Source organism: Stenella coeruleoalba (genome assembly GCF_951394435.1).
Source record: "Stenella coeruleoalba genome assembly, chromosome: X".
In the NCBI taxonomy this organism is placed as follows: domain Eukaryota; kingdom Metazoa; phylum Chordata; class Mammalia; order Artiodactyla; family Delphinidae; genus Stenella; species Stenella coeruleoalba.
Window position 1 is genome coordinate 43,449,859 of NC_137152.1, and position 105,996 is coordinate 43,555,854.

The window sequence follows — 105,996 nt, forward strand, 5'->3', positions numbered from 1 at the left end:
GCTATGGTGGGAATGTAAATTGGTGTAGCTGCCATGGAAAATGGTATAGAAATTCCTCAAAAATTAAAAATAGAACTACCATATGATCCAGCAATGCCACTCCTGGGTATTTATCTGAAGAAAGAAAAACACTAATTAGAAAATATATGTGCACCCCAATGTTCATTACAGCATTATTTAAAATAACCAAAATATAGAAGCAACCTAAGTGCTCATCAATAGCTGAATGGATAAAGAAAATTATATGTGTGTGTGTGTGTGTGTGTGTGTGTGTATAATGGAATATTACTCAGCCATAAAAATAAATAAAATATTGCCACTTGTAACAACATGAATGGGCCTAAAGTGTATTTACGCTAAGTGAAATAAGTCAAGCAGAGAAAGACAGATGCTGTATAATTTCACTTATATTTGGAATCTAAAAATAACAAAACGAACAAACATAACAAAACCATAAACAAGAGTCATAGATACAGAAAAGAAACAGGTGCTTGCCAGAGGGAATGGGGGTAGGGGGAGGAAGGAATAGGTAAGAGATATTAAGAACTACAAACTTCCAGTTGGAAATAAATGAATCACGGGTATGAAATGTACAGTGTGGGAAGATAGTCAATAACTATGTAATATCTTTGCATAGTGACATATCATAACTAGACTTATGATGATCAATTTGAAATGTATAGAAATATCAAATCATTATTTCGTGTAACAGGAACTAACATAGTGCTGTAGGTCAATTATATTTCACAAGAAAACTCATATAAAAAGAGAACAGAATTGTGGTTATCAGAGGTGAGAGAGTGAAGGGGGAATTGGATGAAGTCAGTCAAAATGTACAAACTTCCATTTATAAGATAAATAAGTACTAATGACATAATGTACAACACGATAAATATAATTAACACTGTAGGTTATATGTGAAAACTGTTAAGGGAGTAAATCCTAAGAGTTCTCATCACAAGAAAAAAATTCTTTTCTATTTCTTTAAATTTGTACCTATATGAGATGATAGATGTTCACTAAACTTATTGTGATAATCATTTCATGATGTATGTAAGTCAAATCATTATGCTGTAAACCTTAAACTTATACAGTGCTTTATGTCAATTATATCTCAATAAAACTGTAAGTAAAAAAAGTAACCCCTCCCCCGCAAAAAAATTTCATAGTGGTTGAAGACCCCATTTCTTCTTTAAGTCTGTGTTCTTTGGCCAGTTTTACAACACTTTCAGTCTGCTTACCACCCTCAAACCTCTAGTTTAGTCAAACACACAGCATTATTAAGACTCAATTGGCAAAATTTGTAGAGGTCCTCCAAATACTTTAGCCAAAAGCATTGCCATTGGTCCTTCTAAATCTTAGATCCATGCATTTTGGAACTCATAAACTCTCACCCTTTGAGAGAGTCACATGATGCCCAATGCACTAGTCTCCTTCTTGTTTTGACCCACAACTGATAAAAGGAAAGCTACTCCAGTATTGCAAGGGTCTAATTGCTTCTATTACAATTAACCATGTTTTGGTAGAGCAATCTTTTCACAGCATGCCGTTGGGAGATGAAGACCTTAAGCATCACATTTTGCAACTTGGAGATTTATCTACTGAAAAAGACACCTCCAGAACTTTCTTCTACCTCACTGGAGAGGCCCCTATCAGGTATTGCTAATCAACCCTTGTGCTGCCAATTCCAAGGAATGGACTCTTGGATTCACGTAACACATCGAAAGAACGTACCAAACCCTGAATGGACATGCACATCATCTGATGACCTGAAAGTAAAGATTTCCTGGAATTGAAGCAGAGGACATCTGATGAGACAGCTTTCCTAAGATATCTGGACCAGGCCTGTTGGAAGCTAGTCTGTCAAATCTTTGGTGATGACATATCACTACAGGTGATCTCCAAAGTCTATGATCTTGCAAACATATGGACTTTAGATTAAAAGCACCTGAAATTTCTCCCTCTTACCCCTCCTTGTTATTCAAATGTGACCTCTATAGATTTTCAATCTGTACTCATTCCTTCTGATGTGTGACACTGCACCCAGGAAAGATCCTTTGCAGCACTGAGGGACAAAAAGCCACTGAAATTAGAAAACCTGACTCTTGATCAGCAATGCTTTGAGAGAAAAATCTTGATCAAAAGGGAAAAATGTAATAAACAGAAACCTCAATTGAACAGAGTCAGGAGACCAGAAGGGGGAGCTCTCTTGCCCTGCACAATAGCAGAAGGCACAACAGAAAGAAGGAAAAACTCTTCTTTCCTGGCAAGGACTAAGCCAATGAAAAGCCAAGGACTTTTTGTTTACTAAAGTCCTCCCAACTTCCTTTCCCCCTCTATAAAAGCGTTCTCCTTCCCTTTCCATGGGGGGACATGGCTCCTTATGTTGCACACCCTGAATTGCAATTCTCAGCTGATCCCAAATAAACCTATCTTTGTTGGAGAAATATCTGGCAGTCAACACTGCCAGTCTATTTCTTTTGACTGGGGAGTTTAATGCACTTATAGGTAAAGTAATTACTGATAGGAAAGGACTTACTATTGCCATTTTGTTGTTTCTTGAATTTCTTATAGCCTTTGTGTCCTTCATTTACTCCCTTACTGCCTTCCTTCACATTTAGTTGATTTTTGTAGTGACACATTTTGATGTTCTTTTAATTTCCTTTTCTGTATATTCTATAGATATTTTCTTTGTGGTTACCATGGAGATTATCAGAAATATCTTAAAATTACAATAATCCATTTTTAAGTGATAAGAAGTTAATTTAAATCACATGAAAAATTCTACTTTTTATAGCTCTGCCCCCAACTTTATTTCATTGATGTATCAAGTTACATATTTATTTATTATATATCCTTTAACATAGATTTACAATTTTTTATGGTTTTGTCTTTTAATCCTATGAAAAATTAAAGGTGAAGTTACAAACCAAAATAATAATAATACAAGTTTCTATATTTTACATATATTTACCTTTACCAGAGAACTTTATAGGTTCACATGGTTTCAGTTTACTTTCTAGTGTTCTTTTCTCTTACCTTGAAGGACTCTAGTTGTAGTGATCTCCCTCAACTTTGGTTTACCTAAGAATATTTTCATTTCTCCCTCACTTTTTTCCTCTATTAAATAGATTTTTAGAACAGTTTTAAGTTCACAGCAAAATTGAGCAGAAGGTATAGAGAGTTCCTATATATTCCCTCTCCCTACACATGTACAGCAACCCCCACTATCAACACCTCTCACCAGTGTGGTACATTTGTTAAAATTGATGAGACAACATTGACACATCATTACCACCCAAAGTCCACAGTTTACATTAGGGTTCACTCTTGGTGTTGTGCATTCTATGAGTTTGGAAAATATGTTTAATGACATGTTTCCATCACTATAGTATTGCACAGAATAGTTTCACTGCCCTAAAAATCTTTTGTGCTCTGCCTATTCCTCTCTCTGGCCCCACAACTCCAGGCAACCACTGATTTTTTTACTGTTTTCATAGTTTTTACTTTTTCAGAGTGTCATAGCTAGAATCATAAAATATGTAGCCTTTTAATAGACTTTTGTCATTTAGTGATATGTATTTAAGATTCCTGTATGTTTTTTCATGGCTTGATAGCTCATTTCTTTTCAGTATGGAATAACATTCCATTATTTGGATGCACCACAGTTTATCTACTCACTACTGAAGGACATCTTGGTTGCTTCTAAGTTTTGTCAGTCATGAAAAAGCTGCTATAAAAGTCTTTCTGCAGGTTTTTTGTGGGCATAAGTTTTCAGCTCCACTGAGTGAATATCAACAAGTGCAATTGCTGGATCATATGGTAAGAGTATATTTAGTGTTGTAAGAAACCACCAAATTCTCTTCCAGTGTGGCTGTACCATTCTGCATTCCCACCAGCAATGAATGAGAGTTCCTGTCATTCCAAATCTTTGTCAGCATTTACTGCTGTACGTGACCTGGATATTGGTCTTTCTAATAGGTATGTAATGGTATCTCATTGTTTTAATTTGCATTTCTTTGATGACATATGGTGTGGAGAATCTTTTCACATGCTTATTTGCCATCTTCGTCTCTTTTCTGGTGAAGTGTTTCTTTTTTTTTTTTTTCCTGCGGTACGCGGGCCTCTCACTGCCGTGGCCTCTCCCGTTGCGGAGCACAGGCTCCAGACGCGCAGGCTCAGCGGCCATGGCTCACGGGCCCAGCCGCTCCATGGCATGCGGGATCCTCCTGGACCAGGGCACGAACCCGTGTCCCCTGCATCGGCAGGCGGACTCTCAACCACTGCGCCACCAGGGAAGCCCTGGTGAAGTGTTTCTTAAGGTCTTTGTTCCATTTTTTAATGAGGTTGTTTGTTATTGTTAAGTTTTAAGAGTTCTTTGTATATTTTGGATAACAGTCCTTTATCAGATGTGTCTTTTGCAAATATTTGCTCCCAATCTGTGGCTTGTCTTCTAATTGCATTGACAATATCATTTGCAGAAGGGAAGTTTTAAAATTTTAATGAAGTCCAGTTATACATTATTTCTTTCATGGATCATGTCATGTCATTGATACATGTCTAAATACATATCACCATACCTCAGGTCATCTAGGTTTTCTCTTATATTTTCTTCTAAGAGCTTTATAGTTTTCCATTTTATATTAGGTTTATGATCAAACCATTCTGAGTTAATGTTTGTGAAGGGTTTAAGTTTTGTGTCTACATTTATATTTCTGCTTGTGGATGTCCAGTTTTCCAGCACCTTTTGTTGAAAAGACTGTCTTTGCCCCATGGTACATCCTTTGCTCTTTTGTCAAAGGTCAATTAAATATATATATATATATATATATATATATATATATATATATATATATATGTCTTTTTCTGAGCCGTCTATTCTGTCCCATTGTTCTATTTGTCTCTTCTTTTTCTAATACCACACTCTCTTGATTACTGTGACTTTATAATCAGTCTTGAAGTTGGGTAGTGTCAGTGTTTCAACTTTGTTCTTCTCCAATATTGTGCTTGCTATTCTGGGTCTTTTATCTCTCCATGTTAACTTTAGAATCAGTTTGTTAATATCTGCAAAATAATTTGTTGGGATTTTGATTTGGATTGTATGGAATCTACAGATCATGTTGGGAAGAACTGACATCTTGACAATATTGAGTCTTCTTATCTATGAACACGAAATATCTATACATGAATTTGGTTCTTTATCAGAATCTGAGGTTTTCCTCACATAGATATAGTACATTTTTAAAGATTTATACCTAAGTGTACAAAGTTTTTGGTGGTAATGTAAATATTATTGTGTTTTTAATTTTTTAAAAAAGCATTTGTTCGTTGCTGGTATATTGGTAATCTATGGACTTTCTATATTACCCTTGTATCCTGCAACTTTGCTATAATTGCATTTTAGTTCCAGTTGTTTTTCATTGATTCTTTCATATTTTCTACATAGTTGATCAAGTCAACTGCAAACAAAGATAGTTTTATTTATTCCTTCCAAATCTGTATGCATTGTATTTCCTTTTCTGGTCTTACTGTATTAGCTAAGACTTCCGTTATGATGGTAAAAAAGAGTAGTGAGAGGCGACATCCTTGCTTTGTTCCTGTTCTTAGTAGGAAAGCTTTAAGTCTATCATCATGAAACTATTCTTAGTTTGCTTAGTTTTTATCATGAATCGGTGTTGAATTTTGTCAAATATTTTTGTGCATTTATTGATGCTATCATGTGACTTTTCTTGTTTAGTCTCTTGATGCAATGGATTACCTTAATTAATTTCCAAATGTTGAACCAGACTTGCATACTGGGGTATATCACACTTGGTCATGCTGTATAATTCTTTTTATACATTATTGGATTTGATTTGGTAAATATTTGGGGGGAGATTTTTGCTCTATGTTCATAAAAGTTATTGAAATAACAAAGAATAAGGTGGTATGGTATGATGGCTAAGAGCTCATCACTGGTGTTAGGCCACCTGAGACAGAAACCTAACTTCTTCACCCACAAAAGAGGGGGGTAATCTATCTCATACTACAGATACCTAGATACAGCTTGTGTTAGTACTGCTTAAACATGTCACATGTTTAAGAGGGCATTTAACAATGACATCAAAGTCAGAGGTCTTTATTCAATCAAGTGCCAATTCTGAAGTAATTTCTATCTAATTTATCTATTACAAAAAATAGTTACTCTAGTGTATTCTCTATGCAGATTATACTAGATGCCATGATTACTGCCATTTGTCTCACAAAAAATTAAGCAGATGGTACTTACCCACCAGAGCCCCACAGGTCCAATACCAATGCATTGGTCTATAGTTTTCTTTTCTTGTAATTTTTTATATGGTTTTGGTATTAAGGCAATCCTGGCCTCATAGAATAACCTAGGAAGTAGTCTCTCTTCTTCTATCTTCTGAGATTGTAGATAATCGATACAATTTCTTTCTTAAATAATTGGTAGAATTCACCAGTGAATCTAACTGGGTCAGGTGCTTTCTTTTCTAGAAGTTAATTAAAATTCAATGTGTTTTATAGATATAGGCTATTTCAGGTTGTCTATTTCTTCTTGTGTGAGTTTTGGCAGATTTTGTCTTTCAAGGAATGGTCCCTTTCATCTAGGTTATCAAATATATGGACATAGAGTTGTTCATAGTATTCCTGTATAATCTTTTTATTTCCATGTAATCTGTAGTGATGTGCCTTCATTCATTTCTGATATTAGTAAATTGTTGTCATCTCTTTTTTATTAGTTAGCCTGGCTAGAAACTTATAATTTTATTGATCTTACAATTATAAGATCAATAATTTTATTGACCAAATTTATTGGTTTTTTAAGAACCAGCTTTTGGTTTCATTGATTTTCTCTATTAATTTCTCATTTTAGATTTTATTGATTTCTGCTCTAATTTTTATTATTTCTTTTTTTGGCCTACTTAGGATTTAATTTACCATTCTTTTTTTAGTTTCCTAAGATGGGAGCTTATTAATTTTAGATCTTTCTTCTTTTGCAATATACGCATTTAATGTTACTATTTCCCTATAAGCAATGTTTTCACTGCCTTCATAAATTTTTAGTAAATTATATTTTCATTTAATTAAAAATATTTTAAAATTTCTCTTAAAATTTATTTGACCCATATGTTATTTAGAAGTACATTGTTTAACCTCCAAGTATTTGGAGATTTTTCAACTATCTTTCTGCTATTGATTTCTATTTTGATTCCATTGTGGTCTCAGAGCATTCACTGTACATTTTCAATTCCTTTAAATTTGTTAATGTGTGCTTTATGGACCCCAAAGTGCTCTATCTTAGCTTATGATCTATGTGAACTTGAGAAGAATGTGTACTCTGCTGTTGTTGGATGTAGTCTATAGGTGTTATGTCCAGTTGATTGACACTGCTGTTGAGTTCAGCTATGTTCTCACTAATTTTCTGCCTGCTAGACCAATCCACTTCTGAGAGAGCAGAGTTGAAGTTTCCAACTATAATAGTGGAATAGTGTTTCTATTTGCAGTTCTATCATTTTTTTTTTTTTTGCCTCACAGATTTTGATGCTCTGTAGTTAGGTGCATACATATTTAGAACTGTTATGTATTCTTGGTGTATTGACGCTTTCATCATTATGTAATGCCTCTCTTTATCTCTGATAATTGTCCTTCCTCTGGAATCTGTCCTGTCTAAAATTAACATAGGCACTTTAGCTTTCTTTTTATTAATATTAGTATCTTATAACTGTCTCCATTCCTTTATGATTAATCTATATGTGTCTTTATATTTAAAGTGGGTGTCTTGTAAACAAGGTTCAGGACATGCTACCCCAAAATGAGGAACCTTGGAATATTCAATATTTCGACCTAAAGAAATCTGAGAAAACAAGAGAAGCAGGAATGTTACTCTATTATCAGAAAGACAACAAACAATAGGTGTTGGCAGAGATGTGGAAAACAGGGAAACCTCCTGCATTGCTGGTGGGAATGCAAATTGATTAGCCACTATGAAAACAGTATGTCTGTTCCTCAGATTAAAAATACAACTACCATATGATTCACCAATGCTGCTTCTGGGTATTTCCCCAATGAAAACAGAAACACTAATTCAAAAAGATATGTACAGCCATATGTTCATTGCAGCATTATTTATAATAGCCAAGATATGAACACAACGTAAGTGTCCATCAATAGATGAATGGATAAAGAACATGTGGCATATATGTACAATGGAATATTACTCAGTCATAGAAAAGAATGAACTCTTGCATTTGCAACAACATGGATGGATCTAGAGGCTATTAAGCTAAGTGAAATAATTCAGGCAAAGTCAAATACCATATGATTTCACCTATATGTAGAATCTTAAAAAACAAAATAAATGAACAAACATAACAAAACAGAAATAGACTCATAGATACAGAGAACAAACTGGTGGTTGCCAGAAAGGATGGGGTGGGGTATGAGTGAAATAGATGAAAGAGATTAAGAGGTACAAGCTTCTAGTTATAAAACAAATAAGTCATGGTAATGTACAGCATAGGAAATATAGTCAATAATATTGCAATAACTTTGTATAGTGACAAATATTTACTAGATTTATTGTGGTGATTATTCTGTAATGTAAAAAAGTATCAAATCGCTATGTTGTACTTGTGAAACTAATACAATATTGTAAGTCAACTATGTTTCAATAAAAAAATTAAAAATAAAGAAGTAAATAAAAAATAAACAATTAATTAAAATACTGAGGTCAAGACAGCAGAGGAGTAAGATGTGGAAATCACCTTCCTCCCCACAAGTACATCAGAAATACATCTACATGTGGAACAACTCTTACAGAACACCTACTGAATGCTGGCAGAAGACCTCAGACTTCCCAAAAGGCAAGAAACTCCCCACATACCTGGGTAGGGCAAAAGAAAAAAGGAAAAACAGAGACAAAAGAATAGGGATGGGACCTGCACCTCTGAGAGGGAGCTGTGAAGGAGGAAACGTTTCCACACGTTAGAAAGCTGCTTCACTGGCAGAGACGGCAGGATGGGGGTAGATCGGGGGGGTAGTAGGAGGGGAGCTTTGGAGCAATGGAAGAGAGCGCAGCAACAGTGGTGCAGAGGGCAAAGCAGAGAGATTCCCGCACAAAGGATCAGTGCCAACCAACACTCACCACCCTGAGCAGCTTGTGTGCTCACCCACTGGGGCTGGTGGAGGATGGGAGCTGAGGCTCCGGCTTCGGAGGTCAGATCCTAGGGAGAGGACTGGGGCTGGCTGCGTGAACACAGCCTGAATGGGGCTAGTGCACCACAGCTAGCTGGGAGGAAGTCTGGGAAAATGTCTGGAACTGCCTAAGAGGCAAGAGACAATTGTTTTGGGGTGCCTGAGGAGAGGGGATTCGGAGCGCCTCCTAAAAGAGCTGCAGAGATGGGCATGAGCCGCAGATATCAGGACAGAACCAGAGACGGGCATGAAACTCTAACGTGGCTGCTGCGGCCACCAAGAAGCCTGTGTACAAGCACAGGTCACTATCCACATCTCCCCTCCTGGGAGCCTGTGCAGCTCCCCACTGCCAGGCTCCCATGACCCAGGGACAACTTTCCCAGGAGAACACACAGCTTGCCTCAGGCTGGTACAATGTCACACCAGTCTCTGCAGGTTCACCACACATTCCATACACCTCCCCTCCCCCCTTCCCTGAATTGAGTGAGCCAGAGCCCCCTAATCAGTTGCTACTTTAACCCCGTCCTGTCTGAGTGAAGAACAGACGCCCTCAGGTGACCGACAAGCAGAGGCAGGGCCAAATAAAAAGCTGAACCCCAGGAGCTGTGCCAAGAAAGAAGAGAAAGGGAAATTACTCCCAGCAGCCACAGGAGCAGTGGAATAAATCTCCACAATAAACTTGATGTTGAGAATAAGAGAATAGACAAAGAATCTGGAATAAGAGAATAGACAAAGAATCATCCCAAATTGAGGCAGTGGATTTTCTGTGATTTTGTCTGTACAGCTTTGCTTTTACCACTTCTCCTAGGGTTCTGTCTGTATGTTTTTTTGTTTTTTAATAGTATTTAGAGCTTGTTATTATTGGTGGGTTTGTTTGGTTGCTAGCTTCTTTCTTTTTCTTTATTACTTTTAAATTTTTAATACTTTTTACATTTTTTAATAATTTTATTTTCTTTCTTGCTTGCTTGCTTGCTTTCCTTTCTTTTATTCTCCCTTTTCTTCTCAGCTGTGTGGCTGACAGGGTCTTGCTGCTGCATCCGGGTGTCAAGCCTGTGCCTCTTAGGTGGGAGAGCCGAGTTCAGGACATTGGTCCACCAGAGACCTCCTGGCTCATCGTAATATCAGATGGTGAAAACTCTCCAACAGATCTCCATCTCAATGCTAAGCCCCAGCTGCACTCAATGACCAGCAAGTTACAGTGCTGGAAACCCTATGCCAAACAACTAGCAAGACAGGAACACAAACACACCCATTAGCAGAGAGGCTGCCTAAAATAATAATAAGGTCACAGACACCCCAAAACACACCACCAGATGCAGTTCTGCCCACCAGAAAGAAAAGACCCAGCCTCATCCATAAGAAAACAGACACCAGTCCCCTCCATCAGGAAGCCTACACAAAACACTGAACAAACCTTGGCCACTGGGGGCAGAAACCAATAAAAACGGGGACTATGAACCAGCAGCATGTAAAAAAAAGTCCCCCAAAAAAGTAAGTGAAGCAAAATGAGAAGACAGAGAAATGCACAGCAAATGAAGGAGCAAGGTAAAAACCCACCAGACCAAACAAATGAGGAAGAAATAGGCAGTCTACCTGAAAAGTAATTCAGAGTAATGATAGTAAAGATGATCCAAAATTTTGGAAATAGAATGGAGAAAATACAAGAAACCTTAAACAAGGACATAAAAGAACTAAAGAGCAAACAAACAATGATGAACAACATGATAAATGAAATTGGAAATTCACTAGAAGGAATCAATAGCAGAATAACTGAGTGAGAAGAAGGAATAAATGACCTGGAAGATAAAATAGTGGAAATAACTACCACAGAGCAGAATAAAGAAAAAAGAATGAAACGAATTGAGGACAGTCTCAGAGACTTCTGGGACAACATTAAATGTAACAACATTCAAATTATAGAGGTCACAGAAGAAGAGAAAATAAAGGGACTGAGAAAATATTTGAAGAGATTATAGTTGAAAACTTCCCTAATATAGGAAAGGAAATGGTCAATCAAGTCCCAGAAGTGCAGAGAGTCCCATACAGGATAAATCCTAGGAGAAGCACACCAAGACACATATTAAACAAACTATTAAAAATTAAACACAAAGGAAAAATATTAAAAGCAGCCAGGGAAAAGCAACAAATAACATACAAGGGAATCCCGATAAGGTTAACAGCTGAACTTTCAGCAGAAACTCTACAAGCCAGAAGGGAGTGGCTGGATATATTTAAAGTGATGAAAGGGAAAAACTGACAACCAAGATTACTCTACCCAGCAAGGATCTCATTCATATTTGATGGAGAAATTAAAACCTTTACTGACAAGCAAAAACTAAGAGAATTCAGCACGACCAAACCAGCTTTAAAACAAATGCTAAAGGAACTTCTCTAGGCAGGAAACACAAGATAAGGAAAAGACCTACAATAACAAACTTGAAACAATTAAGAAAATGGTAATAGGAACATACATATTGATAACTACCTTAAATGTAAATGGATTAAATGCTCCAACCAAAAGACAAAGACTGGCTGAACGGATACAAAAGAAGACCCATATATATGGTGTGTACAAGAGACCCACTTCAAACCTAGAGACACTTACAGAGTGAATTGAGATGATGAAATGATATTCCATGCAAATGGAAATCAAAAGAAAGCTGGAGTAGCAATTCTCATATCAGATGAAATAGATTTTAGATAAAAGGTTATTACAAGAGAAAAAGAAACTACATAATGATCAAGGGATCAATCCAAGAAGAAGATGTAGCAATTGTAAATATGGATGCACCCAATATAGGGGCACCCCAGTACATAAGGCAAATGCTAACAGCCATAAATGGGGAAATTGACAGTAACACAATCATAGTAGGGGACATTAACACCCCACTTTCAACAATGGACAGATCATCCAAAATGAAAATAAATAAGGAAACACAAGCTTTAAATGATACATTAAAAAAGATGGACTTAATTGATATTTATAGGACATTCCATCCAAAAATAACAGAATACACATCCTTCTCAAGTGCTCATTGAACATTCTCCAGGATAGATCATATCTTGGGTCACAAATCAACCCTTGGTAAATTTAACAAAATTGAAATCATATCAAGTATCTTTTCTGACGACAACGCTTTGAGACTATATATCAATTACAGAAAAATAATCTCTAAAAAATACAAACACATGGAAGTGAAAGAATACACTACTAAATAAACAAAAACTCACTGAAGACAACAAAGAGGAAATTAAAGAATACCTAGAAAAAACCGACAAGGAAAACATGATGACCCAAAACCTATGGGATGCAGCAAAAGCAGTTCTAAGAGGGAAGATTATAGCAATAAAATCCTACCTCAAGAAACAAAAAACACCTCAAATAAACAACGTAACCTTACACCAAAAGCAATTAGAGAAAGAAGAACAAAAAATCCCCTAAGTTAACAGAAGGGAAGAAATCATACATGTCAGATTAGAAATAAATGAAAAAGAAATGAAGGAAACAATAGTAAAGATCAATAAAACTAAAAGCTGCTTCCTTGAGAAGATAAGCAAAATTGATAAACCATTAGCCACACTCATCTGGAAAAAAAGGGAGAAGACTCAAATCAATAGAATTATAAATGAAAACTGAGAATTAACAACTGACACTGCAGAAATACAAAGGATCATTAGAGATTACTACAAGCAACTGTATGGCAATAAGATGGGCAACCCGGAAGAAATGGACAAATTCTTACAAAAGCACAACCTTCTTAGACTGAAACATGAAGAAACAGAAAATATAAACATACCAATCACAAGCACTGAAATTGAGACTGTGATTAAAAATCTTACAACAAACAAAGACTCAGGGCCAGATGGCTTCACAGGCGAATTCTATCAAACATATACGGAAGAGCTAACACCTATCCTTCTCAAAATATTCCAAAATATAGCAGAGGGAGGAACACTCCCCAACTCATTCTATGAAGACACCATCACCCTGATACCAAAACCAGACAAAGATGTCACAAAGAAAGAAAACGACAGGCCAATATCATTGATGAACATAGATGCAAAATCCTCAACAAAACACTAGAAAACAGAATCCAACAGCACATTAAAACTATCATACACCATGATCAAGTGGGGTTTATCCCAGGAATGCTAGGATTCTTTAATATACGCAAATCAATCAATGTGATAAACATATTGACATCTTGAAGGAGAAAAACCATATGATCATCTCAATCAATGCAGAAAAAGCTTTTGACAAAGTTCAACCCCAATTTATGATAAAAACCCTCCAGAAAGTAGGAAAAGAGAGAACTTACCTCAACATAATAAAGGTCATATATGAAAAACCCACAGCCAACATCGTTCTCCATGGTGAAAAACTGAAACCATTTCCTCTAAGATCAGGAACAATACAAGGGCGCCCACTCTCACCACTATTATTCAACATAGTTTTGGAAGTTCTAGCCACAGCAATCAGAGAAGAAAAGAAATAAAAGGAATCCAAATTGGAAAAGAAGAAGTAAAACTGTCACTGTTTGCCGATGACATGATACTATACATAAAGAATCCTGAAGATGCTACCAGAAAGCTGCTAGAGCTAATCAATGAATTTGGTAAAGTAGCAGGATACAAAATTAATGCACAGAAATCTCTTCCATTCCTACACACTAATGATGAAAAATCTGAAAGAGAAATTAAAGAAACACTCCCATTTACCATTGCAGCTAAAAGAGTAAAATACCTAGGAATAAACTTACCTAAGGAGACAAATGACCTGTATGCAGAAAACTATGACAGTGATGAAAGAAATTAAAGTTGATTCAAATAGTTGGAGAGATATAGCATGTTATTGGATTGGAAGAATCAAATTGGGAAAATGACTATACTACCAAAGCAATCTACAGATTCAATGCAATCACTATCAAATTACCAATGGCGTTTTTCCCAGAACTAGAACAAAAAATTTCACAGTTTCTATGGAAACACAAAAGACCCTGAATAGCCAAAGCAATCTTGAGAAAGCAGAACAGAGCTGGAGGAATCAGGCTCCCAGACTTCACACTATACTACAAAGGTACAGTAATCAAGACAGTATGGTACTAGCACAAAAACAGAAATGTAGATCAATGCAACAGGACAGGAAACCCAGAGATAAACCCATGCGCATACGGTCACCTTATTTTTGATAAAGGAGGCAAGAATATACAATGGAGAAAAGACAGCCACTTCAATAAGTGGTCATGGGAAAACTGGACAGCTACATGTAAAAGAATGAAATTAGAACACTCCCTAACACCATACACAAAAATAAACTCAAAATGTATTAAAGACCTAAATGTAAGGCCAGACACTATAAAACTCTTAGAGGAAAACATAGGCAGAACACTCTGTGCCATAAATCACAGCAAGATCCTTTTTGACCCACCTCCTAGAGAAATGGAAATAAAAACAAAAAATAACAGGGCTTCCCTGGTGGCGCAGTGGCTGAGAGTCCACCTGCCGATGCAGGGGACACGGGTTCGTGCCCCGGTCCGGGAAGATCCCACATGCCACAGAGTGGCTGGGCCTGTGAGCCATGGCCGCTGAGCCTGCGCGTCCAGAGCCTGTGCTCCGCAACGGGAGAGGCCACAACAATGAGAGGCCTGCGTACCGCAAAAACAAACAAACAAAAAAAAAAAAAAAAAAATAACAAATGGGACCTAATGAAACTTAAAAGCTTTTGCACCGCAAAGGAAATCATAAACAAGATGAAAAGACAACCCTCAGAATGGGAGAAAATATTTGCAAATGAAACAAGTGACAAAGGATTAATCTCCAAAATACACAACAGCTCATGCAGCTCAATATCAAAAAAACAAACAACCCAATCCAAGAATGGGCAGAAGACCTAAATAGACATTCCTCCAAAGAAGATATACAGATTGCCAACAAACGCATGAAAGGATGCTCAACATCGCTAATCATTAGAGAAATGTAAATCAAAACTACAGTGAAGTATCATATCACACCAGTCAGAATGGCCATCATCAAAATATCTACAAACAATAAATGCTGGATAGGGTGTGGAGAAAGGGAACCCTCTTGCACTGTTGTTGGGAATGTAAATTGATACAGCCACTATGGAGAACAGTATGAAAGCTCCTTAAAAACTAAAAATAGAGCTACCATACGACCCAGCAATCCCACTACTCGGCATATCGCCTGAGAAAACCATCATTCAAAAACAGTCATGTACCACAATGTTCATTGCAGCTCTATTTACAATAGGCAGGACATAGAAGGAACTTAAGTGTCCATCGACAGATGAATGGATAAAGAAGATGTGGCACATATATACAATGGCATATTACTCAGCCATAAGAAGAAACGAAATTGAGTTATTTGTGGTGAGGTGGATCAACCTAGTGTCTGTCGTACTGAGTGAAGTAAGTCAGTAAGAGAAAAGCAAATACCGTATGCTCACACGTATGTATGGAATATTAAAAAAAAAAGGTTCTGAAGAACCTAGGGGCAGGACAGGAATAAAGATGCAGAGATAGAGAATGGACTTGAGGACAAGGGAAGGGGAATGGTAAGCTGGGACGAAGTGATAGAGTGGCATGGACGTATATATACTACCAAATGTAAAATAGCTAGCTAGTGGGAAGCAGCCGTATTGCACAGGGAGATCAGCTCAGTGCTTTGTGCCCACCTAGAGGGGTGGGATACGGAGTGTGGGAGGGAGATGCAAGAGGGTGGAGATATTGGGATATATGTATATGTATAGCTTATTCACTTTTTTATAAAGCAGAAAGTAACACACCATTGTAAAGCTATATACTCCAATAAAGATGTTAAGAAAAATAATGCTGAGGTCTAAGTGTTTCTTCAGGTGCTTATTTCCTTATGAAATCTCCCATGTCACATAAAACATATTAAATTTCTTGTTTTTCCTTTGCTAGTCTGTAATTGTTAATTTAATATTCAGATCCAGCCCTGGTACCCGAGAGGGTTAAGGAAAACCTTTTCCTGTCTATATCAACATGTACTTGGATCTTATTTTTTGATCCATTCTGAAAACCTGTGTCTTCTTGCTTGATTTATACCATCAACTTTTTTTTTCAAAGGCACAGAATGTATGCGATGTATCCTATTCATTATAAAATGTGCAATATTCTCTTTTTTTAATTTATTTATTTTATTTACTTTATTTTTAGCTGCATTGGGTCTTCGTTGCTGTACGCGGGCTTTCTCTAGTTGCAGTGAGCGGGGCTACTTTTTGTTGTGGTGCTCGGGCTTCTCATTGTGGTGGCTTCTCTTGTTGCAGAGCAGGGGCTCTAGGCATGTGGGCTTCAGTAGCTGTGGTGTGCTGGCTCAGTAGTTGTGGCTCACGGGCTCTAGAACACAGGCTCAGTAGTTGTAGTGCACAGGCTTAGTTGCTCCGTGGCATGTGGGATCTTCCCGGACCAGGGATCAAACCCGTGTCCCCTGCATTGGCACATGGATTCTTAACCACGGCGCCACCAGGGAAGCCCTATACCATCAACTTGAAAAGTGATTATTGATATACAGGATTAAGATCTACCATACTTTTTACTGTTTTCTACTTATTGTCCTTGTTCTTTTTTCCCATTTTTGTTTTCCACTCTTTTTCTGCCATTTGTGGTTTTAATTCATTACATGTTCTCTCCTTTCTTTGCATATGAAGTTTATTTCTTTTAAAATTTATTTTAGTGGTGACCTAGATTTTGCAATATACTTTTACAACTAATCCAATTTCACTTTTAAATAACACTATACTACTTCACGGTATAGTAGTACAAGTACCTTATAATAACAGCATTCTCCTAATTCTTTTCTTCCATTCTTTGCCTCATTGCTGTTATTCATTTCTTTTATATATGTTGTAGTCATCAAATATATTACTGCTATTATTATTTTGAAAAAAAATGCTATCTAGCAAATCAGTTAGCCTAATGAAAATAAATTCTCACTTATTCTTTCTTTAATGTTCTTCCCTTCTTTATCTATATCTGAGTTCCTGAACTATAATCATTTTCCTTCTCTTTGAAGATCTTCTTTTAACAATTCTTGCAAGGCAGATCTACTGGTCACAAATTTCCTCTGATTTTTGTTTGTCTCAAAAGTCTTTATTTCTCCTTCATTTTGAAGAATAATTTTGTAGGGTACAGAGTTCTAGGTTGGTGGGTTTTTTCTCTCAACATTTGAACTATTTCACTCCACTCTCTTCTTGCTTGCAGGTTTCTGAGGAGATGTGAGTTGTAATTCTTATCAGTTCTCTTCTACAGATAAGGTGTGTGTGGGGGGTTTGGCTTCTTTCAAGATTTTTTTCTTTATCCTTGATTTTTATGTAATTTTAAAATGATATACTTAGGAGTAGTCTTCTTTTTTTCTTTTCTTGGCCTTTATCCTGCTTGGTGTTCTTTGATCTTCCTGAATTTGTGAGTTGGTGTCTGACATGAAGTTAGGAAAAATTCTTAGTTGTTATTGCTTCAAATATTGCTTCCACTTCTTTCTCTTTTTCTTCTCCTTCTGATATTCCCATTATGCATATATTACCCCTTTTGTAGTTATCCCACAGTCCTTGGATATTATTGTTATTCTTTTAGTCTACTGTTCTCTTTGCTTTTCAGCTTTGGAAGTTTCTTTTTACATATCCTCCAGGTAAGAGATTCTTTCCTCAGCCATGTCTACTCTACTAAAGAGTGCAAACAAGGTGTTCTTCATTTCTGTTACAGTGCTTTTGCTCTCAAGCATTTTTTTATTCTTCATTAAAAGTTTCCATCTCTTTGCTTAGATCATGTATCTGTTATTGCATAGTATCTATTTTTCCATTAGAGCTCTTAGTATATTAATCATATTTATTTTAAATTCACAGTTGAGTAGTTCAAAAATTTCCCTCAGGTAGGCAAGGCACTGATGAAACTCCAGTAGGTTATGTTCTAGTAAAATAGATTCTCCTGATGAGAGGCCTTGTTAAGAAGAACAGAAAGTTCTAGTTTATTTCAAAATGGTTACTTTTCCTCTCCCACTGCCAGTAGCAGGAGATATTCACTGTGAGGACTTGGTAGAACTCCTGGGGATAAAACTCACAAAAGTGTGGAGCCTCCCACTATGACTAGGCTGTTCTGGAGTTTTTAACTTTCAGATTTGTCCACACTGAGCCTCCAGCAAATTGTCAATTACAATTCAGGTTTATCTACCCTGGTGGCAATTCCCACAGAGGTCTCTGTGTATGTTTCTGCTCTGGAGAGTTATCATTCTCTGTATCCATCCATCTCTCTCTACAATTTTAATGGAAGCAATTTGCCCTGTGACTTCATTGTCTCTGATGAATCCAAGAAGTCTTGCTGGTTTTTCAGTTTGCTCAACTTTTTACTTGTTGCTAGTATTGTGTAGCAACTCATAAGCTCCTTACATGCTGGGCAGGAAACCAGAAGTCCCTCCATTAGACTTTCATTCATCAAATACTTAAGTCTAGTTAACTGAAAGATTATTTCCTGATATTTCAAGCAAAGGAGTGGGAATGCAGAAGAAAGAGCTGCCCACAGGATGTAGGAATAAGCTCACGGGACTCTGGGCAGTAACAGCTAGGTATGGGAACAGAGGAAGAAGGGAAGGGTGGAGGAGAAGAAAGGCAGGGATGTTATGAGGGACACTTTGGAATTGGAGACCCATGGGTGTGGTTGAGGATAAGGTGACTAGAATGAATTTAGGGAATAAAAGGAAACACATCTTATTGGATCTTAGGGGCTCTATATTACTTTTTCTTGCTGAGATGGATGGTTAAAAAAATATGGGGTGGTATCTGGACAGATGGAATGCTGATATGTTTGTATGTGTGTGTATCAGTGTGTATGAGTATAGTGAAGTTGAGGTGTTAGATATAAGCATCTGACAGGCAGTGGTACCTGAGATAAAGGGATGTTTGTATCTCTAGTGTCTAACACAGTTCCTGGCACTGTTCAATAAATATTTGTTACACAAACGCATGAATAAGTCCACAGAGCTTAATCAACACCTTTGGAAAAGAACCTATAATAAAAAGTTTAAAAATTAACTTGACATAAATAAAAAGTAAACTTCATCTCCTATCTATGTAAGACTCTTTAATGAAAATGTAAAAATAAGCACCAATGATACTTGGGTGAAAACCAGAATCTTAACTTCTAGACCGTATAGGAATGCATTGTATCAACAGTCTTATTTATTCTCTGGAATCAACTCTTAATTTGGTTTAGTTCCTCAATCTTTTTCAAATCCCTTTCTTCCACTCCCATACTCTTACCTCTATTCCTCCTCTTTCCTCTTCTCCTTTCTTCTCTCTTCCTTCCCTTTTCCCATCTCCTGACTTCTTCCCCTTTTCTTCTTCATCCCTTCTCCATTTCTTCACCTTTTACACATGGAACTTGAGGGAGGTAGTGAGAATGGGCAAAAGTGTGATGGTTTAGAGAAGGAAATGGAGACTAGCAACAGGGAGACAGTGACTTTCTATAAAAGAGTGGTTTAAGGGAGCAATGTGGCTGGTGAACCCTGGTGTTAGTAGGGGTTGAAGGATATATTGAAAGCTGCCTTTACATAACAAGCACATATTATTACATTGAATGCTATTTGAAGGGTGAGATGACTGATGAAGATTATTTCACCCACTCCAAACTCCTTTGAAACTGCTAATGTAGGAAAATCACTTATGAGGCTATTGCAATTATCCAGGGCAGATATTATAACAGCTGGAACAAAAACAGCAACAATAAGTATAGGGAGGAGCATAGAGATTGTAGAAAATGGACTAATGAGAACTGCAGAAGTCTCAGCACATAACTCTGTCCAAACCCCTGCACCAAGAGACTTGCTAAGCCCCTAGGATGACCCCCAATTCCCCATTGATCCAACCCCTACCCCATTAAAAAGCCTGCTTGAGAAATCTCAGCACTGCAAGGAGAATTTACTGTTTGGTCCAGCCTGATGACAGGACCCTGACATACTTTTTTCAGAGCATTTACTCAAAAGAGCTTACAACTGTGAATATGTATCCACTACAACTCAGAAGTGTCTTTCTCAAGGATCTGAGAGCCATTCCTTTGAAACGTAATCATCAGAAAGGATAGGTGAGGGAGATTAAGAGGTACAAACTTCCAGTTGCCAACAAATGAGTCATGGGTATGAAATGTACAGTGTGGGGAATATAGTCAATAACTATGTAAAATCTTTGTATGGTGACATACAAAGATTTGTATGGACTTCCCATGGAGATCATTTTAAAATGCATAGAAATAACATCGCTATGTTGTGTAACAGAAACTAACATAGTGTTGTAGGTCAATTATACTTAAAAAACAGCAACCTAAATGTCCATTAATAGATGGATGGATAAAGAAGATGTGGTACATACATACAATGGAATATTACTCAGCCATTAAAAGGAATGAAATTGGGTCATTTGTAGAGACGTAGATGGACCTGGAGACTGTCTTACAGAGTGAAGTAAGTCAAAAAGAGAAAAACAAATATCGTATATTAACGCATGTGTGTGGAATCTAGAAAAATGGCACAGATGAACTTATTTGCAAAGCAGAAATAGAGACACAGACGTAGAGAACAAACATATGGACACCAAGGGGGGAAAGGCAGGGTGGGATGAATTGGGAGATCAGAATTGACATATATACACTGCTATGTATAAAATTGATAACTAATGAGAACCTGCTTTATAGCACAGGGAACTCTACTCATTGTTCTGTGGTGACCTAAATGGGAAGGAAATCCAAAAAAGAGGGGATATATAGCTGATTCACTTCGCTGTACAGCAGAAACTAACACAGCATTGTAAAGCAACTATACCCCAACAAATAAATAAATAAAGTAAGTAAGTCAACTGATTAGGAATGGTAATTACGTCTGCAAAACTCCCTTCAGAGCAACAACTGAAGATTCGTTTGACTGGGAGAAGCTGTGTGTGTGCGCGCGTGTGCGCACACGGCTACTGTCATTCTTCAAACCATTGCAAAAGAATATTTTTTGAACTGTCCTTTATTCCCCATCCAGGCACATACTAGAAAGAATTCTTGGGAGCATAGTTTAGCCTAGAGAAATTGACACACTGCAAAGTTATTATCGACCCTCAATTTGTGATGTGTCTCTCCTATCTATCCTGCATCTATCAATCTCCCTTCAGCTTCTGTTCTGAAGAGGATATACAGCCTCTTACTACCAAGTATATTTTGCTTCTTCCAGAGTACCAGCGATAGCAGGAATGTCATGAATTTGAAGGATAACAAGTGGTCAGAGATGGCATGGAGCATATTGTGCATAGTTCTCAGTAATAAACAAAACAGAAAATTTAACATTTCATTTTGAGTGGGATCTTATATCTTACCTCTCTAAATTTATTCCCTGCCATGCTTGTTGCTTACTGTCTTGATGCCAAACTGAAAGCACTTGTCTGTTTTCCACCTGTGGGGAGGCCTTTGCCCATTCTATTCCCCTGGCCTGGCATGCTAGCTACAGAATTTCACAGGACTTTCTCCATTGGTTCATTCAGGTCTGATCTATGATCACATCCTTGTTGGTCACTCTTTATGCCTTCATACTACTTCAATGTTATTTATTTCTAGAACTAATTACTACTTTAAATTTCATTATATGTTGGCTTACTTCATTATTTTCTGCTCTCCCTACTTCATTATTTTCTGCTCTCCCTCTACAATTAAAGCTCCTTGAAAGTGGGAGACGTCTCTCTTAAGTTCAACATTGTATGTCTAGCAGTCAGAACTTTACTTAGCACTGTCAGTAGAATGTGCTTCATTCTGAGGTTTAGCTTAAATGAATGAGTGATTGAAAGTTCTCAAACATTAATGGAAGAATCCCTAGGCATTTGTATATATTAATATGGAATAGATAACTTAAAATTTTTCAATGAATATTATTTCACTAATGCTAATAAGACAACCAAAGGCAGTTTTTTTAATATTAAAAAAGATAAGTTTCACAGCTAATTATATTTTGAAAAATTTTTTGAATATAGAATGATTATTTACTTATTAATGGGAATTTTTAGTATCCTAGATAGTAACTCTGAGTTGGAAAAATTCAGAGAGACCCAAGTTGGATCATAGTTCCATCACTTCTCAACTATGTGACTGTGAGCCTCAGGTTTTATTGTCTTTCAAGTGGAGATAATATTGGACACATATATTTTAATGAGGATTACATGAGGTCCATGTACAGTAAATTCTCAATGAATGCTATCTATTCATTTCTTATCAATTGTAATATAGACAGATTTTCACAAAGAAGTTACATATAATCTTATTTAATAATTAGTATTTAGAACAGGCTGTCTATAAAATACGGATAACAGCATCCTTTCATTGCATTGAATATTTAATTTTAAATGATATGCCTAATTTTATTTTTTATTAAAACGTTTTCCATGGCACAACCACGAGAATGGCTAAATTAAAAGAAAGGTCAGATAAAAAACAAGTGTCACTGCCAAATATCAAGAATATGAAGCTAACTAGATATCCACCCAGAGGCCGTATGTCCCATCTTGCTGTGATACTCTAGGGTGACACCTGTTGTTATGGTATAAGTAATGGCATCTCCTTTCATTCTCAAAAGTATATTGGTTCGGCTTGTGAATTTTATTGTTGACTTAATTGAAATAAACAACATGAAGGTTGGGAAGAGAGACCTAACTATAGATATTTCAGAGATTAAAAAAAGATTAAAAGGATATTACGGACAATTGCATACTTGTGTATTAGAGAACTTAGATGAAATAGATTTATTCATTTTAAAGCAATATGTTAAAATTGACAACTGTATATATAAAACTTTATAAATGTAAAACCTATAACTATATATATATAATGTACATTATATATACACATATGTAATATATATAGTATATATATAAAATTTGAATAGTCTTAAAAATCATTAGAGAAGTTGAATGTGTTAAACATCTTCTGACAAAGAAAATACCTGAGATGGTAATATCCAAGAATAAATAATCCAATTTTAATATAATCCTCACAGAGAGAGAAAAAGAATCTCTCAATCTTCATGAGGCAAACATAACTTTAATAATAACATTAGATAAGGATAATCTAGAACAACAAAAAAAGAGAAAGTAAGAAAGCATCCTTACTTGAGAACATAGGTACACAATCCTAAACAAAATATTGGCAAAGCAAATATAAATATTTTTCTTCATAAAAAATCCAAAGGGGTGATCTAATGGACATATATAACATATAACTCCCCCCAAATAGAAGAATACACATTTTTGTCAATAACAAATTGCTTATCTCCAGTCTAAGTCTTTCCTCTTAGATAAAATCCACAAATTAAACTCTTCATTAGAGTGATCTGATTGGATAAAACTGTAAGCCCATCAAATTCAAAATTTCCATAACTGCATTTATCTGACGATAATTAATAAATCTTTCCCACATCCTCTTTTTTCCTACATCAACCACTTCACCAAGCAAGAACTCTTGAAGTCATCATAAAATACTTCTATCCCTAGGCCAGAGACTTCCAATTGGTTACTGAGTCCTGCCAGTTCTATTGTTGACATGGCTCCATCTCCAGTGGCAATACCTCAGTAGGACCCTTGTTATTACCATGTAGACCAGCGTTCCCCAACCTTTTTGGCACCAGGGGTTGGGGACCCCTGATGTAGACCACTGCAGCTACCTTTGATGTCATCATCCTTTTTACCCATTTTACCCAGTCTTGAAACTCCTGCAGATTTATCTCTTTAATATGTGAATCTGATCATTGCTGTCTACTTAAAACCTTTTTGTGTTTTTCTATCCCCTTCAGTATTAAAATCTAATGTCAACAATATTTAGTGGGTTTCTGGCCCCTGACTTCTAGATATGTTACCATATTCCTATACACTATGCTCTACTAATACTAAATTATTTGCAACACCTAAATAATAGCATATTAATTTATGTTTCTTTGCTTTTGCAAATACTCCTTCTTTTGCTTGTAATATTCCTTTTTCTTTCTTAAATGGTTGATCCATATTTTCTTCAAAGAAGCCAATCACAGGAATCATCTATTTTCGAGAATCTTCCCAACTATTTTTTACGTTTCTCATGAAACCTCCTTTCCCCCTTTTCCATTCCTACAGTACTTATCACACTATAGTTTAATTTTCTTTTTATTTATTTTTTCCTATCTAGACTGAAAGCTCCTTGAAAGAAGGGATCATTGCTTGATCCCTGTGTTCACAGTGCCTAGCATATGCACTCAATGAAGATTTGTTGAATAAGTGACAAATGAATATAAAGTAGAATATGAAAGCATATGTACTAGTATACATATGTACACTCAAAATTTTGAAAGTGATTCTGTTTTGACTAAATATGAGATAATTTTTCCTTTTAGTACCCTCCTTAGTTTGTATTTCGAGAAATAATGTGTACATATGCAGTTCTTAAGGTAGAAAAATCATTAATATAAAAATTCACTGTTGAATGAGTTAAACAAACAAACTCAGCAAAAGAGATCAGATTTGTGGTTACAGAGGCCAGGCGAGGCGGGAAGTGGGGGGAGGAGGAATTGGATGAAGGCTGTCAAAATGTACAAACTTCCAGTTATAAGACAAGTAAGTACTAAGGATGTAATGTACAACATGATAAATACAATTGACACTGCTGTCATACTTGAAAGTTGTTAAGAGAGTAAATTTTAAGAGTTCTCATCAAAAGAAAAAATTTCTTTTCTATTTCTTTAATTTGGTATCTATATGAGATGAAGGATGTTCACTAAACTTATTGTGATAATCATTTCACGGTGTATGTAAGTCAAATCATTATGCTGTACACCTTAAACTTATACAGTGCTGTGTGCCAATTACATCTCAATAAAACGGGAAGAAAAAAAATAATAAAATGACTTCCTGGTTTGGGACTCAGGGTCTTTCACCACACAGGAAAAATTAGAAAAGGAGCTGGTTTGGCATCGGGTGGTAGAGAGGAGGAAGAAGATTTAGCAAGTGATAGGGCTAAGGTATCATGGTCAGAATACAATGAATTTTTCTTGAGGCATGTCAGTTGTGGTAAGAAAGGATCATATAGGAGGGTAAATGGGGACGTCTGGGGGCAAGACAGCACCCCATTTTTGTCCAGTTTCCCTTTCCTTCCTTCTCTCCCTCCAGTCCTTCTTTCCTTTCTTTTCAAGGAATATGTACATGTGGTTTAAATACATAAATATATAAATATATATATGTGGTTTAAATATATATATATATCACAAAAGAGAATAAGATGAAAAGCAACAGTCCCCTCACTTCCTATCTCCTGCCCCTCTCCAGAAGCAACCCCTTTAAACTACTTCAGCCGTTTTTTCTTGTAGTCTCTGTATCTAAATACAGTATGTATATGCCTACCAGTAGTCCTTCAATCATCAACTCTAGATTTTGTCTATTGACTTTTACTATGGTGTATGATAATTCATTTCCCTTTCAGTTTTAAAGTGGGGAGATAAGTAAGTCCTAAATTTCCTGATGAATCCCTGATTCCAGCAATAATTACCTTTATTGAGCACTACGTGAAAGACACAGTTGTAATCACTTTGGATATATTAACTCATTTAATTACAAGCTCAGTTACAAGGACGGGGCTAATAACAAAACCAGGAAAACAAAGATTTAAAAAACAGGGAGAAAAAAAGACAATGCTAGGCCTTCCCCACTGAAAAACGTTAAGGGTGAATGAAATAGCAGTTAGAAAAAAAAAAAAAAAAGGCCAGCTTTGAGGCACTAAAATTGCAACCGGCTCCTTTAATTCCCCGCGGCAGGCGGGGCGTGGCGCCAGGTGGCCTACAATGAATGCCCCTTCAAGCTGGCAGCGCCCTACCAAGCCTGTGGCTTTGTTAAGAGCCCGGGCCACGTGACGGAGACAGGCGGCGCTCTTTCTCCGCGCAATCTCTATGGTATTCTTCTCAGCCCACCCGCCCCTAGGGAAGCGGCAGTCACGTGACAAGCTCCGGGTTTACGGCAGGTGTCCACGTGACCCTGGCCTGCAGTAGGGTGGCTGCGGTGAGGTACCTGCGCTCGTGAAGGGTGGGTGGTTAGGTCGTAGCCACCGCAACCTCCGGCGGACTCTCCCGGGCGGCCAGGCTCGGGAAAAACGAGCCGACTGAGGCATTCATCGCTTAGTGCCTACGGCACGGGTCTGTTCTTTATGCCACCTCCGCCTTCCTCGTCCCCACCTCTTTTCGGGTGAAGTCCCCTTTGGGTTTCGAGACCTTGGGGCCTGAGGCCCAAACTCGAAACGAACCCCCCACCCATCCCTCTTTCCTTCTCATCCTCCATCTCTCCCTTTGCATCACCGAATCACTTAGCCGTTGAGCTGGCCAGCTCGGCGGTGCCTTGAGGCCAAGTTCGAGGCGGTAAAGGTAACGGTGGGGAAAGCAGCCCCCCAGTGGACAAAGGTGGAGGCAAGACTAGAGCAGGCCTAAGGGCCGCAGGCAAGGAGAATAGGCGGCTGAGGGGGTGAACAGGAAAAAAAAAAAGAGAGAGAGTACTGCGGATTTAGAAGGGACTGGAAAGGACTTGTTGCACAATGGAAGAATCTGACTCTGAGAAAAAGATGGAGAAAGAGAATCTGGGGACGAGAATGGATCCTCCCATAGGGGAACCGGAAGGATCGCTTGGGTGGGTGAAGGGTATTAAGTCAAACCTGGAAGGGAGGGGGCAGGGGGGACGTTCTAACTGAAGAGAGTATTGTGAATTAGAATACCCCGCCTATGATAAATTCTTTCGATTTACCAATAAGGTTGCTTTTGGTGATTGGATAAACTAGTAAGAGGTCTGGTTGCTAACTGGGGAGAAACAATCCTTAGGACAGGCCTGATATCACTCTGGGGAGGGGCAAATGTTCTAATTGAGGAGGCAGTTCTGAATTGCTTTGAATTGTCAATAAAGGAGATTTTATGTCATCGTGTTGACGATAAGAAGACTAGGAAGAGGGTTGGCTTTTCCTGGGCAGAGATCAGTGGCTCGAGAGTGCTTTCTGTGCCAGTTTATACCTGAATTTGAGAATTTATATACTTTGTGCCTGTGATGAGTAAAATACTTGGAAGGACAGCTGAAGGACTTAAGATTTTTAGAAATATGCTGACTTTGAAAAACAGGATATTCAAATATGACAATATTGTTTGATTTATTAAAGCATTTGTAAATATTGCTTTGATAAATTTTTTAAGGAGGTAAAAAATTGAATCTTGAATTTTAATGGCTCATTTATATTCCTAAATAAATCTTCCTAGGAGCTATTTCCTGAGCACATAATTAGGCGAGAGGGAGCATAAACCCAGTTTTATAATTTAGGAAAATGAGGGCCTCTACCTAACTGAGATCCCCCACACAGCTGTACTCAGCTGTTGTACTAAATGTGCTCTTTTGCACCTCTACGTTAATTCCAATTTCTAAGGCAACTGGATCATGGAAACTCTGTCTTTTGGTTTATATCTGCAGGTGGGTGCTACCAAATACAGCCATGAAGAAAAAGGTAAGACATGTTAGGTACATCAAAAACATGAAGGTAAAGGTAAGAAGTTACTGTTCAGGAAGCATATTTGTGGTCATATCTGCCATCTTTCCTTGACTGTTGTAGGAACCTTCTACATGTTCTCCCTGACTCTTGTCCCCTTCTTTGCTATCAGATTTAATTTTTCTAATATAGAAATCTAAGTAAGTCATTCACATACTTAAGAACTTTTTGTAACTTCCTGAAGCCCATAGAATACAATCCAAAAGATTTCATCTCATAGAATGCCCTTTAAAAATCTATTCCTGGGAGGGGGAAGGGTGAGCTGTGACAGGGCGAGAGAGAGTCATGGGCATATACACACTAACAAACGTAGTAAGGTAGATAGCTAGCGGGAAGCAGCCGCATGGCACAGGGATATTGGCTCGGTGCTTTGTGACAGCCTGGAGGGGTGGGATAGGGAGGGTGGGAGGGAGGGAGATGCAAGAGGGAAGACATATGGGAACATATGTTTATGTATGACTGATTCACTTTGTTATAAAGCAGAAACTAACACACCATTGTAAAGCAATTATACCCCAATAAAGATGTTAAAAAAAAAATCTATTCCTGACTAAACCATCAGCCATACCTTTGCACCCTATCATAGCCATGCAGAATCTGTTTTTCTCCAAGTTTACAAATTAATTTGCATTTTGTGCAAGCCATACACACACACTACACAGGCCTCTGCTTGCACATTTATGTTGAACCCAACTCAAATGTTATCACTATTAGGTTTCATGTGAGTTCTCCAAATGGAATTGAACACTCCTTCCCTTGTGCTCTTATGGTACTGTGCCTCACCTTGGGGTTTAAGAAGAATTGATAAGGGCACAGTTCTAGAGTAAGTTTCTGAATCTTTTGGGCTTTCAGTTTCTCCATTTATAAAATGGTGATAATAAGGTTACCTGTCTCATAGAATTATTATGAAGTTTTTAAACAAGCAAATGCAGGTAGAGCACTTAGATTAGTACTTACTACAGTTAGCCTTGATAAGTCTTTCATAAGCTATTAAAGTAAGATTTCTTAAACAACAAAAGCTCATAAAAAAGAATGAAATATTGCCATTTGCAGCAATATGGATGGACCTAGAGAATGTTATGCTTGGTCAAGTCAGAGAAAGACAAATGCTATATGATATCACTTATATATGGAATCTAAAAAATAATACACATGAATCTATATACACAATAGAAACAGACTCACAGACATTGAAAACAAACTAGTGGTTACAAAGGGGAGAGAGACAAATTAGAGGTATGAGAGTAACAGACACAAACTACTATACACAAAATACATAAGCAACAAAGATTTACTGTATAGCACAGGCAATTATATCCAATATCTTGTAATAACCTATAATGGAATATAATCTGCAAAAAGAATGAATCACTGTGCTGTATACCTGAAACTAACACAATATTGTAAATCAACTATACTTCAATTAACAAAAAAAAGAAATACACTGTATTTAGCCTTAACTTTATCTAATAAGTCAGTTATGTAACTTCAGTTTGCTAAGGAAATGTTCTTGATGAGCCGGTCTAAAGTTACTATCAACAAGGATGCCTAAAAATACCAGAAATTTGTAAATGATAAAGAATAAAAGCAAAAGGTTTCTCTAACAACTTTAGACTATCTCCTCAGTAACGTTTCCTTAGTGAGATAAAGTTATCTAGCTAAATAGATTAAGCCTGAGTGCAGTACCCTTTTATTAATACTCCCTATATTTGTAATTAGAAATTTTTATAAAATGTCTTGGAATTGAAGTTAGAACATGTATCCTCTCATTTGAAAATCAAGGTAATTGGAATTATATTTCATAAATTTTGAGTTCGAAAAGACTCTTAAAAGTTACCTCACCAAAAAAAAAAAAAAAAAAAAGTTACCTCACCCAATTTCCCCCCTAGTGCAAGAATCTACAGCATCTTTGATAGGTGTTTTTCTGTCTTCGTTAAATGCTGTCATTGACAAGAAGGTGTTTACCTTCACCCTTTCCATTGTTAAAAAATTGCTTGTTTTATATCTTTGTTTTGATAGCTTGCTCATTCTTTTGATGAACATATTTTGAGCATCTGTTATATGTTAGGCACTGAAAACTCAAAGGGGATTTTCCCTGCCATTCAGGCGCTCAGAGTCTTGTGAGAGACCAAAAAACAAATTGGAAAACTGCAGTGCATTATGGTCTTAGCAGTGTCATAAGAGTGTCATGGGAAGACAGAGGTGGAATACATCTAAGCCAGCCTAGGGCATTGGGATCAGAGAAGTTCTTGAGACGATTACTGAACCAAGACTTGAAGGGTAAGTGGAGCTTAGCTGAAGGAAGAAAAGGGAGTGGAAAGTTACTGGCAGAGAGTTCAGCATGAAAAAAGACCTGGAGCAATCAAAGGGACTACAAGCAGTTCAGTTCAGTATGGCTGGACTCGACAAATTCCAGGCTAGGAGCGTCAGAAGATGAGGGCAGAGGAGTAGATAAGCCAGATCAAGGAGGGTCTTATATGTAGTTTAAAGACTTGATCCTGTAGGCAATGGGACGCTCTTGAAAAGAAAAGAGTAGTTAATGGAACAAAATCATGAAGGTAAGTAAAAGGGATGAAATTAAGGGCAGAGGTGGTCAGGTTGATCCTGAGGAGGAGAAAGAGCTTTCAGTTATACTGAAATACCCTGCCAGATAGTTCAGTGCATAAAACATTACATTATGAGAGTTCCTCTCAAGTTGATATTTTGCTAACATAGTACTGAATGCATGATAGTATATATTAATAGCATAATAAATTCACTGTGATTCTATCACCAAGAGAATGTGTGACTCATGACAGGCAAGTGGCTGGCCTCTGGAATTCTCGGTACCTCTGCATTCACCACGGGTCAGAGAACTAGTCAGTTATAAGTATCCACTCTATGTTATTAGTACTGTCACTTCAGTGAAACACCAAGTGCAAGAGAGAAATAGATCCCTTTAGACTTGATTTGCTCTTGATCGCTGACTTCTTTCCTTTCTTTTTTTCCATTTTGTCCTTAGGTGCTGTTGATGGGTAAAAGTGGGTCTGGTAAGACCAGCATGAGGTCTATTATCTTTGCAAATTATATTGCAAGAGACACACGTCGCCTTGGTGCAACAAGTAAGATGTTTTATCTTATTGTAAAGTCAGGTGATCTTAATAATTCGCATAACGCACTTGGTTGCAGTAACTTGGGGATGCAGAGATTGACAGATTTGTTTTTGAGCATGTTTCCTTTTTTTTCATTCCTTCTCAGAAGGATGTAACCTAATTCTGGTTACTACTGCTTGCTCTCTTGGGGAGGTTCTTTCCTTTCTAGGTTGCTTACCAAATGGGATAACCTTGTCCAACTTCGTTTTTATCCTGCTCTTTCTCAACAAGCATAGGGGTCCTTTTGTTTGTTCACTTTTTAGAAGGGGGAGGGTGTTTGTTTTTAACAGTTATTATATAAACAGAAATTAATTTATAGGCATTAACAAGCATAACATTAAAATCTAAGATTTTATAAAGCAGTAGTCCTAGTCTTCATTAAAAGGTAAATTGTTGGGTTTGGGAGGCTGTCAGAGGGAGGTTACCCAGATCTGTACTCTGCTACTTCTCTTCCTGGATACATATAGATGTTTTCTTTGGAGTTACAGCTTTGACTTAAGAAATGTTTCCTTGCCCTTTATGGTTTGAATGTTAAATCTGGTTTCTTAGTATAGGCTAGTTGGGCTGCCATGGCTGCCAGTTCAGTGGATCTATGCTCCTGGGAGACCCTTTCAGTCTTTAGGCTATAACGCCTTTTCATTTTGTAGCACCTAAGGATTTCTGGATTCTTCCTTGGTCCTTGGCCTCTAGGTGATGAAACCATTGCCCTACCTGGCTTTCAAATTTTCCTGATCTGGGTTGCTAGCATCTTGGACACTTTTAGGGACAAGCCACCCACTACTTCATAAGGTATCTCTGGTTTCAAGAACAACAAACATTTTTAAAACACCCTATGTTCCAGAACCTAGGATACAAAAGAGAAGGGAACCTCATTTCTGTTCTTAACGTGCTTGGAGTGTAGAATAGACTCATAATTAGGGAAGCTTTAATGATTAGAAAGTTATTTCTTAGAGCCCTGAATCTATTTCCATTTATTATTGTTAGCTGGTACCCTTTCTGTTCTCTTGAGCCTATGCAAATATTTTAGTATGATTAATGTCTCAATCTATCCTAGCCATTCCTTGCCTCCCAAATCTTATCTTCCTTAAGTTAAATATCTCCAGCTCCTTCATCTATTCCTCGTTTGACATCATTTTGAAGCATTTTTAAGGACTTGTTAGAATATGTCTATATTTTTTTAGTGATGAGACTTAAATGAAGACGTGGTCTAATCAGAGCAGAGTAGGACTGTTACATCTCTTGTTCTATAGGCATCACACTACTGTTAGCACAGTCTAGCCCCTACTCTCCTGTGGAGCAGCCTTCATCATACTGAGTCATACTAAAAAAAAGAAAATTCCTTTTCACATATATTTTTATTAAAACAACATATCCTCCTTCTGATTCTTGTGAAGTTAATATTTTGAACCTAAGAATAAATGCTTATCTCTATTAAATTGTTCAGTTTTGATTGTTTTAGCCCATGAAAGGTTAACTTAATTCCAGAACAAGTTACTATCTCACTGGGCCTCAGTTTCCTTATCCATAGAAAAGGGGTTGGATCCTATTTTCATTTTAGCTACTTATTCTCTCATTTGATATGTTAGCTATCCTTCCTAGCTTTGTGCAGTTTGTACACTTGATAAGCATCTCATCTAGTTTTCATCTAAGTCATTTATCAAAAATTTTGGTCAGGACAGGGTCCTATGGCCTGTTGTGCCTCAAGAGACTTCCTTCTAGAAAGTACCTGTCCAAACTTCTCCCTGTTTTGTATTTTAATTTTTTTCTATTTTTCCAAGTTTAATATCTAGACCTAATAATCACATGGTTTCAGTAGATCAGAGAAAGCTAATGTTTATTGTATGGTGTTTTATTTACTTTAGTTCTCATATTAACTTCATTTTAATAGGTGAAGAAAGTATGACTTAGAAGTTAAGGTCACGCAACTCATAAGTGTTAGAGCTAGAATGTCAATCTATGCTCCTGCTTTATTCATTGTTCTACAGGCACAATTCCTGGCAGACTTCTTTCTGTTTATGTTTTAAATTCTGCACATTTCATTGATGTACTTTTTTCTAGTCCAATTAATATTTTTGTTTTTAGCTAATCAGCAGAGTGGATTGACTACCTAAGTCTGGTGAATAGTCTTAAAACCCAAATTTCAGAGCTAGTCAAGCTATTTAATAGTTTTGAAATAATCTAGCAGATTTGTTAAAAAGTTCTGAACAGAATGTTGCAAATTATATGAACCCTGTACATGAAGCAGGCCATTTGTTTTAACAAGTGTTTTTCTGGAGCCTCCTGTGGATGGGACAAGGCTCTTGACCTTAAGAATATCTCAAGTGGACCTTTATCAGTAATACTTTGTTAGCAAGTGCTGTATTTCTTAAAGGTGATAAAAGTATACTTCAAAATATTATGTTGGCCTGATGCTTTAGTGTATCACTAGCTAGTTTATCATTGCTGAAGAAAGGTCTTGGTTCTACTTGCTAAACTTATAGACTAATTAAAAATACATATAGTGTATTGATTTTTACTTACTATTTTTGTGAAGTTGCTGATTTTCTTTAAAAGTAGTGAAAGAGTACTTATTCTAAAATATTATATCACCTTGAAGGTTTTAGTGTTTCTCTAGTTTGTCATTGCTGAAAAAAGTCCAGGTTCATTTTGTTAAACTTAGAGTGTACTGTGTTTTGAAATTTGAAGTAAGGATACAGAATGGTGGTATTCATTTATCAGGGGGCTGTTAAAATGTGTTTGTTGGAATAGTAAACTTGTCGATAAAAATGTGATTATGAAGTATTTTAGTCTCAAACACTGTTGACGGCTCCAAGATTTCCTGCCTTCTCAAAATTCTCTGATCCCTTGGCTTTTATTTAATGCTTTATTACCCTGGTTTTATTCCTTTATCTTTAACCATCCCTTCCTTTTAAAAAAATGAATATTTTCTTCTTTCTGCCCCGTAAGTGTATGTGATTTCCCAAAGCTCTGTTCTTGGTTCTTTTCAGTTGCTGTTGTGATAGCAGGGCAGGAAGATTAGGAGAGCCAGAGGGCCCTACAGGAGACCTGAGACTAAAGAGGGAGGCAGAAATTGGGGGTTAGATCATAAAATGCCCTGTAAGCCAAGTCAGGTTGTTTAAACTGAGGGTAGAAGGCAACCCTTAGAGAGTTTCAAACAGAAAAGTAATATGGTCAGATTTCAATATTTTTAATTTTCAATTTTAATTAGAAAAGTAATACTTGTGAAAGATTCGAACATTGCAGAAGTGTAGAAAGTCTACTCTGTCCCTCATTCTCAGGCCTACTTCCTAGGGACAACCACCATTAGTAATTTGAGGTTATCCTTTTGGCCTTATGTTTTCTGGGTATATACAGTAATATATAGACAGAGACATGTTATTTTTTTTTTCTTTTTAAAAAGAATGAAATAAAATCTGCACTGTGGAGAGATCATTATACCTGTAATATAGAGGATAGTTTGGAGGGAGGCAAGGGAAGAAACAGATTGACAGATTAGGGAACTGTTTTTAGTAGACCAGGTAAGAGATTATAGGGGCTTAACTTGGGTTAGGGTGGTAATAGTGGATGTGGTGAAAAGTAAATGGATTTGGGATATTTAAAAGGTAGAGTCAATATGACTTGCTGGTAGGTTTGGGGGGAATGATGGGGGAAAGACTGGACTCAAGGATGAAACTTAGTGTTTGGCTTAGGCATCTGGTTAAATTCACTGAGTTAAGGAGGACTGAAAGAGGAATAGATTTTGTGGGAAGAATGGGCAGATGATGAGTTATATTTGGTTACACTGAGTTTGGGATACTTGTGGTTTATGCAAGTAAAGATGTCCAGTATATGATTCAGAAAGGGAAGAGAGAAATCTGTATTATAGATACATGTTTATGGATTATCAGTATCCAAATGGTAAATGAGATGATATGAATTGATTAGCTTGCCTGGCGGAAAGAATACATAGAGAGAAGAGTAGGTGGCCAAAGATGGAATCCTGAATAACTCCAGCATTTAAGGGACAGAAAGAAGAATAGGAGCCTGTGAAAGAGGACCTGCCAGAGAGGTTATAGGTAATGCTCTCAGAGGCCAGGAGAAGAGAATTTTTTGAGAAGAGAGTAGTCAACAGTGTCATGCTGCAGAAAGTAAGACAAGGACTAAAAAGTCCATTGGATTTGGTAATGGGGCCATTGGTCACTTGATGAGAGCAATTTCTATGATATGGGAGTAGAAACCAGATTTCTATCCCATGTGCTCCATATCTAAACAGTCGCTGAATCCTGTCACTTCTTTTATTATTGTCTTTCCCTTTCTCAGTAGCACTTCTTTCCATTTTTTTTTAGTACTAGACCGTTTACATAGTCTTCAAATTAATAGCAGTTTGAGCACCTACTCTCTCGTAGACTCTGTTGGAAATACAAAGACATGTAAGATATGATTCCTTTTCCAAGGAGGGGGAAGTAAAGGGGAGAAGGGAAGTAGTTTGAGCACCTACTACGTGCCAGGCACTTGATGTATAATAATTCCTGTAATCCTCACAGTAATGTGAGGTCAATAGTATGCCTCCCACCTTTTTTTTAACAGAAGAGGAAACTAATACTCAGAGGTTAAGTGACTTACCCAAGGTCACACAGAGAGGTAGAGCTGGTATTTGAACTAAGAACTGTTTGACTCCAATGTCCATGTTTTTTTTAAGTAATGCTTTTCTGCTTATGCTCTAGTTTATGAGAAGATAAAATTGCACAAAAGTTAGATAGCAGTCAATTTAAGCAACAGCTGCAAGGTAGTCGTAGAAGAAACACCACTGTGTGATGTTTAACTGTTACATAAATTGTAAAGATGATAATTGCTAGACTTTGAGAAATTTCCAGGATAAGAATTTTCATTATTGTTCCTTGTGATTTTTAGTGCCTGGCAGAGAGTAGATGCTTAATAAATGTTTAAATGAATTCAGAGGGAGTGATGATGGTAAGTGGGGGTGGCCAGGTAGGGCTTTTAGAGGAGGTGGGATTTAAGCTGGGTCGTAGAAGATGAATCTGACTTTGGAAGAAAGGTGGGGAGGACTTTCTAGGCAGATGGACACAGTAGGCAAAGTAAAGGGTGGGGAGGGAGGTGTAAGGCAGAGGTCGCAAACAGGCAGCCCGTATGCTGGATAAGGCCTGTAGATGTGTTTTGTTTGGCCTATGTAATGTTTTAGAAAAATTGGAATTAGTTATCAATATGTAAAAGTTTCCATAAAAAATCTGGATTTCCTACTACTATTGAAAAATTTAAAGATCTGGTAATCCTGAGCCCACGTTCCTGCATGGCAAATGAGCTAGAGCTGTGTAACTGCTACCCACTCCATCGTCCCCTTGGGTGGATATTTACTCTCCATACATGATCAACTTCATTCTTGTACGTTTACCGGCCTGGCTCCTATTAGCAAGTTTGCGACCCCTGATGTAAGGTATGTTGGAGGTTGGGGTGGTAGAGGGGTTTGGGAGGACTATGAATAAACCAAATTGGACTGGAGCGAAAGGCTTCGTTAATGTGAATCATTGGGGAACATAAAGGTAGATTGGAAGCCAAATTCTGAAGGACCTTGAATGCCCCACGTGTAGGTATGGAGGAGCCATTGAAAGTTTTTTGAATGGGGAGTGACATGTTCAAAGTAGTGTTAAGAAGATGAATCTTGCAGTAGCCTATAGGATGAAGTAAAGTGAGTAAGGCTTCCTGGTGGGAGGTAATTATGGAGCTACTGTAGTTGTATAGGCTTGCGAAGGTAAGGGCCTTCCTTAATGTTAGTAGCAGGTTGTAAAACAAAGAGTGGAATTGAGAGAGATTGCAAAGGAATAGCAATGAATTGAATGTGGACAGAGGAGTCAAAAATGACCCCCTCAAAATGGGAAAATGGTAGGGTCATTAACCAAAATAGGAAATCAATAGAGGGAGCAAGTTTGGTTATGTTTTATGTTTGTTTTGTATTTGGTTTTTGTTGTCTTTTTCTAATTTTTAAATTTTTTGTGGGGGGTGTTTATGGGTCAGAAAAGAGCTATTAAATGGTATATGTCTCTGTCTTACATGTTGAAATTTTAACAGTATTATAATTGGAGATTGTTTCTGCTCTAAGCACTAAAACAACTAAAAAGTAAAACGACTTACGTGAGAGCCAGTTCTGTAGCTCAGGGTAGTTTAGGTGCCCACCTTGCCACTAAACCACACCACTAAGCTGAAAATCACCTTCTTGTTGTAGCTTTGAGCATTTCACTCCACTTTGGTCCTTCTAAATTTCATGGGTTAGCACGTTGCTTATTTTGAGTTTCATCGCGCATGCTACAATTACTAGATTTGTCATGTTTGTCTTCCAGTTGATGTAGAACATTCTCATGTTCGATTTCTGGGAAACCTGGTATTGAACCTGTGGGACTGTGGTGGGTAAGTACCATCTGCTTAATTCTTCATGAGGCAAATGTCAATAATCATGGCATGTAGTATAATCAGCACAGAGAATACATTAAAGTAACTATCATTTGTAATAGCTACATTAGATAGAAATTACCTCAGAATTGGCACTTGATTAAATAAAGATCTCTGACTTTCATGTCATTGTGAAAATGCCCTCTGTATGTGACATGTTTAAGCAGCACTCACACAAGCTGTATCTAGGTATCTGTAGTATGGGATCGAACATTCTTCTCTTTTTCTGGTGAAGAAATTAGGTTTCTATCTCAGGTGGCCTAACATCAGTCCTGAGCTCTTAGCCATCACGCCATACTGCCTCATTCTTTGTTATTTCAGTAATTATCTCCAGGCAGTCTAAGCACTGTTGATTGGACCTCAGTTCTCCAGCTGAGTTTCCCACTGTTGGAGGAATAGGAGACAGTTTTTCCTCTCATGTCCAGGACACTTCCAGAATATCCTATCATAAATACACATTCACTGTGCATATGGTGCTCCCTTGCATCTCTGTACTGAAGCAGCAATATGTAGTGCACAGTGGTTAGGAGCCTAAGCTATGGAGTTAGATTGGGGTTTGTATCTCAGCTCTGTTAGCTGTGTTATCTTGGATAGATCATTTAAACTCTCTGAGCTACAGTTTCTTCATCTGTACAATAGGAATAATGATAGTACCAACTCGTATGGTGGTTTTGATGATTAAGATTATATATATGTGTGTGTATATAATATATACATTATATACATACATATATATATATATATATGTATGTATATAATCTCAAGAGTACCTACAAAATAAATGAATGTTATAATTAGCTCAGTGTCTCCCAGCTCCTCGTATAGAGCCAGCCATGGAGTAGGTGCTCAATGAATATTTGTTGAAAGAATAACAAATAAGAAAATGACTTCCTTATTGCTAGCAGATGGATAACACCCAAGTAGCTTTCTCCATGTAAATCCTTCCTCAGTATCATTGCTTCCAATTCTGTAATCTGTGTCAAGAGATTAGTTCAAGTCCTTTGCTTTTAGGCACTAACGTTATTGTCATTTTTACAGATAAGGCACAGCTACTTAATACCAAAGTATAGGACTAGAAGCTAGGTTCATGATTTTTTTTAAAAGAACTGCTGTTTATTGAGAGCATGCTATATGCCAGGTTTCATGCTAGATTCTTTCCTGTAGGAAAGAAAATCTATAGATTTTCAGGATAGCCTTCAGAAATGTAGAAAATTAAATTCACCAGAAACCCCCACCCCAGTTCACTGATTATTCTGGTTTTCTAGAAATCTATTCAACACTCATTCAGCAAACATCTATTGATCACCTACCACGTACCACACAGTGAGCAAAGCATTGAAAGTTACACCATAGTAGATTAACATACACAGTATTTGGTGGCTATGACAAAAACCTTCAAAGTAAATATAATCTTTTTTCTTTCCTTTATTTATTTAGTTGTTTTATTTTTGTCTAGTTTTTAAGATTTAACTTTTGTTGAGGTAACATTGGTTTATAACATAAGTTTCATGTGTACAACATTATATTTCTACTTCTGTATATTTTACAGCATGCTCACAACCAAAAATTTAGTTTCTATCCATTCATCAGCATACAGTTGACCACCTTTACCCTTTCTTCCCTCCCCGCTGCCCCTTTCCCTCTGGTAACCACTACTCTGTTCTCTGTATCTATGGGTTTGTTTTTGTTTTATTTTATTTATTGTTTGTTTGTTTTTTTATATCATGGGTGAGATCATATGGTATTTGTCTTTGTCCATCTGACTTATTTCACTTAGCATAATACCCTCAAGATCCATCCATGTTGTTGCAAATGGCAAGTTTTCATTGTTTTTATGGCTGAGTAGTAGTACATTGTATATAGATACCACATCTTTTTTTTTTTCCTAGTACAGTACTTTACTTCTTTAGAGCAGTTTTGGATTCACAACAAAATTGAAAAAAAAGTATAGATATTTCCCATTACCCCCTGTCTCCACACGTGCATAGCCTCTCCCATTATTAACATTCCCCATCAGAGTGATACATTTGTTACAAGTGATGAGCCTACATTGACACATGATTATTACCCAAAGTCTATAGTTTACATTAGGGTTCATTCTTGGTATTGCACATTCTATGTGTTTGGACAAATATGTAATGACATGAATCCACCATCATAGTATCATACACAGTAGTTTCACTGCCCTAAAAATCATATGTGCTCTGCCTATGCATCCCTCCCTCCACCCTAACTCATGGCAACCATTAATCTTCTTAAAATCTCCATAGTTTTAACTTTTTCAGAATGTCATAAAGTTGGAATCACACAGTGTGTAGCCTTTTCATATTGGCGTCTTTTTTTTTTTTCCTTATTTTCTTTTTGGCTGCACCACGCAGCATGTGGGATCTTAGTTCTCTGACCATGGATTGAACCCATGTCCGCTGCATTGGAAGCATGGAGTCTTAACCAGTGGACCACAGGGAAATCCCCATATTGGCTTCTTTCACTTACTAATGTACATTTTTTAATATCTTTATTAGAATATAATTGCTTTACAATGATGTGTCAGTTTCTGCTTTATAACACAGTGAATCAGTTATACATAAACATATGTCCGCATATCTCTTCCCTCTTGCGTCCCTCCCTCCCACTCTCCCTATCCCACCCCTCTTGGTGGTCACAAAGACTGAGCTGATCTCCCTGTGCTATGCGGCTGCTTCCCACTAGCTATCTGATTTATATTTGGTAGTGTATATATGTCCATGCCACTCTTTCACTTTGTCCCAGCTTGCCCTTTCTCCTCCCCATATCCTCAAGTCCATTCTCTGGTAGGTCTGTGTCTCTATTCCTGTCTTGCCCCTAGGTTCTTCATGACCATTTTTTCCCCTTAGATTCCATATATATGTGTTAGTATACAGTATTTGTTTTTCTCTTTCTGACTTACTTCACTCTGTATGACAGAATCTAGGTCAGTCCACCTCACTACAAATAACTCAATTTCGTTTCTTTTTATGGCTGAGTAATATTCCATTGTATATATGTGCCACATCTTCTTTATCCATTCATCTGTCGATGGACACTTAGGTTGCTTCTATGTCCTGGCTATTGTAAATAGAACTGCAGTGAACATTTTGTTACATGACTCTTTTGGAATTATGGTTTTCTCAGGGTATATGCCCAGTAGTGAGATCGCTGGGTCATATGGTAGTTCTATTTTTAGTTTTTTAAGTAACCTCCATACTGTTCTCCATATTGGCTGTACCAATTTACATTCCCACCAACAGTACAAGAGGGTTCCCTTTTCTCCACACCCTCTCCAGCATTTATTGTTTCTAGATTTTTTGATGATAGCCATTCTGACTGGCGTGAGATGATATCTCATTGTAGTTTTGATTTGCATTTCTCTAATGATTAATGATGTTGAGCATTCTTTCATGTGTTTGTTGGCAATCTGTATATCTTCTTTGGAGAAATGTCTGTTTAGGTCTTCTGTCCATTTCTGGATTGGGTTGTTTGATTTTTGATATTGAGGTGTATGAGCTGGAGATTAATCCTTTTTCAGTTGCTTCATTTGCAAAAATTTTCTCGCATTCTGAGGGTTGTCTTTTGGTCTTGTTTATGGTTTCCTTTGCTGTGCAAAAGCTTTTAAGTTTCATTAGGTCCCATTTGTTTATTTTTTTTTTATTTCCATTTCACTAGGAGGTGGGTCAAAAGCATCTTGATGTGATTTATATCATAGATTGTTCTGCCTATGTTTTCCTCTAAGAGTTTTATAGCATCTGGCCTTATATTTAGGTCTTTAATCCATTTTGAGTTTATTTTTGTGTATAGTGTTAGGGAGTATTCTAATTTCATTCTTTTACATGTAGCTGTCCAGTTTTCCCAGCACCACTTACTGAAGAGACTGTATTTTCTCCACTGTATATTCTTGCCTCCTTTATCAAAGATATGGTGACCATATGTGTGTGGAGTTTTCTCTGGGCTTTCTATCCTGTTCCACTGAACTATATTTCTGTATTTGTGCCAGTACCATACTGTTTTGATTACTGTAGCTTTGTAGTATAGTCTGAAGTCCAGGAGCCTGATTCCTCCAGCTCCATTTTTCTTTCCCAAGATTGCTTTGGGTATTCGGGGTCTTTTGTGTTTCCATATAAACTGTGAAATTCTTTGTTGTAGTTCAGTGAAAAATGCCACTAGTAGTTTGATATGGATTGCATGGAATCTGTAGATTGCTTTGGGTAGTAGAGTCATTTTCACAATGTTGGTTCTTCCAATCCAGGAACATGGTATATCTCTCCATCTATTTGTATCACCTTTAATTTCTTTCATCAGTGTCTTATAATTTTCTGCATACAGGTCTTTTGTCTCTTTAGGTAGGTTTATTCCTAGATATTTTATTCTTTTTGTTGCAGTGGTAAATGGGAGTGTTTTCTTAATTTCACTTTCAGATTTTTCATCATTAGTGTATAGGAATGGAAGAGATTTCTGTGCATTAATTTTGTATCCTACTACTTTACCAAATTCATTGATTAGCTCTAGTAGGTTTCTGGTAGCCTTTAGGATTCTCTATGTATAGTATCATGTCATCTGCAAACAGTGACAGTTTTACTTCTTCTTTGCCGATTTGGATTCTTTTATTTCTTTTTCTTCTCTGATTGCTGTGGCTAAAACTTCCAAAACTATGTTGAATAAGAGTGGTGAGAGTGGGCAACCGTGTCTTGTTCCTGATCTTAGTGGAAATGGTTTCAGTTTTTCACCATTGAGGACGCTGTTGGCTGTGGGTTTGTCATATATGGCCTTTATTATGTTGAGGAAAGTTACCTCTATGCCTACTTTCTACAGAGGTTTTATCATAAATGAGTGTTGAATTTTGTCAAAAGCTTTCTCTGCCTCTGTTGGATGATCATATGGTTTTTCTCCTTCAATTTGTTAATATGGTTTATCACATTGATTGATTTGCATATATTGAAGAATCCTTGCATTCCTGGGATAAACCCCACTTGATCATGGTGTATGATCCTTTTAATGTGCTGTTTGATTCTATTTGCCAGTATGTTGTTGAGGATTTTTGCATGTATGTTCATCAGTGATATTGGCCTGTAGTTTTCCTTTTTTGTGACATCTTTGTCTGGTTTTGGTATCAGGGTGATGGTGGCCTCGTACAATGAATTTGGGAGTGTTCCTCCCTCTGCTGTATTTTGGAAGCGTTTGAGAAGGGTAGGTTTTAGCTCTTCTCTAAATATTTGATAGAATTCACTTGTGAAGCCATCTGGTCCTGGACTTTTGTTTCTTGGAAGATTTTTAATCACACTTTCAGTTTCAGTGCTTGTGATTGGTCTGTTCATATTTTCTATTTCTTCCTGGTTCAGTCTCAGAAGGTTCTGCATTTCTAAGAATTTGTCCATTTCTTCCAGGTTCTCCATTTTATTGGCCTATAGTTGCTTGAAGTAATCTCTCATGATCCTTTGTATTTCTGCATTGTCAGTTGTTACTTCTCCTTTTTCATTTCTAATTCTGTTGATTTGAGTCTTCTCCCATTTTTTCCTTGGTAATCTCGCTAATGGTTTATCTATTTTGTTTATCTTCTCAAGGAACCAGCTTTTAGTTTTATTGATCTTTGCTGTCATTTCCTTCATTTCTTTTTCATTTATTTGTGATCGGATCTTTATGATTTCTTTCCTTCTGCTATGTTTGGGGTTTTTTGTTCTTTTTTCTCTAATTGCTTTAGGTGTAAGGTAACATTATTTATTTGAGCTGTTTCTTCTTTCTTGAGGTAGGAATATATTGCTATAAACTTACTTCTTAGAACTGCTTCTGCTGCATCCCATAGGTTTTGGGTCATCGTGTTTTCATTGTCGCTTGTTTCTAGGTAGTTTTTGACTTCCTCTTTGATTTCTTCAGTGATCTATTGGTTATTTAGTAGTGTATTGTTTAGTCTCCGTGTATTTGTATTTTTTACAGAATTTTTTCCTGTAATTGATATGTACTCTCATAGTGTTGTGGTTGGAAAAGATATTTGCTATGATTTCAATTTTCTTAAATTTACCAAGGCTTGATTTGTGACACAAGATATGATCTATCCTGGAGAATGTTCCATGAGCACTTGAGAAGAATGTGAATTCTGTTGTTTTTGGATGGAATGTCCTATAAATATCATTTAAGGCCATCTTGTTTAATGTATCATTTAAAGCTTGTGTTTCCTTATTTATTTTCATTTTGGATGATCTGTCCATTGGTGAAATGGGGTGTCGAATTCACCTACTAAGATCGTGTTACTGTCAGTTTCCCCTTTTATAGCTTTTCATAGTTGCCTTATGTATTGAGGTCTTCCTATGTTGGGTGCATAAATATTTACAATTGTTATATCTTCTTCTTGGATCGATCCCTTGATCATTATGTAGTGTCCTTCTTTGTTTCTTGTAATAGTCTTTGTTTTAAAGTCTTTTTTGTCTGATATGGGAATTGCTACTCCAGCTTTCTGTTGATGTCCACTTGCATGGAATATCATTTTCCATCCCCCGACTTTCAGTCTGTATGTGTCCCTATGTCTGACGTGGGTCTCTTGTAGACAGCATGTATACGGGTCTTGTTTTTGTATCCATTCAGCTAGTCTGTGTCTTTTGGTTGGAGCATTTAATCCATTTATATTTAAGGTAATTATTGATATGTATGTTCCTAATACCATTTTCTTAATTGTTTTGGGTTGGTTATTGTAGGTCTTTTCCTTCTCTTGTGTTTCCTGCCTAGAGAAGTTCCTTTAGCATTTGTTGTAAAGCTGGTTTGGTGGTTCAGAATTCTCTTGGCTTTTGCTTATCTGTAAAGATTTTAATTTCTCAATCAAATCTGAATGAGATCCTTGCTGGGTAGAGTAATCTTGGTTGTAGCTTTTTTCTCCTTCATCACTTTAAATATGTCCTGCCACTCCCTTCTGGCTTGGATAGTTTGTGCTGAAAGATCAGCTGTTAACCTTATGGGTATTCCTTTGTGTGTTACTTGTTGCTTTTCCCTTGCTGCTTTTATGGTGTTAGGGTCTAATTTCATTCTTTTACATGTAACTGTCCAACTTTCCTAGCACCACTTATTGAAGAGACTGTATTTCTCGATTGTGTATCCATGCCTCCTTTGTCATAGATTAGTTGACCACAGGTGCATGGGTTTATCTATGGGCATTCTATCTTGTTCCTTTTATCTATGTTTCTGTTTTTGTGCCAGTACCATATTGTCTTCATTACTTGTAGCTTTGTAGTATAGTCTGAAGTCAGGGACTCTGATTCTTCCAGCTCTGTTTTTTTCCCCACAAGACTGCTTTGGCTATTCGGGGTCTTTTCCGTCTGCATACAAATTTTAAGATTTTTTGTTCTGGTTAAGAAAAATGCCATTGGTAATTTGATAGGGATTGCATTGAACCTGTAGATTGCTATGGGTAGTAAAGTCACTTTCACAGGATTGATTCTTCCAATCCAAGAACGTGGTATATCTCTCTATCTGTTGGTATCATCTTTAATTTCTTTCATCAGTGTCTTATACTTTTCTGCATACAGGTCTTTTGTCTCCCTAGGTAGGTTTATTCCTAGGTATTTTATTCTTTTTGCAGCAGTGGTAAATGGGAGTGTTTTCTTACTTTCAATTTCAGACTTTTCATCATTAGTGGATAGGAATGCAAGAGATTTCTGTGTATTAATTTTGTATCCTGCAACTTTACCAGATTTATTGATTAGCTCTAGTAGTTTTCTGGTGGCATCTTTAGGATTCTCTATGTATACTATCATGTCATCGGCAAACAGTGACAGTTTTACTTCTTCTTTTCCAATTTGGATTCCTTTTATTTCTTTTTCTTCTCTAATTGCTGTGGCTAGGACTTCGAAAACTATGTTGCATAATAGTGGTGAGAGTGGACATGCTTGTCTTGTTCCTCATCTTAGAGGATACGCTTTCAGTTTTTCACCATTGAGAATGATATTCGCTGTAGGTTTGTCATATATGGCCTTTGTTATGTTGAGGTAGGTTCCCTCTATGTCCAGTTTCTGGAGAGTTTTTATCATAAATGGGTGTTGAATTTTGTCAAAAGCTTTTTCTGCATCTATTAAGATGACTATATGGTTTTTCCTTCTTCAATTTGTTAATATGTTGTATATCAGTGATTGATTTGCATATATTGAAGGACCCTTGCTCCCTGGGATAAATCCCAGTTGATTATGGTGTATGATCCTTTTAACATTTTGTTTGATTCTGTTTGCTAATATTTCATTAAGGATTTTTGCATCTATATTCATCAGTGATATTGGTCTGTAATTTTCTTTTTTTTGTAGTATCTTTGTTTGGTTTTGGTATCACGGTGATGGTTGCCTCATAGAATGAGTTTTGGAGTGTTCCTTCCTCCATAATTTTTTGGAAGTGTTTGAGAAGGATGTGTGTCATGTCATTTCTAAAAGTTTGATAGAATTCACCTGTGAAGCCATCTGGTCCTGGAGTTTTGTTTTTTGGAAGATTTTTAATCACAGTTTCAATTTCATTACTTGTGATTGGTCTGTTCGTATTTTCTGTTTTTTCCTGGTTCAGTCTTGGAAGGTTATACCTTTCTAAGAATTTGTCCATTTCTTCCAGGTTGTCCATTTTATTTGCAAAGGGTTGCTTTTAGTAGTCTCAGGATACTTTGTATTTCTGTGGTGTCTGGTGTAACTTGTCCTTTTACTTTTCTAATTTTATTGATTTGTGTCCTCTCCCTCATTCTCTTGATACATCTGGCTAATGGTTTATCAATTTTGTTTATCTTCTCAAGGAACCAGCTTTTAGTTTTATTGATTCTTGCTATTGTTTTCTTTGTTTCTATTTCATTTATTTCTGCGCTGATCTTTATGATTTCTTTCCCTCTGCTAACTTTGGGTTTTGTTTGTTCTTCTCTGTCTAGTTCCTTTAGGTGTAAGGTTAGATTGTTTATTTGAGATTTTTCTTATTTTTTGAGGTAGGCTTGTATAGATATAAACTTCATTCTTAGAACTGCTTTTGCTACATCCCATAGGTTTTGAATCATCGTGTTTTCATTGTCATATGTCTCTAGGTATTTTTAATTGCTCCTTTGATGTCTTCAGTGATCTCTTGTTTATTTAGTAACGTATTGTTTAGCCTCCATGTGTTTGTGTTTTTTACGTTTTTTCCCCTGTAATTCATTTCTAATCTCATAGCATTGTGGTCAGAAAAGATGCTTGCTATGCTTTCAGTTTTATTAAATTTACTGTGGCTTGATTTGTAACCCAAGTTGTGATCTGTCCTGGAGAATGTTTCGTGTGCACTTGAGAAGAAATTGTAATCTGCTGCTTCTGGATGGAATGTTCTATAACTGTCAATTAAATCTATCTTGTCTATTGTGTCATTTAAAGGTTTTGTTTCCTTATTTATTTTCATTTTGGTTGATCTGTCCATTGGTGTAAGTGAGGTGTTAAAGTCCCCCACTATTATTGTGTTACTGTCAATTTCCTCTTTTATAGCTGTTAGCAGTTGCCTTATGTATTGTTGTGCTCCTATGTTGGGAGCATATATATTTATAATTATCATCTCTTCTTGTTGGATTGATACCTTGATTATTATGTAGTGTCCTTCCTTGTCTGTTGTAACATCCTTTATTTTAAAGTCTATTTTATCTGATATGAGTATTGCTACTCCAGCTTTCCTTTGATTTCCATTGCATGGAATAACTTTTTTCCATCCCCTCACTTTCAGTCTGTATGTGTCCCTAGGTCTGAAGTGGTTCTCTTGTAGGCAGCATATATACGGGTCTTGTTTTTGTATCAATTCAGCCAGTCTGTGTCTTTTGGTTGGAGCATTTAATCCGTTTACATTTAAGGTACTTATCGATATGTATGTTCCTGTTACCATTTTCTTAATTGTTTTGGGTTTTTTATTGTAGGTCTTTTCCTTCTCTTGTGTTTCTTGCCTAGAGAAGTTCCTTTAGCATTTGTTGTAAAGCTGGTTTGGTGGTGCTGAACTCTCTCAGCTTTTGCTTGTCTGTAAAGGTTTTAATTTCTCCATCAAATCTGAATGAGATCCTTGCTGGGTAGAGTAATCTTGTTTGCAGGTTTTTCTCCTTCATCACTTTAAATATGTCCTGCCAGTCCCTTCTGTCTTGCAGAGTTTCTGCTGAAAGATCAGCTGTGAACCTTTTGGGGATTCCCTTGTATGTTATTTGTTGTTTTTCCCTTGCTGCTTTTAATATGTTTTCTTTGGATTTAATTTTTGATAGTTTGATTAATATGTGTCTTGGCATGCTTCTCCTTGGATTTATCCTGTATGGGACTCTCTGTGTTTCCTGGACTTGATTAACTCTTCCCTTTCCCATATTAGGGAAGTTTTCAACTATAATCTCTTCAAATATTTCCTCAGTCCCTTTCTTTTTCTCTTCTTCTTCTGGGACCCCTATAATTCGAATGTTGGTACATTTAGTGGTGTTCCAGAGGTCTCTGAGACTGTCCTCAATTGTTTTCATTGTTTATTCTGCTCTGCTGTAGTTATTTCCCCTATTTTTTCTTCCAGGTCAGTTATCTGTTCTTCTGCCTCAGTTATTATGCTATTGATTCCTTCTAGAGAAATTTTAATTTCATTTATTGTGTTGTTCATCACTGTTTGTTTGCTCTTTACTTCTGGGTCCTTGTTACACATTTCTTTTATTTTCTCCTTTCTATTTCCAAGATTTTGGACCATCTTTACTATCATTACTCTGAATTCTTTTTCAGGTAGACTGTCTATTTCCTCTTCATTTGTTAAGTCTGGTGGGTTTTTGCCTTGCTCTTTCATCTGCTGTGTGTTTCTCTGTCTTATTTTGCTTAAGTTACTTTGTTTGGAGTCTCCTTTTCACAGGCTGCAGGTTCGTATTTCCTGTTGTTTTTGGTGTCTGTCCCCAGTGGCTAAGGTTGGTTCAGTAGGTTGTGTAGGCTTCCTGGTCTAGGGGACTAGTGCCTGTGTTCTGGTGGATGAGGCTGGATCTTTTCTTTCTGGTGAATAGGCCTACATCTGGTGGTGTGTTTTGGGGTGTCTATGTCCTTATTATGATCTTAGGCAGCCTCTGTGCTAATAGATGGGGTTGTGTTCCTGTCTTTCTAGTTTTTTGGCATAGGGTGTCCAGCACTGTAGCTTGCTAGTCATTGAGTGGAGCTGGGTCTTGGCATTGAGATGGAGATCTCTGGAGATTTTTGCCGTTTGATATTACGTGGAGCTGGGAGGTCTCTTGTGTACCAGTGTCCTGAAGTTGGCTCTCCCACCTCAGAGGCACAGCACTGACTCCTGGCTGGAGCACCAAGAGCCTTTCATCCACACGGCTCAGAAGAAAAGGGAGAAAAAGCGGAAAGAAAAAAAGAAAGAGGATAAGGTAAAATAAAGTAAAGTAAAATAAAATAAAGTTATTAAAATAAAAAATAATTATTAAGGAAACAATTTTTTAAAGTAAAAAAAAAATGGACGGACAGACACCTAGGACAATATCACATACAGAAGCATACAGATACACGCTCACAAAAAGTGAAAAAGGGAAAAAAATATATACATCGTTGATCCCAACGTCCACCTCCTCTATTTGGGATGATTCGTTGTGTATTCAGGTATTCCACAGATGCAGGGTACATCACGTTGATTGTGCAGATTTAATCTGCTGCTCCTGAAGCTGCTGGGAGAAATTTCTCTTTCTCTTCTTTGTTCGCACAGCTCCCAGGGTTCAGCTTTGTATTTGGACCTGCTTCTGCCTATAGGTCACCTGAAGGCCTCTGTTCTTCGCTGAGACAGGATGGGGTTAAAGGAGCAGCTGATTCGGGGTCTCTGGCTCACTGAGGCATGGGAGAGGGAGGGGAACGGAGTGCTGGTCGAGCCTGTGGCGTCAGAGGCCAGCATGACGTTGCACCAACCTAAGGCACGCCATGTGTTCTCCTGGGATAGTTGTCCCTGCATCACGGGACCCTGGCTGTGGCAGGCTGCACAGGCTCCCAGGATGGGAGGTGAGGATAGTGACCTATGCTTTCATGCAGGCTTCTTGGTGGCTGCAGCAGCAGCCTTAGCGTCCCATATCTGTCTCTGGGGTCCACGCTGTTAGCTGTGGCTCACGCACATCTCTGGAGCTCCTTTAAACAGCACTCTTAATCCCCTCTCCTCGTGCACCGGGAAACAAAGAGGCAAGAAAAAGTCTCTTCCCTCTTTGGCAGCTCCAGACTTTTTCCTGGACTCCCTCCCGGCTAGCTGTGGCGCACTAGCCCCTTCAGGCTCTGTTCATGCAGCCAACCTGAGTCCTCTCCCTGGGTCCTGAGCTCTGAAGCCCAAGCCTCAGCTCCCAGCCCTCACCCGCTGGGGCGGGTGAGCAGGCAAGCCTCTCGGGCTGGTGAGTGCTGGTCAGCACCGATCCTCTGTGCGGGATCTCTCCACTTTGCCCTTCGCACCCCTGTTTCTGCGCTGTCCTCTGTGGCTCCAAAGCTTCCTCCCTCTGCTCCCCGCAGTCTCTGCCCACGAAGGGGCTTCCTAGTGTGTGGAAACCTTTCCTCCTTCACAGCTCCCTCCCATTGGTGCAGGTCCCATCTTTATTCTTTTGTCTGTTGTTTCTTTTTTTTTTTTTTTTTTTTGCCCTACCCAGTTACATGGGGAGTTTCTTGCCTTTGGGGAGGTCTGAGGTCTTCTGCCAGAGTTCAGTAGGTGTTCTGTAGGAGTTGTTCCACATGTAGATGTATTTTTGATGTATTTGTGGGAAGGAAGGTGATCTCCGCATCTCACTCTTCTGCCATCTTGAAGCTCCTCCTCTGATACCATATCTTTTTCATCCGTTCATCTCTTGATGGGCACTTAGGTGGTTTCCATATCTTGGCTATTATAAATAATGCCGCAGTGAACATAGGGGTGCATGTATCTTTTCAAATTAGTGTTTTCATATTCTTTGGATAAATACCTGGAAGTGGGATAGCTGGATCATATGGTAGTTCTATTCTTGATGTATTTTTACATTTTATTTATTTATTTTTTTCAGCTTTGTTGCTGCACACGGGCTTTCTCTAGTTGCATCAAGTGGGGGCTACTCTTCTTTGTGATCCATAGGCTTCTCATTCCTGTAGCTTCTCTTGTTGCGGAACATGGGCTCTAGGCATGAGGTCTTCAGTAGTTGTGGCTCACAGGCTCTAGAGTGCAGGCTCAGTAGTTGTGGCACATGAGCTTAGTTGCTCCATGACATGTGGGATCTTCCTGTACCAGGGATCAAACCTGTGTCCCCTCCATTAGCAGGCAGATTCCTCACCACTGCACCACCAGGGAAGTCCATAATTTTTATTTTTGAGGACTCTCCATATTTCTTCCATAGTCGCTGCACCAATTTACATTCCCACAAACAACATATGAAGGCTCCCCTTTCTACACTTGTTGTTTCTACACTTGTTATTTCTTGCCTTTTTGATAATAGGCAATCTAAGGGGCATAAGTCGGTATATTATTGTGGTTTAGATTTACATTTCCATACTAATCAGTGACATTTAACATCTTTTCATGTGCCTGTTGGCCATCTGTATATCTTTGGGAAAATTTCTATTTAGCTGCTCTTCCCAGTTTTTTTTTTTTTGGTACGTGGGCCTCTCACTGTTGTGGCCTCTCCTGTTGTGGAGCACAGGCTTCGGATGCACAGGCTCAGCGGCCATGGCTCATATGCCTAGCCACTCCGCAGCATGTGGGATCTTCCCAGACCGGGGCACAAACCCATGTCCCCTGCATCGGCAGGTGGACTCTCAACCACTGTGCCACCAGGGAAGCCCTGCTCTTCCCATTTTTTAATCAGGTTGCTTGTTTTGTTGTTGATGAGTTTGTATGAATTCTTTATGTATTTTGGATATTGACTGCTTATCAGATATATGTTTTTCAAATACCTTTTTCCATTCAGTAGGTTGCCTTTTTGTTCTATTGATGGTTTCTTTTGCTATGCAGAAGCTTTTTATTTTGATGTAGTCCCATTTGTTTATTTTTGCTTTTGTTTCCTTTGTCTGAGGAGACATATCTAGAAAGACATTGCTAAGACTGATATCAAAGACCATACTGCCTATGTTTTCTTCTAGGAGTTTTATGGTTTCAAATCTTGTGTTGAAGTCCTTAAACCATTTTCAGTTATTTTTTCTGTATGGTGTGATATTGGTCTAGTTTCACGTTTTTGCATGTCACTCTTCATTTTTTCCAACACCATTTATTGAAGAGACTATTCTTTCTCCACTGTGTGTTCTTGCTCCTTTGTTGTAAATTAATTGTCCATATATGCATGGGTTTATTTCTAGGCTCTCAATTCTGCTCCTTGCTCTGTGTGTGTTTTTCTGCCAATACCATTCAGTTTTGATTACTGTGGCTTTGTAGTATATTTTGAAATCAGGGAGTGATGTACCTCCAGCTTTGTTCTTTTTTTCAGAATTGCTTTGTCTGTTTGGGATCTTCTATGTTTCCATAAAAATTTCAAATTTTAGGATTATTTGATGTATTTCTGTGAAAAATGTTGTTAGAATTTTGATAGGGATTGCATTCAGTTTTTATGTTGCTTTGGGTAATAGAGACATTTTAACGATACTAATTCTTCGAATCCAAGAGCAGAGAATATCTTCTCATTTATTTGTTTCTTCAATTCCTTTCATCATTGGTTTATAGATTTCAGTGTACAGTTCTTTTTTACTTCCTTGGTTAAATTTATTCCTAGGTATTTTATTATTTTTGTCACAATTACAAATGGTATTGTTTACTTAATCTCTCTACTAGCTCATTATTGGTGTATAGAAATACAACAGATTTTTGTATATTGATTTCATATCCTGCAAATTTAATGTCTTTGTTTCTTATTTCTAATAGTTTCTTTTGGTGGAGACTTCAGGATTTTCTATATATAAAATCATGTCATCTACAAATAGTAACAGTTTTACTTCTTTCTTTCCAATTTGGATGTCTTTTATTTCCTTTTCTTGCCTAATTGCTCTGACTAGGACTTCCAATACTATGTTGAATAAAAGTGGCTAGGGTGGGCATTCTTGTCTTGTTCCTGATTTTAGAGGAATAGCTTTCAGTTTTTCACCATTGAGTATGATGTTAGCTCTGGGTTTTTCATATATGGCCTTTATTATGTTGAGGTACATTCTTTTTATAACTACTTTATTGAGAGTTTTATCATAAATGTGTGTTGAATCTTGTCAAATGATTTTTCTGCAATTACTCAGATAATCATATGATTTTTATACTTTATTTTGTTAATGTGATATATCACATGGCTTGATTTGCAGGTGTTGAACCATCCTTGTATAACTGGAATAAATCCCACCAGATCATGGTGCATGATGCTTTTAATGCATTGTATTTGGTTTGCTATTATTTTATTGAGGATTTTTGCATCTATGTGCATCAGAGATATTGGCTTGTAATTTTCTTTTTGTGTGTGTTGGCTTTGTCTGGTTTTGGTATCATGGTAATGTAGGCCTCATAAAATGAGTTAGGAAGTGTTCCCTTCTCTTCAGTTTTTTGGAGTAGTTTGGGAAGGATAGGTATTAAATCTTCCTTGAATGTTTGGTAGAATTCATCTGTGAAACCATGTGGTCCTGGACTTTTGTTTTTTGGTAGCTTTTTGATTACTGTTTTAATCTCTTTACTAGTGATCAGTCTATTCAAACTATTTCTTCATGGTTCTGTCATAGAAGGTTGTATGATTCTAAGAATTTGTCCATTTCTTCTAGGTTGTCCAATTTGTTGGAATATAGCTGTTCATAGTATTCTCTTATAATCCTTTGTATTTCTGTGGTATCTTTTGTTACTCTTCTCTTTTGTTTCTGATTTTTTAATCAGGATTTTCTCTCTTTTCTTCTTTGTGAGTCTAGCTAATGGTTTGTCAGGTTTTTTTATTCTTCAAAAGAACCCACTGTTAATTTCATTGACCTTTTCTCTAGTCCTTTTAGTCTCTATTTCATTTATATCTGCTCTGATCTTTGTTATTTACTTTCTTTTACTGATCTTGGGCTTTGTTCTTCTTTTTCTAGTTCCTTTAGGTATAAAGTTATTTATTTGAGATTTTTCTTGTTTCTTGAGGTAGACCTGTATTACTATAAACTTCCCTATTTGTGCCACTTTGCTGGATCACATAGATTTTGATATGTCATATTTTCATTTGTCTTCAGGTAGTTTTTGATTTCTCCTTTGATTTCTTCATTGACCCAATATTGTTCAGTAACATGTTGTTCAGTCTCCACATATTTGTTATTTTTCCAGCTTTATTCTTGTGGTTGATTTGTTTCATACCATTGTCAGAAAAGATGCTTGATATGATTTCAGTCTTCTTAAATTTATTGAGCCTTGTTTTGTGTTACAACATATGGTCTATCTCTCAGAAAGTTCCATGTGCAGAAAAAGTTGTATTCTGCTGCATTTGGATGGAATGTTCTGTACAAATCTATCAAATCCATCTGGTCTGATATTTCATTTAAGGCCAGTGTTTTCTTCATTTAAGGCCATCTGTCTGGATGATCTGTCCATTGATGTAAGTGGGGTATTGGTGTTAAATTTCCCTGCTATTATCACATTGCTGTCAATTTGTTTTCTTCTGTTAATAATTGCTTTATATATTTTGGTGCTCCCATATTAATCACTGTTATATCATTTTTATCTCTTACTACCCTTTTTCGGCTTGAAGTCCATTTTGTGTGATATGAGTATGGCTACACCCACTTTCTTTTCACTGACATTTGCTTAGACAGTCACCTTCTGTCTGTTTACTTTTAGCCTATAGAGCTGAGGTGAATCTCATGGAGGCAGCACAGAGTTGAGTATTGTTTTATAACCTCTCCAGCTATTCTGTGTCTTTTGATTGGTGAATTCAGTTCATTTACATTTTGGGTGGTTATTAATGGATGAGTACTTAGTACTGCCATTTTATCTTCTGATTTCTGCTTGCTCTATATTATCATTGTTTCCTTTTTCTAACATCTTTATTGGAGTATAATTGCTTTACAATGTTGTGTTAATTTCTGCTGTACAAGATTTGATAGTGTATATATGTCAGTGCTACTCGCTCACTTCGTTCCAGCTTACCCATCACCCTCCCCATGTCCTCAAGTCCATTCTCTACGTCTGCGTCTTTATTCCTGTCCTGCCCCTAGGTTCATCAGAACCATTTTTTTAAGATCCCATATATATGTGTTAGCGTATGGTATTTGTTTTTCTCTTTCTGACTTCACTCTGTATGACAGACTAGGTCCATCCAGCTCACTAAAAATAACTCAGTTTCATTTCTTTTTATGGCTGAGTAATATTCCATTGTATATATATGCCACATCTACTCTATCCGTTAATCTGTTGATGGACACTTAGGTTGCTTCCATGTCCTGACTATTGTAAATAGTGCTGCAGTAAACATTGTGGTACGTCTCTTTTTGAATTATGGTTTTCTCCGTATATGCCCAGTAGTGGTATTGCTGGGTCATATGGTAGTTCTATTTTTAGCTTTTTAAGGAACGTCCATACTGTTCACCATAGTGGCTGTGTTAATTTACATTCCCACCACAAGTGCAAGAGGATTCCCTTTTCTCCACACCCTCGCCAGCATTTACTGTTTGTAGATTTTTTGATGTTGGCCATTCTGATGCATATGACATGATACCTCATTGTGGTTTTGATTTGCATTTCTCTAATGATTAGTGATTTAGAGCATCCTTCCATGTGTTTTTTGAAAATCTGTATATCTTTTTTGCAGAAATGTCTACTTAGGTCTTCTGCCCATTTTTGCATTCGGTTGTGTGTTTTTTCGATGTTGAGCTGCATGCGCTACTTCTGTATTTTGGAGGTTAAACCTTTGTCAGCTGCTTTGTTTGCAAATATTTTCTCCCATTCGGAGTATTGTCTTTTCATCTTCTTTATGGTTTCATTTGATGTGCAAAAGCTTTTAAGTTTCATTAGGTCTCATTTGTTTATTTTTGTTTTTACTTCCACTTCTCTAGGAGGTGGGTCAAAAAGGATCTTGCTGTGTTTTATGCCATAGAGTATTCTGCCTGTTTTCCTCTAAGAGTTTTATAGTGTCTGGCCTTACATTTAGGTCTTTAATCCATTTTGAGTCTACTTTTGTGTTTGGTGTTAGGGAGTGTTCTAATTTCATTCTTTTACATGTAGCTGTCCAGTTTTCCCAGCACCACGTATTGAAGAGACTGTGTTTTCTCCACTGTATATTCGTGACTCCCTTATCAAAGATAAGGTGACCATATGTGTGTGGGTTTATCTCTGGGCTTTCTGTCCTGTTCCATTGATCAGTATTTCTGTTTTTGTGCCAGTACCATACTGTCTTGATTACTGTAGCTTGGTAGTATAGTCTGAAGCTAGGGAGCCTGATTCCTCCAGCTCTGGTTTTCTTTCTCAAGAGTACTTTGGCTCTTCAGGGTCTTTTGTGTTTCCATACAAATTGTGAAATTTTTTGTTCTAACTCTGTGAAAGATGCCATTGGTAGTTTGATAGAGATTGCATTGAATTGCAGATTGCTTTGGGTAGTAAACTCATTTTCACAGTGTTGATTCTTCCAATCCAAGAACATGGTATATCTCTCCATCTCTTTGTATCATCTTTAATTTCTTTCATCAGTGTCTTATAGTTTTTTGCATACAGGTCTTTTGTCTCCTTAGATAGGTTTATTCCTAGGTATTTTATTCTTCTTGTTGCAGTGGTAAATGGGAGTATTTTTGTAATTTCTCTTTAAGATTTTTCGTTCTTAGTGTATAGGAATGCCAGAGATTTCAGTGCATTAATTTTGCATCCTGCAACTTGGCCAAATTCATTGATGAGGTCCAGCAGTTTTCTGGTAGCATCTTTAGGATTCTCTATGTATAGTATCATGCCATCTGCAAACAGTGGAAGTTTTATTTATTCTTTTCTGATTTGGATTCCTTTTATTTCCTTTTCTTCTCTGATTGCCGTGGCTAAAACTTCCAAAACAATGTTGAATAGTAGTGGTGCAGGTGGGCAGCCTTGTCTTGCTGCTGACCTTAGAGGAAATGGTTTCAGTTGTTCACCATTGAGAACGATGTTGGCTGTGGGTTTGTCATATATGGCCTTTATTATGTTGAGGTAAGTTCCCTCTATGCCTGCTTTCTGGAGAGCTTTTATAATATATGGGTGTTGAATTTTGTTGAAAGCTTTTTCTGCATCTTTTGAGATTATCATATGGTTTTTCTCCTTCAATTTGGTAATATGGTGTATCACGTTGATTGATTTGCGTATATTGAAGAATCCTTGCATTCCTGGGATAAACCCCACTTGATTATGGTGTATGGTCCTTTTACTGTGCTGTTGGATTCTGTTTGCTAGTATTTTGTTGGGAATTTTTGCATTTATGTTCATCGGTGATATTGGCCTGTAGTTTTCTTTTTTTGTGACATCTTTGTCTGGTTTTGGTATCAGGGTGATGGTGGCCTCGTAGAATGAGTTTGGGAGTATTCCTCCCTCTGCTATATTTTGGAAGCATTTGAGAAGGTTAGGTGTTAGGTCTTCTCTAAATGTTTGGTAGAATTCACCTGTGAAGCCATCTGGTCCTGGACTTTTGTTTGTTGGAAGATTTTTAATCACAGTTTCAATTTCAGTGCTTGTGATTAGTCTGTTTATATTTTCTATTTCTTCCTGGTTCCATCTTGAAAGGTTGTGCATTTCTAAGAATTTGTCCATTTCTTCCAGGTTCTCCATTTTATTGGCATATAGTTGCTTGTAGTAATCAATCATGATCCTTTGTCTATCTGCAGTGTCAGATGTTACTTCTTTTTCATTTCTAATCTTGTTGATTTGTGTCTTCTCCCTTTTTTCCGTGATGAGTCTGGCTAACGGTTTATCAATTTTGTTTATTTTCTCAACAAACCAGCCTTTGGTTTTATTGATCTTTGCTATCGTTTCCTTCATTTCTTTTTCATTTATTTCTGAGCTGATCTTTATGATTTCTTTCCTTCTGCTCACTTTGGGGTTTTTGTGTTCTTCTTTCTCTAATTGCTTTAGGTGTAACATTAGGTTCTCTATTTGAGATGTTTCTTGTTTCTTGAGGTAGGGTTGTATTGCTATAATCTTCCCTCTTAAAACTGCTTTTGCTGCATCCCATAGGTTTTGAGTCATTATGTTTTCATTGTCATTTGTTTCTAGGTATTTTTTGATTTCCTCTTTGATTTTCTTCAGTGATTTCTTGGTTATGAAGTAGTGTATTGTTTAGCCTCCATGTGTTTGTATTTTTTAGTTTCTTTTTTTTACTGTAATTGATACCTAGTCTCATAGCATTGTGGTTGGAAAAGATACTTGACACGGTTTCAATTTTTTTATATTTACCAATGCTTGATTTTTCCGAAGATATGAATCTATCCTGGAGAATGTTCCATTAGCACTTGAGAACAAAATATTCTGTTGTTTTTCGATGGAGTGTCCTATAAATATCAATTAAGTCCATCTTATCTAATGTGTCATTTAAGGCTTGTGTTTCCTAATTTATTTTCATTTTGGATGATCTGTTCATTGGTGAAAGTGTGGTGTTAAAGTCCCCTACTATTGTTGTGTTACTGTCAATTTCCCCTTCTATGCCTGTTAGTATTTGCCTTTTGTATTGAGGTGCTCTTATGTTGGGTACATAAATATTTACAGTTGTTTTCTCTTCTTCTTGGATTGATCCCTTGATCATCATGTAGTGTCCTTCTTTGTCTCTTGTCTGTATTTTAAAGTCTATTTTGTCTGACATGAGAATTCTTCCTCCAGCTTTCTTTTGATTTCCATTTGTGTGGAATATCTTTTTCCACCCCTTCAGTTTCAGTCTTTATGTGTCCCTTGGTCTGAAGTGGGTCTCTTGTAGGTGGCGTATATACGGGTCTTGTTTTTGAATCCCTTCAGCCAGTCTCTGTGTTTTGGTTGGAGCATTGAATCCATTTACATTTAAGGTAGCTATTGATATGTATGTTCCTATTACCATTTTCTTAATTGTTTTGGGTTTGTTATTGTAGGGCTTTTCCTTCTCTTGTCTTTCCTGCCTAGAGAAGTTCCTTTAGCATGTGTTGTAAAGCTGTTTCGGTGGTGTTGAATTCCCTTAGCTTTTGCTTATCAGTAAAGATTTTAATTTCTCCATTGAACCTGAATGAGTTCCTTACTGTGTAGAGTAATCTTGGTTGTAGGTTTTTCCCTTTCATCACTTTAAATATGTCCTACCACTCCCTTCTGGCTTGCAGAGTTTCTGCTGAAAGATCAGCTGTTAACCTTATGGGTATTCCGTTGTATTATTATTTGTGGCTTTACCCTTGCTGCTTTTAGCATTTTTTCTTTGTATTTAATTTTTGATAGTTTGATTAATATGTTTCTTTGCATGTTTCTCCTTGGATTTATCCTGTATGGGATTCTCTGTGCTTCCTGTACTTGATTGACTATTTCTTTTCCCATGTTAGAGAAGTTTTCAACTATAATCCCTTCAAATATTTTCTTAGACCCTTACTTTTTCTCTTCTTCTGGGACTCCTATAATTCGAATGTTCATGTGTTTAATGTTGTCTCAGAGGTCTGTGAGCCTGTCCTCAATTCTTTTCATTTTTTTTTCTTTATTCTGCTCTGTGGCAGTTATTTCCACTATTTTATCTTCCAGGTCACTTATCCATTCTTCTGCCTCAGTTATTCTGCTGTTTATTCCTTCTAAAGAATTTTTAATTTCATTCATTGTGTTGTTGTTCATCATTGTTTGTTTGCTCTTTAATTCTTCTAGGTCCTTGTGAAAGGTTTTTTGTATTTTCTCCCTTCTGTTTCCAAGGTTTTGGATCATCTTTACTCTCATTACTTTGAATTGTTTTTCATGTAGACTGCTTATTTCCTCTTCATTTGTTTGGTCTGGTTTGTTTTTACATTGCTCCTTCATCTCATGCATTTTTCTCTGTCTTTTCATTTTTTTTTTTAACTTACTGTGTTTGGGGTCTCCTTTTTGCAGGTTGCCTGTTCGTAGTTCCCGTTGTTTTTGGTGTCTGCCCCCAGTGGGTGAGGTTGGTTCAGTGGCTTCTGTAGGCTTCCTGGTGGAGGGGACTGGTACCTGTGTTCTCATGGGTGGGACTGGATCTTGTCTTTCTGCTGGGCAGGGCCATGCTCAGTGGTGTGGTTTGGGTTGTCTGTGAACTTTGTATGATTTTAGGCAGCCTCTCTGCTAATGGCTGTGTTTGTTTTCCTGACTTGCTTGTTGTTTAGCATAGGGTGTCCAGCACTGTATTTTGCTGGTTGTTCAGTGGAGCTGGGTCTTTGCGTTGAGATGGAGATCTCTGTGAGAGCTTTCACCGTTTGATATTAAATTGGGCTGGGAGGTCTCTGGTGGTCCAATGTCCTAGACTTGGCTCTCCCACCTCTGAGTCTCAGGCCTAACACCCAGGTGGAACACCAAGACCCTGTCAGCCACATGGTCATTTCTGTGCTGCTTCCCTGCCAGGAGTGTCCCAATGTGGTGACCAACTCAGTCTCCAACTTCCCTTTCATAAGGACGGGCTCATTGTTTCTTTTTCCTTGCGTTTTTGTCTTCCATTTTTGTTTGGTGGTTTTCTATGGTATTTTTCTCAGTTTCCTCATTTTGTTTTGTGTCTCCGTTCTAGATTTATGTTTTGTACTTAACATGAAGTTTGTATCAAATGTCACATAGATAAATAGTTTTTTCTGCTGATAGCATCTTATCTTCATTTAACTGTATGGTTTTCCTCTTCCCCTTTTGTGTTTTTGTTGTCTCAAACGTTCCCTTTTTACATTGTAAGTTTGTTACCAAATTGAAATAGCTATAGTTATTTTTTCTGCATTTTCTCCCTTTTTTAATCTTTATACTGTAATAAAGTGTTTAAGAACCTTTTCTGATAAATAGTTGCAATTTTCTGATTCTTTCTGTCTATCACCTTTCTCCAAGTTTTGTGTACTTTTGTCTTTGTTTCTGGTGTACGACCTCTGTTCAACATCTCTTGTAAGGCAGGTCTAGTGTTGATGAACTCCCTCAGTTTTTGTTTGTCTGTGAAAGTCTTTACTTCTCCTTCATATCTGAATGATAACTTTGGTGGATACAGTATTCTTGGGTGACAACTTTTATCTTTTAGTATTTTGATAATGTCATTCCATTCCCACCTGACCTATAGAGTTTCTGCTTAGAAATCTGCTGATAGCCTAATTTAGGTTCCTTTGTAGTTTACCATTTTTTTCTCCCTGGCTGCCTACAAAATTGTTTGTCATAGACTTTTGGCAGTTTTAATATGTGTCTTGGAGAAGGTCTTTTTGCGTTGAGGTAATTACGTGTTCTTTTAGCTTCATGGAGTTGTCTATCCAGTTCCTTCCACAGTTTAGGAAATTCTCAGCTATTATTTGTTTAAATAAACTCTCTGCTCCCTTCTCCCTCTTTTCTCTTTCGGTGATGTCCATTATCCTAATGTTGCCCTACTTAAGAGTCAGATAGTTCTTGTAGAATTTCCTCATTTTTTTGCATCTTATTTTTCTTTCCTCTTCTACTTGTATCTTTTCTAGATTTCTGTCTTCACACTCACTGATTCTTCCATATGGTCTGCCTTATTTCCAGTGCTTTTTAATGCATTCTTTATCTCATTTATTGAGTTTTTCAGCTCCAGAATTTTAGTTCTTTTTTTTAGTTTCAACCTTTTTGGTAAAGCATTCCTGTTTATTAATTTTATTCTTGAGCTAATTGATGTGCCTTTCTGAGTTTTCATGTAGCTTGTTGAATTTCTTCATGACAGCTATTTTAAATTCTCTATCAGATCACATTATTATGTGACTTTAACTTTGGTTTCTGGAGAATTGTCATTTTCTTTTTGTGGTGCGGTGTTACTGTGCTTCTTCATGGTACTTCCTTCTGCCAGAGCATGTGAAGTGAGACAAGTTAGAAATTGGGGGTCTTTTCTTTTTCCATAGGTGGTACTATAGCACAAGTTTTTGGTTTCTCTTACCTGAGCTGCCTCTGTCAGAGGTGTGCCCCCTGTCCCAACTCTCATTATCACTTCTGGTGTTTTCTTGGTCATTGGCACCTTGCTTCTGCCTTTGTCACTGGCAGAAGCTACCTGGTTCACGTGGATTGTGGGTTCTTCCCTTGCTTCCAGGATCCTCTGAGTCACAGGCTCACAGGCTCAGGCACCGCAGGGGGAAGGGGTGGGGGAAGCCAGGGTCATACCAGTGCCTCTTCCCTATCTGGTTTTCTAAGGTTCTTAGGCTCTGCCACTGCTGGTGGGAGAGCATAGGAACGGGAGACTTGGGCACCTCAGTGGCTGGAGGGACAGGGCCGCAGGCCCCATTCCCACGGATGTACAGTTAGATGTGGCCATGGGTGCCACTGCAGCCAGGAGGCTGGTGTTGTGTGTGCTGTCTGCTCTGCTGCTACCAGGTTCTCTGGGGCTACAGGCTTAGCTGCCATGGCCAGAGGGCCAGGATTATAGGCACTACCTCTACTGTTCCTTCAGTTCTGCCTCCTCTGTCTGTTCCAGTCCATCCATCTTTAGATGTACAGGTGTGTGGAATTCTCTAGCATCCTGGTGTGTTGGACAAAAGTACCTTTGTTGAGTTGTGAATGTTTTACTGGTTGTAGATTGAAGGGGAGAGACAGAGGTAGCTTTTCATTCCACCATGTTGTTGATGCCACCCCTTGATTTTTTTGTTTAGGACAGAACACTACTGTATTCATCTATCCAGCTGGCAATTGAGAATTTCTTGGGAAGCAGCACACAGCCTAAGGAGCAAAGAGCAACATTCTGCTAAAATGTTAACTTGGAGCCATTTTCATATAGTTTAGAGTGTTTGACTAGTTTTTTATTCAGTAAATATTCATTGAGCAACTACTCTGTGGCAAGCTCTGTGCTAAAAGCTGGGAAACAATGTCAAACTGTAACAGACATGGTCCTTACCTTCATGGAGCTTGCCATCTAGGGGATTGAATGCCATTAATTAAAAACTCACACAAATATGTATAATATCACACTTGTGGTGAGTGTTAAAAATAAAACCAATGTGTTAGTATAATTGCCTATGGTGACTAGATTTGCCCAAGTCAGTGAGGTCAGGGATAGTTTCTGTGAGGAAGTATGAATTGAACTGAAATCCAGTGGAACAAGTAGGAGTTAATTATGTATAAAAGTAAGGGGATAGCATGTGAGACAGAGTGAAAAGCATGTGTAAAGGCCCCTCGGTGGGTAGACCATGGGCCACTAGAACTGAGGGAAGGTCAAAGTATATTTGGAACACAAGGAGAGGAGCAAAAGGTGGCACTAGATGTGCTTAAGAAGTAAGAAGGTGAGGCCATCCTAATTTGCTATCATTTTCCCTTTAATTTGAAGCTTTAGGATTATCTTTCACACTGATTAAGCCAACAAAAATAGATCGTAAATAGGAGTGATTAAGTGATGACTTGCTTATTACCTAGATTTTTTTTCCTACTAGACAGGACACCTTCATGGAAAATTATTTCACCAGCCAACGAGACAACATCTTCCGTAATGTGGAGGTTCTGATTTATGTCTTTGATGTGGAAAGCCGCGAACTGGAAAAGGACATGCACTATTACCAGTCATGCCTGGAGGCCATTCTACAGAATTCTCCAGATGCCAAAATCTTTTGCTTGGTGCATAAAATGGATCTGGTACAGGAGGATCAACGAGACCTGGTAAGAAATAGAATGGGTGGTGCACCAAATAATTGACATACTTTGTAGACTTCTGTAGAGATATAGGTAAATTTGTACCATTCTTTTTTAGGAAAAAAAAATCTCAGCATAAGCTTTCAAAATAAAGTTGACATTTGTTTTTAAAAACACTTATAAACAGGGCTTCCCTGGTGGCGCAGTGGTTAAGAGTCCGCCTGCCGATGCAGGGGACGCGGGTTCGTGCCCCAGTCCGGGAGGATCCCACATGCCGTGGAGCGGCTGGGCCTGTGAGCCATGGCCGCTGAGCCTGCGCGTCCGGAGCCTGTGCTCTGCAACGGGAGAGGCCACAGCAGTGAGAGGCCCGCGTACCGCAAAAAAAACAAAAACAAAAACAAACAAAAAAACACTTATAAACAAATGTTCCATGGTAAGGGAAATATAATGTTCATTTAGCAAATAATTTTCAAATTTAGGAAAGGATCCTGACTGTGTTATCACTAAGCAGCTTTATGTACTTTTAAAATATATTTGATACCACTGTTTTACTGTCCTTCAGAGCAGGCAGTTATTTTCAAGGCTAGAAGACCCACCAGGGGTGAGATAAAGAAAGGTCATAGCTGTCACTAGGTTGACCTAGAAAACTGGTATGCACCAATTCAAATGCCAACTATACTGTTAGGCACAATGCCAAGGCCCTCATAATTGCACTGATATGGTATATTTATCTTCTTTTCTAGCATGGGAGTTAGTACACATAAATTTAAACAAGAAAAGACACAGTAGAAAGGGCAAACCCCTAGCTAGCTATGATACCCCAGGACTGGCAAGTCACAAATAGAGTCTAGCTTTAGTTTGCTCCATATAAAATAAGAGGATTGGATTTTAAAGTCTAAGCTGAAAGAGAAGATCCTCTATTTCCAAGGGTAAAGTTGAGGAAAGCAGTTTTAGGATATACTGGTGATGTAGAAGAATACAGTTCCTCTTTGGGTTGGAACCTAGGAGTCTAAGGATCCCCTATAACTAAAGAATTTTTTGGTAATAACTGTGGGCAGGAATACTTTTTTTTCCCGTAATTAGTTACAGGATTGCCTTCAGTGTTCCAGTATTTGAGTATGTTTTGGTGTTTCTAGGTTAGCTTACAGGCTTTCAGAAACCACTTGAAAGGGTTCCGTATTTGACTCTGAAAAGGACTTTTGAGTATTCTTTTTAATTCCTTCTCCCTCTCACTAAATATCAATTCTGTTTTAATTCAGCAGAAAATTCTTTATGTAGCTTGATCTTGAGCTTGTGAGGGGTTTGTTATTATTACTGTTTTTTGTTTTGTTTCCCTGGCCCAATTTGCAACAGAAAAACTTAGAGCATTCCAATAAATGACCTCCTTATGGATTTTTAAATTACTTGTCATTTTTAGTGATCGACATATTGTTTTCTAAATGCTTATGTAAATATCCCCAAAGATACATTAATGTTCTTTGTGGGATTTTAAGCTTAATTAAGAAAAGTATACTCTATTTCATTAAACTTTCAGACTTGGAGGTTTTGGAATAAAATGGCTAGGGTGCTTCCCTGAATATCAGTTTCAAGCAAGATAGGTGTTTCCCTCTATGTGTGTGTATTAGTCAGGGTTCCTCAGAGAAACAGAACCAATAAGAAGTGTGTGTTTGTGTGTGTGTGTGTGTGTGTGTGTGTGTGTGTGTGTGTGTGTGTGTGTGGAGAGAGAGAGAGAGAGAGTGAGAATAAGAGAGAGACTGATTAATTTTAAGGAATTGACTCATATGATTGTGGAGGCTGGCAAGTCTGAAATCTGCAGGGCAGACTGATAGGCTAGATACCCTTGTTGCAGCTTGAGTCAGAAGGCAGTCTGGAAGGCAGAATTCCCTCTTCCTGGGGAATGGCAGTCTTTTTCTCTTAAGGCCTTCAACTGGTTATATAAAGCTTACCCATATTATGGAGGGGGATCTGCTTTACTAAAAATCCACTGACTTAAATATTAATCTCATCTAAAAAATACCTTCATAGCAACATCTAAATTGGTGTTTAACCAAATGGGTATTGTGGCCTAACCTAGTTGTTGCATAAAATTATCCATCACAGTGTGAACAGTGCATTCACTATAAGCCCACCCAGTCCTGGAAAATATCTGTGTATGTGTTTATATTTGTATAAATAGATATTTTTCCATGTATATATGGGCATATATATAGATAGATACATAGCCAAGAAGAATAGATATTTGTGTGTAAGGGGTTGTTATATCTATGTAGCCAAATAAATACAGTCCATACAGAAATAATATATGTGTATGCATGTGTGTATGAGAGTAAGATATCTACAAAAAGTTGAAGTATTTTGATTTATAAAATCTTGATATTGGTATGCATATCTTAAAAATGACCCAGATTGGATTATTTGGAATGTTAGATATATTTTATTAAGATTCCTCTGTACGGTAAATTTTATTTTTCAGCATAGTATTCTCAGTGAGTACTCAAAACAAGCAGCACAGTCCTTAAGAATTCTAGTAGCCATTGTACTTTGTAGACCTGACTTGAAATCATTTCTGCCATCCTAGTCTGTAAAGTAACGTACACATTTAAAAATTCCCCTGAGGAAAAACGAAATGCCCCTGTTTAAAATATGCTAAAATATTACACCTCAGATCTTGCAGTGAGAGAGGAGAGCTGTTAGTTATATGCTGATCAGTATGTTGGTCTATTTACTTCAGATTTTTAAAGAGCGAGAAGAAGATCTGAGGCGTTTGTCTCGCCCATTGGAATGTTCTTGCTTCCGAACATCTATCTGGGATGAAACTCTCTATAAGGTGTGTATGTTTCCCTGAGTTCTCTCATTTAAAGAGCATGAAAAAAAAGCTAGAAGGGTATTATCAAAACTAAAAGATTTTAAACTCTTTCATAGCCATCTAGATGTGTTGAACCAAAAGAAGAAATAATCTACAATAAATTGTTTGAAAAATACCCAATTTAACCTTAAGAAATTTTGGTTTTGATCTTAGATTGTGTCGACATACCTACCAGATCACACTGAATTAACCCAGTTTGGTCCTGATTAATTTGATACAGATCTTCATGACAGTAGAGGTTTCACTGACCATCATCCATTTTGACCTGTTGTGGTCTCAGTGCTGACTGGAATTGTATCTAATATTCAGGTACCTCTACAGGATATAAGCTAGTCTGCCTAAGTTTGGATGGCAATAGAAGAACAATATTTAGGGGAGAGATTGGAGAAGGGAGTCTTAGAATGGGATATGTTATTTCTAGAGTATGATAGCTTCAACTTTCATGCCAAATTAGAGACTAGCATTCTTTCAACCAGAGAGATTGTTCCCATTGATGGAATGGATGCCACACTGCTTATAGTAGTTGTAGAGGTTACAAACAATAGCTGTGTTATGGATGAAGCTGAAATTACCTTATTGGTACATAGGCTCCTTATCCTGCTTCCTCCCTTTCTCCCACTGATTTAGTGATTTGAAAGACTGGCTCCTTTTGGGTCCTCCTGTGGTCAGACTGCTTCTGGTATCCATTGACAAGTCAGGGAAGGAAAGCATCCTTCTCTGTGACTTGTAGCTACAGCCTCAGTATCAACTCCATCTGACAAGTATCTACAACCAAAAGCACAGAAACCTGATTTGCCAAGGAGAAAAACAATTGGACTTTAAACATAGCCACTGATTTATTTTTTTTAACTAATTCATTTTTTCCCCAATATGTTGACCCAGCCTCGCTCTAATAACAGATCATTTTGAGATACCTATCTAGGAAATACTGTTCTAGATTAATTTGGGCCGAATTTCTCTCAAAGCCTTATTCCCATAGAACAGGTAACCGTGAATAAGGATGGACATGACGCACTGATAAGAACCAACTGCGGTGTGAAGGATGGCAATACATAACACGACCAAAGACAATTGGCTAATCACAACACTGCTGTGAGTGACAATGTCTCTGCTGTGGTTAGCTTTGGTGCCTTCTCCAAGGTAAATTCAGCAGTGACATTAACACCGACCTGGGAACTTGGAACCTGAACCCCCATGCCTAAGTAATAAAACTAATTGGAACAGAGACATGGCTCTACTCTCTCTTACATCAATATTGCATAGAGCTGACATAAATTTTTATATTAAGTTTTATTCTAAAAGCACTCATTGCAATCTGCTTGATGCTGTTGGACGCACAGATGGCTAAGACCAGGTTCCTGCCCTCTAGTAGGGGAGAGAAGAACACTGTACACCTTACCAGACAAATTGGAGCAAAATTGAAAGAAATATTATAATGAAAATTCAAATAAAAGAGCCTTAAGAGAATAGAGGGAGGGTGTGGTTAATTTCAACTCCTTATTTTAGTCATACTCCTCTGGATGAAGTCAGTTTTAGGCAAACACGCAGTGGACTGTTTTTAATTCAATTGGATCAATAATTTATAAAGCTGACAATAAGCCTTTTGGAATGATAATGCCACTAATTTCTCTTGTAATTTCTATTGTATGTTATCCCATTGAGGGGAGGGGCCATTTTTCTACGTGGCTCTGATATTTTCATAAAATTGATTGTTAGATGTATGTTAAATATAGCATTATTAGGTTCTGATCTTTAGAGCAATCTACACTATTGGACTTACATATCTGTTTGAATGGCTGGATTAGAAGTTCTTTAGCCCAGTATATCAGAGTTTTCAACTTCCCTAAGGTAATATGATGGAATTAAATATTTGTTTATTTTTAATTATCAATGGAAAGAAGTATTTTACAAAAGTGTTTGAAACTTTAAAAAATCCAACTGAAGGATAAAAATCAAATATTATCTTCATTTTCTCACTTCGTTTGTGTTATACTTGTTGCCAGAATTTGTTTGGGACTCAATTATCACCATATTTTGCTGTCTGTATGTTATAGTATACTTACTCATTTGCAAAGATCTGGACTGGCTACCTGTTAGTAATATTACACTGTGCTTCTGTTCTGTTAGGCTTGGTCCAGCATTGTTTATCAGCTGATTCCCAATGTTCAGCAGCTGGAAATGAACCTAAGGAATTTTGCTGAAATTATTGAGGCTGATGAAGTGCTTCTATTTGAGAGAGCCACTTTTCTGGTGAGAACTTTCTGCTCTGCAGATGTACTTCACACTCACCTTCTTCTATTCAGCAATGGAGAATATGTTGCCACTTTGAGAAAGAACCTTTTTCCCTCTTGTCATTACTTCACCATGCATAGCCTTATTTGTAAAGTAGTATTGTCAGCAAGTAACTTGAAAGAAGTTCGTTGGTGCGTGGATCTTTAGTAATTAGTAAAACTTAGATGTTTGCAGGTAAGCCTTACTATAGAGTTTAGATTATTTTTGTGAATAATTGTTCATTTGTGTTAAAGAATTCCTATTTCCTATTGACTTTTATTATGAAATGATGGGTATTTTTCTTTGAGTTTAAAGCTTTTAACATGGAAGAGATGTAATGGTCAACTCAGTGACGTAGCTAAGAGTTCAGATGGGGAGGTGAAAGGGCAAAGAGGTATGTTGGTATTTTTATTTTTCTTATAAATTCGGCTTAACGATGATAATAGCACCTACTGTGTATTTGGCCATGAGGGGGTAGGCAAAACCCAATATTATATTTATAAGTAAAATTTTTAAATAACTAATAAAAATTGGCTTGAGCTGTCACAAAGCACCACTTAAGTAATTGCTGATCAGCTTAATAAATATAGCTCTAAGAGCAGCTCACAGTAAGTAATTTTGGTTTCTGAGCTCTACCAGTGCTTCATGATTTTAGACACATTTATTGCTTTTTTTGTTTTTTACATACACATTATCCTTTTTCAAATTCTTTTCTCATTTAGGTTATTACAGAATATTGAACAGAGTTCCCCATGCCGTACAGTAGGTCCCTGTTGGCCATCTATTCTAAATATAGAAGTGTGTACATCTCAATCCCAAACTCCCAATCTATCCCTACCCCCACCCTTCGCCCCTGGCAACCACAAGTTCCTTCTCTAAGTCTGTGAGTCTGTTTCTGTCTTGTAAACAAGTTCATTTGTATCATTTCTCTTGGATTCTACATATAAGCAATATCATATGATATTTGTCTTTCTTTGTCTGACTTCACTTAGTATGATAATCCCCAGGTCCATCCATGTTGCTGCAAATGGCATTATTTCATTCTTTTTAATGGCTGAGTAATATTCCATTGTATATATGTACCACATCTTTATCCATTCATCTGTTGATGGACATTTAGGTTGCTTCCATGTCTTGGCTATTGTAAACGGGGCTGAAATGAACATTGGGGTGCATGTATCCTTTCAAGCCATGTTTTTCTCTGGATATATGCCCAGGAGTGGGATTCCTGGATCATATGGTAGCTCTAATTTTAGTTTTTTAAGGCACCTCCATACTGTTCTCCACAGTGGCTGTACCAATTTACATTCCCACCAACAGTGCAAGAGGGTTCCCTTTTCTCCACACCCTCTCCAGTATTTATTGTTTGTAGACTTTTTGATGATGGCCGTTCTGACTGGTGTGAGGTAGTACCTCATTGTAGTTTTGATTTGCATTTCTATAATAATTACTAATGTTGAGCATCTTTTCACATGCCTCCTGGCCATCTGTATGTTTTCTTTCGAGAAATGTCTATTTAGGTCTTCTGCCCATTTTTTTATTGGGTTGTTTGTTTTTTTCATACTGAGCCACATGAGTTGTTTGTAAATTTTGGAGATTAATCCCTTGTCTGCTACATCATTTGCAAATATTTTCTCCAATTTTATGGGTTGTCTTTGCACTTTCTTTGCTGTGCAAAAGCTTTTGAGTTTAATTAAGTCCCATTTGTTTCTTGTTTTTTTGTTTTTTAATTTCCATTACTCTAGACGTGGATTGAAAAAGATCGTGCTGCAATTTATGTCAGAGTGTTCTGCCTATGTTTTCCTCGAAGAGTTTAGAGTATCCAGTCTTACATTTAGGTCTTTAATCCATTTTGAGTTTACTTTTGTGTATGGTATTAAAGAATGTTCATATTTTTTACATGTAGCTGTCCAGTTTTCCCAGCACTATTTATTGAAGAGACTGTCTTTTCTCCATCATATAGTCTTGCCTTCATTGTCATAGGTTAATTGACCATGGTGCGTGGGTTTATTTCTGGGCTTTCTATCCTATTCCATTGATCTATATTTCTGTTTTTGTGCCAGTTCCATACTGTTTTGATGACTTTAGCTTTGTAGTGTAGTCTGAAGTCACGGAGCCTGATTCCTCCAGTTCTGTTTTTCTTTCTCAAGATTGCTTTGGCTATTCAGGGTCTTTTGTGTCTCCATACAAATTTTAAGATTTTTTGTTCTAGTTCTGTGAAAAATGCCCTTGGTAATTTGATAGGGATTGCATTGAATATGTAGATTGTCTTGGGTAGTATAGTCATTTTGACAATATTGATTCTTCTAATCCAAAAACATGGTATTTCTTTCTGTCTGTTTTTGTCATCTTTGATTTCTTTCATCAGCATCTTATAGTTTTTTGAAGTACAGGTCTTTTGCCTCCTTAGGTAGGTTTATTTCTAGGTATTTTATTCTTTTTGCTGCACTGGTAAATGGGATTGTTTCTTTAATTTCTCTTTCTGATCTTTCATTGTTAGTGTATAGAAATGCAAGAGATTTCTGTGTATTAATTTTGTATCCTACAACTTTACCAAATTCATTGATGAGCTCTAGTAGTTTTCTGGTAGCATCTTTAGGATTTTCTGCGTATAGTAGTATCATGTCATCTGCAGACAGAGACTGTTTTGCTTCTTTTCCAATTTGGATTCCTTTTATTTCTTTTTCTTTTCTGATTGCCATGGCTAGGACTTCCAAAACTATGTTCAGTAAAAGTGGTGAGAGTGGATATCCTTGTCTTGTTCCTGATCTTAGAGGAAATGCTTTCAGCTTTTCACCATTGAGTATGATGTTAGGTGTAGGTTTGTCATTTATGGCCTTTATTATGTTGAGGTAAATTTTCTCTGTGCCCACTTTCTGGAGAGCTTTTATCATACATGGGTGTTGAATTTTTTTAAGAGCTTTTTCTGCATCTATTGAGGTGATCATATGGTTTTTATTCTTCAGTTTGTTGCTGTGGTGTATCACACCGATTGATTTGGGGATATTGAAAAGTCCTTTCATCCCTGGGATAAATCCCACTTGATCATTGGGTCTGATCCTTTTAATGTATTGTTGGATTCAGTTTACTAGTGTTTTGTTGAGGACTATTTTTGCATCTATGTTCACCAGTGACATTGGCCTGTAATTTTCTTTTTTGGTGGTATCTTTGTCTGGTTTTGGTTATCAGGGTGATGGTGACCTCATAGAATGAGTTTGCAAGTGTTCCTTCCTCTGCAATTTTTTGGAATAGTTTCAGAAGGATAGGTGTTATCTAAATGTTTGATAGAATTCACGTGTGAAGCCATCAGGTCCTGGACTTTGGTTTGTTGGGAGTTTTTTAATCCCAGTTTCAATTTCATTCTTGTAATTGATCTGTTCATATTTTTTGTTTCTTTCTGGTTCAGTCTTGGGAGATTGTACCTTTCTAAGAATTTGTCCATTTCTTCTAGGTTGTCCATTTTATTGGCATATAGTTGCTTGTAGTAATCTCTCATGATCCTTTGTATTTCTGTGGTGTCTGTTGTAGCATCTCCTTTTTCATTCCTAATTGTATTGATTTGAGTCCTCTCCCTTTTTTCCTTGATGAGTCTGTCTAAAGGTTTATCCATTTTGTTTATCTTTTCAAAGGACCAGCTTTTAGTTTCATTCATCATTTCTGTTGTTTTCTTTCTCTCTATTTCATTTATTTCTGCTCAGATCTTTATGGTTTCTTTCCTTCCATTAACTTTGTGTTTTGTTTGTTCTTCTTCTTTTAGTTGCTTTAGGTGTAAGTTTAGGTTGTTTATTTGAGATTTTTCTTGTTTCCTGAGGCAAGATTGTGTTGCTGTAAATTTCCCTCCTAGAACTGCTTTTGGGGTATCGCATAGGTTTTGGATCCTCATGCTTCCATTTTCATTTGTCTCTATGTACTTTCTGATTTCTTTGATTTCTTCAGTGATCCATTGGTTGTTAAGTAGCATATTGTTTAGCCTTCATATGTTTGTGTATTTTACAGCTTTTTCCTTGTAGTTGATTTCTAATCTCATAGCGTTGTGTTTGGGAAAGATGCTTGATATGATTTCAGTTTTCTTAAATTTACTGAGGCTTGCTATGTGGCCCAGCATGTGATCAATTCTGGAGAATGTTCCATGTGTACTTGAGAAGAATGTGTATTCTGCTGCTCTTGGATGAAATGCTCTAAATATCAATTAAGTCCATCTAGCCTAATGTGTCATTTAAGGCCTGTGTTTCCTTACTGATTTTCTGTCTGAATGATCTTTCCATTGATGAACATTGGGTGTTAAAGTCCCCCAGTATGATTGTGTTACTGTCGACTTTTCTTTCTATGGCTGTTAGTATTTGCCTTATATATTGTGGTGCTCCTATGTTGAGTTCATATATATTTACAATTGTTATGTCTTCTTCTTGGACTGATCCCTTGATTATTATGTAGTGTCCTTTTTTGTCTCTTGTAACATTCTTTAAACTATTTTGTCTAATATGAGTATTGCTACTCTAGCTTTCTTTTGATTTCTGTTTGCATGGAATGCATTTTTCCATCCTCTTACTTTCAGTCTGTATGTGGCCCTATATCTGAAGTTGGTCTCTTGTAGACAGCATATATATGGTAGACACATATCTTAATCTCTCTGAGTTTGGTTCCCCTTTTATAAAATGGAGATAATAATATCTATATCATAGGTTTATTGTGTGGATTAAAATGGGACAAGGTAGCATTAAGCCCTAGCACAAAGTTTAGCATACAGTTGGCAAACTGTTTAACATTGATTTCTTTTGCTATTGCAGCCAACAGAGGGCAGAGAATCCAAAGTGCAATTTTTTTCTCCTTCCTTTGTGGAAACATTATTTTTAATGGTAGCATATTTGGGAGTCATCCTTCCTGCTAACTGGTACAGCTGAGGCAAGGAGTCCTAACTAGAGTGTCTTTCTGCCTCAGCCCATAGGCAGGGATCACTTGCTTGGAAGTTCACTACCCTGAGCCCTGTCTTTCCTGCTAGTGGTAATAGCAACAAGCAGGTGAGCTCTTCTGTCTATCTTGAGACATGTGGCATGGTAGAATCCTGCTTCAGCAGTATTCTCCTGCCACATCTACCGCACATGATCATAGAGGTTAACCTAATATAAACTCTGTTTTTCACTGGCAGTGACAAGTAGCTTTTGCTTTCTCTTGAGGACTAAGTTTTGTTGTGATTGACCATTTTCACTATAGCTCTTGAAGTCAATCAACAGGAACCTATTCCACCATTGGTCTAGGAATTATGTTTTGAAATTTTCACATGGTTTCAGGGAATTGCCCTGTGAATTTTCTTCTGGCAAATGACTCAGTTTTGCTTCCTACTAGAAACTTTACATCAGCCTATGGGAAATACTTGTGTGGTTTTATTAATCTGAAAGTGTGAGGGGAAGTATTTTCAGCTGGCATTGGTGTCCATCATGAATAGGTTCATTTATAAATAGTAAATCCTCAGAGGTCAGAATCGTTCAGTTAAGATTTTTAAATATGATACCAAAAACCACTTGGTTATAGACTTCATTAAAATTAAATACATTAAGTACACCTCAGCAACAGCTAAGAGGGACTTCCCTGGTGGTCCAGTGGTAAAGAATCCACCTTCCAGTGCAGGGGATGCAGGTTCAGTCCCTGGTCGGGGAACTAAGATCCCACGTGCCACGGGACAACTAAGCCTGTGCACCACAACTACTGAGCTTGCATACCTCAACTAGAGAGCCCGCATGCTGCAAACTGCAGAGCCCACACGCCCTGGAGCCCACGTGCCACAAATAGAGAGAAGCCTGAGTGCTGCAACGAAGAGCCTGCATGCCACAGCGAAAAGATCCCACATGCCTTAACGAAGATCGTGTGTGCCTGCAATTAAAACCCGACACAACCAAAATAAATAAACAAATAAATAAAATATTTTTAAAAAAACAGCTAAGAATTTTTATTTTTCCTTTTTGATTTGTACTTTTTTTGAATCAAAAAATAGAAATAATTTGAAAAAATTGAAATAAGATGAATATTTAATGATTAAAGTAAGTGAGAAAGGACAGCAATGAACCAAAATAGATAATACAATACTTAAATGATCTAATAAATTTATAACCAAACAGTACTGGATGGGTCATCCGTAGGGATGTTGAAATTATGCAGATGTTAACAGGATATGGGACAGAGGAATAGAGGCAGTAAAGCCAGGTGCCAAGTCTACCCTGAAAATCAGGGTGACCAAGAGACTGACAAATGTATTGCCTTGAAGAGTAGTAGAGGGTGATATGACAACGCTGCATGAATTTAAAGGGCATTGCTCTTTTTCATAGGTGATTTCTCACTATCAATGTAAAGAACAGCGTGATGTCCACAGATTTGAGAAAATCAGCAACATTATTAAGCAATTTAAGCTGAGCTGCAGGTAAGAGATCTTATGTGATGTATTTATCTCTGGAACAAATTGTCATTTTTTGAGAGATTCAAATAACTATAGTAGACTGTACTTCTATATTCTTCTTTATATTAAAAATAAAGCTAAACTCTAAGGGAGCCTACAGTTGACAGAAGTGAAAGACATCTTTAATGCAAAGTCAACTGATGCAGAAGAAGCATATGAAAAATATCTAAGCAGAGTACCCCTTCAAGATGTTTGATACTATTTGGGAAAAAAATAAACAGAAAATGTCCAAGAGAGTTTTGAAAAACAAGAAAGGAGAATTTACCCTACCAAATACCAAGATTTACTATAAAACTACGGTAATTAAAATAGTGAGGGACTGATTCAAGAATGGTACAAAGTAGAGAGTCTAGAAATATCTGATCATATTGTCTCAGCTTTGTTTAAATACAATTTGAATCTTAGCATTGTGAATATAGGAAGAAGGAATGGCTGAACATCATAATCTAGTAAAGATTTAATAATCAAAATTCTTATCCTGGTAAAACTTTGATGCCCAGACAATAGAATAAGTGTAATTTTTTCCCTTTTATGTCATAGCACACTTTGAGACTTTCTGGCATGTTTATTCTAACATTTTTAAGAAGAAATAGCAAATGGCATATAAATATCATTACCCTTTTTGTTTTCAAAGAAATGGGATCATTTCTAGAATTTCAGCATAACTAACATTCAAAAGATACAGTTATTAATCTCAATGATAGGGAAATTTCAACTGAATAAACTTAAATATTAGAGAAATCTTTGGTAACATGATTTTTAATATGAATCTAGGTCTAAGCCCACTTTTCATTTCACAGTCAGTATCAAGTCCTAATCCACTTTCTAAGTCACTTTCCAGCACGTGTTAAATTTGTCATTAGAGTTTCCTTGGAAAGCAAAGTGGGTTAGTGATTAACTGTCTTAATGAGGTGGTGGATTGAGATATAATGCTATGAAAATATTTAACGTGAAAAATAAGAATGTCTTATGTTGCTATTATTTTACGTTCTTTACTCACTTTTCTCCTTTCTCCTATAGCAAGCTGGCTGCCTCTTTCCAGAGCATGGAAGTCAGGAACTCTAACTTTGCTGCTTTCATTGACATCTTTACATCCAACACTTATGTGATGGTCGTGATGTCTGATCCATCCATTCGTAAGTTTAAACTTAGCCGACATAGGTTCAAAGCCACGTATTTTTTAAACTAATTTCCCTAGAGGTAGTACATTATTAAAGATACTGAAAAGCTATTTAGTAGTGCACAACACTGTGAATGTACTTAATGCCGCTGACCTATACATTTGAAAATGGTTAAAATGGTAAATTTCATTTTGTGTGCATTTTACCACAATGAAAAAAAAATTTAGTACTAGTGGTAAATACTTTTTATTTAATAGACATATTTTGAAACTTAAAGATAATTTAGACTCTAGGGTATTATATCTTCTTCATGGGAACTTTAAAAATTACTTATGTATAGTTATTACATCTAAGGATTTTAAAGAAAAAGAACCCAAATGTATGACTTATGCTCCATGTGGGGTAGATTTTTAAAAGACCAGTCAATCTAAGCTCTGAACTATTAAATGTTGAACCATTTTATATGTCATTGTGTATTCCTAAGTACCATACTCCCATATTTCTGTTATGAGCATAAAGAGAGATATTTGGTGCTTCCATGCCATAATAGCCATATCCATCACAACCATTGAAATAAAGGTTCTAGCAGTATTTCCAGGATGCTCCCAGAAGTTTAAATTATCTCTTAAGTTATCTATCTTAGGTTAATATTAGAATACAACATAAGATAATGTTCTTTTTTACTATTAGCTCCAAACCAAAAGAGTTTGAAAATTTATTTTGAAAATACTGTGTTTAGAATATAAACAAATCTTTTATTTATTCAGAAAAATTAAACTCTGGTTAACTTGGGACTTACGTTCTCTGTGACATACATTGAGGGATTTGGCTCTCTTTTGTTTATTTGTTTTTACTAGTCAATTATTCCTTTGGCTGCTTGTACTTAGTCTGTTGGTTATCTTCCCTACCCCACCCTCAGCTTCTGCAGCTACTCTGATCAATATCCGCAATGCCAGGAAACACTTTGAAAAGCTGGAAAGAGTGGATGGACCAAAGCAGTGTCTTCTTATGCGCTAAAACATTGCCAAATACTGTTTCAGAAAAAAATTGGAATACTGTTTCTTAATCTTAATGTTGTATTAGTATATATGGGCTCTGAAATGTTGTGATGCTTATCACTTCTGTATTTCTTCCCTACTCCCCAGTCTTAATGTTTAACCTTGAATGCTATTTACTCAAATAGCCAGTGAGGAGTTAGAAGATGAGCTGTTTATGAAGTTGGTGTGACATATAAATAGGTGATATATAAGTGTTCTGATAACAACGTTCTAATAGTGCAGGTGTTCTGTTAACCTGGTTCCAGTTGTTGTGTATGCCAAAGCCTTTCCCAGCGTCATCTTGTATTCCTTACCAGAGAGTAACCTATACGTTTGGAATATTACTGTTTTCTCAGCATGCATTAAAAATATTCCTTAACTACAATTGTAAATAAACTTTTGCTGTTAGGGATGTCAGTGTCTGTTTTTCTTTTCCTTGTTTCTTCAACTTTTCCCTAAGAAAGAGCAAATGAATTTCAGTTATCCTAGGGGAAGGGGACCTTCTATTTGGGAAATAGTACAAAATAAAGTTGGATAGGAAGGATGAGCCAAATGATAGCCTTAAAGCTAGGCAGAAGAGTTTTGGTACAATGTGATAGGAAACGACAAAGGAATGTTGAAAGAAAGTTAACCTATAGGCTGACTGATGGCAGTCGGAGAAACTGTGGTAGTAATCCAGGCCTGAGGTGTACTGAAAGTCTATTTCAGGATGCAACTGGAGAAGGAATGAATAAAAAGTTGAGGGAAAATAGTGTCTATGAGATGTAAGTCTTCTTTCTATGAGGTCCAGGAATGGTTAATTTTATATATTCCGTAACACCTGGTGGGATGTGCCTTCATTATACTAGTTAAGTAGTATTAAAACCTCTTTCAGGGCTTCCCTGGTGGCCCAGTGGTTGAGAGTCCGCCTGCCGATGCAGGGGACACGGGTTCGTGCCCCGGTCTGGGAAGATCCCACATGCCGCGGAGCAGCTAGGCCCGTGAGCCATGGCCGCTGAGCCTGCGCGTCCAGAGCCTGTGCTCCGAACGGGAGAGGCCACAACAGTGAGAGGCCCGCGTACCGCCAAAAACAAAAAAAACAAACAACAAACAAACAAACAAAAACCTCTTTCAGGCTGGGAGTTTATTTGACTTCATCCCCTAAGGAAAAGATGAGGCATTGTGAACTAGGAGGAATGGAGCTTGACAACACTGACTAGAACTACTCAAAGCCCTTTTTCAGTTTCCATAGAACTGAAACAGAGCACAAAAGCATTTAGGGAATCTACAGCAGAGTAGACTCATCTCAATTTTCTTGTCTCTATGTCATAAAGAAACTTCTTCCAGACTGCCAGAACCTCACCTTTCCCCATCTTATTGTCCCCAATTGAGATAGAGTTTTTACTGAGCAACAAAGAACATGTTGTTTTTTAGGCAGTTTAACATTATGTAGATTAAAAATATCAATTCTTAAAAGAATCTCATTGGACTAATTTTATCAACAGTTGTATTAATCTTCTACAGAAGGAGAGTTTTTTAAGTAGGTGTTCCAGATTCTTTATCCTAGTAACATATAGGAAAATGAAAAGAGCAAATGAACCGGGCGGGTGTGTGGGGGGGCGGTCTGTTCTGTGACTAATGATTTGGCATGTTCTCCTTATCCTCTATCTGGGGTGAGATTTGAAGGAAAACACCCGAAAGTGTTTTTTTTTTTGTATTTTGGAAGGTGGATAGATATAGATAATATATTCAATTAGATAAGCACAAAAAATAAAAGTTATATAATTACTCTGTTTACTCTTGGTCCAGCCCTTTCTCAGATTCTAGTTATAACTTGGACTTAGAGGACGTATAAAAGTATGAAAGGTTAGAAAAATAAGGTTATGATTTGACTTAATCCTTATGGTAATGAGCAGCCGGTCGTCTTTGCCACTGAAGACAAAAAAAAAAAAAAAACTATTTTGAGATAGATATTTGTCCAAAGATGGAGCTGCTTAGAAACTGAAGTAAACACAAGTGGACAGTGAAGGCATGTACACGGAAAGAGTTAGAAGAAATCAAAACCAGAGGTGTAGAAATTACGAGATCAGTGATACAATGAACTGATTCTTTTTACAGGTCATGTTAGCTGTGTCAGTAGGATAGGGCAATGGTTCTCAAACTTGAGCATGCATAAGAACCACTTGGAGGGTTATTGTTAAAACACACATTGTTGGGCTTCCCTGGTGGTGCAGTGGTTGAGAGTCCGCCTGCTGATGCAGGGGACACGGGTTCGTGCCCCGGTCCGGGAAGATCCCACTTGCCGCGGAGCAGCTGGGCCCGTGAGCCATGGCCGCTGAGCCTGTGCGTCCGGAGCCTGTGCTCCGCAACGGGAGAGGCCACAACAGTGAGAGGCCCGCGTACTGCAAAAAAAAAAAAAAAAAAGTAATAATAACACACACTGCTGTCCCACCTGCTACCACTGAGAGTTTCAGATTCAGTAGGTCTCGGGTGGGGTCCATGAATCTACATTTCTAACAAGTTCCCAGGTGTTGCTGATACTGATCCTGCTGGTCCACAGACTATATTTTGGGAACCACTGCTTTAAGGAAAAGAAGACGAAATGTAGACCTGGAAGCAGGAGTGGGAAAACATGTGCTCACCAGGTTTGTAAGGATAAGTTGAAGGCATTATACCAAATAAGATATATGTAGTTTATACCAAATGTAAAATAGATAGCTAGTGGGAAGCAGCCACATAGCACAGGGAGATCAGTTCATGCTTTGTGACCACCTAGAGGGTGGGATAGGGAGGGTGGGAGGAAGACACAAGAGGGAGGAGATATGGGGATATATGTATACATACTGATTCACTTTGTTATAAAGCAGAAACTAACACACCATTATAAAGCAATTATACTCCAATAAAGATGTTAAAAAAATAAACACGTTAAGAGGTTAAAAAAAGATACATATAAAAAAGAGGTAAAAAAAGATATATATAAATCAGACCACTGATTCTCAAAGTAATCTAAAAGCTTGTAAAACACTGTCTTAGATAAAAGCAATGACTAGGTAGCTCCTATTTCATAAGTAATGTGTTGCAAATGGAAACCATTGCTAGCATAGAGTATGGTTAGTGATTTGTGTAGGGACCTAACTTTTTCCAGTTTCAACCAACTTTATTTGCTAACTTAATAGTATATCATGAAAATGTAGGTGGGTTGCAAATGAAAACAGTGCTACCTTTTGTTCAGTATTTACTAACTGTCATGTTGTAAATGCTTTATAAGGATTGTCTCATTAGTCTTTACAAGAACCCCATTAGGTAAGTACTATCACTATCCCACTTTTTAGATGGGGGAATTGGGCCCAGAGAAGTAAGAAACTTGCCCACATTTAAACAGTAGTGGTAGAGCTGAGATTTGAATTCAGGTATTCTAACTCCAGAGCTTGTGCACTTAAACTTAACCTTGAAATTGTATGGCCTTCCTGAATTTAAGGGCCTTCTCAGGATGGAGAGTTTGAGGTGCATCCAGGTATGGTACCTAGCTGTGAGACTACCACTGTGTTGGCTACTATGGAAATAGTAAGCCAAATGCTTGTGAACCTGTATTACTCTTGTTTTCATTGGGGCTTTGCCACATGGAATAAGAAGCTTTACCACAGTTGGCAGTGAAAAGCAGAGTCGAATAGGAGGGGGAAGAAAACAAATCTCTAGCTTGAAGGATTTAGGTCAAATCTAAGTAGTTTTTCAGTATTTGTGGGTTTTCCCCAAGAATTGGACTACTGTGAGCAGTTAGTTATAGCCTCTACTTCTCTGAGGCCTTTTAAAAATAGGAGGGAAAAAGTTTGTAACTCTTTTGGATCTCCCACAGCAATATTTTGCAAAGGCCAGCTTATGATTTCCCACTTAAATTCCTGACTTCCTTATAAAGCAGGAAATCAGTCAGGGTCTTCCTGCAGTCTTCACTAACAAAATTTCCAGCCTCATTGCATGTAAATGTCCTCACTGCATGTGATTTAGTGGAACATAATCAGCATTTTTTTCCAGCTTTATTGAGGTATGATTGACAAATAAAAATTGTATATGTGTAGGTTGTACAATGTGATTTTTTTTAAGGTGTACAACATTATGATTTAATATACAAATACATTGTGAAACGATTACCACAATCAAGTTAATTAACACATCCATCACCCTACACAGTTACCTTTTATTTTTCTGGTAAAGAACACTTAAGATCTACTCTCTTAGCAAGTTTTAAGTATACAATACAGTATTCTTAACTATAGCCACCATGCTGTAATTAGATCCCGAGAACTTATTCATCTTATCACTGGAAATTTGTTCTATTTGACTAAAATCTCCCCATTTCCCACACCCCTCAGCCCCTGGCATCCATCATGCTATTCTGCTTCTATGAGTTTGACATTTTTAGATTCCACATATAAGTGAGATGATACAGAATTTGTCTTTCTCTAACATCTTGCATAGCATTATGTCCTCAAGGTCAGTCTGTGTTGTCACAAGTGGTTACATTGGAGTGAAGGAGGCAGAAACCATACTCACTGGGCCTGAAGAGTATGTGGATGGTGATGAAGCAAAGCAGTGACAACTGCTTCAAGAAGTATAGTTATGTAGGGAAGAAAAGAGGATGGCAGCAATGTCCAGGGAAGTATTTTTTCATAACTCCTGAAGAATTTCTTCCTTAGGCTGGTCTCATCCCAAAAGAAATTTCTCAAAGTCTGACCAGCAGCTTCTGAGTGAAAGATTGCCTCATTTATAATCTATTTTCAACACCACATATATGCTCCTCTTGAGCACTTCTTGAAACTGGAAAGACCAAACTCAGTGTAGAAGAGAAAGTAGCCAAATTCTCACCCCATAAAAAACAGGAAACTGAATTTCTTTGGAGTAGCTCAATTGAAAACAGCTAACTTTTGGTAGCTCCCTTCATTGTAGCTCCAGAACAACAATTATGCTTTCCAACATTTATTGATTGCTTACCATATATTATGCACTCTTCTAAATATTTATATTAATTATTTAATCAATTATCTAAGTATATTAATTATATTGTTAATATATATTAATTCATTTTGTCCTTAAAATTCCACTAATTCGGTACTGTTATATATGATAAAACTGAGACACAGAGAGGTTAGGTTACTGGCCTACAACTCACATGGTTTGTGAGTGACAGAGCCTGGACTTGAATCTAGGCATCTAGTGTGTGCCACTAACCTCTCCTGCTGTACTGCCTGAGTAGCAGAACAGATTTTAGAGAAGGAGATATCTGCACCTTGTATTACTCAGGAACTTCAGAATAAGGTAGATAGAACTGGACAGACACACTATCTCTAGATGAGATTTAATCTAAATAGCCCCATAGGGTATCAGTTCCAATTTCCCTTCATATGCTAGTAAGCATTGACTGAGAAGCCCTGTATATGCAGCTGTTTTAGACGTGGTTAAGAAGACAGACAGTCTGCTCGCAAAAACAGGTTTTCCCACAATACTGGAAACTCCTTGAGGGCATAAACATGTCTATTTTCCTTCCACACTGACTCCACAATATAGGACAATTCCTGACATGTCATAAGCATTCGATAAATAGTTGATGAATGAATGAATAAAGCTTCCATTCTAGACAGCCCCTGGAGAGGGAGCAAGCAATGCTGGCTGGATTAATTGAGGTCAAGAATAAATCTAGCTCTAGTTACTAGCTTTTAGATTGTTGTATAGTCAGACTTTTTTTTTAGGTTTTCCTTTGGAGGCAGGGTTCAAATTCCTGAGCAAGCTGCTTGGTGTTTTTCTGAGCCAGACTGCTAAAATACATCCTGAAACTTTGGGCAACATAAAGGCATTCTGCTTCTGTGGACCTTTGAGAATAAGATCAGTTCTTTTCACACTTTGTGACATAATCTGAGGTAAGGAGACATCGTCTTACTTTGAGGCTATTCTCATTGGTATCTACGAGGAAAAGGATGGCCAAGATCATGCATACTTTATACTTTTCCACTCCAGACACTTTCTCTGCCTCCAGCCATGCTTTCTTAGGTAGAACTCTCAGGGACTGGGGTCTGAAAACCCCAAGAGCAGATGTCTTGTCTTCCTTCTTCCACCGACTCAAGGGGATAGGTGGGGTGCAATTTTCAGTGGCTCAGGTTGCCAAGAACTACCTAGATGTCCGAATATGAAAGACAGTGACTTTTCTCTAAGGTATCCTGGTGTAGAAGTAAATGATTGGGCATTAAATTCAGACCAGGTGTTTACTTCCTAGGTGGATTATTTTGGATAGTCTCTTAGCCTCTCCCAGCCTCAATTTCCTCATCAATAAAATGGTAGTAACAACATCAGCTTCACAAGGCTGTATGTAGAATGAGAGGAGATGAGATAATGTACCTAAAGATCCCTAACAATGCCTGGTGTATATTTGGTACTCAACAATAGTAAATAATAATAATAACAGCAATAATAAAAGTTCATTCAGTTGGTAGATCCATAGTGAGATGAAGCTGGAATACCTGACTCAGGAGGATGTTAAGGGGGAGATGACTTGATTAACTCCCCATAAACTGGAGTTCTGTACCACTGAAATGTCATGAGGCATTGGAGTCCCTACAAATCTCTGGCAATATTGAGCCTGGACAGGGCCACTAGCCTTCTTAAGGCTTCACATGAGCAGAGATACTACTTGTGGTAGTGAGAGAGCTTAGCTCAGAGCTGTGCCTGACTCTCTGTGGCTCTCTACAGACCTGGCTCTGATTTGATAGCCATGCTGGCAATAGCTCCTTTACCTTATCCATATCCATCCTTATTCTACCATACCTTGCTCCTGGCTGGCTTCCCCCCCCCCCCCCCCCCGCAATCTGATCCTCAGTTCTGTCTCCACTCTTCTTGGTCATTCTGGTCTCAATCTCATTCAAGATTGCAACTTCATCAGCATCCTGCCAGAGTAATAGTGATAATAACTGCTATTTTGAGAGCACCTACTATGTAATGGGCTCTTTACTTATATGATTTTGTTTCATCCCCAAAGTAATCTTCCTTACTTAACACTCCCCTGTATAAAACTTCCAGATGGTCCTTACCTTTCAGACATAAATGCCAAATGATAGTAAGTGTGAAATTTGCTTCAAAATTATCTGAAGTTGTGTGGGGAGTAGGTAGGTGTATAGATAAAACAAGAGAAGCCATGACTTGATGACTTGATAATTATTAAAGCTGGGTGATGAGTGTAAGGGGTTCATTATATTATTCTCTCTACTTTTGTATATATTTGAAACTTTCCATAATAAATATATTTTAATTAAAGAGAAAAGTAAAACAGACACACATATGCAAAACAAAAATAAACAAAAATTCTCTCAGATGGCCTGTCATCACACAGTACAAATACTGCTTAATAAGACTTACAGGGACTTACATGACATGTTTTGATCTCATTTCGTACCACTCTCCCCTTGGCCTGCTGAATTCCATCCATACTGTTCTCCTTGCTGTTCTTTGAATATGCTAAGCCTGCCTATGTATCAGGGCTTCGCACTTGTTCCCTCTGCCTGGACCACTCCTTTTTCAAATATTCTCTTACCTTCCTCCTTCTTTTCATTCAGGTCTCTGCTCAAATGTCACTTCCTCAGAGAAATCTTTTCTGACTTTGAAAGATAACTCCACTCCCATTTGTTACTCTCTAGCCTTTTACCCTGTTTTTCAGCTTTTAAAAAGTACGTATCACTATCTGAAATGGTAATAAACATTTTTTGTTTACTTGTTTATGTTTTGTCTATCCCACTAAATTGTGACTTTTCTGAGGACAGGGACTTTGTCTTGTTCCCTGTTATATCCTAAAACACCTAAAGCAGTCCATGGGGAATGATAGTTCTCAAATGTTCATTAAGAGAACTTAATTGAAGTATAAGTAATTGTCATGGCTCTTAAATGAAGTCCCAGGAAATGTTACTGCCATACTTAAGTCAGACACGTGTGTAACACAGGCAAGGTAATTACTTAGTTCCCCACCAAAACCAATAGTCTTCAAACACTAATTCAGCATTTTTGAAATTATAATCAGTTTTTCTACTAATATACTTTTACATCTCTTTATTTCAAAATAGAGGATTTGGTATGTATTCATTACATATAATGTTCTAAAATCAGACAACTTCTTGGAATACATTTTAAGGAGACATAATATTCAGCTAATAAAACAACTCTCTTTTTTCCAGTGAACAATATACATCAAGTACTATTTGGTTTCACAATTCCATCTGACTTAGACTACCAACTTTAGACAACTCTCAGTTGATTGGTCTCAGGTTGGTGATCCAACCTTATAACTTCACAATGCAGTTTGCAAGTGTGTGTTGCAAAATTATTCATCTGGGGATTAATTAATTGGTGCTGATGAGTGAGATTTTTTTTTAATTTCAATTTCCATTTGAATGTTCTTTCTACTTCAGCAGTAGGCAGTAGAGATACACATTCATATTTCCATAGTTAAATTAAAAATATTATGCTGAGACCTAAGTTATCTAAAGTGCTTATAAAGATCTGGATAATAAACAACATGCAGTTAATGAGGCCTAAAACTCTGGTAGATCCCTAAAAAGAACTGTTGATAAAAGAGATAAAAGATGAGGTAAGGAAGGGCTTACATTGTACCTTTAAAACTGAGGAACTGCCCTAAGCCTCAACTTTTCCCCTCCACTCTCATTCTGAGTTAATATGATCAACAGCTATTTCTAAAGAGAAAAATATATAAAGACTTTATTATCACACTGATACCACACTTACCTGTTTTACCACCTGGACACTGCTTTCCTGTCAATAGCAACATTTCTATAGACACAAGGGAAAAAAATGGACTATATTTGTAGTCAAAAGACCTGGGTCCTAGTGCACTGCTCAGTCATGCCACTGAGAGGTAAAGGGCAAGTCACTTAACCTCTTCAAGCCTCAATTTCCTCATATGATAATCTGGGCTAATAACATCTATCTCATTAACTCGTTGAACCTATCCTTTTATGGGAATTCCCACAGCACCTGCTACATGTCTCTAGCATTGTGCTTCCCAAGTTATATTGAAATGAGATATTTATATCTTTCCCACCAGAACTTCAGCTGCTCATTGGTGGAAACTGTGCCTTACTTATTTATGTAACCCCAAATACTTAGGATTAGGGTCTTAAAGAAATGATGTGCAACTAAACAAAACACTTGTAAAGCAAAAAAGGCATTGAGAGTAGTTGAGAACAATTTTTCAATCAATATTGCTAGCACCTGATTAATATAACATAAATTACAGGGACATTCAAGGTGGCAGAGGAGTAAGACGTGGAGATCACCTTCCTCCCCACAAACACATCAAAAGTATATCTACATGTGGAACAACTCTTACAGAACACCTACTGAATGCTGGCAGAAGACCTCAGACTTCTCCAAAGGCAAGAAACTCCCCACATACCTGGGTAGGGCAAAAGAAAAAAGGAAAAACAGAGACAAAAGAATAGGGATGGGACCTGCACCTCTGGGAGGGAGCTGTGAAGGAGGAAAAGTTTCCACACACTAGGAAGCCACCTCACTGGTGGAAACGGGGGTGGCAGGGGGAAAGCTTCAGAGCCACGGAGGAGAGCACAGCAGCAAAGGTGCGGAGGGCAAAGCGGAGAGATTCCCACACAGAGGATCGCTGCTGATCAGCACTCACCAACCTGAGAGGCTTGTATGTTCACCCACCAGGGTGGGTGAGGGCTGGAAGCTGAGGCTGGGGTTTCAGAGGTCAGATCTCAGGGAAAGAACTGGGGTTGGCTGCACGAAGACAGCCTGAAGGGAGCTAGTGTGCCACAGCTAGCTAGAGGGAGTCCGGGAAAAGTCTGGACCTGCCTAAGAGGCAAGAGACCATTGTTTTGGGGTACTAGAGGAGAGGGGATTCAGAGCACTGCCTAAACAAGCTCCAGAGATGGGCGTGAGCCACAGCTATCAGCATGGAAACCAAACACAGACATGAAATGCTAAGGCTGCTGCTGCAGCCACCAAGAAGCCTGTGTGCAAGCAAAGGTCACTATCCACACACCCCCAGCAGCTTGTGCAGCATGCCACTGCCAGGGTCCTGTGATCCACGGACAGCTTCCCCGGGAGAACACATGGCATGCCTCAGGCTGTTGCAATGTCACGCCAGCCTCTGCTGCCACAGGCTCACCCTGCATTACAAACCCCTCCCTCCCCACGGCCTGAGTAAGCTGGAGACCCCTAATCAGCTGCTACTTTAACCCCATCCTGCCTGAGAAAGAACAGGCGACCTACATGCAGAGGCGGGGCCAAATCCAAACCTGAACCCCAGGAGCTGTACAAAGAGAAAGGGAAATTTCTCCAAGCAGCCTCAGGAGCAGAAGATTAAATCTCCACAATCAACTTGATGTACCCTGCATCTCTGGAATACCAGAATAGACAGCGAATCATCCCAAAATTGAGGTGGTGGACTTTGGAAGCAACTGCAGACTTGGGGTTTGCTTTCTGCATCTAATTTGTTTCTGCTTTTATGTTTCTTTTAGTTTAGTATTTAGAGCTTATTATCATTGGTAGATTTGTTTATTGATTTGGTTGCTTTATTCCTTTATTTTAAAAATGTACATTTTTTCCTTTTTCTTTCTGTGTGTATGTGTATGCTTCTTTGTGTGATTTTGCCTGTATAGCTTTGCTTTTACCATTTGTCCTAGGGTTCTGTCTGTCTGTTTCTTTTCTGGTTTGTTTGTATAGTTTTTAGAGCTTGTTATCATTGGTGGATTTATTTTTTGGTTTGGTTGTTCTCTTCTTTCCTTTTTCTAATTATTATTTTATTTTTAATAATTTTTTTATTTTAATAACTTTTTAAATTTTATTATTATTTTCTTTCTTTCTTTCTTTCTTTTCTCCCTTTTATTCTGAGCCAAGTGGCTGACAGGGTCTTGGTACTCTGGCCGAGTGTCAGGTCTGAGCCTCTTAAGTGGAAGAGCCAAGTTCAGGACATTAGTCTGCCAGAGATCTCCCAGCCCCTTATAATATCAAATGGTGAAAGCTCTCCCAGAGATCTCCATCTCAACGTTAAGACCCAGATCCACTCAACGACCAGCAAGCTACAGTGCTGGACACCCTATGCCAAACAACTAGCAAGGCAGGAACACAACCCCACCCATTAGCAGAGAGGCTGCCTAAAATCATAATAAGTTCAGAGACACCCCAAAACACACCACCGGACATGGTCCTGCCCACCAGGAAGACAAGATCCACTCTCAGCCACCAGAACACAGGCACGAGTTCCCTCCACCAGGAGGCCTACACAACCCACTGAACCAACCCACTAGGGGCAGACACCAAAAACAATGGGAAATATGAACTTGCAGCCAGCGAAAAGGAGACCCCAAGCCCAGTAAGTTAAGCAAAATGAGAAGACAGAGAAATGCATAGCAGATGAAGGAGCAAGGTAAAAACCCACCACAACAAACAAATGAAGAGGAAATAGGAAGCCTACCTGAAAAAGAACTCAGAGTAATGATAGTAAAGATGATCCAAAATCTTGGAAAAAGAATGGGGAAAATACAAGAAACGTTTAACAAGGGCCTAGAAGAGCTAAAGAGCAAACAAACAATGATGAACAACACAATAAATGAAATTTAAAATTCTTTAGAAGGAATCAGCAGCAGTATAACTGAGGCAGAAGAATGGATAAGTGACCTGGAAGATAAAATACTGGAAATAACTACTGCAGAGCAGAATAAAGAAAACAGAATTAAAAGAATTGAGGACAGTCTCAGAGACTTCTGGGACAGCGTTAAATGCACCAACATTCGAATTATAGCGGTCCCAGAAGAAGAGCAAAAAAAGGGACTAAGAAAATATTTGAAGAGATTATAGTTGAAAACTTCCCTAATATGGGAAAGAAAATAGTCAAGTCAAGGAAGCACAAAAAGTCCCATACAGGATAAATCCAAGGAGAAACAAGCCAAGACACATATTAATCAAACTATCAAAAATTAAATACAAAGGAAAAATATTAAAAGAGCAAGGGAAAAGCAACAAATAACATACAACGGAATCCCAATAAGGTTAACAGCTGATCTTTCAGCAGAAACTCTGCAAGCCAGAAGGGAGTGGCAGGACATATTTAAAGCGATGAAAGGGGAAGACCTACAACCAAGATTACTCTACCCAGAAAGTATCTCATTCAGATTTGATGGAGAAATTAAAACCTTTACAGACAAGCAAAAGCTAAGAGAATTCAGTACTACCAAACCAGCTATACAAAAAATGCTAAAGGAACTTCTCTAGGCAGGAAACACAAGAGAAGGAAAAGACCTACAATAACAAACCCAAAACAATTTAAGAAAATGGTAATAGGAACATACATATCAATAATTACCTTAAATGTAAATGGATTAAATGCTCCAACCAAAATACATAGACTGGCTGAATGGATACAAAAACAGGACCCATATATATGCTGTCTACAAGAGACCCTCTTCAGACCTAGGGACAAATGAAGACTGAAAGTGAGGGGATGGAAAATGATATCACATGCAAATGGAAATCAAAAGAAAGCTGGTGTAGCAATTATCATATCAGACAAAATAGACTTTAAAACAAAGACTATTACAAGAGACAAAGTAGGACACTACCTAATGATCAAGGGATCAATCCAAGAAGAAGATATAACAGTTGTAAATATTTATGCACCCAACATAGGACACCTCAATAACTAAGACAAATGCCAACAACCATGAAAGGGGAAATTGACAGTAACACAATCATAGTAGGGGACTTTAACACCCCACTTTCACCAATGGACAGATCATCCAAAATGAAAATAAGCAAGGAAACACAAGCTTTAAATGATACATTAAACAGGATGGACTTTTTTGATATTTATAGGATAGTCCATCCAAAAACAAGAGAATACACTTTCTTCTCAAGTGCTCATGGAACATTCACCAGGATAGATTATATCCTGGGTCACAAATCAAGCGTTGGTAAATTTAAGAAAATTGAAACTGTATCAAGTATTTTTTCCGACCATAATGCTATGAGACTAGATATCAATTACAGGAAAAAAGACTGTAAAAAATACAGACACATGGAGGCTAAACAATACACTGCTAAATAACCAAGAGATCACTGAAGAAATCAAAAAATACCTAGAAACAAATGACAATGAAAACACGACGTCCCAAAACCCATGGGATGCAGCAAGCAGTTTTAAGAGGGAAGTTTATAGCAATACAATCCTACCTCAAGAAACAAGAAACATCTCAAATAAACAACCTAAATTTACACCTAAAGCAAGTAGAGAAAGAACAACAAAAAACCCAACGTTAGCAGAAGGAAAGAAATCATAAAGATCATATCATGTATAAATGAAGAAGATGTGACACAAATATACAGTGAAATATTACTCAACCATAACAAGAAACGAAACTGAGTTATTTGTAATGAGTTTGATGGGCCTAGAGTCTGTCATACAGAGTGAAGTAAGTCAGAAAGAGAAAAACAAATGCCATATGCTAACACATATATATGGAACCTAAAATATATATATATATGGTTCTGAATAACCTAGGGGCAGGACAGGAATAAAGATGCAGATGTAGAGAATGGACTTGACACGGGGATTTGGAAGGGTAAGCTGGGACGAAGTGAGAGAGTGGCATGGACATATATACACTACAAAATGGAACATAGATAGCTAGTGGGAAGCAGCCGAATAGCACAGGGAGATCAGCTAGGTGCTTTATGACCACCTAGAAGGGTGGGTTGGGGGGTGGGTGAGAGGGAGATGCAGGAGGGAGGGGATATGGGTATATATGTATATGTATAGCTGATTCACTTTGTTCTACAGCAACAACTAACTCAACAATGTAAAGCAATTATACTCCAATAAAGATGTTAAAAGAAAAAATCTTTCCTCCAAAATGTGGAATCCTTTCTTCCAAACTCCACTCCATTACTGATGTTGTACCTCGCCACCTTGCCCTTTCCCTAGATGTGCGATCATTAATATTTTGGAGTCATGACTCCCTTAGATGATCTGATGAAAGTCATGGACTCTCTACCTAGAAAAATGTACACAAATAAAAAGTATTTTTTCAGTTTCATGGGATCTGTAATTTCCTAAAGCCCAATCATGGATTCCAGGTTAAGGATCCCCACTCAAGAAGAAATATGAACTCTTAGCCTTGCATCTCACACTGCTGTGGGCCTCAGGTCTAGGTCTGAAAGCAGCTTATGTTCAGAGGAGGACTATACCTGCCAAGAAGGTCATGCAGTCTTGAGGAGCAAGTGCCAGGAAAACTCAGTGCTGTTTATGCTACTGCTTTGGCCTTAAGCAGAGGATTGGCCTATGTGTCCCCAGAGGAGCAGGAGAGGCATAAAGCCCTTGTAAAGTGTTCTCAAAGGTTGGCAGAGGAACCTATAGGTTCAGCACCCATGATTTGCTCAGGCGATTGTGATATGAGGAAAGGTTTTTTCTCCTTCTCCAGCCTCAGCCTGAATCTGAGTGAGTTGAGCTCGTAAAACATACATGCCCCTCTGAGCACTCTGTTTCATTGACCCAGGTTTTGATAAGGAAGTAGTAGCAACCATAACGAGCTGTTAACCAACAAGAAAAAGACAAAAGTAGACCAAGAAATGCCCAGCAACAAGACAGAGGTGCAGACACATGCACTCACACAACACACACACATCTCAAAAAAGGAAAAGGGTAACCTCAAGAACTTCACCCATGATTCAGAGCAATTAACCCCATCCTCTCTCCCTCTCCAAGATTAATTTAAGTTTAAGTGAAGGTAAGTCCCAATCATCCACTATATATATACCCAGCATCAGGCCAAACCTTTCACTAACTAGAGTAAACTCTTTAAAAATCATTAAGAAGTTAAATTGAATTGACTTCTGATAAGCTATGGGCATCCGCTTCAATTTAGTAGAAAGGGAATATCAAAGCAACATAAATAAAAGTGAGTTCTCTGACTGGGAGGGTTTTTGCTAACATGAACAAGTAAAATCTTCTAACCTATCTTGAAGAATTACTAATCCTGGGAACACCAATCTCCAGAAAATATTGTTTTATTTTTTGAAATTCTCTATAATAACTTCACCTTTAACGTATCTAAATCTTCTCTCTTGGCATCAGTATGTACTCAGTGAATTCTGTCCAGGTCTAGAAATATTTTTCTGGAAAGTAGGAAGTATGACAATACACGCCAGACAAGAGTACCTTTTCTTCATGTTCCATACATTTATCACTCACTAATTTGGGATAACAGCCAGTCTGGGTCTATGGTGATTCTGATGTGTTTTGACTCCTGAATCAGCACATGTAAGAACAATGATCCTACCATAGTGGAGAAAGAGAGTTTCTCATTCACCTGAGCCCCTAAGAAAAAGAAGCATGTTTTATTGACTCAATCAATTGCACAATTAATAAGCACTCTTGGAGAGTCTATTCTGTGTGATGCCCTGTGCTGGACACTAAGGGTAATCATTTATTTGCGCAAAAAACACTATTGAGTGCCTGCTCTATGCCATATACTCTTCTAGGTTCCATGGATACAGTGATGATTAAGACAAGGCTCTGGCTTCAAGTAGCTCACAGTGAGTTACTGGAGGAGGCATACATTTTAACAGATAATGTGAAAAAAATGCAAACAAGTAACAGTTTTAGTCTTCTCTTACAAGATATCTTCATAATATGTAACAGAATTTATAAATCTATATGTTTTGATTATATATGTCAAACAAGAAAGAAAATATAGAAAATAAGGTAACAGACATCCACGGACCCACCCCCTAGCTTTACCACATGCATTTGGAAATTATCTTGTTTCCAGATTATAAAATATCTTCTTGTTTATCTTAGACCTCTTTCATCATTTTTCTGTTTATTTCATTCATTCATTAATGTATTCATTCATTCACCAAATATTTATTTACTCATTTATTCCACTTCCACTACCAATTGCCTTAATATCCGCTTTTTTCAAGGTTTCATCCTCAGCTCATTGGTCTTCTTGAAATGCAAATTATCCTTGGAAGAATTCTTCCACTTGCACAGCTTTAATGACCATCAATAAGTTCAGGGCTGCCACTAATGTTTATGGCACCTTCGTGAGAATATGAAAAAAGGTCCCCCCTCTTGTGGACCCATTGCTGTGGGCACAATGCTTGGACAGTGAATAACAATATTGTGCCAATTTTTAAAAAATCACATCTTCCTCTAGGCAGTTAGTTTTTTGTTGGAGTGCACAGGTTAGTGTGCAGCATGTGGACTGAACTTCAGCCTCAAGTGAGCCCCTCAACCAAGCACCATGCATAGTACACAACCTGCACAACTATATGTGCTTATGTATTTGATGATGATTCACAAATTTATATGTCCAGCCCTCATTTCTCCTATGAGATCCAGACTAAGATATCAAACTTCTGTTGGACATTTCTGCCTGGACATACCACAGCTTAAATTCAACATGTCCAGAACTGAAACTTCCAACTCCTACTCCTGCTTTCCCTCTCTCAGTTAGCAGGTTAACCATCGATTTAGGAATGCCAAAAAAGAAAAAAACATGAAGGCATTTCTATTTTGTTTCTCCTATTCCCACATGCAATCACTAAACCATCCCATTTGGATTTCCTAATATTTCTCTCTTCCTACTGTTGCTATCTTGCTTGAGACCTTCATAATCCTTCACCTGCCCTACTACATTAGCCTCCTAACTTGTAACCCAGCTTCCAGGCTTGATTTTCCTCTCCAAGTATAGCCCTCCGAAATACTTTTTTTTTTCATTCTGCTACTTATTTTTTAAAAATTCTGCAATGTCTTCCCATTACCTGGTAGATAAAGTTCAAGCTTTTTCTCATGGCATATTATGCCCCTTCATACTTCTCTTGCTTTATTTATTTGCATTTATTGCTTCCCAGTTTATACTCCAGCAATACTGGATAGCTTGCACTTTCATAAACACAGCATGATCTTCCATGCCTTATAACTCACCTTTTCCTGAAACTCCCTTTCCCTCAGTCTTCATCTGGCTTTACCTCCTGCTTTTCCTTCATGGCTCAGGTCAGGTGTCACCCTGCTCTATGAAGGTTTCCCTGATCACACCTTCAAAGTAAACAGATGTGCTTACTTTTGTGTATTGAAATCATCTATTGTATTTGCCCTATTTTTTTCTTGACTCTAAACCTTTCAAAGGGAAGGGGCTTGGAGTAAAAGTATTATTAGAACACTTCCAAGAGGAGGTGACACTTGAACTAAGTCTGAAAGGATGATGAGTTACTGGATGGATGAATTAGCTGGGGAGGGTGTTATGGTCAGTAGGGCAGAACATTTAAGGCAGAGAGAATAGTATAAATAAAGGAAAGCAGCAGAGCTTATGAGTGGATTTCCCTTGGACAGAATTCAGACTGTAAATGTGTTTTACTTGGCCTTCACCACTTTAAAAAATGAATTAGTTGCCAACATAAAATAAATCAGGAGACCTAACATAAAAATTGGATTTCTGACTTCTCTTCAATAACTAGAAGATCTGGAGACACTAGACAAGTAATTCCACATGACAACAACTGGTTGGAGGGAAATAGTGGTTACCATCTTTAGAGTAAAATTTCAGTACTTTGGTCTATCATTGTCTCCGTCTTTTCCACTTGCTTATACTTGGCCTGCTTTCCTCATATATGTTGCTCACTTTATCACTGTAGGATTTTGAGTTTGTGAACCTTTACAAAGAGTGATAAAGGAGTATGACAGGTTTGGGAATCTGTAATTAAGTCAGCATGTCACATAAAAGAGAAAAAAACATTGTCCTCTGCCTTTCAGGAGCTTAATTGGAATATAAGACAAAATCAGATAAAGGACTAATTGTAAATATTAAAATTATTGGTATACTGTAGTGTTCTAAACCAGTAGTTGTCAAAATATTTAAAAGCAATGGAACTTTTTCAAGTGAAATCTATGGAAATTCTAGTTCTAGTTACCATCAACTCTCCACTGTAGCTTTTGCCCTTGCCCTTCTACAAATAGAGCCACAAGGCAAAAAAAAGTGATCAAGCCAATCCTTTGCTCAAAATTCTTTATTATCTTCCTATTTTTCTCATAGTAAATACCAAAATTTTTACAATAGCCTTCAAAACTCTTCAAGGTCTTGTCCCTGAATACCTCTGTAACTTCATCTCCTACAATTCTATCCCCCACTCACTTCACGCCAGCCCCGTGAGTCTGCTTGTTGTTCCCTGAACACGTCAGGAAACTTTGAGTTTGCCATTCCTCTGCTTGGACTGCTTTTCCCACAAATAACTGTATGGCTCACTCCCTCATTCAGGCCATCTCGTCATACATCTCGTTGTCAGAGAGGCCTTCCCTGACCACCCTATATAAAATAGTAGCACTTTCATGCTTTATCATTTTATTCTGGTTTATTTGGTTTTCATAGCACTTATCGCTAAACAACTTTATCATCATACACTTATTTACTTGGTGTGTATGTATGTATGCATTATATGTATTGTATGTATGCATATCTTATTGGGATATAACTTCCATGTGGCAGGATTCACATTTTTTGTTCATTTATGTGTCTCTAGCATTGCTAGAATAGTTGGCACACTGTAGACAGTGCATATTTGCTCAATAAAGGAACTAAGGAAAGGAAAAAGGAAGATGGAAGATAATTTCTGAAAGATGCTGAAAATCAGGCCCAGGAGTTTGTTTTATAGATAATGATGAGCCATTGAAAGTTTATGAAAAGAAATTTGTATCTTCAAAGCAACATTGTAGGAAGATTAAAGTGACATCAGGTTGTCAGAGCAGATAATGACTCCTTGTAGAACCCCATGCATATTATCTTTCCAACTAAAAAATCTCCCTTTCTCCTTTAACAGTCCTAGGAATCTCCAAATAAGGTTATTTGAATCCTCCTGAAATGGACATCTATGTGCTATGGGCCAAGATTTGAGCCTTTGTCCAAGAGCTGATTTGCATCTCTCATTTTCCCGTTCTATATCCACTTTATCAATGGAAATCAACATTAAAATGAGAAAGGACATTAATTGTTACCCCTACCCCAAAATTATCATATTTATTTGATTTGGAATTTAAGATAGAACTCTTAGGAAGCTTAAATTTCTCAAGTAAAATGTGAGTCACAGAAAAGAAGTCTGCCATTTTTTTCATGTGGGCATATATATATATACACACATACATATATATATGTGGGGGGTGGGTTTATATACAGTTAGAGAAAGATATGAAAGGATACACACTGAATTTTTTTGGAAAATTAAACTGATGGTATGTAGTAAGTAAGCAAAATGTGAGCTGGTTAGGAAAACAAGCTTTTCAAATTTCCTGGATGAGTCTTTTCTGAAGGACAGATGAAGCCAGGAATTGATTAGACAGGGGAATTGCTTACCTAAGGAAGGGCTTTCACAAGTTACCAGTTTGATTCTCAGAAGAAAGATTATATAAAGTACTTAGAATAGTGGCTGGCATACTATGTAGTTAACAAATATTAGTAATTATGATAAGGATAATGATACTAACGATGATGATGATTTTCTGCATCAATGAGGCTAGTATGGTCCCAGCTTTGAATTTTATCATTGCTATTTATGCTGTAATGCTTTCTTTCTTTATCAATGTCTGCTTTTCAGTGTATAGTTTGGAGATACTGGATGCTTAGTTTTTGGTATTTTATAATCCAAATCTCTTAGTTTGTATATTAGTATTTCAGGGATCCAAGTCTGAATTAAAATTGTGTGAACCCAGGATGTATCCATGACTGGAAGAGGTGGCTCCTCCAGGAACTATATATATATATATATATATATATATATATATATATATATATATATGAAGCTCTATCTTGTGAAGAACTCGCTCCTCTATGTGAGATGATAGATGTTCACTAAACTTACTGTGATGATCATTTCATGATGTATGTAAGTCAAATCTTTATGTTGTACACCTTAAACTTATACAGTGTTGTATGTCAATTATATCTCAATAAAAATGGAAGAATAAAAAGCAGGGGAAAAAAAGAACTCACTCCAAGGGAGAGAGAATCTACATGAACATATTTAGTTCAAGTATCAGCCTTAAAGAGGAAAGATACATAAAATGGCTTTACCAATATTTTCTTCTGACCCAGCACCAAGGGACCTGTGTCTGATCCCTAAAGTGATGGGGCTAAAACAAAAGAATGAAAAGAATAATTACAAGAACTAGTTCATTGAAAGTGTTGAAAGAGGGTGTTGAAAGCACGTGTTTCAACTTTTGATACCTTCAGTCCAAAAATTCATTACTCTAGGTGGTGGATCAAAAAAGATCTTGCTGCAATTTATGTCAAAGAGTGTTCTGCCTATGTTTTCCTCTAAGAGTTTTATATTATCCAACCTTACATGTAGTTATTTAATCCATTTTGAGTTTATTTTTGTGTATGGTGTTAGGGAGTGTTCTAATTTCATTCTTTCACATGTAGCTGTCCAGTTTTCCCACCACGGTTTATTGAAGAGACTGTCTTTTCTGCATTGTATATTCTTGCCTCCTTTGTCATATTAGGTGGCCATAGGTGCGTGGGCTTATCTCTGGACTTTCTATCCTGTTCCATTGATCTATATTTCTGTTTTTGTGCCAGTACCATGGTGTTTTGATTACTGTAGCTTTGTAGTACAGTCTGAAGTCAGGGAGTCTGATTCCTCCAGCTCCGTTTTTTTTTCTCAAGATTGCATTGGTTATTTGGGGTCTTTTGTGTCTCCATATGAACTGTAAGATTTTTTGTTCTAATTCTGTGAAAAATGCCATTGGTACTTTGATAGGGATTGCATTGAATCTATACATTGCTTTGGGTAGTATAGTCATTTTCACAATACTGATTCTTCCAATGCAAGAACATGATATACTTCTCCATCTGTTTGTGTCATCTTTGATTTCTTTCATCAGTGTTTTATAGATTTCTGCATACAGGTCTTTTGTCTCCTTAGGTAGGTTTATTCCCAGGTATTTTATTCTTTTTTGTCATGATGGTAAATGAGATTGTTTCCTTAATTTCTTCTTCTGATCTTTCATTGTTAGTGTATAGGAATGCAAGAGATTTTTGTGCATTAATTTTTTATACTGAAAATTCATCAAATTCATTGATTACCTCTAGTAGTTTTCTGGTGACATCTTTAGGATTTTCTATGTGGAGTACCATGTCATCTGCAAACAGTGACAATTTTACTTCTTTTTCTCCAATTTGGATTACTTTTATTTCATTTTCTTCTCTGATAGCCATGGCTAGGACTTCCAAAACTATGTTCAATAAGAGTGGCGAGAGTGGACATCCTTGTCTTGTTTCTGATCTTAGAAGAAATGCTTTTAGCTTTTAACCACTGAGAATGATGTTAGCTATAGGTTTGTCATACATGGCCTTTATTATGTTGAGGTAGGTTCCCTCTATGCCCACTTTCTGGAGAGTTTTTATCTTAAATGGGTGTTGAATTTTGTCAAAAGCTTTTTCTGCATCTATTGAGATGATCATATGGTTTTCATTCTTCAATTTGTTAATGTGGTGTATCACAATGATTGATTTGCATATATTGAAGAATCCTTGCATACCTGGGATAAATCCCACTTGATCATGTTGTGTGATCATTTTAATGTGTTGTTGGATTTGGTTTGCTAGTATTTTGTTGAGGATTTTCGCATCTTTGTTCATTAGTGATGTTGGCCTGTAATTTTCTTTCATTGTGATATCTTTGTCTCGTTTTGGTATCAGGGTGATGGTGTCCTCATACGATGAGTTTGGATGTGTTCCTTCCTCTGCAATCTTTTGGAAGAGTTTCAAAGGATAGGTGTTAACTCTTCTCTAAATGTTTGACAGAATTCACCTGTGAAGCCATCAGGTCCTGGACTTTGGCTTTGTTGGGAGTTTTTTAATCCCAGTTTCAATTTCAGTACTTGTGGTTGGTCTGTTCATATTTGTTATTTCTTCCTGGTTCAGTCTTGGAAGGTTGTACCTTTCTAGAAATGTGTCCATTTCTTCTAGGTTGTCCACTTTATTGGTATACAGTTGCTTGTAATAGTCTCTTATGATACTTTGTGTTTCTTTGGTGTCCATTGTAACTTCTCCTTTTTCATTTCTAATTTTATTGATTTGAGTCCTCTCCCTTTTTTTCTTGATGCAGCTGGATAAAGGTTTATCAATTTTGTTTATCTTCTCAAAGAACCAGCTTTTAGTTTCATTGATCTTTTTTATTGTTTTATTAGTCTCTATTTCATTTATTCCTGCTATGATCTTTATGATTTCTTTCCTTCTTCTAAGTTGTGTTTTATTTGTTCTTCTTTCTCTAGTTGCTTTATGTGTAGGGTTAGGTTGTTTATTTGCAGTTTTTGTTTCTTCGGGTAAGGTTGTATTACTATAAACTTCCCTCTTAGAACTGCTTCTGCTGCATCCCGTAAGTTTTGGATCAATGTGTTTTCATTGTCATTTGTCTCTAGGTATTTTTTTGATTTCTTCTTTAATTTTTTCAGTAGCCCATTGGTTGTTTAGTAGCATATTATTTAGCCTTCATGTGTTTACATTTACAGTTTTTTTCTCCTGAAATTGATTTCTAATCTCATAGCATTGTGGTCAAAAAAGATGCTTGATATGATTTCAGTTTTCTTAAATTTATCGAGGATTGATTTGTGACTGAAGATGTGATCTATCATGAAGAATGTTCTGTATTCTGCTTCTTTCTGATGGAATGCCCTATAAAATTTCAATTAAGTCTATTTGGTCTAATGTACAAATGGGACCTAATTAAACTTAAAAGTATTTGCATAGCAAAGGAAACCATAAACAAAACAAAAAGACAACCATCAGAATGGGAGAAAATATTTGCAAATGAAGCAACTGACAAGGGGTTAATCTCCAAAATATACAAACAGCTTATGTAGCTCAATATCAAAAAAGCAAACAATCCAATTTAAAAAATGGGTGGAAATATCTAAATAGACATTTCTCCAAGAAGGCATACAGATGGCCAAAAAAGACACTAAAATATGCCCAACATCACTGATTATTAGAGAAATGCAAATCAAAACTACAATGAGGTATCACCTCACACCGTCAGAATGATCATCATTAAAAAATGTACACACAATAAATGCTGCAGAGGGTGTGGAGGAAAGGGAACCCTTCTACACTGTTGATGGGAATGTAAATTGGTACAGTCACTATGGAGAACAATATTGAGGTTCCTTGAAAAACTAAAAATAGAATTATATGACCCAGCAATCCCACTCCTGAGCATATATCCAGCGAAAACCATAATTCAAAAATATACATGCACCCTGATGTTCATTGCAGCACTATTTACAGTAGTCAGGACATGGAAGCAACCTAAATGCCCATTGACAGAGTAATGGATAAAGAAGATGTGGTACATTTATGCAATGGAATATTAGCCAAAAAAAGGAATGAAATAAAGCCATTTGCAGTGACATGGTTGGACCTAGATATTGTCATACATGGTGAACTAAGTCAGAAAGAGAAAGACAAATATTGTATAATATCACTTATATGTGGAATCTAGAAAAATGATACAGATGAACTTACTTGCAAAGAAGAAATAGAGACACAGATGTAGAGAACAATTTATGGTTACTAAGGAGGGAAGGGGAGTTGGGATGAATTGGGAGATTGGGATTGACATATATACACTACTATATATAAAATGGATAACTAATGAGAACCTACTGTATAGCACAGGGAACACTACTCAATGCTCTGTGGTGACCTAAATGGGAAGGGAATCTAAAAAAGATTGGAGATATATATATATATATATATATATATATATATATATATATATATATATATATATATATATATGATTTACTTTGCTGCACAACTGAAACTAACACAACATTGTAAAGCAATTATACTCCAGTAAAAATTAATTTAAAAAGTCATTTGGAAAATTTGAGTACTATGCACTTGTTCCACTTCTTGCCTGGCACCAGGGAGTCATGAGAGAACCCAAGATCATGGTGTGGCTTATATTGGATCCTCACAAACACCCAGGATGTGATGGCTTAGGAAGGGTGTAATCTCAAAAAAACAGTCCTGTAAACTACACCTTACCCATGTAATGTGACTGATTTGGTTACGATCTACTCCACTACTCCATAGAGTTGACTCTGAATTGGCTAAGGAGAGAAAGGAGAAGAGTATGTTAAAAACTCAAAGTGGACTTGGAAATGGTCTGGTACTTTAAAAATCCCCTAGAATAAGAGTCACCACTGTGTAGCAAAGCCAAAAAAACCTTACTAAAGCATTAGAGAAAGCATTTATTTATGAAAAGTATTATCTCTTTTGAACATCTAATAGGTGGTATGTACTGGGGATCAAAGAGCAGTAAGACAGAGAAGAAGAGAAAGGAAGAAACTAAACTGTGAGTTCCATGGAACTCTTTCACAGTATTTCCCACAACAGTCCTAGGACTGGCTCTCATTGCCTGGATTGGGTCACATATCCATTTCTATGTAAACCACTGTGGCCACAGGAACAAATTGGCTTGGCCTGAGTCATGCATATACCCCTTTAGCTGGGAGTCAGATATTTGGGTCAAAAAGGAAACTGGAAGGAGGGGCAATTACCAAGAATAAAATCAAGAAGTTATTAACCAATTAAAGTCGGGATGGGTGCTGGGCCAAAAAAAAAACTGGATATCCACTATAGAAACTAAATTCAGGGAACATAATGGGAGATAACAGAGCAGGAATGAGAATGTTTGGGGAAATATGGCAAAATTTAAGGCCCTGGAGATGGGCCAAAAACTGCAAACTGAGCCTGGAGAAAGTACAGTGAGCTCATCCACATCCTGGCTTGGGTTCAACTGTGGAAAGGAAAATTGAAAAAAATCCCTTTTAAGGGTTTGGGGTGAAGATAGTTGCAGAAGCGTGGAAACAGATAGAGACCAGTATACAAGCCAGCTCAGGCAAACAAGAAGGAGGCAGTACCCAGCCCTCTGGGAATAACTCTTCATAGTAAGAATCTGTCTCATAGGCCTGATACCCTGGAAGGAGGTAGAGAAACATAACAAATTTTATAAAACCTTGCAGTGTAACTCAAAGTTAAGAAGGAAGCAGAAGCCTTTTTTCTCCATAATGAAGTTTTAAAGTAATGCCAGTAGGGGCAATAAAAATCTTGTATGTAGTTTATGTAGTTTGGTGAGAGTTTCTGGTCCCACATTCATGGATAGAGCTTTATTAGGAGTTAATAAGGTAAAGAGTTAGTTCACTGGGTGGCTGAGACATAATAAAGCTAGTAATTAAATGCTCAGATTTTGGAGCCAGAGTGCCTGAGTTGGAATCCCAGCATCTCCACACATCATTAGCTGTATGACTTCAGGCAAGCTAGTTGACCTTTCTGTCCCTCTGTTTCCTAACATCTAAAACAAGGATAATTAAGAGTATATACCTCATAGGGCTAATCTGAGCATTAAGTGAATTAATAGATGTAAAGCTTACAGTAGTACAATGCTTGACTTTTTACCCCATCTCCACCTCACCTCTTTATGATTTGGATTCTTTCACTAGGAGCAAAAATTCAAACTGATGGAAATTGATTTGGGCTTTTGTCTTTGTGTATTCACTCAGCAGAGGATGGAAAGTAGGTCTCTCACCTTTACCAGAGTCAAAAACAGACCCTTGACACCGTCAGTGAAGACTATGGGGAAAAAGAAACTATCAAGGTGATCACCAAGCCAAACAAAACAGCAAGCCCTTGAGTTATTTGTAGTGAGGTGGATAGACCTAGAGTCTCATACAGAGTGAAGTAAGTCAGAAAGAGAAAAACAAATACCATATGCTAACACACACACACACACACACACACACACACACACACACACACACATATATAAAATCTAAAAAACAAAGGTTCTGAAGAACGTAGGGGCAAGACAGGAATAAAGACACAGGCGTAGAGAATGGACTTAAGGACACGGGGACGGGGAAGAGTAAGCTGGGATGAAGTGAGAGAATTCATACATTCTTAATGAGGTAATGTCACCTCCAAGGGGTTAACTGGTTCCTGGAAAGTGAAAAATTCATAGATTTTACAATGGTCTGGTACCCTCCAAAGTTCAACCCTACCTGACAAAGTCTTATTCCTTAGTATTTAATTTCTCTTTAAGGAGGTGACAATTAAAAAAAGATTGAGAAACACTGGCTTAAAGTATGGGTAACGTGGTTGTGCAGCATTGTAGCCTCAGGGAATGATATTATGATATGACTGGTGCCTACTGCAAGCTTCTTGCATTTTACTTGTTAGTGTGTGGGAAGCACTTCACACAGAACCTGGTAGATAGTAAACAGTGAAATGTTAGTTTTTCTCTTGGCAGGTAGCTAAACAGATTAAAGAACAGCAAATAGTAATGAGGGGCCACAGCAATACCTCTATGGCTCATGAGCTTAATAGGTAAGGTCATTAGACTCAGTCCTTGATACGTGTGTGTGTGTGTGTGTGTGTGTGTGTGTGTGCACGTGTGTGTGTGTGTTAAATACACATGTACTTGGTTTTCAATTTATCTTTCATTTATTTTCAAATATTATTTGTTTAAATTCATATTTGAAGCATTTTTCTTCTACTTCACACAAAAGAACCAAAATTTAACACAAAACTCAATTGCTTTCTACATAAAAATTGACACCTAAATTATTATTTTAATTGAAATTGTGTTCCCTTCACTGCTCAGCCCAATGTTAAGATGCTGTAGATCAGAAGTTCTCATACAACAGTCTTAATCTGAACACAGTTGGCACTAAGCTACTCATTCTCACAATAATTAGCCAGAAAATTTGCTACTAAGTTTGCTTCTAGTGCTTTCTCAATAGTTAAGGAAAAACTATTTGAAGGAATAAGGGCTTTGGGAGAGGATGTTAATACAGTGTAAAGGAAAATGTTTTCTTCTTTTAAAATTAAACAGTTTTTGTTTTTTACTTTTTGACTTCTCAAAGCCTTTCATGTACTAACTTATATTGAGCAGCTTCAAGCGGCAAGCTTATTTGAGGACAAAACTCTTTGTTCTTTGAGCACCAATTAACATCTGAATGCTACAATACTATTATGCAAATGCTGTTAAATTATTTTCTTATTATTAGCACCTAGCATAACCATAACACATAGTAAGTATTCACTGAATTTTTGTTCAGTGAATGAATTATAAATGAAAACTATATCAAGTTATTGAAAAGTGTTTAAAAGAAGGAGATCAGGACAGTTAAATTTTTTTTGTGGCCTCTCCCGTTGCGGAGCACAGGCTCCAGACACGCAGGCTCAGTGGCCATGGCTCACAGGCCCAGCCGCTCCATGGCATGTGGGATCTTCCCGGACCGGGGCACGAACCCGTGTCCCCTGCATCGGCAGGCGGACTCTCAACCACTGCGCCACCAGGAAGCCCCAGGACAGTTAAATTTTTTAACTTTTTGTTTTGAGTAGAGGTATTGTGCAGTCAGCTTATGAAATTTCACTCCAAGGTGGCTGAGTAAAAAATTTATTTCAAGAATGATATATGTTGCAAACAGTATTATGTTATCAACTTTTCTTTATGAGATAAAAATAATAGTGATTTATAGAAATGTTAAATAATCGTCATATTCTACTTGTTATAGTAGAATTGTAACATTAGAATTGCCATAACCTAGCTGTAGGCCTGCTGGAAGTCCCTGGGAGACATGCTGGGAGAGGAAGTGAACTGAAGCCTACTGCTGAGAGGGCTGGGGAGAGACAGAGACTAGAAGAGTAGGGCTGGCCACCAACAGGAAGAGGCCAGAACTCCAAATCACCAAGTCCAATGAGAATACAATGACTCCAGCAATCATCAATGTCCGAAGGTCTGAATGGATGGGAAATAACTTCTAAACAGTTCTTGGAGTTAGATGAGTGTCAAAATTATAGTTTAGGTTTACTGGAAGTGGGGCAGAGTCAGGCCCACAGCTAATTGGGCTGTTACTCATGGTCCAGGCTCTAGCTTTGGTAGGATTCTAGAGTGGGAAGCAGGAATCAACAATCTGAGAAAAAGTCATCAAAGTAACCTGGCTATCCCCTGCAAGAGGGAGGGAGGAAGAGATGTTACAGGTCCCAAGTGACCTATCTTTCCCCAGACACACTCCTCGTGGAGGGATGGAAAGCTAATTTCATGTCTCATCCACCCACTGGCCAGGGGCTTGCAGAAATAACTAGGTCTAAAATCTTTTTTCCCATATATTTGGTTGAGAAACACATTGATAATTGTAGTTAAGATTTATTCAGGGTTTATGGTGTGCCAGGTTCTAAGTCTAATCCTCACAACAACCCTGTGAGAAATAATTATTCTCATTTTATAGATGAGAATGCCAAAGAATGGAAAGGTTAAGTGACTAAAGTGACACAGCTTGTAAGTGATAGAGCTGAGATTTGACGAGGTCCTTTCAGCTCCAGAGCCCATGGAGCTCTTTTACCCTCCCAGAATTTAAAATGTTGGCACTTTGGCTGAATCCAGTCCACAAGACCCATTATGTTATGCTGGAACAATGTTTTAAACTGTTTAAAAATTTAAATGTCTTTAGGCGAGGTATGGCTTTCCACTTTGCCACAGAACCCACTATTCCCTATTATTTTATTCATGACTACTTCACATATTTATATTACTAGTTTATCCTTGGAAAGCATTGAAGTTTTTAAGTTCTGTATACTGCCTCCCACATTTCTCACAGTCCTAGATACTTCTGCTTATTAAGTAGGCAACACATTGGCTCCATGGCTAAAGTAATATATGTTATTCCCACTCGGCTTATCCCATAAACTGTATTTTAGCATGATTATATTGTCATCATAAATGACTTCAATGAGAATATTACTCCTATGACTGTATCCTGTTGAAAAGTCCCTTGGAAAAGCAATTGTCCCAGTCATGTTTTTCTATAGATGAAACCACTGCCAATTTTGGTATTCACCTGCCAAACAATGTACAGTTAGATAATATAAAGTTCTGAAGACTGTTTAATTTGATCTGAATATCTGGGGGAATCATTAGTAAGAGAGAGGTAATATATTCCAGGAGGACAAGATAATTTTATAGAGATGGTAGCATGGCAGCTGCCTCTATAATGCTAATAAGATTTGTGAGGCTATCCCTACATTCTAAGTACAAGAACCATTATGAGAAGGCTGGGAGAGAAAAAACTTGTAATTTTGAACCATTTAATAATTATCTACTATAAAGGAAATCACTGACAAAACAAAAGAAAACCTACTCAATGGGAGAAAATATTTGAAAATGATATGACCGATAAGGGGTTAATATCCAAAATATATAAACAGATCATA

At 37.4% G+C, this 105,996-nt stretch overlaps 1 protein-coding gene across 8 annotated transcripts; it reads left to right on the forward strand.

Moving 5' to 3' along the window:
• The first annotated feature begins 26,084 nt into the window (after nt 1-26,084).
• RRAGB (Ras related GTP binding B) lies at nt 26,085-77,031 on the forward strand. 8 transcript variants are annotated; one of them, XM_079909921.1, is made up of 13 exons: nt 26,085-26,157; nt 27,704-27,737; nt 30,781-30,880; nt 35,236-35,319; nt 37,243-37,309; nt 62,737-62,959; nt 65,664-65,759; nt 67,926-68,048; nt 68,385-68,463; nt 73,008-73,087; nt 74,390-74,481; nt 75,538-75,653; nt 76,558-77,031. In XM_079909921.1, the coding sequence occupies exons 2-13, from the start codon at nt 27,726-27,728 to the stop codon at nt 76,653-76,655; spliced, it is 1,170 nt and encodes a 389-aa protein (XP_079766047.1). In that variant the 5' UTR covers nt 26,085-26,157; nt 27,704-27,725; the 3' UTR covers nt 76,656-77,031. The 8 variants fall into 8 exon arrangements, with proteins under 8 accessions (XP_079766047.1, XP_079766045.1, XP_079766042.1 ...); XM_079909919.1 differs by lacking the exon at nt 26,085-26,157 and adding an exon at nt 26,186-26,287; XM_079909916.1 differs by lacking the exon at nt 26,085-26,157 and adding an exon at nt 26,217-26,881.
• The last annotated feature ends 28,965 nt before the right edge of the window (nt 77,032-105,996 follow it).

Coding starts and splice junctions, on each gene's coding strand:
- RRAGB (XM_079909916.1), top strand. CDS start 26,790: ATGGAAGAATCTGACTCTGAGAAAAAGATGGAGAAAGAGAATCTGGGG. Junction 65,760..67,925: donor GGGATGAAACTCTCTATAAG/GTGTGTATGTTT, acceptor CTGTTCTGTTAG/GCTTGGTCCAGCATTGTTTA. Junction 68,464..73,007: donor GGAGGTGAAAGGGCAAAGAG/GTATGTTGGTAT, acceptor TTTCTGCCTCAG/CCCATAGGCAGGGATCACTT.